This window comes from Cricetulus griseus, chromosome 3 (assembly GCF_003668045.3).
Source record: "Cricetulus griseus strain 17A/GY chromosome 3, alternate assembly CriGri-PICRH-1.0, whole genome shotgun sequence".
In the NCBI taxonomy this organism is placed as follows: domain Eukaryota; kingdom Metazoa; phylum Chordata; class Mammalia; order Rodentia; family Cricetidae; genus Cricetulus; species Cricetulus griseus.
Genome location: NC_048596.1, coordinates 268,823,661 through 268,965,836, shown reverse-complemented (window position 1 = coordinate 268,965,836; position 142,176 = coordinate 268,823,661). Strand labels below are relative to the sequence as shown.

Sequence of the window (142,176 nt, the reverse complement as noted above, 5' to 3'; positions counted from 1 at the left end):
ATATAGAGGTCACGCTGCTTCTTTTCTTTCCCATCTGGGAGCAGAGAGGACACACTGTCAAGTCCTAACCTGAATGCCCTTGAGTTAGGCAGCCCTATAATAGGCTGGGGCAGGAAGCCAGGCCCCACCTCCAAGGATGGGACAGCACGGTCTGCGATACCCGTAGCTGCCGGCAGGGGTCGCGGCGCATCGAGCTCTGAGGACTCGCGGGCGTCTTAGCCTAAGGTTGAAAAGGAGGGAGGGCAAAGGGGTCGGAGAAATTAGGCCAAAGGCTTATTAAGCACAAGCAATCAAAGGGGTGGAGATACGGGAGAAATAAACTGGACTCCTTCAAAATTCAAAATGTCTGAAAAAGAAACCCGCGGAAGGGTAGCACTATTTGCAAATCTAATATCTGATAAGCTATTCATAGCAAGGTTTACAAGGAACTCAGGAAACTTGGACTTCTGAACTGCAGGTGTCTCCGAGCAGGGGTGGGGCAGCAGAGTTGAGGGGCGACACTGAGCGATTACAAAGTTTCTTTGCTAACTGACAGAGTATTGTTTGAAAAGAGTGGGGCAGAAATTGTGGCCAAGCTGGCTTTGTGATTTCAGAAAAATCCTCAGGAAAGTATCACTAGCAACATTGTAATGGTGGATCAGCCTCAAAGAAACGGTGGAGCAAGCTAACCTGATAGATACTGTGAGAGCTGGAGACAAAGTTCCTCCAGAACAGAGAGGCACTAATGACATTTCTTTTTTGGGGGGTAGGACACATTGCATGCTACTTGGTCCACATGTGACTGTCAGAAGACAATTCACTCCTTCCACTCTATGGGTCCTGGGGATCAAACTCAGGTCTTTAGGTTTGGCAGCAAGCACCATTCCCTGCTGAGCTGGCTCTACAAGGGTTGATTCTCATTTAGAGCTGGGAACATTGTTGGACAGTATGTAGACAGAGGTCACTGTTGAAATGGCATCATGGAAAGCTGCTCATTCTGCTGACATTCTGAAATCTCTCATCATGTAAATAACTTCCATGCCACCCTCTTATAATAAGTTGATGGTATCTAAACTAATGAGACATACGTTTGTGCATGGGCACACACACATAATACATTCACATGCACACACACACACACACACACACAGACTCATGCATACACACACACACACACACACACAGACTCATTCATACACACACACACACACACACACACACACACACACACCTCAAAAACCAAACCCCCTTGTGAACAGAGAGGATCTGAATAAAAATGGATCTGAATAAAAATGAAGATATGCGAATTGAATCAGCTTTGGGTGTGTTGAGGCAGAAGCTGGGTATCACCGAACAAAAAAACACAAAACCACAATGCTACCACTTCACAGATGGCAGAATGGCCAGAATAAAAACATAAGTAAATAAAGCCAGGCAGTGGTGGCACTTGCCTTTAATCCCATTTCCCGGAACACAGAGGCAAGCGGATCTCTGTGAGTTCGAGGCCAGCCTGGTCTACAAAGGCAGTTCCAGGACAGCTAGGACTGTTACACAGAGAAACCCTGTCTCAAAACAAGCAAACAAACAAAGGTGAATAAAAACTCAGTGCTGGGGGCTGGAGAGATGGCTCAGAGGTTAAGAGCACTGACTGCTCTTCCAGAGGTCCTGAGTTCAATTCCCAGCAACCACATGGTGGCTCACAAACATCCATTATGAGATCTGGTGCCCTCTTCTGGTGTGCAGATATACATGGAAGCAGAATGTTGTATACATAATAAATAAATAAAATCTTAAAAAAAATTATTCGGCCGTGAAATGTACCGATGTTCTGATGTTTTACTACGGAACATGGATGTCTTGAAACCATGTGAGCTGAAAGACACTGAATGAAAAACAGAAATAAAAAGGGAAGGAAATGACTGCTCCTAGGTGGAGGAGAAGGTTTATTGAAGATAAAAAAGGAGAGCATAGCCACAGGCAGAGACAGCTGGGAGAGTCCAGAGTGAATATGACCCTGAGCTTGGCCATGTGAGGAGAGTGGGGAGAGGAGCTAAGGAAGGATAGAAAAAAAAGGGCCAAGTAACCAAAATGGCTGGATTATATAGGGAAGGGCAGCCCAGCTCCTGGACTGGAGAAGTTTAGAGTAAGGGGTGGGCAGGGTGTGCCAGCGATATCCTGTAAGAGGCAGGGGCTGAGGGACGCTGGGAAAACCTGGCAACCAGTGTCTGCTTGATATGTTAATGGATACCTCAGTTAACCATTTGTGCCAGGTCTGGAACCTAACAGAAACTAGACACAAAAAACTATATTGTGTGGTCTATTTACACAAATGTCCTAAACTAGGTGTCCCATTAAGGAAGTAGGATAGTGGCTGTCAGAGTTGGGGTGGGGGGATACCTGTTGACTACAGGGTCTTTTGGGGTGATGACATGCTTTGGTCTTAAACAGTGGTGATGGTTGCTCAACCTTGTGAATGTCATATAACCCAGTGAATTACTTTTTCTGAAAAGACACAGCCTGCCAGGTGTGATGGTGCGTGTCTGTAATCCCAGGGATTGGAAGACTGGGACAAGAGGATTTTCATTTAGAGACCAGCCTGGCCTACATAGCAAGCCCTCACTGTCAGGTATATTTTATGATGTCTGAATTGTGTCACAATGCTAAAAAGACTTGTTTAACGTGAGAGCATGTTGGCTCACTTCCTGGCCACACTGGACTTCTGGCAAACCCCAGGACAATGGTCAGCATTTCTGACTGATTTCCAGACACGTCCCTCTGCCCAGCTAAAGCCTGTTCCCCGCAGTGTTCAAGGCTGCAGCCAGGGGCTGACAGGGCATCCGTGACAGGGCCCTTCCCTGGACTGTGATGTGGGTTAGTCACACAGGAAGATCATCTGGGCAGCTGTGTGTTAGGGTCTGGGAGGGGCTTAACCTTCCTAATGCTGTGACCTTTTAATACAAAAAATTCCTCTTATTATGGGGATCCCCCCCCAGCATAAATTATTTCATTGCTACCTCATAACTGTAATTTTGCTACTGTTATAAATCATGTTTTTCTGATGGTCTTAGGTAACTCCTGTGAAAGGGTCGTTCAATCCCCAAAAGGTCATGACCCACAGGTTGACAACTGCTATGCTAGAGGCTGGACTCCTGAACCATGCTCACATGACACAGGCACATTCTGTGTGCGTGCGTGTGCGTGCGTGCGTGCGTGCGCGCGCGCGCGCGTGTGTGTGTGTGTGTGTGTGTGTGTGTGTGTGTGTGTGTTGGGGGTAGGTATGTGTGCCATGGCATGCTTGTGGAGGTCAGAGGTCAGCCTTGGGTGGTGGTCCTCCCCTTCTGCTTTGTGTGAAGCAGGCAGTTTTGCTTGCTTGGCTGTTTTGCTGCTGTGCTGTTACTTCAGGCTAGCTAGCCCTGGCACTTCAGGGATTCTCCTGGTTTTGCCTGACATTTCCAGGCATGGGTGCTTGGATGCCATATACACTTCAATACCCAGCTTTTATATGCTCCCGGGGTTTCCAACTCAGGCCCTCCTACTCTCACAGAAGGTTTTTTTACCCACGGACCTGTCTCCTCAGCCCAACATGGGCAGGTTCTGAGAACTCCAAAGTTTGAGAGTGTGCCTTGGAGTATGAATGTATTGCACTGAGTAACAGCCTGGGGTGGGGGGCTCAGTGGCAGAGCACATAGGCATACGTGAGCACTGCGGGGGGGGGGGGACCAGAACCTAAAAAGGAATGAAGCCCCATGCTGCAGCCTGCCCTTCTGCAGGCCCACCCAAGATACCAGCTTTCAGCAGCTTTGCTGGGTTTTGCCTCATCGCTGGCATGACCCTCCCAGGGCAAAGGGAAGCCTGTGAAGACTAGTCCTGGGGACCGAGGCCATGAAGAGAGCGTGTTGTAATAGTGTAGCAGGCTCACAGGTGACAGTAGGAGATGAGAGAAGTTGCTGGCATCTGGGCTTGTCCCCCGGTGTATCTCAGTTTGTCACTTACGCTGCTCCGGTCCTTCCCCTCCCTGCTCTGTCTTCTGTCTCTCAGCTGGTCCCATCTGCCTTGCAGATGGGGTGGGGGGTTCTTCCCATTGTGGAGGGTGAAGCCTCCCTACTGGTAGGAGGCATGAGTACAAGTCTGGGTCACTCTGTTCCAGAGTGGTCAGTCTCGGGGACACAGCTATGAGATGGCCTGGGCTTCGTAACCAGACAGCTTCTTGTGGTAATTGAACAATGAGTAGCTCTGTACCTCTTTCAGGGCAGCACCCTCAGCCGTCTCCCCAGGCCCTGAGCTCACACTTCGGCATCGCCAAGGCTGTCTGTCTAGTTAGGGTTTCCGTTGCTGTGCAAAACACCATGACCAAAAAGCAAGTTGGGGAGGAAAGGGTCTATTTGGCTTACACTTCCACATTGCTCTTCATCACCAAAAGGAAGTCAGGACAGGAATTCAAACAGGGCAGGAACCTGGAAGCAGGAGCTGATGCAGAGGCCTGGAGGGAGCTAATCACTATCTTGCTTCACATGACTTGCTCAGCCTGTTTTCTTCCAGAATCCAGAACTATCATCCCAGGGATGGCACCACCCACCATGGGCTGGCTCCTCCCCCACGGATCATTATTTGAGAAAAAGCCTGACAGCTGGAAATCATGGAGTCATTTCCTCAGCTGAGACTCCTTCCACCCTGATGACTCTAGCTTGTGTCAAGTTGACACTCAAAACCAGTCAGTACATTGTCACCAGTGTGTTGTCTAAGATAACTAGCTTCGCATCTCCCATGGGGCAACAATGCCTGCCCCTCTGTTGCCCCGACCCCCATGCTTTAAAGGCCACCAAGAGAGGACAGTTGCAGATGGTATTATTGCCCCATGACTCCAGACTGGCCCCCAGCACCCGTGGGAGCCTTGAGATACCCTGAGACTACCTGGGCCCCATGTACTCTCCATTGGCATTGGTCCATGAGATAGGAAAATCTGTGGTCCTTGCCACTAGTGCTGGCCTTGAACAACACGGAGATGGAAGCAGGCAGGCTTGGGTCTCCTGCCTCCTGCTTCTTGGTGTTGGACCCCTTAGAAAGTGCTGGTGGCCAGTAGAGTAGGGCGGTGACCAGTGGGGACTAAGAGGCCATCAAGTCCTCTTCCATCACAATGGCCCAGGGGACAAGGAAGGAAAGAGTGGTCAACACAGCTGTCTGGGTACACAAGGGGAAGACTCGGGGAACTGGGGTCCTGACTCCATGGGGATGCAATGGCTTGAGGCTGCAAGCCTGGCCTGAGTTACTGGCTCCAAGTTCTGCAGACATTGCTTTGTTCTTTGTGTATGAGCAGAGCCCAGGCCTATATACAGAGGGTAAACTGAGACTCCATGACATCTCTTCCTTATTTAGATGCAACTAGCCTGGTCTGGCCTCAAGTTAGGACTTAGATAAGGGCCACGGGGCCTAGGGGGAGGGCACATGATGGATGGCCACCAGTTGACCCTGACTTAGGCTCAGAGGCCATCTGAAAAGCCAGCCAGCTCTCCAATATCTGAGACCTAGGAAAGGGAAGTGAAATTGATTTGCCTCTAGTTGGCTCAGGTACCTGGGTTTGGGTACTGTCTGACCTGGTGTGGCCTGGGGTGTCGTAATGTTTCTGTGGTAGGTGGTAAGAGGATGGGATTAAGGCTTGGTCCAAGGAGGTCACAGGGGATCACTGAGGGAACTTCTGTGTGGGAGGTAGCTCTCAAGGCAACAAGCAGGGAGGGCATTGAGAGAAACAAGAGGGATAGATTCAAGGTTTTAACAATATCCTCAGTGTCCAGTTTCCCTATAAATCTACAATAACTACACAACAGGGCTGGGAAAGAGGACCATCCAGTGTGGAGAGATGAGGGGCCAGGACTAGCATGTGTACCCCAAAGCCTCCCTTTTCCTTCCTCCCCCAATCAGGAGGGACCACAGATTGCACCCTTAGCACGTGAGGAGGGGTGTCATCTGTTCTGAGGGAAGGTGCTACATCAGCGTGAGCTTCTGTGTTCTAGTCTTTGCTCTCCCCTGACATGGCCAGGACTTGTCCTTGAGTCCAGAGCTCAGGGCAGGGTGGAGACAGGTCAGTTTGCCTGAGCAGTTGGCTCGGAAGAGGAACAGCCCCTGACCCGGAAATTGCCTGCCATGGACCCTGCCATGGAAATTGCCACTCTTCTAATCCCAAATTCAATTATCGCATTCTGTGGGCAGTACTGTGGGGACGGATACTCCCTGCCTCGCTGGCACAGATGCCAATTGGTATAACCTCTCCCAAAGGGCAATTTGGGAAAATCTATCAAAATTACAGATGCATCAAGCCTTCAGCTCAATAACCTTGCTTCTGAGAATTCTTCAGACAGACTCAGTCCATGTAAGCCACAGACTCACTGCAGACAGGCTGGTGACTTAAATCACTGTCTTTCTGGATAGCGGACTATTCTCAGCCATCCAAAGAATTGGGATCTATAGTGGAGAAGCAGAGAACTCTGCCTGTTCTCTCACGTAAACAAAAAGAGGCAATTAAGAACCAGAGGTGAGGATGGGAAAGAGAACTTGCTACTCTTGCAGAGGACTGGAGTTCACTTCCCAGCATCCGTGGGAGACAGCTCTCAACCATCTATAACTCCTGTTCCAGGGAATCTGAAGTCCTCTCCTAGAAAAAAAAATATATAATAAGTCCTGGTAGGCACTCAGGAGGCAGAGCTCACTTAGCAGAGCTCTGTGAGTTCAAGGCTAGCCTGCTCTATTTAGAGTTTTAGGACTGGCAGCCTACAAAGTGAGACCCAATAACAACAAAAAGTCTTAACAAACAAACAAACAAAGCAACAACAAAAGAATTGGTGCTGCTGTCAATGGATATAAAGTGGCAAACTGAGTGGAAGGTGCCGGAAAGAAACCTCTATTACACTTTTTTATACTTTGTCTATGAGTCATATGAACGATCAATGTCTATTAGAGATTTAACAGCAGGAACAATAATAATTGAGAAATTTCTCCCAGCTTCTCTTGGACTCTGGGACAATTTTACAGCAGATGTTCAGTTCTGTTTATTAGTACCCAGCACAAGGTGCAGCAGTCTGTCTGTAAATACCAGAATAGCATGCAGGAAGAAAATAGAATCCACACAAACAGGGATATAAGTCTTGCTGACGCCCAGTGCACTGTCCTTTAGCTCTTTTCTCTGAGAGCATTCTTTTTAAAAAAAATATTAATTTTATTTTATCTCCTTCGTGTGTGTATGCCATGCATGTGCGCAGGTACCCATGGAAGCCAGAAGAGAGTGATCCCAGAAGTCAGCCTTCAGGCATCTGTAAACCCGATGTGAGTGCTGGTCTAAGCTCCTGTCCACCGAAAGAGCAGGACACACCCTTGACAGCTGAGCCACCTTTCCAGCCCTGAGAACATTTCGTTTCATTTCTGTTTTTTCAAGACAGGGTCTCACTTTGTAGCCCTGGCTGTCCTGGAACTCAACCTGAAGACCAGTCTGACTTTGAACTCAGAGATCCACCTGCCTCTGCCTCCTGAGTTCTGGGATGAAAGGTGTGTGCCACTACACCTGGTCTGATACTATTTTTTCATCTGCCCCTTAGATTTTTTCCCCCCATGGAGCTTTTCTTGTAGTGCCATGAGCCCAACTCAAGAGAGTATCAGTGCTTGCTATGTCATAGATCTCTCTCTCTCTCTCTCTCTCTCTCTCTCTCTCTCTCTTCCTCTCTCTCTCTCTCTCTCTCTCTCTCTCTCACACACACACACACACACACACACACACACTGTGACTTAGGACAGTTTACTGCTGGTACACTTTACAGAAGGGACACGTGGCAACCATCCTCTGTGCCCATCCCTTTCCATCTCAGAACCCAGTCCGAGTGCAGGGCTGATATAAATGTCAGTGACGTCATAAACTGCTGTAGGCTGGGTGCACAGATACTCAGATCACAGGGAACAGAGAGGGAGGACCTTGTTTCTTTGGGTGAGTTGAGGAGCATCTGCCTCAGAGAGGTGCAGCTAAGGGATAGATGACAAGCTAAGGGATGGATAAATAATCCCCTGGAGCGGGGCAGCCAGCCACTCTATTGACCCACCTCAGTGAGCAGAAAGTACAACATATACCTCTCTTCAGATCACAAACTCACTGTGCTCTGACCATTTCTCCAGCGCTAAAATTTCTCAGGGAGGTTCCATGTTCCATCTGATATGGGATGTGACAGCCCGCCTTTTCCTGGAGCCTGGAACGACTTCCACCCTTCCAGTCTTTTGAATAACTCACATTTTCACCACCTATGATTACATCTTTGCCTTCTCTGAGGTAAATTTCTGGAGGTGGAGAAAAGAGCAGGTGTGGCTTTTGCCAAACAGCTCTCCTAATGAACTTGCATGCCTGAGGTAGCAGCTCCTGGCCATGTCAGAACAAGGTGCTGAGTTCATATGTGAAGACACAGAGGAGCTGCCTGGCCTCAAAGAGGGGCCTGGTAAGACCACAGGGCTGAGAGACCTCGGTGCTGTCTCCAGGGCACTGTGACTGTGGACTTGTCTGTGCATGTCCTGCATCAGGCGTTCCGTTTCCCGCTGTGGATTCACATGAACTACAAGCCGGCAGATTGTGATGTCAGCTACACTTTCCCACACCTTCCTTTCCTGCAGAGGCCAGAAAGGAGCTGCACTTACATGTTGTGAGACAAGCAGTGTGGGTTCTGGGAACTGTACTTGGATCTTCTGCAAGAGCACTGTCCACTCAAGCGCAGAGCCACCTCAGGGCACATGAGCCACTCTTTCTTTTCTTTCTTTTTTTTTTTTCTTTTGAGACAGGGTTTCTCTGTGTAGCTTTGGAGCCTATCCTGGCACTCTCTCTGGAGACCAGGCTGCCCTCGAACTCACAGAGATCCGAGTGCCTCTGCCTCCCGAGTGCTGGGATTAAAGGCATGTGCCACCAACGCCCGCCGGGCGAGCCACTCTCTCAATCAAAGCAGTTGAGACTTGCTTGTTGTGATTGGCTCGGGATGGTGACTTAATCGAAGTCAGTGGATGAAATTCTCTGTCAGGGCCTCTCTGCTGCATGACCAGCTGAGGGGCATTTGTGAGGCTGGTCTCTAGGGTCAATGGGACAGAGCCCTTTGCAAAAGAAATTGGAGCAGAGAGAAGGAAAGGGCAGAGTCCAAGAGCCGTGCTTAGGTGCCTGGATCCAGCTATTCCTGAAAGTACAGCTTCCTGGAGTCTTTAGGAGTCATAAGATTCTCTTTTAGCTTCAGGATTTGAGTCAGTATTTTGTCATATGCAAGTGAGTATCCCAAGACTCAAGCCCTTTGACGGAGGGCACAATATTGATTCAGTCGCGTCTCCATTAGAGGAACAGCCAGGCCAGCTGGAGATGTAACTGGACAGAGGCACGGACGTGGAAGACAGTCATGATATTGTTGTGGGGTTCCTGAAGAGAAAACCCCAAGAGGCATGAATACGTTGAATGGAGTTGATGTTGGCTGCCAGTGGAGGGACTGTCCCCGCAGATCAGCGGAAAGTAGCCTGGACCTTCAGTTTGTTCTAGTTTTTAAGGGCAAAAAAAAGAAAATGTAATTGTGACATATACAGAAAGACAGCTCTGGACATCTGCAACAGGGAAGTATTATTTACCGAAGCTGAGAAATAACACTTACATGGCCAGACAGCTAACCTTTAGCTCAGGGTCACATTCTATAGGAATTAGACCAGCTTACCTTAGGAACTTAGGGCTGGTCTAAGTGACCGGAGAACAGTTTTACTCAAGATAGTTTTAGCACTTAAAGTATTCTTAGAAATACTTTCATGAGATGGCATACCTATAGTTCAGTAGCCAACTACAATATTACAGGATACAGAGTAACTTGGAAAAAGAAATCAAAAGGGCTAAATAACTTGTAATATCTCTTTAAAAGAAATTTATTATTATTTATAGCAGGCTTTCTCTTAGGCCACCAATCAGCTTCCAAATCATGACACGGAGACTTGTTATTAGTTATGAATGTTTGGTTTTATCTTATGCTCGTCCTACTATCTCTTATAACTTAATTTAACCTGTTTCTTTTCATCTATGTTTTGCCTCAAGGGCTTTTTACCTTTCATTCTGTATGTTCTGCTTCCTCTCTGTCTGTCTGTCTGTCTGTCTGTCTGACTGGCTCCTGACATCTCCCTGACATCTCTCCTCCTCAGCCTAGATTCCTCCTGCTACTTACTCTCCCTGTCCACCAGCCCAGGCTATTCCACTACTGCCTAGCTGTTGGTTGGTCAGCTTTTTATTAGACCAATCAGGTTTCTTAGGCAGGTGAAGCAACACATCTTTACATAGTTAAACAAAAGCAACATAAACAAATCTAACACATCTTTGCCTAGTTAAATATTCCACAAAATTATTATTTATTATCTCTCTCTCTCTCTCTCTCTCTCTGTGTGTGTGTGTGTGTGTGTGTGTGTGTGTGCGCGTGCGTGCGTGCGTGCGTGCGTGCGTGCGTGCGTGCGTGTGTGTGTGTGTGTGTGTGTGTGTGTGTGTGGTGTGTGTGGTGTGTGTGTGTGTGTAAGTGTCTGCAGAGGCCAGAGGCATTGGATTCCCTGGAGCTGGAGTTGCAGTTGTGAGTAACCTGAGTGGCTTCTGGGAAACAAGAGCAGTGCACACTGGACATCTCTCCCCAACCTGCAACCTTTTTTGAGGGCTTGAAACTCTTCAAAATGAAGGTTGAGGAAAACAGAAACAAAACTGTGGCTCTGTGTCAGTACAGAATCTTGTTGGGGGGCTGTGTTATGATACGGCTCGAGGGAGCCTTTGGCAGGTAGGAGCCAAGAGGTCCCACGGTGGTGGGTGAGAGACAGACACACCAGGCATACAGAACTCATGTGGGGAGTTTTATTGGGGGAAGAGAAGGGAGAGAGACAGACAGCGACAGAGAGAGACAGAGACAAGAGGAAGAGGAAGGAAGAGAGCAGATGGGGTTCCCTTTTTAAAGAGAGGGGTGTAGCGCATGTGCGCAGAGACCACACAGCAGGCCCAGGTACTGAGCACGCACATAGGTGATGCCAGGTCTCCAGGGGTGGGCCAGGAGTGTCTGGATGCTAACAGGCTGCAGGACTGTTGTTTCAGGAGCCCTGCCCTTCACTGACAGCCATCCTGAAGCAGCCCTGGCTTGTCAGAGCTCAGTTCCCCAACCTGTGAGGCCCAAGGAGCTAGGTGACCTGTAGAGCCTGGCCCAGAGCCATGCCCTCAGCTTGTCTGCTCCCTGGGTGCCGACATGTGACCTGAGGGGTGACAACAGATTGTCACATAATCTGGCTTTGTTGTCACATCTAGAATGCAGAGAAGAGCTTCTACTTCATGTGGGTTTTGTGGCACTTTAGGTCAGCCCAGGGACCAGATCTGGACTGCCTTGGGCCAGACAGTACTGGTCAGGAACTGTTGGACATTGTAAGAGCACCCACTGAGACCTGGCAGCACCCACTGAGACGTGCGTTTGACTGAGACCTCCAGATTGAGAAAGCAGAGTCCCTGTGCGAACTCTCCCAGATTTACATGCAGAGCTAGGAGGGAGGAGTTGGATCCTATCACTCTGCATTTGGTTGGAAGAGGGCACACCCAACTGTGGCCTCAGGGCAATGAGCTCATACCGAAAAAAGCCCCTTTCTAGAACCAGTCCCTCCCCCACACCTGTGGTTGGTTCCCTCTGGGTCATTGGACCCCATGCTCCACTAGAAACTCCCAGATGGGTGGGGTAAGGCTGCCTGAGGGTCATGCGTTGGCTCTACCCCACAAGTCAAATGCTGGGGACCTTGATGCTCAGACACCAAAGTTAGCATTTGTTCCCCAAGTCTGTGAGCTGGAAGTTTAGTCCCCAGTGCAGCAGGAAAATGGGCCTTCCGGATGGAATGGGTCCTGAGGGTTCTGGTTTACATGAGGTTTAATCACTCAGGGATTAATGGAGACTTGGTTGCCACAGGTGTGGCTTTGTTAGAAAAGCTCTCTTGCCTTTTGCTAGCTTGCTCAGTCTTGCCACATGGTATGACACAGCAAGGCTAGCACCTGTGGATGTCATGCCCTCTGATATCCCTGTCTCCAAAACTGTGGGGCAAGTATACTTTTTAAATTACCCAACTTGGGTATTGTCTTACAGCCACTGAATTTTGAGCATAGCATGGGAAGTGAGATATTGAGACTGAGTAAGCTCCAATTGTAGAACTCAAAGAACAAGATGAGGCCCAGGGCAAAATGAGGCAGGGAAAAATTAGGAGTGGAATACTCCACTGGGACCAGATACACAGATCCAGACACACTTTTAAATGATGGGAACCTTGAAGGCCAGGTGCATTTGTGACTTTCAACATTCATGGGTGACTTCTGCCCCACTCCCAGCAAAGGATGGGTGTCTCCCAGAGAAGTCTCCCAGTGTGCTCTCATTCTGCAGTTATAGCACAGCACCATGGAGACACCCGCTATAGTTTTAGTGTGAAACTTTCCATTCATGGTTAAAGTTGTACTTTTTAAAACATCCACATTCAGGAGCCTTTCGTATCCTGTCAATCCTTTCTTCAGACTCTCTGTTATCTATCTGAGACAGGGTTAATCCCACAGCGTGAGAATGCGACCACTACCACAAGTTTTGAGTCAAATTTGAAGCAAGCTTTATTAAATACTGGCCAGAATGATGGACACTGGACAGGTCTATACCCAGAATTCCCAGAGAATGGTCACTAGGTACATTAGTCTGGTGCTTATAAAGGTAAAACCCACAAGGCTATGTATTTTCTGCCTTCATCCAATCAGGGGCAAGCAAGCATCCTGACATACTTCCTGCCTATGTACCTGCCTCCGTGTGATCAAGCACACCCAGTGCAGCTGGGGCAACCAACCTTGTTTGCAGAAGTGAAAACACCTGGCTTGTTATCTCACATGAACTGAGTTAACAGGTAACTGCTGGAAGTTACCTGTCATTGGGCAAGTGGGGCTTACAAGTTAGAGGCGGTTTTGTTTTATGGATCTCTTAGGCACAGTAACTAAAACTTAACACATAACTTTGGTCCTCACAGGTCCTCTAAGCATAGCCCGTGCTTCCTCTCCAGGGCAGTTTTGCCCAGGCCTACAGACAAGATGTCACCCCAGCTGTGAGACTGACTCAGACCTGTGCCAGCAGGGGTCTCTCAGCCCAAGTTTCCAATTTGCATCCAGCAGGGCCCTGGGCTGTCTAAAGTCCTATGCCACCTCCAAGGGCTGCAGAGGGGTTTTTTTCCACTTAGCATGTGTGCAGTTTGCCTGTCTTCTGGTGTTTTTCCAGCAGGCTCAGTCTGAAGGCTTATGCTATCTCTGAAAGCACCCAGCTCACTTGATGAAGGTGTATGAACATGAGGCTCTTTTCAGACACGGACAGGTCTCCTATGCAGGTGACCCAGAGCTCACAAAAGTAAATAAATGGGCCATATGACTGATCACTTGCTGGGAATGCTTTACCTGGGGCAGGAGGGGTGCTGCCCAGAGATCTTGGAGCCCCAGATTAGGAGACAACAAAGATATAAAAAGTCATCCTTTTCTAAAGGATCCAGTGGGAGGGTAGAGGAAACGGCTCAGCAGTTAAGAACTTTGGCTGCTCTTCCAGAGGACCTGGCACCCATGGAGCAGCTCACAACCATTTGTGACCCCAGTGCTAGGGTACCCATCACTCTTCTCTGGACTCCCAGGGCACTGCACACATGTGATGCACAGGCGTACATGCAGGCAAACACTAATAAAATAAATGATAATTTTAAAAATAGACAAACAGGGTGGAGGATGTGACTAAGTCTGTAGAGTGTTTTACTAGCACCTCTGACCTTCTGGTTTGATCCCTGGGTAAATGAACAGGGTAAATGGGGGTGGCACACATTCCTATCATGCAGCATTTGGGAGATGGAAGCAGAAGGACCAAGAATTCAAGGTCATCCTTGGTTACACAGGTAGTTTCAGTCCAGTCTGGACTATGGCTAAAGTTACGTGTTAAGTTTTAGTTACTGTGCTTAAGAGATCCATAAAAGAAAACTGCCTCTAACTTGTAAGCCCCACTTGCCCAATGACAGGTAACTTCCAGCAGTGCTGGGGGGTGTTGTTCATGTGAGATAACAAGCCATGTGTTTTCACTTCTGTAAACAAGGTTGGTTGCCCCAGCTGCACTGGGTGTGCTTGATCACATGGAGGCAGGTACATAGGCAGGAAGTATGTCAGGATGCTTGCTTGCCCCTGATTGGATGAAGGCAGAAAATACATAGCCTTGTGGGTTTTACCTTTATAAGCACCAGACTAATGTACCTAGTGACCATTCGCTGGGAATTCTGGGTATGGACCTGTCCAGTGCCCATCATTCTAGCCAGTATTTAGTAAAGCTTGCTTCATATTTGGCTCAAAACTTGCAGTAGGGGTCTTATTCTTGCCCAGTGGGATTTACAGACCTTGTCAGAGGCATCTAGTATTAGTAGCCTGAGAGACCAGCTCTCAAGGCTACTCCCAGGGTTCAAAGAAAAGATCCACAGCATAGCAAAACTCAACTTAAGGGCTTTCTACCTGAGGGGTATGGAATAAATTTACAAATGTGCTGTTTGGGTCATGTTCTTCATTTTTCTGTCCTCTAATTTTCTTCTAAGTTCTCATTCTTTCTAGTTCTCCTTTGTTTCAATTCTCTGTTTCAATTCTCCCCTGCTTCTTTGTTCACCTAACTTAAACACGCTTTTTACAGGAGGCTTGAGGCAATAAGAAAAAAAGTTACAAGAGTTACATCTCATTGGCCATAGCACATCCCTTGGATAAATGATAAGGACAGAGCTGTTTACTATGGCAAGGCAAGGTTTCAAGGTTTCTGGTGTAAGACTGTGACCAGAGGCTGGAGGCACAGTGCCAGGTGAGACAAGCTGTGAGACACAGGTCTTTATCAGCCAGACCTGTCAAGCAAAGAATTGGCATGGTTTTTTTGGGTTGCTTTGTGTTAATATCCTTGGTTAGACATCTGTAACTCTGACCTTGTGCATATCTGTAAAGTTTTTAACTTCTGACCCATTTACAGAAGCATCCAGTCTAGTTTGAACTTGGTATGATATGAAAATGAGCTAATTCTGTGTAGTTTGTCTTAGGTTGTTTTCTTCTATTAGCTTGAGTAAAAGGAACAAAGCAAGCTTCTAAGTGTGTTACAATCCTCATGGGACAATAGATATTGTTATGAAGCATATCCTAGTATATTTTCTGTATATCAAAATTATACAATTAATGAGAAGTCATCTTCCTGACCATCCATGGATATATGTGCCCATAAGATTGAGATGCCATCATGAGATTACAATACATATCATATGAAATTACACACTATAGTGCAGGTATCAGGGAGACACCAAAGCTGCTTTTTTTTTGGGGGGGGGAGCAGAGGCGGCTGCCTTTATTGAGGCCTATGGGCTGGTTGACTTCACTCAAAGGCCACACACTTGATGTTGAAGTTGCCTCTGCCGCCATGTAGTTGATGGCCTCCATGTTGAGGCGGTTAGGGAACTTGAACTCATGCCCATCTGGCAGCTTGATGGTCAGCTCAGCCTGGCCAAAGGTGATGCACACCTCCACAATGCTTCCAGGTTGGAAGGGGAAGGCAGGCTCCTGGTGCTCAGTCCCCCGGGCTCCGTTATCCTTGTGGTTGCACACGGTAGTGTTGGCGTCCCCATGGGCGTTGGAACGGAGTTTGAAGTGTAGGCACAGGTTGTTGCTGTCTTTCCCCAGGTTCGGCACAAAGCTCTTGGCATCAGGGGTCACCTCGCTCCGAACTTTGAGACACTCCCCAGGTTTGAGATTCAGGTTGCTTGCGACCAGACCACAGGCCGTGACTGAAGCAAAGAGAAGGCAGCTGCGCCAGCTGTCTGAAGACTCCACCCGAGTGACCCCCCCCCAGCTGCTTTTGCACATGTGAAATTACAGTAAGTTTCCAGAGTTGGTGTTCCCACAGGTCTTACCAGGATGGTATTCTCCTCCATCAGAGAGAGAATCATTCCTCTGGTGGATTGACATCTGAACACTAGTTGTCACCGGCTTTAACTCTCACGGCTTCCAACAATCTAGAAGGTGCCAACACTAGCTGCTGCCTGGCTTTTTCTGCTTTGGCATATACTGTGCTAGTTTTGTGATGACCTTGTCTACCATTGAGTCCCCGTGGACCTCCACATCTTCTAGAAACAGGGAGATAAAGGCTTGTCCTTGATATACTGGATATCTCTTCTGAATCGGTGACTAATCCTCTGCTTGTGAGTAGACCTGGCCAAGAAGAAGAGAACCAGTATGCCTTGGCCAAGGTAGGAGTTTGATCAGAGTCAAATGAGATCAACTCAGTAAGCAAAGCCTGTTGTGGAATATTACTTTAACTATGTAAAGTTGTGTTACATTTGTTTAATTATGTAAAGGTGTGTTGCTGTTTTACCTTGCCTGCTTAAGGTACTTGATTGGTCTAATGAAAAGCCGAATGACCAATAACTAGGCAGGAGAGGGATAAGCAGGCTGGCTGGCAGAAAGAGTAAATAGGAGGAGGAAGTTAGGCTTGGAAGAGAACTAGGTAGGGCAGAGAGAATGAGGAAGAAAGAGAGGAGGACACTCCGGGCCAGAAGTCAAGCGTCCACCAGCAAGTTAGACACGGAGGAAACAGGAAAGTAAGATATACAGAATGAAAGAAAGGTAAAAAGCCCTGAGGCAAAATGTAGATAAAGAGAAACAAATTAAAACAAGAGCAAAGATAAGGCTGAGCATTCATAACTAACCAGTCTCTGTGTCATGATTTGGGAGCTGGGGCTGGTGCCCTAAAGAAAGCTTGCTACAGTGGCCCTCCATGCTGTCCCCATCACACAGGGTGCCATCTCAGCAGTAGTTAAAAAAAAATTTCCTTATTTATTTTGTGTGTAGGGGGCTGGAGATGAGTGTGTTTGCACATGTGGAGATCAGAGATACAGCACTGAGGAAACACTGCCTACCTCTTTGAGGAAAGGTCTCTCACTGGCCAGAAGCTGACCAATTAGGGTAGACAATCTGGCCAGTGATTTTCTGGGATCCTCCTCTCTCCAACTCCCCATCACTGGTGTAATAAACCGTGTCAGACTTTTTATGGGGGTGCTGGGGAGCTGAACTCAGGTCCTTGTGCTTGCAAGGTAAGCACTTAGCTACAGAGCCACACACACCAGCCAGTCCCTCCACCATGTTTTGACCACTTTGGGAGCTGCTCAGAATCCCAGGGGGTTGGGGTAGGATCACTCACAACTCCATAAGGCAGGTACCTCAGTTGTTCTGTTGATTAACGAGAAAACAGAAGTTCGGAGAAATTAATGACTATATCCAGAGTCACGGCCAATGGGCGGTGCCAGGATCTGACCCATGAGCCTCCGCTCCAGGCGTCTGCGCATGTGCTACTCACTGTAGACCGTCCTACTTCATCTTACATCCGATGAGAGGCCAAATCCTCCTTAAGACACAGACGAGCGCTGCTTTGGCTCAAAGTGTGGAAAGCTGCAGTGACTGGAAGCATTGGTGGGCTGTGCACTGTTGCAATCCCTCCTAGCTCCCCATCCCATGCTGGTCACTTCCTGGTTTCTCTTGCATCGCAAAACTCCACAGATAGCATTTATGTGGCTTGGACATACTTGATTGTGCAGAAATAACGTGGCTCACTTAACCATTTTCCAGTTGTTGGCATCCTGGCGATTTCTAGTGCTTATTATAAATAATCCTCTAGTGAATACCTTCATACATCACTGTGTATCACTGGCCACTCCATCGGAGCAAATTCTGCAAAAGGAATTACGGAGTTAAACGGTAAGAGCTGTATTTGGATGGACCGCTGCCCCAGCTATAAACTGTTTCCCAGAAAGCCTGTGCCAGTCTGCACGGCTGCCTCCATTTAAGGGCAGTGGGACAAGACAGAGGCCACATGACAAGCTAGGTCTGCTTAAGGCATCAGGGACAAGGGAAACTTACACAAAATCAATGCTTTGCTCTCAAGGGCAGTGAGCAGGGTCAGGGTGGTACTGAAGGAGGGCCATGGTTCATCTGCCTGTCTGCAGGACACAGCACCAAAACTAAAGCCCCCAGGGAGCTAAGGGCTTCTCTCAGAGGCCTGGGGATGGCCACGTGGCATCTTCAGAGTGGCGTGGCAAGACCCCAGTCCTCACATCCAGGTGCATAGCTGCTGGGTGGTGTGCTTTGTACATGGGTGCATACTCAGTGACTTTTCCCTTCCTTATACTGTGTCAGCTCTCAGTGACCCCCAGGGTGACATGAGGAATTTCCTGAAAAAAAAAAAAAAAGAAAGAAAGAAAGAAAAGGAAAGGAAAGGAAAAGAAACTAGCTCATCCCCTGGTATGTCTGAGTGCCCGGGGAGTTTGGTTGTATTTATGGTAACTGTTCATTTCCTTCAAGAAGACTCACTGGGTTCTCAGCACTCCCCTGTGCTCCAGATCTGTGGATTCAGTTCCTGGGAAAAGAAGCTGCCTGGTGCATCCTGGGAACAGGAAGTGGAGGATGGGGCCATGGGTACCTTCCATACCTCAGGTGCCTCTTCAGCAGAGGCTGTGGGCAGGAACCTCAAACATTTGCTCATTCCATGTCATTTAGGGACTAAGGCCTTTTATTCTGGACTGTGGGGGTGGGGGAGCCTGGACATACGGATGATTCTAAATCTAATGTGTGCCTCATCCGCTCAAATGAAATGAATCTGTGCTTGGAAAAAAAAAAAAAGATATCAATTCCATTTTCTTGTCTGATAGGCACTTGCTGAGCATCTCCCATGGGGACAAGCTGTCTGTAGATAGAGTGTGGCCGCCAGAGCCCATGCAGTGGGGGTCACTTTGGGTAGTGTCAGTGTGCGCAAACTGAATGCCTGGGAATGGAGATCAGAGCCTCACACAGGCTAATAGTCCAGCATTGTGCATCACCCCCAGCCTCCCCCCCCCCCCCCCGCCAAGCAACATTTTTACTTTGTTTATTTTCTATAAAAGAGCATGTGCTCTTAAAAAGTCTAGACAAGGGCTGGAGGGATGTCTCAGTGGTTACCAGTGCTCACTGACCTTCCCAGCATCCTCATGGGGTTGCTTGCCAGGGAACAACCTGGGAACTCGAGTTCCATCTCTGGAACTCATATAGTGGAAGAAGAGAAGTGTCTTCCATAAATTGTTCCCTGACCCTTACATGTGTGCCATAGGTGGGTGCACACGTGTTCATGAACACACAAATAAACATAACAAAATTTTAAGGAAATCAACAGAGGGCCATCCGATGGCTCAGTGGGTTGAGATGCTACCACAAAGTCTGACAACTGAACTCCATCTTTGGAACGAACATCAAGGTGGAAGGAGAGAACAGACTCCGTAGAGTGGTCCCCCGACCTCTACACAGGTGCTTTGGCTCGTGGGCCTCCTCCACACACACTGTGTGTGTGCACACACATACACAGTAATAATAAGTAAAACTTTGAAAATCAATATGTTCCTAGGTAATTCATCCGGAATGTTGTTCTAGGGAAGGAAGGAGGTGCCCGTGAGGAGCACTAATGAATATGATGACTTTGTGCTCAGTGAAGGAAAGACAAGAGGCCGAATAACTGTGATTCCATTTAAAGGACCCAGAGTAGAGAAATCCCTTGAGACAGCCTTTGCTGAGGTCGCCGAGGAATGGGGGTGCGTAGGACAGGCTAATACAAACAGCCTGTGGCTTCTTTGTGCAGTGAGTGACATTTTCTGGAATCAATGGTGATGGCTACACCACGGTGTAAATGTACTAAAAGGCTCTGAAATATAAGCAAGAAGAATGGACTTTATAGTATCTGAATGATATCTCAGTAATGGTATTTTAAAATTATTTGTGTATTTTTCTTATTTTATGTGTGTTTGCCTGCATGTATACATATACACCACATGTGTGTCAATGATGCTATTTTCTTAATAGAATCTTTTATGTTTTTACAATTTCATACATGTATAATGCGTCTTGATCATATGTACCCTGAAACCCCTTCCAACTCCCCTAGAGCCCCCAACACCTCCCTCCCACTCTTCTCAGGCACCCCAAACACATCTGCATTCCCCTTTACATTCTCTCTTTTTCCCCTGAATAATGCTATTACTTTAAAAAAATTAATGTGTTTCCATCTATAATGAGATCTGATGTCCTCTTCTGGAGTATAGGTATACATGCAGGCAGAACACTGTATACACAATAAATAAATAAATAAATCTTTAAAAATGAATGTGTTAAGAGGAAATTATCTTTTTAGATTTATTTATTTTATGTGTGTGAGTCTTCTCCCTGAATGTATGTATGTGCAGCCTCTGCATACCTGGTGCCCACAGAGGCCCAGAAGAGGGCATCAGATTCCCTAGAACTGGAGTTACAGATGGTTGTGAGCCACCATGTAAGCGCTGGGAACTGAACCTGGGTCCTCTGCAAGTAGAACAAATGCTTTTAAACACCGAGACATTTCCCCAGCTCCCAAGACATTTATTTTTTGGGGAGGGGATAGCAGGGTCTTTAGCAGCCAAGATGACCTCCAACTCATTCCGTAGTAGAGGATAACCTTGAACTACTACTGATCCTCCTGGATGCTGGGATTCCAGGCGGGTACTGATACGCCCAGTCCCTGCGTTGTTGGGGCTCAGACCTTTGTATACTAGACAAGTACTCTACCAACCCTTCGGTTTTCTTTCCAAATTACATTTAAAAGGAGAAAAATAAGCCCCTGTTGTAGAATTCTCTCTTTCCCTCTAGCCCTAGCCAGGTTCACATCCTTTCCACCACAGTGCATCTAGAGCTTCCTGTCTTCTGGGGCTCGCTCTTTCCTCCAGGCTCAGGCGCAGCTCTTCTGCCTCGGCCTCTGGAATGCTGGGATTGTAGGCGTGGGCACCATGCTTGGCGTGTGCTCGTATCTTGAAGAGCCTTCGTATATTTTCCAATAGTAGTTTCACATCTCAGAGAGAGGTCTTCAGTCCATTCTGAGTTTTATTTTTGTTTTAAATGCAGGATGAACGATCTAGCTTTATTCTTTTGCACGTGGCTATCCAGTTTCCCCAGCACCATTTGTTGAAGAGACTTTTCTCTCCAGTGCATGCCTTTGACAGCTTTATAAATGATGGGGTGGCTGTGTCTGTGTGGGTTTGTTTCTTGGTCCTCTATTCTAGTCCATTGGTCTGTATGTCTGATTTTGTTAGCACTGTGCTGTTTTTTTCCTTTTCTTTTCCTTTCATTCATTTATTCATTCTTTCTTTTTGTTACTCTGGCTCTATAGTACAGTTTGAAATCAAGTCTGATGATATCCCCACTATTATTATTTTTGCTTAGGATTGCTTTGGCCTGTGTGTGTGCTTCTCTGTGAACTTTAAGATAGTCTCTTCTACTGCTATGAAGAATGTCATTAGAACCTTGGTGAGGATCACCTTGAATCTGTAGCTGTCTCTTGATAATACAGCCATTTTCAATGTTTTAAAGCTTTCATTATACACGTCTTTCACCTCCTTGGTTGGGTTTATTTCTAGGTATTTTATTTCTTTGGGGCTACTGTGAATGGGATTCTTTTTCTGTTTCTTTCTCAGCATGTTCAATGCATTTCATTGTTTATTTTTACAGTGCTAGAGAGCAAGCCCAGGTCCCTGTGCTTATTAACAAAGCATGCTACCACTGAGCTCCACCCCATGCCTGACAGTTACATTTTTAAACTGTATCACCTGCCTTCCAGAACTGTCACCTGAAACTCACTTGCCCCCAGGATCACAAAGAGAACTCTGCTAGGTAATCAGTATTTACTCAGAAGACTTGAGGCCCATTTGGTTTATGTATCTTATTCTAGAACTATATTTTTCTTTGTTGATTTTTGAGGAGTGTCATATAGCTCAGGCTGCTCTCCATTTGCTATGCTGGTTAAGGATAGCCTTGGACTTCTGATGGTCTGTGCCTTCATCTCCTGAGTGCTAGGATTACAGCTATGCATCACCACACCTGGCTAATGAAATCCTAGTTCAACTTCTACAGCTGTCATCAAACACCAACCAAAAGCAACTTGGGGAAGAAACAGTTTATTTGGCTTACAGGTTACAGCCCAACATTGAGGGAAGTCAAGGCAAGAGCTCAAGGTAGAAACCTGGAGGTAGGAACCTGAGCAGAGGAACACTTCCTGTTTGCTCAGCCTGCTTTCTTACACAACCCAGGACTGCTTTTGCCCAGGAGTGGCACTGCCCACAGCAGGCTACCAAATGAGCCATCACTGCTTTGTTTCTTGTTAAGTGAGCATCCTGCCAACTGAGCTACATCCTCAGCCTATGGTTCAGAGAATTGTAAGGGTGGAAACATGATTCCTCAGCCCTTCCTGTAGCATGGTAAGGTCATTCCGCAAGTGTTAGGTCACCCTGTGCCACCCAGTGTACATCCCAAGGCTCTTCCTGGGAAGAGTGCCTATCATAGAAAGTGAGATGCAGGACTGAACGACACCATGGCTGGTCATGCCTCTGATATCATCTCCCAAGACTGAAGCCCAGGCTCCTATTTGCCCCCATCTTGGGCCACTCAATGTTGGCTGTTCTTGTCCTGCCTCATCCCTCCTCAGATCTCAGGGAGGACTTCCTGTGACCCCTGGCCACTTGCTCTGCCTCTCTGGGATCTGTTTTCCAGAACTGTCTCCTCCCATCTGCTGCAACTACCAGGGTGTCCTCTGCCGTGGGCCCAGGGAAGACTTAGTGATGAGAAGTGGCTGTGCTAGACCTGAATTCTAGACAGACATCTGCAAAGTGAGACCTGCCCAGACAGCAGTACCTGGGGACCAGCTTCCTACTGGGGGGTCCAGCTTCCTACCGGCAATACCAACTCCTCTTTCTAACTAAGGCTACATGGGTTCTGCCATGAAAAGGGCAGCAGGATTGGCTTGTCCTCCTACACTCCTTCCCTCTTCAAAGTTTGTTGAGCGCTTACGGTGTGTTGACACTGTAGGACATGGCCACTGTACTCATCCATGGGTAAGCAAATTGCATAGCCTCTGCATGGAACAGATGTATCTTCAGGTGTCTGGCTGTGGGGGCTCTTGTCACATGGAGGGCTCTTAGGCCCTGAGGTGGTGAGAGCTGAGGAGGCTTAGGTGATAACTACAGAGAGGAGTCACTATTGTTCTTCTTGGGTCTTGAGCGGTGACTGGGATCAGCCTCTGCATCCTCATCTCCAAGTGGACAGACCTTGGATACGTTTCTATTGAGAATTGAAAGCAGACGCTGTATTTTGGGCCCCAGTGCTTAGGATCAGGGAGACAGAGACTTGGAGATCTCCAGTGATCCGAATAAGGGCACAAAGAGAGCCCCTGGCTTCTAAATTCTATACAAGGGTCCCCTTGATTCCATATGTTGGAATTCTGGGGCCTGTTAGTGACACCAGTCTGAGATTCCTTGCAAAGAGATCAATGGCTTTATCCACTAGTTTCATAGCTATGGACCCTGAAGACCAAGGGCTGGCATAGCAAGTGAGTTCTTCATCACAGGAGGTATATAAGCAGGGCTCTGTCAACACCCCAGGAGTTAGAAAGCACGTGATGCCCAGTCAGACACAGGCTCTCCCTGATCAATCTCAGCCAGGATTGTGCCTCAGGTTTGTGGGTAGGGTCATAATTCTTCACACACACACACACACACACACACACACACACACACACACACACACACACACCTACCTACCTATGAGTGTGTGGGGGCAGCAGCTGTAGTTATGGTCAAGGTCTCTCTGTGTAGCCCAGGCTGGCCTCAAACTTGCAGTGATCTTCCTGCCTCTGCCTTCTGAGTGCTTGAGTTATAGGCATGCACCACCATGTTCTCTTGCATGCTGTAAATGGCTGGCTGCTTTCATCACCTGCTACTCAGCAGATATCTGCCATAGGCTTTCACTGTGTTCTATTGGAAGCAAGAGAGAGTCAGAGTAGTGAGAGTTGACCCTGGTGTGTGCTGAGCTCCTTCTCTCATAATTTCCCTTATATAGTCCTTGCATCTACCTTCTATACACAGGCCGGGACCCAGAGGGCCTTTGCTGGATAAACCCAGTCCAGGAGGAATTGGCCAGTCCATTTTGTAGGCGCAGGTTAGGAGAGGCAATGCTGGGGTCTTTAGACTCCTTAGGGAAGATGCAAAGGTCCTCCCTTATCCTCTGTCCCGGCCTGGGAGGTGAAGCTTGGATCTCCGTCTCCAGGGACACTCAGACCTACAGAGCTTTCACCTGCTGCTCTGCTTTCACTTGGCTTGAGGGGGCTTTGTGTTCAAGCATGACTCCCCAGGTAGATGAGAATTGAGATAATACAAATTGACAGGCATCTGCCAAATGTCTAGTCTAGTGCCAAGCACATGATTTAACCAGTGGGTCTCTGGGGTGTATGTGTGGAGTCCTGACTTTAGATGGCTCTCAGTTTTCAGAGTGTAAGTAGTTCCAGCATTTCCCACTTTGGGAGACAGCGTGCCATCACCCAACTCAGCTGAGATTTGAACACCAGCCTTTCTAAGTAACTTCCAACTGGCTTCAGCACCCACTGCCAGCCCCCAGCAGGGTCCAGGAAATCCTGCCCCTGGATAGCAGTACTGTCAGCATTTGTTATCTTCTAATCATGAAGGCTGGTGTTGCCTCTGTTGACTTTTATGTCACACAAGTTGTTGGTGCCAAAGGTTCCAGGGCTAGCAGCTTTGGAGCTTTCATATTTGTAATTTGCATCTCTGACCGGGCACCACACCATCAGGGTGAGGACAGAGGTGAGAACATCCTGGTGTCTTCCTTTGTACTGGCTTCCTCAGGTGAAGTGGGCCCAATGCCTGTGCATCACAGGGAGTGGACAAGGTGAGCTAGCTGTGGGTTCAGGAGGGTGGCTAGTGTGGGCTCAGAAATTGGTCATTCTTCTGTGCCCCTACAGTCATGCTTAGAAGTGCCCGGGAAAGGGGCTTGTTTGTGGGAATTGAGTAGCTCAGGGGGTTGAGAAAGAAGTAGCACACTCCTCAGGAGAGGTAGCAACCAGCAAGGTAAGTCAAGGGGTTTCTGGAAACCCCTTCATGTTTGCATCTGAGGCATCTTAGGATGGTCTCTAGATCTCTGAGATTTAGGACAGAGAAGTCCTTTCTATTTCTCTGTCTATCACCTATCTATCTATCATCTATCTATCTATCATCTATCTATCTATCATCTATCACCCATCCACCCACCCACCCACCCACCCACCCATCCATCCATCCATCCATCCATCCATCCATCCATCCATCCATCCATTTTTAAGACAGGTCCTTGGTTGCACAAGGTGGTACAACTCTCGGATCAAGTATCCTTCTGCCTCCTCTTCCCAGTGTTGGGATTATAGGCTTGGGTAACCGCTCTGGTTAGGGCAGAGGACTTTTGTCTTTGGGATCTGGGTTTGCTTAATCGACAAAAATGGACACAGTGCCACTGGTACCAATCTCCGTCGGTGGTACTTGAGGTGCTCCCATATCCTGGCGGTACAGAAAGGCCGGAAGACACTCCAATTTTGTGACCATATTAGCAGATGTTTGGGCACCTGAGGGTAGGGTACCCTGGAGCCTGACTGGTCTGTCCTGGCATAGGTTCCAGGGATTGAAGCTCTAAGTCACGGTGCCTGTGGCCTGTCACCTCCGGAGAAAATAGGGCCCCTGAAAGCCCACAGTCCTGCGGACAATTTCCAAAGATCACCAGGGCCAGGCGCCTGCCTCGGGCAAGAGCCTCAGGTGGAGGCCTTGGGGAGCATCCCGCAGGTGGCGGCGCTCAGCCGCAGCCAGGTGGGCGTGTCAGACCCCGCCCCGTGCGCTGGTCTTGGGGAGGGTGGGGCGAACGGAAGCCCCGCCCTCCCCGCGCTCTTGGTCGGAGCCGGTGCGGGAGCGGAGGCGCGCGGAGCCGGCAGGAGCACGCGGGAGCGCGGCCCCGCAGCGGCCCGGCCCGAGGGAGCAGCACGCAAGAGCGGAGCGGCCTGGCGACCCCCACCCCAGTGAGGACCCCGCCCCAGCGCAACGCGGCCTTGAGAGCGGACTCCGGCCCCGGAGCGCGGCCTCGCCCGCCTAGCTCGCTCGGATCCCCGGGCTGCGGGCATGGACAGCGCCCGCTCGCCCTGTGAGTATCGAGCCCTCCCGCCCGCCGCCTTTGTGTGCGCGCTGCGCCGCCGCAGCCCCCTCCCCGCGCGCCCCGGGCCCGCGTCCTTTGTGGAGCCGGCTCTTAGCCGATGCTTCCCCCTGCCCCGGGCCTCCCTGTCCCCTCCGCAGCCGCCCGCGGGACAGCCCTGCTGCAGGGTCGCTCCCGGGCTGGCCTTGACCCCTTTCTCCAGCCTCCGTAGCCCTTCTGTAGCTGCCGTGGGCCCTCAGGGACACCTAGCAGGTCGTCCCTCCTGGAGTCCCCGGGATAGCTCGAAACAGGCCGTGTTCGCGGCTCGGGGCTGAGAAGAGCAGGGCATCCCCTTGCCACCCACGTCTTGGGGTCCGGTCTGCAGCCCCGCTCCCCGGAGCCCGCGGGGGGACCTCCCGGCAGGCCACTTCTGCGGCGGGCTGGGCTGGGCAGGGCGCGGGCCCAGGGGCGGCGCTGTCTCATCCCGCGGCCCAGGCAGGTGCGGCGGGGCTGGCGCTCACGCGGGGCCCGTGTGTCCTTGGCCCGCAGAGATGGACCACGATGGCGGCCGCCGAGACGCCCCCGGCGCGCTGATGGAGGCCGGGCGCGGCGCGGGGTCGGCGGGCATGGCGGAGCCGCGGGCGAGGGCGGCGCGGCTCGGGCCCCAGCGCTTCCTGCGGCGCAGCGTGGTGGAGTCGGACCAGGAGGAGCCGCCGGGCCTGGAGGCAGCCGAGACGCCGAGCTCGCAGCCCCCGCAGCCCCTGCAGCGCCGGGTGCTTCTACTCTGCAAGACGCGCCGCCTCATCGCGGAGCGCGCCCGGGGCCGCCCCGCCGCGCCCGCGCCTGCCGCGCCCGCAGCACCATCCGACTCTCCCGGTGCCCCCTCGGACCCCGGTCCGGAGCGAGCTGGCACGCAGGAGCCCAGCCCGGATCCCACCACCGCCTCAGCCGCAGCAGAGCCGGTCCCCGACGGCGGCCCGCGGCAGGAGGAGGAGGCGCCAGCCCCAACACGGGAGATCGCTGGAGCCACCGAGGCGAAGCCCGAGCCCGGGCGCGCACGCAAGGATGAGCCTGAGGTGGAGGAGGACGATGAGGACGACCTCAAGGCCGTGGCCACCTCCCTGGACGGCCGCTTCCTCAAGTTCGACATCGAGCTGGGCCGAGGCTCCTTCAAGACGGTCTACAAGGGGCTGGACACGGAGACCTGGGTGGAGGTGGCATGGTGTGAACTGCAGGTGAGGGTCGGTGCCCACAGGTGGGCTGTCAGCAGATGCGTCCTTGGGTGTGTCCTTGCTCTGGCGCAGGGCTTTAGGCAGCTCTGGGGATGGTGGTGGCTGGTATGTGTCACCTTTCGTGTGGGTGTCCGGCAGGGCATAGCCATGTGTATGGATACCCTGTTGGTGCTGTTTCTGGACCTGTGCACAGGTTGAGGCTTGTCATTTTGGAGGTCAAGGCTGTCTTTGTGCAGTGCCCAATTGTGCTCTCAGTGAGAGGCACTGGAGTGGGCAATGGAGGTTCGTTCTGTCAGCTCCTGCTCCTTATAGGGCCTCAGAACCCACTTTTATTGACTCAGTAGAGACTGGAGGTAGGTGAGAGAGAAGGCTGTGCCTGGGCTCTTTTCTAGGTGGCCTGGAAGCTCCCAGCTGTCCTCAAATTAGCATCTTCCTGAACCCTATAAGATGTAGGTGTGATGGCTGCAGATGCCTGCAAGGGCTTCCTCTGACTCAGGAGTGATGCTTGGTGGGCCCTTGGGGCCCTGCTGACCAAGGCCTGGAAGCCCTGTCAGCAGCCTCCTTGTGTTCCAAGAGCCTGGTTTGTTCACAATTTAGATGTATGAGTGAAAACCGTGAAAAATGCCTGCTCTCTCTCTCTCTCTCTCTCTCTCTCTTTCTCTCTCTCTCCCCCCCTTTCCCTCTCCCTCTCCCTACCTCCCTCCCCTCCCCCCTCTTCCCCACCCCCTTTTTTCCCTTCCATTTCTATCTCTGGTTCTGTCTCTTTTTCTCTTTCATTTTGGAAGCAGAGGCTCAGCATGCATTTTTCATAACCTTGCCCTCACGTTAGCTGTGTCAGCCCTGGCCCTGAAGATTATATAAATGCAACCCTAGCCGTCCTGGGGCCAGCCTTGGAAGAGGAGGCAGCTCCTGTCACAAGGGGTGTTTACAGGCCCTCCCTTTCTGGGAGGGAGGGGCAGCTGTCAGGCAGGGGCCAACTGGGAAAGTGCTGGCTGGAGGTGTAAGCCTACCCGGCTGGCCTGTAAAGTTAGCTGGCCTTCCAGGGCTGATGCCTCCTGGGCGAGCCTGGGTGAACTGGGTGCCAGGCTGCCATCCACTGCAGGATGCCTGCACTTTGGGCCCAGAAATGGGATCCAGATGCTGTGTTCTCAGCACCTGCAGGGTGCTCTGCATGTATGCACAAGCTGGCTCATTTTGGAGTTGTTGACCTGTTATCAGCCCTTCAGAGACAGAGAGCTTCAAAGGTCTGGTCTCCTCACTCCCCTTTGGCTCTCGTAGGAAAATACGGCTTTGCGTGAGAGGGTCAGTGGTGTCCTTTGGCAACTTTCATCAGGAGTTGAGTTTCTCCCTCTTGGCTCCTATGAGAATCACATCCATCTTTTGCCTGGCATATCCTAGACCTTGCAGAGAGGCAGCCTTGATGGTGCAGAATGGGTGTGGCTGGTGGGGAACAAGGTCTATGGCCCAGGATCTAGAGTTTGCCCAGTGCTCCTGCTACCTGAAGAGGCACAGAGGAGAGGATCCGGGAAGGGGAGAAGATTCTCCATTCTGGAGAATGGCACGATTCTTGGCTCCCCACTTTCCTGCTCCTGCCAGATGACCAGTGTAGCTCTCTGAGCACCTGCTGGTGCTGCTACTATGGAATGTCACTGAGGGTAGAGGACAGAGCAGTGGTGCTATGGCACACTGATGTGAGACAGACTTCCATAGTCCACACCTGCCTATCTGGCTGAGACATTGCAGAGGCCTGGGACTCTTGTTAATTCCCCTTCCCATTAGGGCAAGACAAGTCAGTCTGACCTTGTGGGCGGGGCAGCAGAGGGTGGGACCTGGCCTCTGGCCAGGCGTCTAGGTAAAAGTGGGGTAGCTTCTGGACTTTAGTTTTGCTCCTTGGGGAGACTGGAGTCCCCCAGTAGACAGGGAAACTGTCCTCACACCTCCTTCAGTGAGAGGTACTGTTCATGTTTGGCTCAGGCTGCAATGCATTATATGGGCTTTACCTTCCTCTATCTGGTCCACCCTGGGAAAGTTCATATGACAGGGGTCTGGACCAGCGTAGAGCCCTCTGGGTGAGAGCCTCCACATCACAAGTCATATTGATGATAGGACCATTGAGTGACTGCATGATACCAACCAAGAGGTGCCTGAATGTCACAGAACCTGGAAGGATGGCAGAAGCCTGACTGGGCCATGGGATAGGTCCACCCAGAGGCCCCTGTGTGGTGTCCTGGGTCGAGGAGATAGTGGAGCAGCAGTGATTCTATAGATACTCAGATCAGGGCACAGGCTAGGAGGAGGGGGGACCCCGAGTTCTTGTTCTGGGTGGAGTTGGGATCCCCACCCATCATATGCAGAGGACCCCAGCAGGTTATGTAGGTTTCCTGGCTTTGGACCCAAGAGGGAGTCTTGTTTATCCACCATGTACTGGGTTCTTCCTGAACCTCTGAAGTCTCCAGTGTTTCCAACTGTTGGGGAGGGTTCCTGGATTCTGGGTGGCATGATGAAGGGAGGGTTTGTCAGGACTTTGTTTTCCTCCAGGGAGGTTAGCCTCCACTACCCTCTCTGGACACCCAGAGGGCTTTGGTCTGTTTACTCAGGTGCCTGCTGAGTGGCTGCTTCCTTTTCTCACCCTTGGTGGTGGGCCTAGTGTGGCCTCCACTGTGGTAAACTGCTTGAAGTCTCTTTCCAGGGTTCTGTGCCAAGGGGCGGAATCAACACAGTCACAGGCCTTGTGAGTAGCTTAGGACACTGGGTTCCCTTTAGTGACTCCGTGTTGAAAGGTTTGACAGGGAGAGCAGTGTGTACTTGTTCCACATCAAGGGCAGGAGGATGGCCCACCTTCTAAACTGTGCCCAGCTGAGCCTAAATTGTTTTTATTTTATTTTTTTAAACTGGGGGTGGGGGGCACTTAAATATTTCATCCTGTCGTCTATCCTTTGAACGCACCTTTACTCCTGCTAGCAGACCGCCTTACAGTGGCAACAGAGTAAGCAAAAACATGCCCAGAATCCTCCCTGCTCATCTTTCTCCCTGCGTTCAGGGAACTCGGTATCCCCTGCTCTGTACCTCTGTCTGCTACAGAAGTTCTGCTTGTGTTTTGTTATTGCAGGGAGGGAACAGTCTCCCAGGTGCGGCCCTGAGCCAGGTGTGGGCCCATCCACAAGGTGAAGGTGCTCAGTCCTTGGTCCTGGGCAAGCCCAGTTTTCCCATAGCAGAACGGTTTGAAGCCTAAGCAGGAAGTGTGGGGGCGGAGGCTGTGCATCTCAGTGCTGCCTGAGCCTTTCTTGCTGAGCGTGGAGGAGACAGCCTCAGGGTCCTCCAGTCTCTAAGTGGGTCCTGCTGCTGTGTAATGGGCAACAGTGCTCTTCTAGAAGAGCCGGATGTCCTCACCTCATGCTCTAGCCAGATGACCTATGTCCTCAGATGCCAGTGCTAGGAGCAGGTATCACTCAATGGGTCATCCTGTGTGACTTAGGCCTTGGAAGCCAACTCAAGTGCCCCTGAGACTTCTCAAAGGGTTCTCTCTGCCTTCATGGCACCTAGGTGAGATGGAAGTCTCAGGCCCAGGGTGGAGAGAGCCCCCAGGGTCATGCTGTGACCTTATATAGGAGGCCTGGCTGCTACCTTACCTGCTCTCATCCCTGGCCCCATGGTGTGGGGACAGGAGGCAGTGAGCCACAGTCCCAGCAGGCAATAGTGCTTGTAGGAGAGGACACTCTGAGACAGCATGGCCTGATTTGGCTGGCGGTCACCTGGCTGCCTTCCTCTCTTTTTTGTTTTTTAATCCCCTTGAGTACCTAATTTCGTTCAAAGAGCTATAATTGACAACTGGTCTGTGTTAGCGCTGAACTCACTTCCTTCATGCATGCTGACCGCAGTCTTGGTTTGGTTGGTGGAAAGGTTGGCTCTGGCTGCCTGAATGGCCTGTGGGTATGGCTTTCCCATCAGGTGTGGAGATGTGGGCACCCACACTTGGGCCCCTCCCCCTATCCTCACTCCTGAGTGGTGTCATGGGGTGTGTGTGGTGAGCCATGTGGTCAGCTATGATAACAGTCCAGGCTTCAGCTGTCATTCCTGAGGTGTGTGTGTGGGGGGGGGCACACCGTAGAGTCAGGTACTTCTACAGATGAGTGTAAGCCTGAGGGGGTTCTCAGAGGCTCAGCTGAGTCTGATTTAAGGCCAGATCTCCATGTGCCTCAGGCACAGTGGCTGTTTCTGTTCTCAGTTCCATTGAGGACCCATCTCACACATGAGGGTAAAATGGCATTTGCAGTTTGTTTGACCTGCTGTCCTTGAGCTGGTGTTTCTACAGCTCTGGTTACCCAGATGTCTGTGAGGCAGCTAGGTCTTCTTCCCATGGCATTGGCCTGGAACTTTCTGTGAAGATAGCCATATGTCTCTCCATGTTCTGTGTGCATGTTCCTTACAGGGCATTTGCTGAGTGCTGGATTTTTCTCATGTTAAACATGGGCAGGGTGTCCAGAGCTAAGACCGAGGCCTAGGCAACCTAAAGGTAGTTACTGGGATAGCAGACAGGCCAGATGGGGACTTGGGGAGGGGGCACTGAGGGCTGGAGGAGTTCAAGGTGACGTGTGATTGGCTGGGCCATGAACTGGGAACAGCCTCAGAGCTTGGGTGGGGTGTGCTGTCGCTGACGATCAGACTGGTGACTGCAGGGTCAAGAGACATCTCAGTCAAGGATGGCTCCTGAGTACTTGACCATGTGAAGACAGGCAGGCTTTGAAACTCCATGCTTCCAGGGTGCCAGGTAGGGCAGGGCTCTGTGGATGAGTTGCTACCCAGAAGATAACCTCAAGAAAAGGGAAGGTGATGGTCTAGAACAGTGGTTCTCAACCTATGGATGAAGATCCCCATGACATCAGATATTTACATTACAATTCGTAACAGTAGCAAAGTTACAGTTGTGAAGTAGCAATGAAATAATTTTATGGCTGGGGTCATTACAACATGAGAAACTGTATTAAAGGGTCACAGCATTAGGAAGGTTGAGAGCCACTGTTCCTAAAGGATCTGGTTGACCTGGTGAGCAGTGCAGGCTTTCATGCTCATTGGTCAGATGGGCTTTTGTTCAGCCTGGCCCCTGGTTCCATGCCTGGGAGTACCCTAGCGAACAGATCAGATCATGCTTCCAGGAGACACAGATAAATGTCTGCAGATCAGAGAATGCTGTGGTGGGGACTTAAAAGACTTGTGGGAGAGAGAAGGGAGTCATTTGCACTGGGGCTGTGTAAAGGCCCTGAGGCTGGGGCCAGAACAGATGGAGGAACCCTTGTATAGATGGGGAGGCAGGCAGATGGGCCTCAAGGGCAGCCTGGATGTGTGGCCAGGACTTTCGTCTGGGGTGTTCTGAGCAGAGGAGAGGGCAAGAGTACGTGGCAGGGAGCCAGGGAGAGTAGGGTGGGATGGAGGGTCGACTCTGGTGTACTCGATTGTGTTAGAGAGTGCTCGATCGATCTGAAGGCGGAGAAGGTGGGAGAGCGTGGCGGGGGCTGGACCAGCAGGATACAACACAGTTTCGCTGGCAGAACCTGCCTTTGGGAGCTTTAGGTGTGGACGCAGCTATGGAGCATGAGGCGGGGGTCTGAGCTCTAGTGGAGGCCAGGCCAGAAGGGAGGTTCCTGGAGCCCCAGCCTTGCCTGGTGGGTCCCCCAGGTCAGGTGCAAGTTCTGTCCATTGAGTCATACAGGAGGGGGAGTGCTCCCTCACTTCATGTGCTAAGTCACAATAAGGACGTATACCGTGACCTCTGTTGTCATTCTCCAGTCTTCTGTTTTGCCAGCCAGGAATCTAAGACAAGTTCATAGTCTGAGCAGTACTGGGCTGTTTGGCGTGTTCAGAGTCGGCTGCTCACCTTCCAGAAAGTTCAGTCTTACTTGTGGTTCTTCTGTGCTCTGTGGGTGTCTCTTAGGGCTTGTGGCTTGGACCTGGCTTTGGGCCGAGGCTGCAATGTGTCCAGTGTGAGTGCACAGGGCCCCAGGTTACTGTAGTGATGGAGGAGAACTTGACCTGGTCCAGTGGAGGTTTAGGCTGTGTGGTCTCCTTTGTGGTCTACTCTGGGCCAGAGGCTGTGGTGCAACTCTTGTGTCTCTTTGCAGAGCTGAGGTGGATTCTAGGGCCTCAAGCAAGTGCTGCACTGAGCAGTGCTAGAAAGGGGGCTCTGGGAGCGCATAGCCAGGTAAGATATACCACCAAAGATTCTGGCCCCGTACACAGGGGTGCTGTGTGTGTATGTGGGGGACCTTGCCATCTGGTGGGGACCTGCCATTGAGAGAGCCTTAGTGTTTTTACCTTGGGGTAGGGGGATGATGCTGGCCAACTCTCAGAATCGCATCCTATAAATCATTTGGAATGACCTGCCGTGGCCCTTATCCCACCTGTGTAGTAAACATCAGTTTGTAGCTGTGGCGATGAGTTGATCCTGGCAGGGCTGAGCCCCAGTTCCCACCTGGGGGTGGGGGAGCCCCAGAGCCTGGGGCACTGGGTTGTACCAGCCTTATCATCCAAGTTGAAGATAAGGGCCAGGGCATGAAACCCAGCAGCTGGAGTTTCAAAAGGCAAGTCAGGACCTGGATATGGCCACTGATACCCCACGGCCGAGGCTTCTGCCTAAGAGGCAGGGTGGCTGCAAACTCCCTGCTTCCCAGCATTTCGAAGTTCAGTTTTGTTCCTGGTCCCCAGACTATTGGATTACTACTTTCAAGCTAGAGTTCATTAAATATATGGAGCAAGTCTTTCCCTGTCCTGCCAGCCAGCTCCCATATAATGACATGGAGACTTATTAATTATGAAAGCCTGGCTTTAGCTTAGGCTTGTCCCACTAGCTCTTATAACATAAATTAACCTGCATCTATTAATCTACATTTTACCATGTGGCTTTTTGCCTTTCTTTCATTCTGTATGTCCAGCTCCCTCCATGTCTCGTTGGCGTCTCACTGGCATAAATTCATGTGCTTAGATGATTCTTCCCTGTTTGTTTCTCTGCATGGAAGTCCTGCCTATTCCTCCTGCCTAGCTATTGGACACTCAGCTTGTTGTTACACCAATCACAGCAACACATCTTCACACAGTGTGCAAATATCCTACAACAAATATATATGAGAACTATGGAAAATAATGAAAGAGAAGCGATCAAGATAGTGTGGTCTTGGGAGAAGGGCAGACAGATCAAAAGAATAGTAGAGAGAGCCCAGAAGACCCACACGAAGAAAGGTGATGACTCTGATAAAGGAGCCCTTTTAATGGAGTAGTGAGAGGCTTTTCAACAAATGGTGCTGGGGCAGGTAGACCTTCAAACCCACGGCTGCAGCTCAGCATAGCACTTGTTTGAGTGAGGCACTAGGATCCATCTCAGCTCTGCAAAAGGACACAAGCAAAACAAAACAAAAGGTAAAGAAAGAACACACACATTTTAGTAAACCACACAGGTCCCAGAGCGCATGCCCTTCTGAAGACTAGCCTAAAAAGCATCACATCTAAGTCCAAAATGCTCAGAAGCTAGGCAGAAGCCTAGGTGACCTTGGTTTTGGCAGTGACCTTGATGCAGCACCTAAGACACAATCCATGACAAATAATTGATAAGCTGAGCTTTATTGAAATTAAAATCTTGTCTGTGAAAGACACAGTCAAGAGGATGATGACCAGCTACAGAATGGAAGAAAATATTGACCAATGCCTCTGATAAAGGAACCCAAAACACACAAAGAAGTTTTCAGAACTCAGCAGCAAGAAAATAACCAGATTAAAAAAGAATAGCCGGGTGTTGGTGGCACGCTCGGGAGGCAGAGACAGGCTGGTCTGTGTGTGTTCAAGGCCATCCTGGTGTACGGAGTGAGTTGCAGGACAGTTAAGGCTACACAGAAAAACTCTCAATAAACCAATAAATAAATTTAAAGGATTAATAAAAATGAAAAAAAGTAGGTGAAAGGCCTAAGAGGATGTTCCTATGGCCAATAAGCATGAGATTATGTTTAGCATTGTGTGTTGCCAGGGAGATGCCAACTTAAGCCCCAATTCGAACCCCTATTAGAATGGCCAAAGCCAGAACAGCTGACAACACCAGATGCCAATGAGTACATGGAGCATCTGGAGGGCTCCCTCATCACAGCTGGGAACAGAGTGGTGGCCCAGCAATCTTCCTCTTAGCATTTACTCGGTCTCAAAGCATCGAAAGTCACACCCCCACATTAGAAACCTGTACATCAATATTGGTAACAGCTTCATTTGGAAGTGTTAAAACGCAGAAGCACCCAAGATATCCTCCAGTAGATGAGTAGGTTTTGTGGTATATCCAGAAAATGGAGTACTACTCAGCACTAAAAAGAGCAGAGCTGTAAGACGGGGAAGGGGAATGAAGAAGCTGGCCTGTGCTGAGTACACCACACCAGTGGAGATGTGTCGGTGCTAAATGAAAGAACTGCATTCGTGCTCTAAAAGGCAAAACCAAGGCTGGCAAGATGGCTCAGCAGGTGAAGGCACCCAAATGTAGGGAGAAAACTGACTCCTGAAACTTCTGACCTCTGACCTCTTCATGTGTGCCTCCTCCTAGTAAATAATTAAAAAAAATAAACTTAACCAAGAAGGCAAAGTCATGGAGGTAAAATAACCATTCAAGCAGGAATGGGGAGGGACAGTCCGAACATTGTGAGGCTATTCTGTGTGACAGTGATGTCTGTGGCTCGTCTGAGGGTACAGGGTGTTCGGCACTGACTGAACCGGCAGCCTTGACCATTGTCTCCAGGGAATAATGACATGTCTATTTTGGCTTGTTGCTTGTAATAAGTGTGCCATACCTGTGGAAATTTTCCAGCACGGGGAACTCCATCCTTCCATAACCCAGAACTTTTCCACGAAACAGTGCTTATGAAGAGAGAGGAGCCTCACTCCACCAAAAAATGCCCCAGAAATAAAAAGCCACTTATTATCCAGCAGGCCCAGCCGCCTTGATTGTGTGTTTTACTTTCTGGTGCACTGCACGTACACAGGGTGTCTCTCTTGATTTGTTGCTGTTGAGGGCTTCTGCTGTTCCCTGGTTCCTTCTGACTCAGGGATGCTGTCCTGGTCCTGAGAAGATGTTTCTAGAGAGTGTAGTTCACCTCTTCTCTGGGGAGGCAGGGAAGGGCAGGATTGGGCTCCTTGGACCAGCAGGCAGCCTTGGGTCAGGGGCTGTCTCAAGCAGGCTGTGGCCCTCACCCAGGTTTCTGAGGGCCAGCTGTGTCCTAAGAGACTCTGGCCATCAATGTTGTTATGGCCAGGAGCATGGTCCCCACCCGAGGGAGAGGGAAGGTGGTGAGAGTCTCTGCCTGCAGTCCTGGAGGCTTTGCTCAGGGTGGCTCCAGGGGTTTCTTCAGCAGGGAGCCCTTGGCCCAGGCCTCTGTCCTACAGGACCTGGACGTATCAGCTAAGCTGAGCATGGTCGTAGGCAGGAAGGAAAGGGAAGAGGCTTGGGTTTGATGGGAACTTTCTTGGGTGCTGAGACCCACCTAGGAGCCCCTCTATCATGAAGACTATTTTCGGATGTGAGAAAGGCTCAGCTGGCAGGGTCCTGTGAAAGGTCATTTGGCAGAGCAGTGCGTTGGACTGCGTGGCCCGTAGAATCTCTGTTGCTCGAATGTCTTGCGTGTGTTCAAAGTGTGGCTGCAGAGAGAGACTTGGGAGGTGCTGGGTCAGCCAGACATTCCTACTGCAGAAGTTCTCAGGGCCTTTAAAATGCCTACTGTGCTGTGAAGTGCTGTGCCGAATGGGGGAGGGTGGCTAACCTCCACCTTTCCTCTGTCTGCAGGGGCTCCGGTGGCCAGGGTGGGGAGGTATTCTCATACTTCCTGCACCGCTGCAAGTGTGGGCTGTCCTGCATGCTCCAGCGGTGCTGTTGACAGCATGTGGAGCTAGATGTACCAAGCCTGTCTTGGCCCTGTGACCCCTGTGTGTCTCAGGCCGGATGTCCTGGAAGGACCACCTCCCTCCACTGTCCCTTCGAGCCTGGCTCTCAGTGTGTATGCTTGTGAATGGGTTGTGAAGACTTTCAACTGCGAGCCACCTGCACGCCATCCTAGCATGCCCAGCATCTGAAATCTAGAGAGAGCCACATGAACAGCCCCAGGGGCAGCTCAGCAGTGTTGGTAGGGGGCATAAGACATTTCTTTTCTCTTTAGCTCTCTTCATCCACGCTGATATTTGACCCTATTTATTTTTTTGGGGGTGGGGGAGGTTTCTTTGCATAACAGCCCTGGCTGTCCTGGAACTCGACTTTATAGATGAGGCTGTCCTCAAGCTCACAGAGATCCACCTGCCTCTTCCAAGTGCTGGGATTAAAGGTGCGTGCCACTATACAAGACACTACACCTGGCTTGTGTTTGAATATTTTTTGTTTGAGACACAGTTTCTCTGTGTAGCTTTGGTGTTTTAATTCGTAAAGAAAAGTATTTATAGGTATCTTCTTTGATCTTTCTGGCTGCAAGAGGGTCTGTGGCCTTCACTGCTACAGGGGTGTCTGGGAAAGGCTTGATTTGCAGTCGTTTTTCATCTGTAACTTGAGGCTGAGTACCCTGGATGCCCAGGCTGTGGAGTAATTTCTCTCTCTAGGGGAGGGTTGGTGCTGTGTGCAAAGGAGCCCTCATCTGCCTGGGTAGGTCCCACACAGAGCAGCCCACCTGCTAGCTTGCCTGGCTGGCCTTATCCATGCCTGTCCCCTGTGGGCATCTGCAGGCACCGAGGCTGCTTGCTCTCTCCCACATGTCCAGCTCCTTGTTCTTCACCCCGTCTGGGCCCCATTACCGCCTTTCCCTCCTCCTAGCGGTCCAGTTTGCATTTCCCTCAAACTTTTAGGTTTTGAAAATCCCTAGCTACTGGCAGAGTGGAGTTAGAAGCTGGGTGCTTATAGTCTCCGTCGCTGCATTTGTGTGCGTTTTGTCTGACCCACTTTGGGTTCCTCCCTGATTACTTCAGCAAACATTTCCTGACAGGAACAGGGACAGGTCCCCACAGAGCCTCTGCAGGTCACGCCCAGGGCCCAGGTGGGTGGATCTGTTAGATGTGTCTGGTGTGTAGCTTTGTGATTCTCATGATCTCTCTGGGTTCCCTGTTTGCACCTGGAACCTCGTCAGTGAAGAAACTTGTGTAGTATTTGTGTGTACATCTATTTTAATCTACAACAGTGGTTCTCAACCGTCTTAATTCTGTGACCCTTTAATACAGTTCCTCATGTTGTAGGACCCCCCCCAACCATAAAATTATTTTGTTGCTACTTGATAACTGTAATTTCGCCCCTGTTATGAGTTGTAATGTAAATAGTTGATATGCATAATATCTGATATGCAACCCCCCATGAAAGGGTCAGTTGACCCCCAAAGGGTCAAGACCCACAGGTTGTGAACGGCTGGTCTAGAACAACCCTTTGCCCCTTTGTTACCACCAGTTAGCCTTTCGGTGTTGTCTTCCAAGATTCTGGACAGTGGTCTGTACAGAGACTCTGCTGGTTCTGTGTGGTGTTTCTGCCCGTGGGATTGGATTGTATGTCTCTGGAGCAGCTGCCACGGGGTGCTGCACGTGCAGGTCACAGGGCTGGCCAAGCTGCTGTCCCTGCAGAGACATGAGTGCTTCTAGCCCAGAAATAGCTGCCCTGACACCCATGGACGCCCTGTACTCTGGAGACTGAACAGCTCCCATCAGGGAGGCCTTCCATTTTCCCTTCTGAGGGGGAAGCAGAGGGTTGTCAGGATGGTTGTTCAGTCTTAATTCAGGCACCTGCCTTGAGCCCAGGACTGTGATGAAGCCTGAAGATACTGGGCAGTAGCCTGCTGCTGTTCGGGAGCCACTCTGTTCTAAGTTAAAACTTGGTGCTGCTAGGACTCCCTAGCCTCCTGGCACTCTGAGCTCCCGGTTAGGAGGCCTGGATAAGAGATCAACCTATTACTGTCCACTGACTACTGGCAGAACTCCTGTGACTTCACAGGATTCCTGGCCCACCTGCATCAGGGCAGAGTATGTCTTGAGCTGTTCCTCTTCTGTCTTCCCAGGACCTGCTTCTTTGGGATGACACCCTAACAGAGAGTGATGACCAAGAGGGGCTCTCTGTAGGGAGGGGACATGATATGGAGCCTACGACCTCCTTCCTTGCCCTGATGTGTGATGGTTGTCTGATACCATCCTTGTGGGAAGTCTTTCAGGGTCATGCTTACTGCATCTTTGCTGACCTACACAGAGTTCTCACCAACTACGCAGGGCCATCTCCACCCACCCGAGCCCCACCTCCCTCCTCAGGCGGGTTGAGAAATATGGGCATAGGTCCAGTACATTGTCAGTTGTGCCTGGGTCAGCCCTACCTGTTGTCCCCCTGCTGGGGGGCCAGGGGTGGGCAGAGACTCTGATTAGCCCCTACCTCTGTCCTTCTAATTCACCCAAACTTCTGTACTCTTCCAGGCTGGGCCTGGGACTACTGTCTTTGTGTGGACCTGAGACACCAGGAGAGTTTCCTCATGTTTTGGGGTATAGTCTCTGCCTGGCTGTGCCCCCGAGAAGATGGCTAATGTCTAGAGTTTGGGGTGGGGTACCTCCCAACTGTTCTCATGCCTTCAGGGTTTCAATGTATCTCCTGTTCCCTTGCCCGAGCCCAACCCGTGGACTCCATTACCTTCTTTTGGCAGCAGGGTTTGTGCTTCTGGCAGTCAGGGTGTATTGTGAGGTACCATGCCATCTTTACATCAGGAGACCATCTTGCTGGGCCAGTTAGCAGTGAGCTGCCAGCATTGCTTTGGACAGGCATGGGTGTTTCTTTAACGGTTTCAGCAGAGGAGAGAATTTGGCCCTTTTGGAAGAAGGGTGGGAAACACAAAGCTGTGGAGGGGAGTGAGGAGGGACAGGTGTATGTCACTGTCCCCCTCACCCTTGGGGTAGGGTTTTAGAAGCCCTGCGATCCCCAAGTCTTTGACACAATGTCAGGGGCTGGCCAAGTACCAGAGCTAATAGATCATTGCTGAGTGAGGTTGCTTTAGCTACTGAGGGACTTTGGGGCCAAGAGAAGATGCTGAGAACTGTTGCCTGCTGCGCCCATGTGGGCACCTTTGTCTCCAGGAAGCCAAGCCCCACTAATGCTGTGCTTGGAGGCGGGAAGAGGGTCCCCTCCTGCTTGCTGGCCTGCTGTACTGGCTCACAGGTGTGGTAGGTGCTGTATGTGGACCTCTGTCTCAGGAGTGGAGGTGATACTTCATTTGTAGGTAGTTTCATATGGACAAGTTAAGGTAACATAGGGGTGGGTACAGGAAGTTATTATTCACTGTGACACTAGCAGGGGTTTGAAGTTTGTCCTACCATTTGCCCTTCTTTGTGGAGTTGGGGTTAGGTGTGGCGGTGGCCCATATAGCCTATCCCATCTGGAAATGAAAGTTCATCTTTTAAAGTTCATGGTGAAAGTGGATGGTAGGTGCTAGGTCTGTAATTCAGTTGACAGAGTGTGTGCTAGCATGAGTGAAGTCCTGGGCTCATTTCTCTAGCGTGGACTAAACCAGGTGTAGTGTGTATACTTGTAATCCTGGCACCCAAGAAGTAGAAGCAGGTGGATCAGAAGGTCAATGTCATTCTTGGCTACATGATGAGTATGAGGCCAACCTGGGATACACAAGGCCCTGTGCCTGCCTCCCCTCCCTCAAAAGAAAAAGTGTTCCTAGGGTGGTCTCCCTAGAAGAAAAAGGACATCTGTAACAGATTGGGGAGCAAGTGCTGCAGGAACTTTTTGTGGAGGTGCTCCCTCTGAGTGCTCTCTTCAGGTGGCTCATGCCCTTGTTACTTCCTTTCTGTAGCAGAACTCATAAGAGCAGGGCCAGAGTACCTGCCCAACTGGCTGATAGCCCTGGCTACCTTCACCTGATAACTAGGACCTAAGCCCCAGGTGAGATGTTGGCTGAGGCCCAGAGACAGCACCTGCTGGAGTGCCCCCTTCTCCTCCCAGTGGCTCCCTGCATTTCTGTGTTTACTGCACCCCTTCCCCAGCTCTGTCTCCCCTTGCGTTAGGAAGAGCCTGGGAGGTTCATTTCTGGCCTGTCTGAAATGGCCTGTCAGCCTCTGTAAATATTTGATGACCGCAGTGATAGAAAGACAAAGACCTGCTCTGTTCCCTGCAGGGGAGTGAGATGGTGACATTGGAACGTTCCAGTCTCACTGGCTGCTTCCCTGATGGCTTGTGGATGGTTTTCAGGCAGGTTCTTTGTGTCTGTTCACCCCAGGCCAGAGAAGAGCCCCTCTGCCTGCCAGGGTGAACAGTGGTGGCTGCCAGCTTTCCACCTGGAGTGCTGACCGGGTGGTAAGGAGCTGAATCTGGCTCAGGCTCTCATCCTTCTGACTGTACTTGGCCTTGGCCACAGGGTCAGGCTTAGGAAAAGTGGTGACTTGAGTACAGCATAGGCCCTTAGCGATATACAGGGCTGGTGCCTTTCTCTGTGGCTCCTCCTGACCTCCTATGCAGCTGTATGTGTGGACAACCCTGCTTGGTCATATGTGCACACATGTATGTATGTATGCTTCCTTGGGGCTAAGTCCTGCCTTGGGGTGCTTCCGTGGTAATGAGGAGACCTTTGAAGAAGCTTTATGGAGGGGCCACCTGCCCCGTGGGCTTAGGGGACACTATGCATTTGGGAGGAGCAGGAACTACTTGGGGGCCCTGGGGCTCTGTGGTGGGAGGGTGAATATTTGCACGGCTGACAGCCTTTAGACAAAAGCCTCTGCGTGTTTTCTCTCATCTGCGGGTGGGTCTTTGGCAGGCTTCCTGGTGGAGGCTGAATCACAAGGGTCAAAGCTGTGATTGTGAATGGTCAGTGCAGCCGGCGTGGCCTCCCCGCTCAGCGGACATCAAGGTGCGCTCAAGCTATTCTTGGCAGACACTCACAGTTGGAGGAGGTGCTGCAGTTCTGCAGGCTGAGTAGTGTTGGGGCTCATGGTAGAGGCAGTTCTTGGCTGGTCCTATGGGGACTGTGCCCTTGTCCCCAAGCACCATGTCTGATGGCATTTGCCAGGTGTCCAAGCTGGTGTTCAAATGGCAGCTGTCAGGGCCATGTCCTGGTACACAGTGCTAGAGTGGGGGCTGAGGCTCCAGTCTCCCAGCCTGGTCATGGCAGTAGTGTCCTTGGTCAGTAGGTTGGGTACAGGGCTTCCATCTGACTCAGATTGGGAGTCTAGAGTGTCCTTTGCTAACTTAGCTGCTTGAGGATTCAGGACTCTATGTAAATGCACAGTAAGTCCTGTTTGTCCAGCAAGTATGTAGGAAGTGCCAGAGGCCTGGCACAGGGAAGGTACAAGAGCCAAGACAACCTCCCAGAAGTCAGGTAGGTACCTTCCCTGAGCCTGAGGTCTGAGTGTAGCGGAGAGGATGATGGGTAAATGCAGGTGCTCTGTGACATGGGCTAGGAGTGGCAGCATGTCTGGGCCCATAGAGTGCCACTAGGAGGGCACAGCATGTGTCAGGTGTGCTTGGCCAGTGTAGCAGAGCTGCAGGGCTAAGGAGCTGGCTAACTTAGTCCACTTTCCCTCCAGTTCTCCCAGGGCTGCAGAGCTGTGATCCTGCCTTAGGCAGAGATCAAATCAGGACAGGTTAGGCCAGGTTAGGCCAGGCTTGGTGGGTAAGGAAGCGGGGTGTCTAAGAGAAGCCTGATCTGCTAGGCTATAGTCTGAAGTATGCTAACAGGTAAGTATTGTGCTGGTCCTTCCATCCTGCAACTTGGCTATCAGATCAGTGCTGAGCCAATTCCCCACAGCTTCATTAGCAGATCATTTATACCAGTGTTTAGGGAATAGCTACAAGCCATGGTTGAGAGAGGTCTGTGGGGACCACCCTTTTCAGGGTCGGGGCTCTCAGCATGTTGTGCAGGCTGGCCACTGCACCCTTTGGCCTCGCTGGGAATGGGGGGTGATTGGTGGTGCAGCTGTGATGAAGATGGATGAAACCCTGTGTTTGCAGAATGGATGACTGTGATGGACCAAGACTGACATTCAGGCTCTACCTTTGTCACTTGGGGAGACTGCCTGAGGGCCAACCTCCTCTGTACTCTCCAGCTAGCTCCCTTTCCATATAGTGAGTGCCCCACTGACTTCCTCTCTGACCCCTTCAGCTGTGGAGTCCAGGCCTCTCCCACTCCTGTCAAACATGCTGACTCCCCTCCCCTGCTATCCCCCAACTGCCCTGGCCAGCCCTTCTCTGTCCCTCCCTAGCCTCCTCTCTGTCCCTCTGGCCCTCCCTGCGGCCTGTCTGGAGCCTGGTCTCCATAGCAACAGTTGCTGCTGTGGAAGCTGGCGCCCGCTGAGTCTCATCCCGTGGGGAGGTATTTTTGGCACCGCTGAGGGATTTTATTTTATCTTTGGTGTTGACTTTTACTCTGAGTGGCACAGAGCTGGGGCAGTGCTGGAGGCATCTTGATTTTGGGGCACCTGGTCTTGGAGCCGTGTGTGTGTCTGTGTGTGTGTGTGTGTGTGTGTGTGTGTGTGTGTGTGTGTGTGTGTGTGTGTCCTGTGAAGGCCTGGCCTCCAAGGTTGATACGGGTATATTTTGGAAAGCAGGTCTTGGGCCCCAGATACGTCAGAGAACCTGGGTGCATATTGGTGAAAAGAGGCACCAGGGTGGGGTCTGATCCCTGGAGCAACCACAGCCTTGGGTCATGGCCCGTTTCACAGATTAGGACACTTGTGATGTGAAGAATGGCATCTTACAAGGAAGGCAGGTCTCAGAGTTGCTCTTTTGCAGGGCTCCTAGAGGCATGCTCTGTGTGGTGCTGCTGCTTGTCCCCTGCCAGGAAGTCATTTCTGCAGGCCACTCCTTTGAGATCCTGTATTGGTGGAAGTTTTGACAGGTGGACCAAGAAAAGAAGGGATGTCATGTGGTGCCTTTGAGCCACCAACAAGTGATTGAGCCTGTATGCGGGCCAATGGGCCTGGGGACCCTCCAGTCTCCCTGTTCCCTGGCCTGGGGGACTCTGGGCAAAGTGAGACCACCTTGGTTCCTCTCTTCTTCCGAGGTGCTAGTGACCGCTCAGCTAATGACCGCTCAGTTCATTGTGAGGATGGTGGCCTTGTGGCTGATGGGAAATAGGTGACATGTCCTATAAGGTCCTAGATGGATGCATGGGTGCCCACCCCCCAAGTAGGTGGCCCCAATCATAGTCCACTATGCTGCTGTGCCCTGTGGATGGAAGGTGTACAAAAGGGCTGTGCCGCCTGGAGAAACATGGAGAGTCTGTACTGGGTCTCACTTTGGGTCTCCCATCCTCATCTCCCTGGTAGATGTTGTGTGGTAGCAGCTGACTGTTGTAGAAGCCTGGGAGGAAAGAACGGTGCATCCTGGGGTGGGGGTGGGGGTTGGGGGGCAGCAGTGAGCTGTGATATGGCTGTGTTTGACTTAGTGTGTCTGTCTCTTATTCTTCTGGAATAGAATGGATGTTCACAGCACCAACTCAACCTTTTCCTAGACCCTCCCTAAACCCAAGACGCTGTCCATACATGGATTGTCCAAATCAGGAAGACTAGCCAAATGAGGAGCTAATTGAGGGCCTGGGCAACAAGTTACTGAAGGCAGCCTCAAACAGATCAGGAAATAGAAGTATCTGGCAGAGCTCACATTCACCCCTTGTTGGCAGCCAGGGCCTGTAGACCTTCATTCTTGTGCTAAGACCCTTAGCTCAGGTGATGCCCTCTGATTGCAGAGGGATGGGTTCGTCTTGTCTTTGCCTGCAATTCCTCCATAGGGAGGTGATCTGCAGCTCAGTATCCTCACGGGGCATGTCCCCTGCCTTTCACAATCCATTCAGCATGAAGCAGGTGCTCAGTCTGTGCTCATGGCAGATGAGGCCAGCCCCTCCCTTTCAGCTCCTCCAGGAGTAGCCTGACAGGTGGCGGAAACTTTGGGAGAGGCGGTCACGCTTCACAGAAATTGCAATTCTCTCTCCAGTGAGTATATTGGTACAAACCCGAAGCCATTTATAGAGCAGATGCCAAAGGGAGCACTTGAGGAATTAAACTCCATGGTAACCTTGCCGTGGAAATGAAAATAGTCTTGCTGTAAACAGTCCTCTGCTGCCTGGGTCATGGCCTGGGTCCTCACACTCCCAAGGCACCGGAGGACACTTGCTCCCCCGCTCACCAGGTGCTGTCTTAGATTTCACCAAAGTTTGCAGATGGTAGAGAATTGGTGAAACGTGGGAGAGAAGCCCCATGTGTTCAGGGAAGCTTGGCTGTGACTTTGCTTTTCTGTGTGAAGCTTGCATTGCACCTTCATGCTCACCGTCTGCCTCCCCATCCAGGGGCATCATGAGGGTCCCATGGTCCTCTTTCAGTTCTCTGCTGGGCCCTCTTGGATGTCTGTTCATGCTGCTATTGTAAGTATCACTATGGGGACAATTCCCAGGCAAGACATAGAACAGCATGATGCCTGAAGGTTTTCCCCGATGAGCCCGGAGTGACAGTCCCAGGTGAGTGTATGCTTGCTTTGGAGATGTCATGTCTTTGCCCAGGCTTCCCCCCTCACCCCCACACCATGTAAGGATGGGAAGTTATCTTCTGCAGGTGGCATTTTTGTGTTAACATTACCTGATACTTTATAATTTTCTGAGAAATACTTTTGAAAACAGTAGAGGAAATACATTGGCCTCATTGTCAAAAGTGAGGACTCCTGCCCACGTGTCTGGACATTGAGCTGGATCCTCTCCCTGTGGTGTGTGCTCTGTGTTGTTGTTCACACATGTTTGGTGAGCTGCTCCCACTCACTCACGGAGTCTGCAGTGGTTGTGGTTCTGGAGGAGCCTGGTGCAGGGTTTCTCAGCTTCACCTACTCAAGGCTGCAGCAGCCTGGCTGCAAAATGTGGCCCCTTGGAAATAGCTTTTTTTCTTTCCAATGGTCTCCAGGAGAAAGCTCTAGAGAGCAGACAGGTGTGTGAAGGTCTCTGATCTGGGGAAACTGGCCAAGAGGCCAGGTCTGTTTCAGGTGGGATGGGCTGAACAGCTGTAGAACATGCGTTTGTTACCTCAGTTGTGCACCCCCCCACCCCCCACAGTGGAGGATGAACCTGAGCCCGGGTCAGGACTCGCTGGTTCTCGTGTCCATTGCCGCTTGGAATGTGGACAGACAGATAGATGATGACCTGACTGAACCCTACTGTACTTTGCTGCCAGTGGCCTGGAGAATGTGGTAGGTCATGGTGGCTTCAGGGCCACCCTTGGTCTCCTCTCCCTGGAAGCAGACTCTGTAGTCAGCTTCAAGCCTTGGGGACCTCAGCTGAGAACAACCTGTGGGACCTCTTGGTGTTGGTTTGTTCCTACCAATGGGTTGTGCTTAGATCAAGGGATAACTTGCATTGCCACAGAAGGAGGGCCCTTGTGTCCAACCACAGGGTCTGCAGCTAGCCTGGGCAGTGCGGTCTTCCTCTGGACCCCTCAGGTGAAGGTGGAGTAGAGTGAGTGCCTACAGACCAAGTCTTTGAATTCTTTAAAATTACATTTACACATTTATTTACTTATTTTGTGAGTGTGTGTGCATGTAGAGGTCAGAGAACAGTTTACAGGAGTTGATTATAGAGCTAGGGGATTGAACTCAGGTCACCAGGCTTGGCAACAAGTGACTTTACCTCTCCTCTGATTTTTGCCAAATCATACCAAAGATTTGATTTTACCATAAAAGTGAAGCTAACTGTGCTTGAGGAGGTGATGACGTAACCTGATGTGTGGTATGCAATCCAGGGCTGCAGCCAGATATGTGCTGTTGTGTGCTGTGACATAAAAGTGTTGTGCTGTGACACAGAATGTGACATGTGACATTTGATCAAGCTTCTTGAACTGGGCAGTGGACTCATGCAGATGTGACCGACTGCATTGGGAAAATTTTGGCAACAATTACAGTTTTCTGAACATGAAGTGGCGAAAATTAATTCGAAACCAAGCACATGAGTCCCAGGTACTCCTGGCAGCCCTTGCCCGTGTGTCAAGCAGCTTTGCCCTGTTCACATGCTGGGGACTCCAGCAAACCCTGACTGAAATCCCTCAGTTCACAACTGTGGTCGTGAGCTGCAGGGCTTTTCCTGTGGTATAAAATCTTTTGCTCTCATAGGGACACAGTGTAGCACAGGCTACTGAAGACCTTGTCACACTGAAAACACAAAACAAAAAGGAAAAAATGCTGTTTGTGTTACTGATAAGAGTTTTGGAGGACAAAAAAACAAAACAAAACAAAACAAAACCAAATCACAACCATTTGGTAAATTTTGACTTCACCCTGGGGTAGGATTTCCAACAGTTTTCTGAAAGGGTTTTAAACACACTTCTGCCATGTTGGACTGTGGAGTTAAGTGAACTGGCATTCTCAGCATTGACAATTATAAAATCAAATATCTGCTATGAAAAACGCTAAAGATGAGGCTGGGCGGTGGTAGCACACACCTTTAATCCTAATACTTGGGAGGTAGAGGCAGGTGGATCTCTGTGAGTTTGAGGTCAGCCTGGTCTACAGAGCAAGTTCCAGGACAGCCTCCAAAGCTACAGAGAAATCTTGTCTTGGGAAAAAACAAAACAAAACAAAACGAAACAAAACAAAACAAAAACAAAAAAATGCTGAAGATGTTCTATCCCTTGTTGCATCAAATTTTCAGCCAAGATTTAATTCTGTGTGTGAAAATAAATAAGCACCCATCTCATTAGTATGAAGAGTTGTTCTTTTAAATAAAAAATAATATATATGTATATATATGTGTGTGTGTGTATACACATACATACATATACACACACTATGTACAGAGATATACCAACCAAAGAATTTTGGGACTGTGTGTTATAGATGCATGTTCATGTGTGTGTGAGGTGTCCTGGTATTCGTGTGTCTGTATGTGTATTCATGTGGGGGTACATGCAATCTTGTTTGTGTATCTGCATGTGTGTGGGCCAGAGGTCTACGTCAGGAGTCTTTCTAAGTCATTCTGTACCTTATTTTTGACACAAGATCATCCACTGAACCTGGAGCTCACTGATTTGGGTAGGCTGACCAGTGAGCCCCAGGGAGTTGGCCGTCTCTGCTTCCCCAGCACCGGGATGACACATATTCATGGCCATGCCTGGCTTTTACTTGGGTTCTGGGCACCCAAGTCCTCTAACTCAAGTCCTCTAGCCTGTGCAACTGGACCATCTCTCTGGCCTACAAAGAATTGTTTTAAAAAAAATTTTTTATGACTTGTTTTTCAGCCAATGTAAAAGATTTGTAGATCCATTTTACATACCACACTTCTGGAGTCACATAACAATTTCTCAGTTGGAAATGGGCTAAGAAGCCCTGGTATGTGACATATGCCATGAGGCGTGAGTTGTGTGGTGTGTGTGTGTGTGTGTGTGTGTAGGATAGTACTTGGGATGCAGAACAGGTGGGACGCTGTGGAGGCTCCAGCCTGTACGGCTGCCTAGTGTTCTATAGAACCTTCATTTGCAGGTTTTGGGAAATTCCAAGGAGAGGAATCTGGGGTCTAGGTGCTGATTCTAAACTCAGTCTGTGGTTGCCTGAGGGTATGTTGGGAGGGGGCTGGGCGCTACAGCTTCTCTCAGTCACCACCCACTCGCCTTCTTATTCTGTCAGTTACTTATTCATTTGCTATTCATTCACTCAACTGCATTCACACACTCATCCACCCATTCATTCATTCATTCATTCATTCATTCATTCACCTGCTGGTTCATTTACACAGTCCCTTGTCCATCCTTACTCAGTTTATCTGCTCTTCCGTCATTCATTCCCTCGTTCTGCATTCACTCGCCCAGCCACCTCTTTGGCATTCAGTTACCCGTCTCATCTCTGTCCACTCTCTCTTGCCTCTTGCCTCTCTCTACAGTGGCTCCTTCACTCGCTGTCTCTTCATTCACTGACTCATGTTTATTCTCATGCTTCAGTTGTGAGAGGCACCCGAGACCCTGTAGGGAATGAGGAAATGGAAAGATCTTGGGCTCTCTTCCTGGGTCCCTGTGTGCGTCAGACAGAGTAAAGCCAACAACGGGTAAAGAAAGGTTCTCTGCATTCATTCATTGGGCTTGATGTGACATTCCTCCTGTTTAACAGGTCTTAATGATTGAGGACGGCCCCTGCAGTCCCGGGTCCCAGGAGACTTCCCTGTGCTGACCTTGTGGACACTGCGCCCTGTATGTACTTGGTGGTGATGGCCCCCGACTGTGACATTTCAACCAGGAATAGCGCTCCAAGCCTCTGAGAATGTGGTGCACACAGACCTCTGGACTGTCTTGTCACAGTGTGGTGCAGGCAGCTGGAGTGAGTTTGTAGGGAGGGGCTCAGGTTCTGACTTGACACCTGCTGTTGAGTCTGTCTGAATCTTGTTTCTCCAAGTGGGACCAGCATCAGCTTGCACACAGGGCCAAGCCCTGAGGGCAGAGTTCTATCTCCAGGTCACTTTGTGGGCCCCCCACATGCATGGCCGTCCCATCACGCATGACCTTAAGTAACTGTTTATACTGAGAGAGAAATAAGGCACAGGGGAAGGGACATTGAGTTTTCCAGCATGCAGTCACAGCATAGTTAGACTGAGAGTTTTGCTCCTGGATATCAGAATGTGAAATGACCTAGCCGAAGGAGGAGCAGCACTTTGCAGAGTCTCAGGTCCAGTTGGAGGTCTGTTGTCACTCAGGTACCAACCTCCTTCCAGGAAGGGGACATAGGTTAAGTCCAGCTCTATAGCACGTGTGCAGTTACTCTGCATCTGAAGGAGGGAACCATGCCCTAGCTTTCCAGAGATGGCTGGAGCAATACGGATGTCCGTGTTTCTGCTCTGGGCCTGCCCTGGGGAAGGCGAGTGCTAAAGCTGGGCAATTTAGTACAGCAGGGTAATTGGCTGGTGGCTCTGAGAGGCAATGCTGATTTCATCTGCCATCTCATCTCATTCATTGTGTCTGTGCAATTTGGGGGTCATTATATCATCACATGCTTGCACATGCTCGCAGCGGCAATCTTCACAACCACTTTGTCTTCACAGGCCTGGATGCCCTTTAATTAGACAAGCAGTTTTTGGGGCGTTGGGCTCCAGGAAGTTTTGAGTTTGCACTTAGTTTGTTGTGCATCTGTCATTATGGTTTTTTTTTCTTCTTTCTTTTTTTTCCCCAGTTACACTGGGGATAATTACACTGTATTTCCAGAACCTTGTAAGGCTTGGTATAAACTCACACTTTCTGGGAACCTCCCAGGCTTTTGGGGATATTGTTAGGTAATTTAATCTGCCACATGCTTTTTTTTTTTTTTAGTTTTTGAGACAGGGTTTCTCTGTGTAGAAACCCTGGCACTCGTTCTGGAGACCAGGCTGGCCTCAAACTTACAGAGATCCACCTGTCTCTGCCTCTCTAGTACTGGGATTAAAGGCGTTTGCACCACCATCACCAGGGCCAGCAATATTCATCTCGATTGTCATGTGGGTTCTGGTGACAGAACTCAGGGCCTCGAGCTTTTCTAAGTAAGCCACTGCTCACCGCTCCTCCTGCAGCTGTCCACACCTGTCCGGTATCTCATGTGACATCTTTGCTCTCTTATGTATTCAGTATTAATTTCCAATGGCTACTGTGCTTGTCCTTTCCATTGCGTTCTAATCTTTTCCTGCAGGTCCAGCAGAGACTGTTTGTTCTTTACCTGAAGACCTCTCCTTGTATCCCGTTTAGGATCCCTTTGTCAGCAATGTCCGTGTCTAAAACATCTTTATTCATTTTTGTTTGTTTTTTCAAGACAGGGTTTCTCTGTGTCTGGAACTGGAACTCCAGTTCCTGGCCATCCTGGAACTCCCTCTGTAGATCAGGCTGGCCTGAAACTTACAGAGATCCACCTGCTTCTGCCTCCCTAGTGCTGGGATTAAAAGCTTGTGCTACCATTGCCTGACCCAAGGTTATCTTTTTGGGTCTGATTTTTTTATTTTTTGAAATTTTAAATGCATTGTGCTCCAGTGTGATGTTCTTTTTATTTAGTCTACTTGGTTTATATATGTTTTTTTAATTTATGGATTCTTTTCTTTTGGAAATCAGAGAGCATTGATTTTTAGATATTTCTTTGGTTATATTTTTTCTGCTTCCTACTTCCAGAAACCCATTAACTGGACATTTCCCACTGTCTTCTAAGTCATTTTTTTTTTGTATATTTCTGTCCAGATTTCAATCTATGTCTTTTCTTTCTCTTTTGTGCACGCGTGTGTGTATGTATATGTGCGTGCATGTGTGTGTGTGTGTGTGTGTGTGTGTTGTGTGTGTGTTTGTGTATGTATGTATGTGTGTGTGAAGGCCTGAGCTGATGTTGGATGTCTTCCTTGATTACTCTCCAACTTATATAGTAAGTCTCAGTTTCTCATAGACCCAGAATTCTCTGTTTTGGCTTAGTCTGGTGTCCTAGGGTTTCTATTGCTGTGAAGAGACACCATGACCCCTGTAACTCTTATAAAGGAAAACATTTAGTTGGGGCTGGTTTACAGTTCAGAGGTTTAGTCCATTATTGTCATGGTGGGAAGCATGGCACCAGACATGGTGCTGGAGAAGGAGCTGAGAGGTCTACATCTGGATCCATAGGCAGCAGGCAGAGAGAGACACTGGGTCTGGTTTGAGGATTCGAAACCTCAAAGCCCACACACACACTTCATTTAACAAGACCACACCCACTCCAAGGCCACACCTCCTAATAGTGCCCCTTCCCATGAACCCATGGGGTCATTTTCATTTAAACCACCACATTTGGAAAGCCAGCTTGCTCTGGGGGTGCCCAGTCTCTGCTTCCCACACTCTGGGATTGCAGGTGGGTCACCATGCCCACCAACTTTTACATGGGTTCTGGGGAATCCAAACTCTGGTCTCCATGCTTGTAGAGACAACACTTTACCTCATCATCACCTCAGTCCCAATCTGAGTGTTTTCTATGGCTTACCTTCCAGGCTGCTATTTCTGTCCTCACCTAAATCTGTGTGAAAACTATGTATTGAGTTCTGAATTTCAGTTTCTAGTTCTAGATTTTTAGATTCCTTTTCTACAGGTCTTAGTTCTGATGATATGATTACATTTCTATATTTTCTTGAGTATAGCAATCCCATATACACTAAGATATCTTCTCCAGCCCCTAATCTTGGTTCTTTTTGAAGTCTGTGTCCATTATTTGGGATTATTATTACTATTTTTTCTTTTGTTTTTGTCAGTTGGTCTTGTTCCTCTGTATGGTCGTTTATTATTGATCTGTTTAAAAATGTGGACAAACTAAAGCTCTGGGTGGTCTATCTCACAAGCCCTCTCTTTGAGTGAGACAGGGTCTCATGTGCTCAGGTTAACTGTGTACTTTTTTTGGTAGCCAAGGATACCCCTGAGCTCCTGATGCCTCTGATGCCCCTGCTTCGACCTCCAGTGTTCTGGGATTGCAGGCCTGTCCTGCCAGGACTGGCTGACTTTATCTTTTTTAGAGATTTCCTTTTGCTTCTAGAGGGTTAGAATAAGCAACTGTCATTTTAATCCAGCCTGGAATTGAACTGTTGAAGGCAGCAGCTCAACCTCTGTTGTACACACTTTCCTAACTGCAGGACTTTGGAAGGGCAGATCTGAAAGACTGCGTGTTTACCAAGGACCCATTCTTTGAGAGGTCCTGAGTTCTGGCTTTGTCTTCTCCGCCCCGGTAGGCTGTTGTAAGCCCAGCACCTCAGCCTCCTCATGTTAAAACTCTGATGAAGGAAGCATCATCCTGTGGACCTGGGGTTGGAGCTGTAAGTGTAATTCTCAGGGTAATGACCACATTAAAGGCATAAAAGGAACATGTAGAATGCTTTTAGCTATATACACCCAAAATATTCACTTCTAAACATATAATCAACATGAAATTATTGAGCGGAGTTAAGAAAGTATCCCCGCCGGGCGTTGGTGGCACACACCTTTAATCCCAGCACTCAGGAGGCAGAGGCAGGCGGATCTCTGTGAGTTCGAGGCCAGCCTGGTCTCCAGAGCGAGTGCCAGGATAGGCTCTAAAGCTATACAGAGAAACCCTGTCTTGAAAAACCAAAAAAAAAAAAAAAAAAAAAAAAAAAAAAAAAAGAAAAAGAAAAAGAAAAAAAGAAAGAAAGTCTCCCCTCCCTGCTTTTGTGATGCTGGACATTGGACCCAGGATCGTGCACACCTGTGGCAAGTGCTCTCCCAGGGAACCGTATCTCCAGCCCAAGAAATTCTTTTGAAACCACACTGTTTCTAGCCTCCTCTTGGTTTGACTAGCCTCATTTCAAGTGTTCATTATCCACGTGTGTGTTTTATTTGTGGCCATACAGTTCTCAGAGGATGAGCAGTGATAAGTGTGGACCATCCTTCTGTCCAGGAGTCAGAACGATGGCATCAGATGAATGGAGCTGATGGCTTCTCTTCTGTCCCCGTATACTGTAATCTGCTGTGTGGACTCTGGACCCCAAAGGCCATTTTAGGTATTGGCCGGATCACTCAGACCACTCAGGAACTTTGGAGAGAAGGTGGAACATGGTCAACCTCATTCTGGGCTTTTAAAAAAAAACTGTGTGTATTTGTTACCCTGGATGCATAGATAGATAAAACAGGTCTATGAATCAAATATAATAATTTATAAAGAAAGTTATTCTAACCGGGTAGTAATGACACCACCTTTAATCCCAGTACTCAGGAGGCAGAGGCAGGTGGATCTCTGAGCTCAAGGCCAGCCTGGTTTACAGAGTGAGTTCTGGACAGCTAGAGCTATTACACAGAGAAGCCCTATTTCAAAAAACCAAAAAGAAATTTATTCTAATACAAATCTTTTGTATGCCTATAATTTTGCCATTCATCAAAGATAAAATCAGACTTGCACACTGATGAGATTGATGTACTTCTTTATTTTGACATAAATAATTAAATCTCGGTGAATATTTGATACTGCAGAACACAGAGCACCTTCAACACTTCTCAGACTTGACCAATACTGTGATCTTATAATTGTTGATACTGAGAACATCATTTTACAAAAATATGTAGTAAAAAATATGGAAATATGTTATGGCCTTTTCAGAAACTGTTAGAAATTTCGTCTTAATCCTAAGACAGAATTCACTGAATGATAGTTTTAATTCTAAGTTTTATTATTTCTTTTACTTTGAGATTTTGACATAAATTACATCATTTCCCCCTTCTCTTTCCTCCCTCCAAATTCTCCCCTGTACTTATTCTTGCTGTCTTTCAAATTCATAGCCTCTTGTTTTCATTGTTACATCATGAATATATATTCATGTATATATATTTTTTTTCCATAGCTAAAACCTGCTCAGTCTGTATCATGTGATCAGATATATGTTTTCAGGGCTGACCATTTGGTACCAGATAACTAATTGGTGGCTCTTCCCTGTGTAAGAACATCTCCACCCATTTCAGCATTCTTTTTTGCCTGTTCTTCTTCATGGAGTCATGACACCTTGTGGTCTTTCCTCCATCCACTTTGACATGTCTTTTGTCCTTGTTCAGCTCATGCTTGGGAGGCCACATTGGTGAGACTTTGTGGGTATAGCTTCAGACATTGCTAGGAGACACAGTCTCGCAGTAAACCTCTTTACCCGCTGGCTCTTACAGTCTTGCTAAAAAAAAAAAAAAAAAAAGAAAAAGAAAAATACAAGTCAGCAACTGAAACAAAAAATTTAAAATCAGACATTCAAGTACAACGTGATCCAAAGAGATGCTATTTTGATACCACTCATATGCTGAGGAATGACAGGAAATACTTAGTCTCTATTTTCCATAATTAAACCATTGTGTTTCTGTAAGAGCAGAAAATTTTTGTACGTACAGTAAAAACATTGCAGTTCAAAACATACTGTAGTCTGTAATCTGTGCATAGAATTTGTTGGTGTGACAGCAGGCACAGTGCACAGTGCTTATGCAGTGTGTTCAGGACTGAGGCAATTGGCTTGAAATCAATATATGGCCAGTGCATTTTCGTAGGCCTTTTAAAATTACTTTCCTATTTTAAATTGTATTTACTTTGGTGTGTGTGTGTGTGTGTGTGTGTGTGTGTGTGTGTGTGTGTGTGTGTGTGTGTGTGTATGTGAAATGCAGGCACACAGGTGCCAGAGTATGGCTGTGCCTGTCAGAAGACAACTTTGAGCAGTTGGTTCTCTTCTTCCACTGGGGGTTCCAGGGATCAAACTTGCTGAGCTGTCTTTCTTACCGGCCTCAAAGACCTTTTATTGTTGCCAGATTTCTGCCTCCTAAATTCATCTTCAGCTACCCCATTTGGAGTTGTAACACACAGTATAAGAAGTAGGGTCTAATGAGCCAGAACCGGGCTTGACACAGCAACAGATACCACATTTCCCAGCCTTTTTAAATGCCCAGGGTCTCGAGTCTAGCCATAGACTAGTACAGAATGGTGGTGGTGGCAGCGGTGGCAGTGGCGGCAGTGGCGGCATTCTGAATTCTGTGGGCTTCCAGCAGAATGTGAAGAACCTATTCCACTCGCCCTGAGATGCCCTGAAGTTTGTGACCTGGTATAAGGATGGGGCGGCTGCCAGAGTCCAACCCCCAAGGGAATGGGCAGTGCTGCCAGCCTGGCACCTGAAACTGGCTGAGCAGAATTCCACAGCCTCACCCTGAGGGAGCTGTCCCTGCTGACAGAGCTGTGCTAATCCTGCTGACCCGTGGCCGAGATGCTGTCCAAATCTATCTTTAGGTGACCCTGCAGGGAAGAGGCCGGGAGATGGGACCTACCCTTTCTAGAAATCAGATATGTGGATGGTCAGCTGGAAGGGGACTGAGCCCCTCAGGTACTCATCAGTGAGGTGCAGGATGGGCCTCAGGAGGGGTTTCCAGGGCAGGGGGCTTCTGTGAGATTTTCTCCATTGCACTCTGCATGCACTCTGAAGTCCCCATCTTTATGACCTGGTGTAGGCAGGGTCCAAGGGTTCCAAGCTGCTTCCTTATATGAAAGTAATGCTGATATCCCTTAAGAAAAGCAAAGTCCTCTTCTGTGGTGGCCCTCTTCTGTGGTGGCCCTCTTCTGTGATGTTCCCCTTCACAGTTGTCCTCCTTTGAAGTGGCCCTCCTTCACTGTGACCTCCCTTTATAGTGGCCCACATGTATAGTGTCTGTCTCTGTTGTCAGCTGCCTGTCTTCAGTGCCAAGGAGTCCAATCAGGGCCAGGGCAACTTATGGCTGACATTCAGGATGGGCAACTAGGCTGGCTTCCAGCCTAGCTTTGGAGAGCACTGAGCCTCATACTGGGATCAGGGTGGTGCTAGAGGTGAGTGTCCTTAATCCCTTTCTCACAAGAGCCTGGGTAGGAAGGGTCCCTAGATGTCGCTTCAGGGGCTAGAGTATATGTGTGTGTTCCTTTCATCTGCAGGCAGGTACTCTGGGATAGGTGGTTTCCAGAGAGGTGGCTTCCAGCCTCTTAGCTGACCCTGCCAAACATGTTTATCTTATCTGTTACCACCAAACATGAATTGCTTATGTCCATTAACACCCTGGTCCCCATTGGTGAGCACACAGGGCTACCATCCTGGAGGGCCTGAGGTAGCTCTCGGTGGTAGTTTCCCCTAATCCTCTGTCTCCACAATGGCACATGGCACAACGGACACTGGCAATTTTTCCTAAGTTCAGCAGTGATGTTTTCTTCTAGAAAGAGTGGCTGTGGATGGTATAGTCACCCTTCACTTCTGAAGTGTTTGTAACTCCTAGGCTTCCTCTAGGCTTTCTGCTTGTATTCATCACTAATGTGCTGGTCCCTGGGAAGGTGGCGGGGTGGCATTGCTCAGAGATAAAGTGTGGGCTGTAGCTTAGATCCTGTAGGGCCTCCACAGGGTGGAGAGGATGCCCTCGGGTGCTGTGCTAAGGGGTGGGAGAGGCTGGGTGTGAATGTGTTTTCCCCTGAAATGTAGGTTGGTTCTGTAAACTGTGACACCTTTACCTAGAAATGAAACGCCCACATGCCCTGTCCCCGGCTCCACCTGTTCCTGGTATGTCCACCTGTTTCTCTGCTCAGCTTCTCTGCTCTATCTGAAGTGTGCAGGTGCACAGGCTACTCACTGGCATCTGCCCTCCCTCCCTCAAGAGTGGCTCCAATCCCAGCTAGCATTATGCTCTTCCTGGATATGGTGTCACTCTAGGTATAGAGGGGACTGGGCTGAAGGGTCATTGTTGCCCCATCTCTCTCCTGTCTGCAGGACTGAGGGTTTCCATTGTTATTGGAGTTGTCAGCAGGGTCAGGTCTATTGGGTTTCTTTGGTGAGGGAGAAACCTGGTCCAGAGCCCATGGGTTATACTGAGGTGTGTTCTATTGGATGGGGACTTTGATCTGACCAAGAGTACTCCATGTTGATATATACGTACTTATTTCAAAAGAAGGCAGTGAGTCTCTGGAGCTCTGGTCCACTCTGACTGCTGGGTGCATCTCAGGCTAGCCACCTTACCCTCCTTTCACCAGGTCTGTTGTAGCATTTAGCTGTGGGCTTGTAGGTGAGCATCAGCTGTCCAGTACACAGAGGACAGAGGATGGCTAGCTTCACTACCTGCTCTGTTTAGTGTGGCCTCAACCACTCACATGTACCATTTGAAAAGGTCACAGTGATATGAAAGACAGGCTATCTCCAGGTGTTGTGGCTATCTCTCATAGTCACCGGGAAGCCCAATGGGAAGCATGTATTGGATATTGCTAGGTGGTGTCACCTAAAGACCCTCTGGCCTCTCTGCTTTCCCTCTCACAGTCAGGTGACACCTGAATGTTGCTTCTCTCTTTGGGGGCTGCTTGTAGATCTATGAAAGTGTCCCTTCCTCTTCTGTCCTCCTGAGCACTCGGCACTGCAGCCAGCTCTGCCTTGACTCCATAGTGACTTGCCCTGCTTATGGGATGGGAGACTGTATGGAGCAGTATGCAGGGGACCCCTATGTAGGTAGAGGTACCCCACAGGTGTCAGCTGTGAGAAGAGAGGCCTGGTGTCCACTGTGGTCTCTGTGAGGTCCAAGCTGCTAGAGAAGTTTGTGGGGTCAGCCATGCCTGTGTGTTTCCTGAAGAAGGCTCATGTCTCCCACCCACTCACTTTGTGGCCTAGCAATTGGTCCAGACAGCCCACAGTTTCATCACCTGTGCCACACCATGGCCCAGGCCTCAGAAGATCACTTCAGTAGAAGTGATCTACTGTGTCTAGATCACTGTCTGTGCCACACAGCATCCCCTGCTAACTTCCATTCTCATGGTCTTTATGTGTCCTTCCCTGGACCTTTCCTCCCATGCTAGATGGTGACAGGCTTGCTGGTCCCCACAGTTGTCCTCTCTGCCCTGTGACATCTTTATTCTGGGAGATGGTGGCCTGCTGAAACCCAAGCCCCAGAGTAGGGGACAGTGGGGTGCACAGAACCTGCCCTCAAACTGCCTTGCTGTGCCATGGCAAGGATGGGGGCTTCCTGATTGGTGAGGTGGCTGCTGGTCCTGATGAAGGATGTGGGAATACAGGCTCCAGGTGTCATTAAGTGCTGGGAAGGAGTGTGAAGCACCTCCATGACTTGGAGAATGCCTTTGTCTTCTGATTGAGTGGAGACATTCTCAGGGTCTACGAACATACGTCAGAAGACAGAGAGACTTATACCAGGCCCTGATTCGCTCCCGAGATAGTAAAATTCCTCAGTAGGTGCCTGGTACAGCTGGAAAAAGTTCTCCATGGTACAGAAAAGACACTTTCTCAATAAAGTTTGTTTTCTGTTTGGTCACCTGTGCATTGTTAATTTATAATGGCCATCCAGTTCTGAAGAAGTTCCTTGGGCCCCAGAATCTTAGGTACACAAGAATTTAAAGAAATGTATTTCAGAATCTACAGCTTTATGCCAGGGAGGGCTAGGAGAGTGTTAGAAGAGATTGAGAAAACGTTGCATTATCTGGTGTTGCCCAAGCGAAGCTGTGGGTTCACCTGGAGTGGGGGGTGATCTTGCAAATGGACTTACTTGGGAAGTGGCTGATGGGGAGCTGTCTGACACTTGGATCCTATGGGAGATATCTCGGATTGAGAGAGAGTTGATTTTTCCAGGATGCTGGAAATGGGAGAGGGAGCTTGATGAAGCCATTCTGGATATCCAAACTTCTGGATTTATTGTTTGCATGAACCAATAAGTCATTTAAAATAGTAAGCCCTGAGTTGGGCATTGGTAGTGCTTGCCTTTAATCCCAGCACTCTGGAGGCAGAGGCAGGTGGATCTCTGTGAGTTCGAGGCCAGCCTGGTCTATAGAGCGAGTTCCAGGACAACCTCCAAAGCAATACAGAGAAACCCTGTCTCGTAAACAAAACCCAAAACAGCAACAACAACAAAAAAGTAAGTCCTCGTAAATTGGCAGTTTGATGTTTATATTAAAAATTGATCTAAATTACTCTACAGTATGGCTTGCTTCATTTTGGTGAGGGTACATATCTTTCTGTCAGTGGCTGACTGCAATCCTAGGATCAGGCCTTACAGAGAACAAGGCCTTGAGTCACCTGACACCATCATCCTCTCTCTGCCCCCATCCCTTCCCTTCTAAAGAAAATATCATCATTTTCAAAGGCAGCAAGGTGCCAGACATTCAAGTACAGTTTCTGTCTCAGATAACTGAACTTCTTGGTGCTCTTGACAAAGAAGGCTAAGTGTGGGAAGTGCCTACTGGCTGGTGCCTTTCCTGAATCTTGAGCTCTCAATCTGAGCACATGCTGGACTCATGGGGTGGACAGTGGAATATGGCACTGATGACTGGAGTCTCTTTCAAAGATTGACTCTAGGTGCATATCAACCACTATCTGGATTTCTGGGTTATAGCCTATACCCGCTGTTTTTATCTGGTAGCTGTGAGGAGCACTTTGACCTTGATGGCAGTGTCGTTTCTTAAACACCGATTGAGACACTCTAGCTCCTCGCGATAAACATGTCTGTTGCCAGGATGAGGCTAAGAGGGGCTGGGGTTCACCCTTGCAGCTGGTATAGGAGGGAAGAGAACCAGGAGCTTTCTCCTCTGGATGTAGAGGTACCAGATGTAGACTGCCAACCTTTGGGAGCATGAGACCAGCTTGCCGAGCCATTCACAAGCTGGCACCCACTGATGACCAGGGCCTTCCCCCAGACTGCTTGCAATATAACTTATGTGGTCTCATTTCATTATGTCCTCCCAGAGGTCTCTATGCAGAAATACTGTCCCTGTCTGTGCCTTACATAGAGTAGGAATCAGTTCTCCCAGGCAGCCTACAGAGAGGATTCTATTTGGGGGCTGGGTGCCCTGGCTGGCACTGTCCACTTGTCCCATTGGTCTTGTTTTTGTTTCAGTGGGTAACTGTATGTTTATTTCTTGTCTGTTGCTGACTTTCCCCTAAGGTTTCTTGCCTGCCTAGATCCTGACCTGGAGCAGAGCTTGGAGGAGAGAGTGGCTCACCCTCCCAGACATTGCTCTCTCTACACTCATCCGGTCCACAGACCTCTAGATTACACGCTTCACCTGCTTCAGACTGTGAGAGGGAAGCGAGCATGCTCTGGCCCCAGCAGGGATGGAAGACGTGGTTCAAACCCTGGGAACCTGAGAGTGGGGAAAGGCCCTGTATTCTAGAACCATGTGGAATGTGTAGGGACACCGAGCCTCCTGGGATATTGGGGTGTCTCGGGGACGAGGAGACAGAAGAGACCCAGGTGTGCGGTTGGAGCTACCTGACCAGATGCCTGCTGGCCCCAGGATGGTGGCACCACTGGGTGTCACACTTAGTGGCATGAGGGAGATGAGTCTTTGAGTAGGCCATAGCTCTTCAGGGACCTCCAACCCCATTCTGTCAAAAATAGTTGGAACCCAAACTGGGCCTTGTCTCCCTGCATAGGATAGCTCTGGGCCCAGACTCCAGAGCCTGTGTTTGCTTAAAAAAAATGATTGGAGGGCTGGAGAGATGGCTGAGCAGTTAACAACACTTTTTCTTCCAAAGGACCTGGGTCCTGGGTCAATTCCCAGCACCCACATGATGGCTTACAGCCATCTGTAACTCCAGTTGTAGGGGATCCAACACCCTCTTTTGATCTCAGCAGGTGCCAGGCATGCACATGGTACACAGACATACATGCAAAGCAAAATAACCATACATGTTAAAAAATCTTCATGGAAGTATATAATAGTTACACTGTGGGCATATTCCCCACATCCTCCTCTCTTTCGAGGTCCCTTCTCTTCCCAGTGGTTCCCTTTGTTCTCCTAGGCAGCTTCACTTCTCCTCTTGTGTCTCCTGTATGTACATGGTTTTATGCGTCTGCATGAATCTGAGCACCCACAGATGAAAGCAAACCTGTAATACTGTCTTTCTGTGAAGATGTAATTTTCTTCTATGACTTCCAATTACATCAGTTTTCTACAAATAACACATCTTCATCCTTCCTTATGGCTTAAAGAAAAATCCTCTCATGTTTCTTTGGTTTGACTCAGACCACAAGCACATCCTCTGCAAAGGCTTGCCACCAGTTGCACTGTGCTGGGGCTAGCCAGTGCTAGCCAGTGCTAGCCAGTGCTAGTCAGCACCCTGTCACCGCAGCCTGAGTGTGGCTCTCGCCCTCTGTCTGTCCTCAGAAGGCATGGTTCTCTTCCCTCGATACAGAAAGACACTGCACTCTTCAGGAACAGCAGATGTGTCCCTCTTGGGCCCGACTCCCTCAGCCATTACCCACTGGGGCTGTTGTGATGTCACTGTGGCCCTGGGTTGCTACAGGAGTGGCCCTGCAGACACACTGCACTTTCTAGGCAGCAACCTCTGAGACAAGGTTTCTTTGTATAGCCCAGGCTTTGCTGGAACATGCTGTGTAGAGGACGCTGGCCTTGAACATGGAGATCCAGCCGCCTCTGCCTCCCAAGTGCTGGGATATTAAAGGTGTGTGCCACCACTGCCCAGCAACCTCTGACCTTCTTAATATCAAAAGCTCCCTCTGGTGTGTGTCTCCAGGTTGCCTGAAGCATGGATTAGCCCATGAGACCTGATCTGAGTACCCCTGAATGGCCTTTCCCCCACCTTGGAGGCTGCCATTTTGTCTTCCCTTTGCATGATCAGCCAATAGTGGAGCAATGGATGCAGATGACTCGCATGACCCGGTGAGAGTGAGCCATGCTCAGAAGAGCATGTGAGATCCGGTCTTAAATGACCGAGGGATATGGCACCTTGGTAAAAACATCCTAGTGACATGGAACGTATAATAAGGTCTCTGCCCAGGCTTCTGTCCCAGTCCTAGAGGCACCATAGCTAACAGCCTTTGACTTACTTGAGTGTCTTTAACTTATTGCTTCTAGCTATTTGGCATCAGTAATAGTGTGGCAGGCCCTGGGTTCTATAGCTAGCGAAACACGTGTGCATGCACACACACACACACACACACACACACACACACACACACACACACACACACACACACGGGGAAAACAACTATAGCCTATGCACAGTGTCGTCTCCCCCTCCATGTGTGTGTTAGTTTTGTTATTTACAACTTGGGCATTGCACTTTGAGGTATATGCTGCTGTTGGTTGATGATGAATACTATAAAATAACTTAGATTTTAATGGTGCTCTGAGACTGCTCTCAAGCCACTAACTAGACCCATGGGAAGGGAATTGGAGACAGAATATTGTGGGGACTCTGAGCCAGCCCAGGATCCATCATCCTCTCACCTGCCTCATCAGTGACCAGAAAGGTCAAGTCAGCTGCCTTCCTTTTGTGTGTGTTTGCAATATGTGTGGCTTCTGTGCGCGTGTCTGCATGCAGGCGCATATGCCCTTGTAGAGGCTGGAGGATGTTGCGTGTCCTGCTTTATCATTCTCCTACTTACTCACTTGGGGTAGGATCTCTCACTGACCCTGGAGTTAGGCTGGCGGACAAACAAGCTTTTCCGTCCTCCTATAGCACTGTGTCTAGGGGTCCTGGATGCATACAACCATACCTGCCCTTTTACATAGGTTCTGGGGATTGGAACTCATGCTTGTACAACAAGCTCCTTTGCCTGTTGAGCTGGTTCCCCAACCCTGACGTATCCATTTCTGTTTGCAGTAGCTCAGTTCATCTAGAGGTCATGGGAAGTCGCCTTTGAGTTCCTGCATGTGGGAAAATGAGTCTTGTGAGCCTGGATAGGTGTGCATTTGGCTGGGTATAGAATTCCTAGTCGGCACTTTGAGGATGCTGCTGCCCTCCCCACAACCAGTAATGCTGATTCCATCCACCACCGCCGCCGCCACCTGGGCCATTTCTTTGCAGATAGGAAATTTTTCAGGCCTCAAGATTCTGAGGTTTCACTGGGACAGGTCTGGAGGATGGGCCAGTTTTCATTTACTGACCTGACCTCAGTAGGCCCTTTTATCCTAAATCATTCTCCTTTTAATTCAGGGAAATGCTATTCCTCTGAATACATTTCATGCTGTCTCCTCTTAGTGCCACAGTTACATAGTTGTCTTCCAGATAGTTCTTTCCTATCTTTTAATATTTCTCATTTTTTTTCCTTTTAGACTTACCTTTCTCATTTGGTCTTTGAATAGTTTTAGCTTTTTATATTTTAGTTACATTTTAAGAATTGAAGTATAATTTATAAACAGTGAAATATGCACTTTAAAATTTCAAGTTGGTAGCTGCAGAGACGGCTCAGTTGTTTAATCACTGTCTGTGAAAGCATTATAACAAGAGTTTACAACTGTTGTATAGTGAGTAGGTAAACAGGGTGAATGGAACAGCCTGCTTTTAATCCCGTTACTTGTGAAGGAGAGACAGAGAATCCCTGGAACAAACTGCTTAGCTAGACTAGGCAAATCAGTGGGCTCTGGGTTTCAGAGTGAGACCCTGTCTCAGAGGAACCAAGACCAGATAGGTATGGCAGCTCACCCCTTCAATCCCAGTGCTCACAGAGACCCAGGCATGCAGATCTCTGTGAGTTTGAAGCCAGTCAGGGCTACAAAGAGAGACCTTGTCTCACCCCCCCCCCCACACACACACAAAAAGCTCTGGCTTTCATATACTTGTGCACCTAAGCACTCGTATGCGCACACACAACACAAACATGAGTTGGGCTGTAGCTGAGTGGTAGGGCATTTGAGTAGCAAGAACAGGCTTACTACTTGGGGATGATTCCATCCCCAGTTCTTCCCAAACTAACAAAAAACCGTCCTTCACCTCCCCGCAAAACCACCCACCAAGTTCTCAGCTCCAGACCCTGGCCACTGCAGAGGTAGCTTTTGCTCTGAAGGCGACCCCATTGTTATTAGTTTATCTAATACCAGTTCCCTATCAAATGGGTTCCCACTAGAAGCTTATGTCTGGCTTCTTTAGTTTGGAGTGATGCTTTTGAGACTCACACAGAATTTTTTTTTTGAAGGTCTCCATTTTTTTTTTTTTAATTCTTTATGTACAAAGACTAGCATGATCTGTTTCACTGGATAGACAGTCTTGAATAATCCATTCAAGGTTGCTTAGTCCAACTTGATGAAGCCTATGTCCTTCGTGTATTGACGGAAGCACTGACAGCACATGTTCAGCCCGTATTTTCGAATCAGACCGTGGCGGTTAGAGCAAGAGCGAGAGCCCTGGCCGAACTTCTGAGGGTGACTCCAGTAGAGCTGCTGGTGACCCATCTTGCCTTCAGCTGGCCAGAGAGCCAGAATGGTTTTTCCATCCAGGTTTTTTTCTTTCTAGATGTTGAGGTGTATACTGGTTTTGTGGGAGTGCCACCAAAGTGTTTCTATTCACCTGCTGGGATCCTTCTGCTAAGCTTGGTGGGGCTATTGCAGAGCAGCCCCTGTGCCCATCTTTTGAGGACTTGTGTTTCTTTTCTCTCTGTGGACCTTCTGTAGGAGGAGAGTGAGGGGACCCAGAGCTAGTATGAAGCTGCTGAGGGATTGGCCATTTCTGTAGGTTATTTGGTGAAGCATCTGTCTGTCTGCATCAGTTATAGAAGTTCTGTCTACATTCAAGGGCCAAGTCCTTTGTCAGATGTGTGAATCAGGGAAACTTTGCTTTCATTATCATAGATAAACAGTGATTTTAATAAGTAGAACATGTTACCATTTTATTATCTAGATTAGAGATTAACGTTTTTTTGTACTTCCTGTTTCATTGGATTAGGGGATATTTTCTATGTTAAATAAGGTCAACCCGGCTTTCAAAATTTGTAAGAGCTCTTTTCTGGAGAGTTTCTTTTAAAATAGAAGTTTGCTTTTGTATGTGCCGATGCACTATTTGGGTCTTCATGGGGAGAACATTAATTAGATGTTTTTGAAGTCTCTGAATGATTGTATTTCTGGTACTGGCTGCACTGGTGATTTCTCTTGGCTGTTTGGCTTTGTTGATGATGGCAACTGTCTAATCTCACGATGAGCAGAGGGTTAGGTGAAGGTCTGTGCCATGGGGCAGGGATCTGGCCTAATGGGTACAGCTGTCATGGGGGGAATAATTTCTTAACACAGTGACTCTTGTCATGACCCTATGGACTGCTGCTTCTATTGGCCTCTGGCTTGACATTGTGTGGGACCTTCCAAAAGGATCTTGGGAATCTTTGCTTATATTTCCTTTCAGCTCTGATTTCTCCCCGGTCTATCTCAAACCACCTGCTTCCTGTCTCCTGGAATTCCTCCAAGTTTCTGTGTTCTGTGTTTAGTTGTGTTAACAGTTTCCTTTGGAAATATAAACACCCCTCTTCTCATACTCATGTGTTTCTGGGGTGTGTGGCTGGGGAGGCGGGGTTAGAAGGTGACTTTGGGCATCACTTGGGTGGAGCTCAGGTCTTACTGTGCTTACAGATTGAAGAGAGACCACCCTGAGGCCATGGCTGGTGGCATCTAATGAGATGAGCTTGGAAGCACAGATTAGCACTTGGGGACATGTGAGCTCTTCAGGGTGAGAATCCATTGATGGATTTGTGAAAGGGAAGGACCAGAGTCTAGGTAGGCAGCAGGGGTTAATGAGGCTAAGGCAGAGGGCAGAGCTCATACACCTGTTGAAAAGTTTCAAGATAGCAATGAGGTGGTTTTTCTTCTGTTTGTTTACCTTTAATTTGAGACAGGCTCTCATGTAGCTCAGGCTAAGCTCTAACTTGATACACAGCTGAAGATAAAAACCTTGAACTTCTGATCCTCCTGCCTCTACCTACCAAGTACTGTGTAGGCCACTTACTGTGTAGGCCACCAGGCCTTGTTGGTTGAGTGCTGGGAGTTGAACTAGAGGGCTTTGGGCATGGTGGGCAAGCACTCTGTGTGTACATGGAGCTACATCCCTAGGCCTACAGTGATGTGTTTACTGCTCTGTTGTAAACTTTGGGACAGCAGATTAGCTCTGATGTCTTGGCCGGGCACTGTGGCCCAAGGCCAGGTGAAGCATGTTTCTTCCTGCTCCAACAGCCGGGCTGCCTGCTCTCAGGATTGGCTTTGCCAAGTCGGTCTTCCATCATCTCAGTGCTGGTCTCTGGCATGTGTCATCTCCCCTCCACTGAGGTCTCCAGAGTCTTGAGCACCTCCCGCTACTGACATTTCATCCCTTTAACACGTTCTCTGAGAGAGAGTGATCACTGGAGAGAGCAGAGGCCTAGAGGTGTTTGCAAGGAAAAAGTGCAAAATCTTGGCAGCCTGGGGCGTGAGCTGCTTCTGGCTTCCTGGAGCAATTTCTAACAAAGGGGCCCCAGGCAGGGGCTGCATCTGGGTTGTGGGGCCGAGGGGCCTAGCTGTGGTGTGCCACTGGTCACTATGGGTAGAAAGGAAGGGTGGATTCTGCTACATGACACTGCTGAGGCTCCTGCTGCCCCCTGCACCTGCTGTACTCTCCTGGAAGAAGGGAGAGCAGCAGATAAAGCCAGAGCACCACCCACCCAGTGCATCTGTCTTTGGCTCTAGGACCGGAAGCTCACCAAGCTTGAAAGGCAGCGGTTCAAAGAGGAGGCGGAGATGCTGAAAGGCCTGCAGCACCCCAACATTGTGCGCTTCTATGACTTCTGGGAGTCTAGCGCCAAGGGAAAGCGATGTATCGTGCTAGTAACAGAGCTGATGACCTCGGGGACACTGAAGACGTAAGTGCTGCACACATGTGGGCTGGGGTAGCCTTGGGTGTGGGGCTGTGACAGCTAGAGTAACAGATACTGGGATGCTTGGGCTAATCTGGCTGGTGTGTATGATCCAGTGCCCATTCAGATGTTGCTTTTGAGTGATATTCTTTCTCTAGGCCATGGGAACCCATTCTCCAAGTGAGAAGAATCAAACCTAGTCGTCTTCCTGGCATTTGGCTCCCTCTGGCTTCTTGTGACAAATGAGACTGGGTCTCATGACCACACGAGTGTTCCCACTCTCCCTTCCTGTGTGGGACACTGAAGGCTGTTTACTTCCCAATGACATGGCTCCTTTGTCTGCTCTGTCTGGGACCTTATTTCTGGCCAATGTCTGTTTGCCTAGAGGCCAGCCTGGCACATTCTAGTATTCTGGAAGCATAATGCAGACATTAAGGGCCAAACAGAACACAGCAAGGGGTTGGGAGCTGGGAAGCCAGGGCAGTTTGCCACTCTTCCCTGAGGTCTGTACTATGGGGGTGAGGTGATGTCCCTTCTGGGTGGCCATAGCTTGGGTTCCTCTGAATCATTTTAACCCTGAGGCCATAAGTAGGACCTTGATGCCCGTCCTCTGCTTCTGGGTAGCTTCACTCTCATGTGAAGATTCAGTGAGAGAAATCCTAGTTCCCATCCTCACCTGTCACTTCCTCCTGGGTGAAGCCAGGTTCATCACACAGGTAGCTTGTTGCACGGATACCCTGGCCTTCTTGACCTTTTACTGTAGGTATTCCTCTGTCACTCACACTCTAGTCTGGGACCCTGCTCCATTTTGGTGGGTTTTTTGTTTGTTTGTTTTGTTTTTTTATCACATCCAGGAAATTAAAGCTGTGCTAGGCATGAGTTTGGTAGCAAGGTCTCCAATGCAAAGAGCCAGTGGAGAGCTGGGGTCTTGGCTCACCTGCCTGCTCCAGGCCTGATACCCTGGGTAGGGGAAGAGCTGTGAGCATCTTCTCTTCCACTTTGCTGCCTGTCCCATGTAGCTGCCAGAGGCATGTGGCTGGACTTTGCCAGACGGGGGCTTCCCACAGGCAGTGGCAGGTGAGCTGCTTGGTGAGCTCTGCCCTTCCCCCAGGTACCTGAAGCGTTTCAAGGTGATGAAGCCCAAGGTACTGCGAAGCTGGTGCCGGCAGATCCTGAAGGGCCTGCTGTTCCTGCATACGAGGACACCCCCCATCATTCACCGAGACCTCAAGTGTGACAACATCTTCATCACTGGACCCACCGGCTCTGTGAAGATTGGTGACTTAGGCCTGGCCACCCTTAAAAGAGCATCATTTGCCAAAAGTGTGATAGGTGAGCCTGTTTCTTCTCCCTAGGCCCATAGGGGAACCACATGGCATTCAAGGAGCCACTGATACCTGGTTTTGCTCAGACCTGGTGCAGACAGGGTATCCAAGCAGTCCCTGGACTCTGGTGACTCAGCCAGAGGACCTGCCTAGTGGGCAACACACTTACAGCTTGCCTGGAGATACTGGCTTTGTTTCCCACTGAGACCTCTTCTGTCAGACTTAGGGGTGGGGTGGTCTCTGCATCAGATCCCTGGCTGTATTAGGTACCACCTATGATTATCTACCAACAGTGGTGGGCTAGATGCCAACTTCAGAGCTGTGGTGGACACCACAGCTGCTCAGGAGGAGGAAGTAGTATTGCCACAGAGGAATAACACTGCTTGTGGCAGGTGGTATTGGACCTGTTCCCAGCAGTTAGGGGGAGGAGTACCCCAAGGCTGTGGGACACGAAGAAATGACAACTTGGAGTGTCTGGTCAGAAAGGTAGATCAGAGGCCCAGCATGGTGTCTACATGGTGTTGGAAGGTGGTGCTGGGGGTTTGGGTCCTTTCTTGTCCTCAGGCCTTGGCTCCAGGCCTCTCCTCCTCTGAGAGACATTCCTGGTCAACTTTTAGGGCATGTTGCTCTGGGTCCTAGGGATAATAGCCTGCAGCTGTGTGTAAGGATAAGGGGCTCTGGATCCCGTGTGCCCAACTTTGAAGTGACTAGCATAGCACTAAGTGTCTACCAGATACTGGGAAGGGTTGTGTGGGCTTTGGAAAGAAATGTAGAGGGGTTGTAGTAACGATTGCTTTGGGGCTCATGCCTATCTTGAAATCAGGTATGCCCCTCCATCGAGGCTGATTACACACATGGACAGGACAAGGAGTAGTTGGCCTCAAGTCCCCAGGAATTGTTTGGGCAACAAAGGTAGCTTGTTTGATGATCTTGGAGAGCTGCTTTATTTGCAGTAGTGTCTTTGGAACTGATCTCTGGTCTCCTTATGGTAGAATTAGAGTGGTGGAAAGCTGGACTAAGTCTCTGTTTCCTATCTGTGAAAATAGGTGGGACTAGGCTTGGAAGATAGCCCAACTAGCAAGAGCACTTGCAGCATAACCATAAGGTCCCAAGTTCAAATCCCCAGGACCTAGACTAAAAAAGCCAAGCACTGGGGCTAGAGAGATGGCTCAGCAGTTTAAAAGCATGGATTGATCTTCTAGAGGACCCAAGTTTAGTTTCCAGCACCCACATCAGGTGGCTCACAATCGTCTGTAACTACAGCTCCAGAGGATTTGGTTTGTTAATGTGTACACACACTCGAGCGCGCACGCACGCACGCACGCGCGCACACACACACACACACACACACACACACACACACACACACACACACACTCACCTCCACATAAAAAAGAAGAGAAATGGATGAGGGCTTAGGGCTGTGGGGTGTTGTACCCTGGCTCTGACCTCTGGGATGTTTATGGCCAGGTTTTGTTTTGCATGCCTTAGACCCTGACAGGTGACAGGAGGGCCCCTCAGAGTCACCCATCTCAAAAATAAATGTTCAGAGCAAGATTCATTCCACTTAAGGAACCTGAGTCTCCGTGTCCCACAGCTGTGAGCTCTTTGTCTGTTTGGAAACAAGGCCTCCCGTTTCTGGCCTGGGTGATAAGAGTGAGTTGAAAGGAAGGCCAGGTGTTTCTGGCAGGCCCAAGAAGTCACCGAACCCTCATGAGTACCCAGCTCTGTGGGATGTCCCTTGAGACCTTGGCTTTTGCTTAGTGAAGCCCAAGAAGTTAAATCAGAAAGATCAGGAGTTTGTTCGTGGGGTGGGGGAAGTGAGGCTCATTTAGGGGGATTCCCATGGGCACTGGCTGGAGACTGTTCCCCACAAGTGCCAGCATCTGGGGAGGCTGAGGCCAGGTGGGGGCTCCCCCAGGCTTGTTACTCTGGTATCCCCAGGTCCTGCAAATAGAGCTTCTCCTTGGGCCTGTTAGTAGAAGGAGATGAATGCTGGCACTCAGATCCCTTTCTCCTCTTATGTGGTCTAGCATGCCACCCATAGGATGGCCACATTTAGGGAAAGCCTTCTTAACTCAATTCAGAAACCCCCTCACAGACATGCCGAGTTTGTCTCTTAGGTATGTGTATGTGTGTGTCACCCTGGAGCCATTGGTATTGTGGGTCTGTTTCTGCTGTAACCTTCAGTGTTTCTCCTTGCAGGCCCTTGGTTTTTCCCTTGAACGTTCATGTTAGGGTCAGGGGCTTCCTACTGTTCCAAGAGTGCTGTATATGCCTGTAGGGCAGCCCTATCCCTAAGTCCAGGTGTCATCCTCAGCTTAGGACTGTGCTATTACCTCAAGCCAGGATTGTCTTTATTTTTTTAAATACATGTTTTAAAAAGCAAGACATGGTTACACGTGCATCTGTAGACCCAGCACTGCAGGCTGCATGGGCCTCACACCCTCAGTGCATTTCTTGCTGCTTTGGTGGGGCTGGAATCCCCATGCCCTCTTTGGACGGTCTGAGAATGAAGCAAATACCGTACTGCATGAGTTGCAGCCAAGGTGGAGCCCTGGGGCTGTAGAGGTGTCTGACCCAAGCGGCCTCCTTGGAAGTTGTAGGGAGCAGGGACTGACCGAGACCTTGCTTTACCTGTCTATGAAAGAGTGGAGTCAGGTGAAGGCCTATGTGTTCCATCCTGGTGACCAGGGCTCTGACCTCTGTAGGGACCACACCCTGGTCCTGGTGATGGGCAGTTTCCAAGCAGGTTTTGTAAACTTGCCCTTGAAGAGTGAAATGGGAAAGAGGCCAGATTGAACTGAGGGTAGCTCAAAGAGCTACTGGTTGGTCCTGGATGGCCTTGGCATCCAGGTAGAGAGTAGGAGGGAGAGCCTGGCTGTTGGGTACCATGTGGATGGAACACTAAGTACTTAGGAGTTCCAGGTAGTGTAGGGTCCACCTAGGACATGGAAGATGGATTCTGCCTGCCCAGTGAGGAGATGGGCCAATTGTTAATTTGTTCTTGTTATAACAAAAATCAAGAAGATAAGGGAAATCTAGGAGATAGAGCTTTTGAGTCCCATGAAGGAAATAATTTGTCTCTCATTACAGACTCTAGGTGCAATTCTCATGGGCAATAGGGTTATTATAGTGTTAAGCTGGAGCAGGAACCTACCTACTCCACTACTGCCAGACTTCAGCACACATTCTCCTGTTCATTATGGGGCAGAAATGCCTTGTAACCACAGCTGAAGTTACTTCTCCATTAGAAAGGAGAAGGTGGCCAGGGGCTGTACCCGCAGAGGTGTTGCCTGACTCTGGTATGAGGAGCTTGGCGAGCAATGGTGTAAGGAAAGTTCCCTAGCACCTGGCAAAACAGCTGGGCCTGGGCTGGGGGTGGGGGACTGCCACTTTTACTCTCACACAGACTCATCTGCAGGGACCTGGGGATGCCTGGCAGATGTGCAAGGCTGCCTTGGGCCCAGGGTAAGGTCCTCTGCAGCTGACGGCTGAACGTGGGACAGCCACCCAGACAATTGCATGTGCATATGTGCATGATCATGTGTACATGTTATTTCTAGAATTCAGATTTAATTAGTAAGATGGAAAGGAAAAATGAGGCAAGTGCACTTATGTTTAGGAATCATTAGGCCTCCTATCCTGGATCAGAGCTAGTTCCAACTCAACCCATTTCCCAGAGCCAGGTTGTCTGGGATACTTCTTGCAGAGCAGGGTCCTTGGTTTTTGCCAGTCCCTACAGAGTCCAAGTTTAAGTATACTGCTGTCTGTTCACTCTAATGCCATGTGGCCAGCTGGTGGGTAGAGTCTCTGCTAGAAGAGTGGGGGTTCCTGCAAGGGCTAAGCTCAAAGTCCTGGGAGCCTGGCTTTTGTCACAGTCCTGTCTAGGGCCCTGGACACACCCCTGGAGTCTCTTTGTTGGCCCCTCTAGCAGGAAAAGGCTTTGTGGTTTCCCTTGTTATCACAGGACAACTTGTCCCACACAGTCCCTGGCAGAGGCATCATGAGGTGGCATTATAGGCAATAGAAGTGGCCCTGGGGAGGGAACCCTTCCTTCCTGAAACTTGGGGTTTCCGGCCAAGTCAGCTGCCCCATTCACTGTGCTCCAGCTGCCACCATGGTGGACCCTCCTGAGTGGCCACTGTGCTCTAGGCCCATGTAACCCTTCAGGATGTACTGGGGTTTCAGGGACATATGAAGGGGTGGGGTGGGAAGGGCCTGGACTCCCTTCTGCTTGTAGGCTGTCCTGCCTGGGACCTCTCTGTCATGCATTCTGTGGTCTAAGAAGCACACTCACTACTCTATGACAAGGGATGGGATGAAACCTAAAAATATTAAAAATCAGAAGTGGCAGAGAATTTCAAGAGCACAAAAGGATGGAAGTTCTCAGCACCAGGTCTCTTCCTGTTGCTGTCATTTTTGATGGACTTTTTCTACAGTTCTGTGTTCTTTTATATAAATCCAAACATGTATTTTTATATTTCTTCAGTTTTTTTTGGTTAGACTTACAATGTATATCAAACTGAAATAATAGGCAAGAGACCCCAATGGGGCTGCTTAGAGGTTAAAGCGTTTGCCACATAAGCTTGAGGACTGGAGTTCAGGCCCCCAGCACTTACCTGAAACTAAGCTAGAATGACAGCCAGGTAGTGTGGCAGCCTGCCTGTAGTCGTATTAGTTATGAGGCAGAGATGGAGTCCTCAGAGCAAGCAGGCTAGCTAGACTAGCTGAATTTTAATAAAAAGTCGGTCTATTTATTTATTCATTTATTTGATTTATTTATTGGTTTTGAAGCAAAACTTTGGTTACTTTCTGTCTCTGGCTAGCTAGCCTAGCTTACTCAGCTCCAGAGGAGTGAGAGACCCTGACTCACAGGAAAAGGAGAAAAACAGATGCAGGAGATGGCACTGAGGAATGACTCCATGAGGTCATCCTCTGGGTTCCACATGCATGTTCATGCACATAGGGGCCACGGCAAGCGTTGTTTTACTTCTGTTGTGTTTGGAGTGTTACAAGCAGTCCTTATCTTTTTTTTTTTTTTTTTTTTTTTTTTTTTTTTTTTTTGGTTTTTTGAGACAGGGTTTTTCTATAGCTTTGGAGCGTATCCTGGCACTCACTCTGGAGACCAGGCTGGCCTCAAACTCCCAGAGATCTGCCTGTCTCTGCCTCCCAAGCGCTGGGATTAAAGGCATGTGCCACCAACACCCGGCTGCACTCCTTATCTTTTAGCATGTTTTGACCATCACAAGCAGTCCTTTACTTACTATCTCTGTGGGATGTGTCAAGTGGATGCCATTTGTTCACCATCCCCCAAAAGTGATAGTTGCATGTCACAATCATTGTTAGTTAAACCCAAAAGACCTAGTCATTCTGGGGACACTCTGGGCCTTCTTGGGATTTTGCAGTTAGAGACAGCTCTGGGGTAACCAAAGGTCTATGCCATCTCTGGGGAGACTTGAGAACTGGCTGTCGCTGACCTGTTTTCAGAGGTACAGTATCCACACAGGAGCCAGGGTGTGTTCAGGTAATAGGTATGCCCACCAGAACACTGTGTTTCCAACCCTGTGGGTTAAAATGGCACTGAAAACTGGTGTCTAGCCCTGGAGCCATACAGTGAAGTTTTGGACACTTGAGTTTGTAGGGCACAGCTGCTTGAATCCTGGGGTCTGCTGCCCTTACTGGCATCCTGAATGGGGCATGGAACAGCTGTGGAGGAGGCTGGGAGCATCTCTGGGGCCAAAGGGCCACGATCAGTAATTGCTGTGCCTGCTGCTCCTGGTGCAGGTACCCCTGAGTTCATGGCGCCTGAAATGTACGAGGAGCACTACGATGAGTCCGTTGACGTCTACGCCTTCGGAATGTGCATGCTGGAGATGGCCACCTCAGAGTACCCCTATTCGGAGTGCCAGAATGCTGCCCAGATCTATCGCAAGGTCACCTGTGTGAGTCCACTCAGCCACCTTGTTAGTAAGGACACAGCCTTGCTTAGTCCTTTGGACAGTTGTGTAAGAAAAGGAGTGAGCATGGACACCTTACAGTGGGGACCCTGAGGCTTGCCTGGGTGAGAAGTCCAGCCCTGGGGGCTGTTACCTGCATGGAACCAGGAGACCCAGGAAGAAGGAAACCGAGGCTTGGGAGACTGTACCTCTGCTGAGGTCCCCTTTTCAGGAAGTGCGCCCAGGCTGGCTCTGAGGGAGCCCCATCTTCTTTATCTTAGAGTCCCAGTTTGTTTTCCTTTTTGCCAGGCCATCATCTTAGCCAAGCACGTCTCTGGGCAGCTGTCAGTACTGGGCAGCCTGGGAACCTCAATCCCTATTTTGCTGTCACTGTGATTTTTGAGTTGATTTGAAAGCTTCAGCTGTGCAAACAGATTGGGCTGTCCTTTCTCGCTCTGTGGTGGCCCCTGTGTTGGTGGAACAAACACAGCTTCTGAGGTGGAGCAGCTGGGCCAGGCTCTTCTGTGCTGGTTCTCATGATGTGTCATCTTTGCTGTCAAGGAGAGGCCAACAGGTCCTCGGGGTGTTCTCTGACCTTGGTTGTTGTGATCCCCAGAGTCCTTCGTGCATCCTCCTTGGGCAGCCCAGTGGGACCTTGGGCTTTGTCTGTTCGTCTCTATCCAGGTGCCTGTGTGGCAGAGGTTACCTCTGCAGGTGTGTGTGGAGCCACACATGGCCCAGGCACTCACCCAGCTCCACCCTGGGCCCATCCACCCCGACGAGCCCTCTTGCAGGTGGAGTGCTGCTCTTGTCTTTTGCTATTAGGTCCTTGGTCCTCTCCTGTGTGCACTGTAGATAGGTGGTGACAGGCAAGAGTTCCTGGCTGGTGCCCTGGCCCAGAAGCCCACACAGGTGTAAAGTTACTTCAGGGAGTCAGGGGCTATCTGCCAAGCAGGTTGTTGAAGGCCTGAGAGATCTTAATGGTATCGGTGTGGCATATGGGAAAGGAACCTTGGGCCTTAGGCTTGTCCTGTACATGATAAGGAGTGTTTGTAATCTGGGCTGGGGACAGAATGGGCATCTTAGGTAGAAGACTGGACATGCCCCTCATTCTGGTGCAGACAGCACAAGGCTGGACCTTCTGGGGTTCTTTACTCTTGTCTGCCTCAAGTGGGGCTTTAAGAGCCAGGCTCAGCAGGTGGATTTCTCTTCTTTCTTCCCTCATCCCATTCTTCCTTCCCTTCTTCTTTTCCTTCTTTACGCTTTCGGGCCTCCAAATAAAACAAAAAACGGCAGGATTTTAAAGACTGAATCTTGCTGAAGGATGAAGCCTGGGAGGTTTGAAGCCTTCAGGGTATTTTATTTTTTTGTAATTAGTTGCTTCCTTCCCCCTGCAACTGAGCAGATTATAAATGAACCCTGCCAGCTCCTGCTTCTGATATGGGAGATATCTGTGCTCTCTGAGTGGCCAGTGATTCCGTCTCCCTGGCAAGTCTCTTCCTGGCTTATGGCCAGAAGCAGTGACCACAAATAGTGCTCTTGACTATCTGGGGAGGGGGTGGTATAGAGAAGCCCAGATGTGGGTGGAGAGGCCTGACTCTGGGAAGTGTGGAATCTACTGTGGCTGAGGCTTCTTCACCAGGCCGAGGGGCAGCTTGTATGGGAGGCCCTGGGGGCTCTGCTCCAGAGGCTCTGCAGCCAAGCAGAAGAACGGATTTGTGGACACTCACTGCTGCAGCCCAGGCAGAGGCTATGCTGCATGTTTTTGCCAGATGGTGATCCTTATGACAACATGGATGGGGGCCTTGGCCTGACTTTGAGCTGGGGATGCTTTACACACCCAAGATGTCCTCTACTCAGACCTGAGTGGGAGGAGCATTGGCCACTGGCCTTGTGCTGAAGACAAGAGCTTAGATGGTCACAAGGCTTCCTGTCAGTGGTCGGCTTCTTCCCCTTTCTGCTTTCAAGCCTGGGGCTTGAGTGTGATGCATCCACAGGCCTAGAGTTTTCACTCAAGTTGGAAATATCTTGACCATCATTTCTCTAGTATGTTCTCTCTGTCTGTCTGTCTGTCTGCCTGCCTGCCTCTCCCCCCCCCCGTGTGTGTGTGTGTGTGTGTTGTGTGTGTGTGTGTGTGTGTGTGTGTGTGTGTGTGTGTGTGTGTGTGTGTGTGTGCGCCCAGAAGTTATCAAGGTATCTTCCTTACTTGACTCTCCACATTACTTTTGAGACAGGGTCTCTTACTGAATCTAGAGCTGTAGACTGGTTGGCCCATGAGCCCCCAGGATCTGACTGTCTCAATCTCTCCCAGTGCTGGGGTTATAGGCATGTGCCAACAAGCCTGGATTTTACTTGAGTGCCAGACATCTGAACTCAGGTCCATGTGCTTACATAGCAACCATTTACTGCCTAAGCCATCATGTATTTCCAAGTATGTCTTATTTTCCTTCACTGCTCCCCATCCTGTCCTCCTGGAGTCTTGCTTTTATATATATTATGTGCCAACCTGCACCTTGTTAGTGTCACAGATTCTAAAGTGAAGGGAACAGAGCTGTGTGTCCATTTGTCTCTCTGCTCCAAGCCCAACAGTTCTCTTGCCCTGTCTTCTCTTCTGTAAGGTTTCCATCTCTAGTCAGTTCTTTGTATCTATAATTGCTGCTGCTTACCAGAAGTTTTTCCCCACTACTGAACAGCTGCTATGAGTTTTACCCCTGCCCCTTGCCTCCAACCCACAGCACACTCTCATTGCTGTTGACTGGATTTTCTTCCGGGTGAGTTGTGTCTTCTTGCCTTCTAGAATTTCTAGTAGTTTTTGTTGAGTCAACACAGACTGTACCATTACAGCATCCCTTCAGGCTCAGCCTGAAGGCCTTTGGTGTTTCTTCGCCAAGATCTGAGGTGCTGAGGAAGTACTCATCTTGGTTTTAAGGAAAGGCTTGAGGGGATTGTAGATCTGGGCTCTTTATCACTCTTTCCTTTCCAGAACTCTGCCTCATAGCCCCGTCAGCTTCCCTGAACACAGCTCCACCCTCACCCTCATTGAGACCCCAGGCTCTGCTGGGTCCCAGGACTCAGGCTGGGAAGTGCTCTGAGTGGCAAGCTGAGCCATGGGAGACACCGGGGTGTCGATGGTGCCTCTGGCTCTGGGTGGTGCCAGATAACTCTGCTGTGTTCTCAGGGCATCAAGCCGGCCAGCTTCGAGAAGGTGCACGATCCTGAGATCAAGGAGATCATCGGGGAGTGCATCTGCAAGAACAAAGAGGAACGGTGAGTTCCGGCTCCCCGGGCTCGGTGCCCTCCAGCTGATGCTGGTCCAGCTGGCATTTTGGGCGGCATTCTCCATGCAAACTCCCCAGGTCAGGCAGACTGGCTCAAGCTATGTGATACCAGGCTTGTGAATTGCTGCAAGCAGTGCAGTGCTCACATCCTTTCCTGTGTCCTGAGATAGGCTCCTAACCCAGCCTGAAGTGCTGAGGCGCCCAGACCTTTGCTCTGTCCTTTGCTTCTTCTCTAGTTGTCCCCATTTCCAGGCCCTTAAGGAACATCTCCATACCCAGGTTGCTCACGTGCCTCAGCCCTGTCGGCTCTTGTGAACAGCAGGCTGTACATAGGAGCATACTTACCCATCCATCTCTCAGGCCACAGATTTCACCTCGGGACCCTCGAGTTGCTTTACAAAGCCAGTTCCCCTTCAAAACAGGACTGCCTTTCCCAGCTGGACAACCAGGAAGCTCGGGGTGCCTTTTAGCCTTCTTAGTCCTCAAAACAAGCTGGGGTATGCTCACCCATCCAGATGACATTCTCAGGAGTAGACGGGGATGGGCAGCTGGTGTTTGTTGCCATCGACACAATGCCCAGAAGAAGCCAGACTTAGGACAGAGGATGTTTCGTGGTCAGTTACATTTGTGCTAGAGAACACACCAGACCCAGTAGTTAGGACGCGTTTGGGAGGCATGACTTCCTGCAGCTGGAAGTGACCGTAGAGTAACACCCAGCTGCCAGATGACCTGGCCCACAGGTGGAGCCTCCTGTGGCTGGGTTCTGACTCCAAACCCCTAAGTCTAGCCAGTCCTTACTTATCTCTGTCTGTCTGCCTTTATTCTTCCACACTCCTTCCTCCTGAGAGAGGCTCCCCACTAACCTCACTGCTGCAGTGAAGCCCAGGGACCCTAGGTTCTTTGTATGATTGGGATTCTAGTTCCTCTCATTCCCCCTGAGCCAGGAGTCTCTGATGCGGATTGAACATTCACCTGTACCTCAGCAGGGTCTGTTTCTATCTGCCTAGCAGATGGCCTGGTACAGGGTATGATTTCTTTGGGGGAGGTGGGTGTCTTAAAATATTGCAATAAGAAACAGGAGCATATCAGATCATAATTTCTCAGCATCTGCTGGGAATTAAGGAACGCTAGTGTGCACACCTGTGTACTACCCGCTGAGGGTAGAGCCTGCTCAGTGTGCTGGGTGGTGCCCTGATGCTTGTAGATGGATGTGGAAACTCCTTGTCCCTGAGCCCTGCCTGGGAACCACTCTCCCTCCAGGTATGAGATCAAGGACCTGCTGAGCCATGCCTTCTTCGCGGAAGACACAGGCGTCCGAGTGGAACTTGCAGAAGAGGACCATGGCAGAAAATCTACCATAGCCCTGCGGCTTTGGGTGGAAGACCCCAAGAAGCTGAAGGGCAAGCCCAAAGACAATGGAGCCATAGAGTTTACCTTTGACTTGGAGAAAGAGACCCCTGATGAGGTGGCCCAGGAAATGGTAATGTGCACTCAAAGGGGCTCAGACTACCCTTGGGTGGGTTTGGGTTTAAAGAAAAAAAAGTCACAAATCAATTGCTTTTCCAGAAGGGCATGTGCCCCCAGGGAAATGGCCAGCATGCATGGGAGGGCTGGGGCAGTCCTGAGAAAGGGTTCGGGGTCCCTGCTGTGTGGTCAGGTGTGTACAGTGACAGGAGGGCCAAGGACCTCCACTGCACAGGACTAGGAAATGAGACGGGCATCTGAGACATTGCTCAGGGAAGGGATCAAATGAAAGGGGAGAGAGTGAAGGGCCTTGCTTGCCTTAACCAAACTCTTGCCAGTTTGCTCCGGGGCTGTGGCTTTGAACATGTGATTTGTCCCTCCTGCTTTGGAGATGCTCTGTATTGTTTTGGGGGTTCTGGTACATTAACACCTTGAGGGGTGATGGAAGAGCACAGGTGTGTCCCACTGCCTGACTGTGGGTGAGGAGGGGAGACCCCTTTCTGCTTGGGATGTCTTACTGGGCCTCAGGAGGGGACTCTATAGCATGTAGAGCCCACAGTACGTTTAACTTTTGCACAGAGGTCAGTGCAGGATGGAGAAGTAGCCTGGCAGCAGGACCCAGCATCCTTGGTTCCTAGGGAGCTGGGGTGGAAAGGGCGCAGCACTGCTGGGGTAAAGTTGCCCCCTGGTCCTGGTGCCACAGCTGCAGGATGGAGTGCTCCTGGTGAGCCTTCTGAAGTACAGCTGAGGGCAGGGTCTCAGGTCCCGCTTCTAGAGGGAAAAGAGACCTCCAAGGGCTGCTGTTGTGCTAGACAGGGCTGGGTCTTCCCGTGCAGCAGCTGTGTGGTGTAGTACAGGTGAGGATGGATGTGACAAACTATTGCTGAGCTGAAGTCCAGCTGCTTCTCTGGGGAAGGCTGTACCATCATCCCAAGAGGCACAAAGTGGTCACCCATGTGACCAGGCCGACTCACTCTCTTTACAAAGCTTGCCTCCCATCCCATCCCCGCCAGAAGAGCTTCTGCTGTGAACACAACTCATGGGACTCTTTAGCTCCATGCTCTTGGAGGGCCTTACATGGCTCACGGTGGTGGCCAGTAGTAACTATATATGGTACACTGTGTGTTTACAATTCAGTCCTCAAGAGGGACTGCATACATTCAGCTGGTTACCAGCACACGTTACTATTCGTGGATGTTAGCAGCTGTCCCTCCATGCTTTTTATTGAGAACAGTGAGCACCATGTGAGGTGGCGTGCCAGCTGCAGTGTGACAGCTGGAGTTTAGTGTCATCCACTTCCTCAGAGCATACTGTGGACACTGTGCTGGTCAGTTGGTACTGGCCTGGGGAATGACAGATGTGGGAAGGAGGATTGGAGGGAGAGTTTCCTGTGTGTATCAGATCAAGGGATCCTGGGGAAAAACCACACTGTTCTGACCTTGCAAGGAGTGTCTTTTGGGGCCACCAGAGGTAAGGATGGGGATCGTGATTTGTCATTGTGGTTTCAACATGATTGAGTTTTTTCAAGTAAAATAACATTTCTTGCCTTCATAAAAGAGGCCGGGGCTGTGTTACAAATGTGATTCTGACTGCTCTGTCCTGAGCCAGCCAGGGCATGAGGGATTTGGGAGTCTTGATAGGGGCCACAGGATGGCTACGATGTGATAAGGGAATGTTGGGACTCAGTGTGAGTGATTGCAGCATGGGCGGTGCTTCCAGGATAATGATGTCAAGGTCCCCAACAGGTAGATTCTGAGTGTCCAGGCTCCACCCAGACCTTAGCTTCCCGGTCTGTCTTTAGTTCCCTGAAAGACACAGTGTCCTAAACCTAACCCGTACCCTGTGTACCCTTCTTGGGTGCTGCTTAACTGCTTCTGAAGCAGTTGACACCCGCGGCTCTACCCTATCTCTGCTTTTCATAACGCAGAGGGAAGGGCTTCCCACAGGATAGGGCCATTGCGGGTCAGTCACCTCAGCTGGTCCCTGGCATTTGGCTGAACTCCCAGGCTATGTCCCTGCATCAGTTCCAGGGAAGTCCCTGGGCACAGCACTCTCTCCTGAATCTCCCCACCTACACACACACCTTATCTTCTCTCCATTCTGCCTCGAACTGCATTTTCTTTCCATTATAAGGCATGCTATCTATAAGAAGGGCACCCTTGTAGAAAGGACATGACTTGTATCAACTTGAAGAATAATAATAAATGCCAAATGGTGGTGGCACACACCTTTAACTCCAGCACTCAGGAAGCAGAGGCAGGTAGATCTTTGAGTTTGAGGCCAGCCTGGTCTACAGAGTAGGTTCCAGAACAGCTGGGGGCTACACAGAGAAACCCTGTCTGAAAAAAAAAAAAAAACCAAAATGGTATAATAATAATAATAAACCGTGTGTATCTCCACTCTGCCAAGCCTGGTTGCCACATGTGACAAACTGAAAGCTGTACCTTCTCCCTATGAGGGCTGTTTTGTGAACAGCCACACATGGGCCCATCTCATAGCTCTGCCATGCTCTTAGTGGGCCTCAGGGTGGGTCTTTGGCCCCAGGAAGCTTGTAAAGGTATCAGACAGGACTGGTGGCCCGTGTAGCAAAGGACCCGAGTTCCCTGCTGGTGGGTCTCCACAGAGAGCAGCTTATGGTGTGGCTTCACCCAGAGCAGTAATGCCTGAGAGAAAAGGGGTGTGGGAGGGATAGGGACATTACACAGAGACAGTCATGGAAAGGGTGGTGAGACACCCTTCCCATCTCCCTACCTGTCCCTCTCTCCCTGATTCCAGCAGGATGCCCTGTCCCTCTCTCCCCACAGGTGGTCTGCACACTGCTTATGGAAAATGTGTGCTAGGATTTGTGAGAATGCCCTTTGCAGCATCACCGTGTTGCTCATTCTGATGTTCAGATGTCCTGGATTTGCCCCAGTACCAGCTCCCATGTCACTTTGCACGTCCCCGTCCTTCCCTGAGCATGTCCAGGCAGTTGGCTCAACCTCCTTCTTCTCCTGCCCAGCCCTGAGCTACTGAGCCCAGTGGCAGCTCTGGTTTCCTGTGGCCTCTCGGGATTGTGGATGTTGTTTCTGGGCCCTCACGGTAGACACAGCTTACAGGGACATGTTATCTGTACATTTGTACACAAGTGCCATCCATGTGCCTCTGGGGTCATGTCTACTTCACTGATAGTGCAGGGACCCAGCTATGGTCAGGAATACACTATGGGTTTATTCCACATTCCTGCCTTTCTGTGTGGGAGGAGCGTGGCTGGCCCACACAGCCTGTCACATGTGTTCTTTTGTATTGCCAGTTCCCACACTGGGACACCCCTGTATCCCTACTCTGCAGTGTTCCAGTCAAAACCCCACCTGGTCTCTTCTAAAATTAATTTATTTTTCTTGTTGGGTATAGAGGTACACACCTTTAATCCCAGCTCTCAGGAAGCAGAAGCAGGTAGATCTCTGAGTTCAAGGCCAGCATGGTCTTCAAAGTGAGTTCCAGGCCAGCTAGGGATACACAGTGAAACCCTGTCTTACAAAAAAAAAAAAAAATCTATTTTTTTCTTTCTTTTCAAAAAGATTTATTTTTAGTTTATGTGTATGGGGGTGGGGTGGTGATAGTGTAATACACACATGTGTGCTTTGCCCACAGAGTCCAGAAGAGGGCGTTAGGTCCCCTGGAGCTGGAATTATTGGTGGCTGTGAGCCACCTAGCATGGGTGCTGGGAACAGAACTCTGGTCTTCTTAACTGAGCTATCTCTCCAGCAACCACACTCAGTCTCTAGAACTGAGGTCTTCACAAAGGGAAGGAACCCAATCCTGGCTTTTCACTAGTCCTGGTCAGCCCCTGTAGTCCAGCCAGAACAGAGCCTTAGTAGAGACCTCTGTCTCAGGAAGTGACTTTACCACAGATATTCCCAGGGAGCTCACTGTGTTTCCTGGAGATCGTGAATCACTCTGCTGGTTAAGGGAGTTTAGGATTTTACTAGACGCCAATGCTCTCCATACTGCTTTCCGATGACCAAATGGGTCTCCTCCTTCCAGGCTGGTCAGGGTTTCCCAGGTCCTTGAATATTTGCTGGGCAGGAGTCTGTGAACTTCCCAGGCAGGTGTTGGGACTGAGGAGTCCTGGGAACTGCAGTAAGTGGTAGCGGTAGTCCTAAGTAGGACACCGTGTGTGTGTGTGGGGGGGGGGAGTGCATGCAGGATGGCTGATCCCCAAGACGACTGACCATGTGTCTGCCTTTGCAGATTGATTCTGGATTTTTCCATGAGAGTGATGTGAAGATTGTGGCCAAGTCCATCCGTGACCGGGTGGCACTAATCCAGTGGCGCCGAGAGAGGATCTGGCCTGCGCTGCAGTCTCAGGAGCCAAAGGACTCGGGCAGCCCTGACAAGGCCAAGGGTCTGCCAGCACCTCTACAGGTCCAGGTGACCTACCATGCACAGAGCGGGCAGCCTGGACTGCCAGAAGCTGAGGAACCTGAGGCTGACCAGCATCTCCTGCCTCCTACCTTACCAGCTAGCGTTACCTCCTTAGCCTGTGAGTACGTGGAATGGGGTCACCATGGCCAACTGTGTCTTTCCTTCTACCACCACCAGCATAACCAGCTTCAGGGCAAAGCAAAGCAGAGTGCTTATGTTTTACCACAACACTCTGTGAGAAAGGCAGGTACCTGGTAAGCTCCTGTCTCAGTCTGGTGCGCTACAGGCTGTCCTCAGGAAGCTGGGTCATTGGTTCTAACTATAGGTGGTCCCCTGAAGCTTTGGCTAGGCTTTGGTCTCCTGTTCCAAGGTCACTTCCTGCCAGCTATCTTGGTGCCAGGGCACACTGATGATTTTTTTAAGGGCGTGTCCAGGGGTGATAGGTCTGACAGATGGCCCCAAGTGCTAGGATACATGGGTCCTGGTTCCTTGGCCAGCCCAGGTTTGGTCCCATTGCCTGCCCTGTAGGGTCTGGATGATTGTTTTTGGAAAAGGATTGGATTTTCCCTACATTCCTCAGGGACTTGTGACCAGAGGGGTTGAGGCTTGCTGGAGTCTGGCTTCTCAGGTCAGATGTCCATGACCTAGTAGGGTCTGAGGGAGCCAGTTCCACCTCAGTTCCACACTGTGAATCTGTGGACTGGCAACTAGTTCTTTATTCTCTTTCAGAGGAGCAGTCCTGGCCTCATGGCAGCATACAAATGAGCTACCATTACCCAGTCTTTGGGGGGGATGGCTGTGTAGTGGACTGAGTGGTGGCTGTTTTGACTAGGAGTGTTTATCACTGGGATTGTCCATCTCTGCTACTGTCTTCAGTTAGAAGCCTCTGAGACCATTTGTCCCTTTTCAGGGTGTTGTTTCTCTTGAGATGGATTGGATGCAGGCTTCATCAGAGACTGTCCTGAGAGATCCAGTACCTTTTCAGGAAAGGAAGTCAGTGTCCCGTTTGCTTTTCATGTTTGAAAACTCAGCAGTGAGCTGAGACAGGAGACATGGCTTTGCCCACTCTGGGAACCGGCCTGGAGCAGATCAGCAGAGCCCAGTGACCTGCCCGGGCCAATGCTTGAGATTGCTCATGTGGAAAGACTGAGACCCTGTTTATTTAATATGCAACCCCCTCATTCATGACTCAAATAGCGTCCAAGACGACTGCTTTAGATGCAAATGAGTGGCCCTCACTTTGAAATACTTTGCCCACTGTTTACTTCACTCCAAGCTGAGCTCTGCATTTTGTACTCTAAAGAGACCCAGTTTGGGACTTTTTTTTTTTTTTTTTCCAGTTTGGGACTTCTAAACAATGTCCCTCTTGTGGTTAGGGTGACCCAATATGAGAGAATCTCATGGAGATGGAGAGTAAGCGATGCGTTCATGTTAAGTGTAGGGATTTTCTGCAACAGATCCCTTTCCTCTGTGACTCAGGACACCTATGGGCTGAGCACAGAAGCCACGCTGACCTTCTCAAAGGGCTTTTGCTTACTTAGTATATTTTCTTTAAAATTGACGGATGGTACAGGCATAGCTTTCAGAGTTTTAAACCACTAAGGGTTTACAGGCAAGACACTTATCCTCCCAGAGGCAACAGATGCTGCAACTCTTTTAACTGTCTTACAGAGCTCATCCACATGTGGACACACAGGCAGACACATAACACATATGTACAGATGCATATCTACTGCGCATACCCTTATATACAGAGAATCTGTGCATATAAAGATGCACACATACATCACACATACACTGACACCTGTACACATGTGGACTTCGGTGTACAGGTTATCCACGCACACAGATGAGAACATGTGTGCACCTCCACATGTGGAAATACATGTGTGAACATACATGAATATACTCAATAGGCAGTGGTGGCACACACCTTTAATCCCAACACTCAAGAGGCAGAAGCAGGCAGATCTCTGAGTTTGAGGCCAGCTTGCTCTACAGAGTGAGTTCCAGGACAGCCAGGGCTACACAGAGAAACCTTGTCTCAAACAAAACAAAACACAAAATGAATATACTCATATATGCTTGCATATGTGATGTGGAGATACATATGTGAACATATATAGGCACACCCTCATTCCCCTTTCTTCAGCAATGGACAGTATCCCTACATGCCTTCTGCACTCTGCTCTGGGCTTTTTGTCTTCAGTTTCTCACCTGGCTGCAAGAATTTGACAGTAGCTGACCATTCTGTGCTTTGTGGCTGATAAGGACGCCAGACAAGACATTGCCTGAGCAGGACCTGCACTTAACAGGATCACACACACACACACACACACACACACACACACACACAGACACACAGACACACAGACACACACACACACACACACACACACACACACACACCTACCTACCTACTTGTGTTGGGCAATACATGCCACATTAGCTTTCAATATTCTTCCACCAGCAGCCCCACTGAACTGAGCAGGTAGCTTCTACTGCCATAACACTTAAGTTGAGGACCATGACAGTACAATTAATGTGGGGGGCAGTAACCATATCCAAATGAAATTTTAATTATATAGGTAATCTATACAAATCACTTGCAATATTTAAAGTGTTGCACACATGGCTGGAGTTGGTGCCTCTTGAATCTCATTAGCCTGAGGACTACCTCCCTTTCTCCCCCACCTCCCTCTCCTACTCTGCTCTCCCTCTTCCTGTCTGTCTAGGTAGAAATGCTCACTGTAATGAGCAGCTGGCTCATTAAAAACTAGAGCTGCTTGTCTAATTGGTTTTGCCCAATTAAACCTCAGCATTCCTTATGTCTTCCTAGGTTAAAATCACTCTTTGGAAAAATTGTTAGTGCAGAGACACACTTGCCTTAAATTGTCAGTGGACAGAGAACTCACTCTGAAATGAAGCCCCTTTTGAAAATAGCTTGGTGTTTTGGTTGCAAATTGTAAAGCCTGTGGCTTTTGGAATCCGTAACCTCAAAGTGCCGTTTCAGATGGGTTTCCGGTTTTCATTCTTCACTGACTGACTATGTGGGCAGGCTGCCTTGCCAAGTACCATCAGAGAAGGGCAGCCTCTGCACCTGCATACTGGAGTGGGCAGGGAATAACAAGGTTTGCTAGCCAACTTTGCCTGCCCCAGCATCAGGCCAGGGGCGCAGGAGGCCTGAGACCTCATGCTGCTGAGTAGCAGCTGGCAGCTTAAACAACATTTATGAAAACAATCCAGACTTAGTCTTGCAGAAGGAATCCAGGAACAAGCCACTATGCTTGCCTGCAGTGCCAGGAGGTGGCATTTAGAGGTGTGTACCTTAAGTTCTACTTCTGTCCTCCCCAGCGGACAGCACCTTCGACAGTGGCCAGGGCTCCACTGTGTACTCCGACTCCCAGAGCAGCCAGCAGAGCATGGTGCTCAGCTCCCTCGTAGACACGACTCCAACCCCAGCCTCGTGTGTATGCAGCCCCCCTGTGAGTGAGGGGCCTGGCCTGACCCACACCCTGCCTGCACTAGGGGCCTTCCAGCAGCCGGCCGCGGTGGTAAGTTTGAGAGCCACCCTCCTCTGTCCTCTTTGCCTCTTGTCTAGGCTGTGCTATGTATGGTCAGGGTTAGAGTGACCGATAGTCCACTCCCAGCCACATTTCCCTTGGGAGAGGTGAAGATGCAGTCCATGGAGGGCCCTCTTTGCTGGGAGCTGAAGAGTCTTAGATGTGAAGAAAAAGAGTGTGGAGTATCTGGGAACAGACCTTAAGGTACCCATGGTGTGGGGAATTGTGGTAGAACCAGCCAGCCTTATCCTGAGGTTGTCACTGACAACACACAGGGGCATGATGCTGGCACACTGGGCTTTCCCAGTCTATCCCAGAGATGATAGAAATTTATCATTTGTGATAATCTCTGCCCAGCCTCATAGGGAATATCCAAGCTGTTGAAAGTCGGGGGGATAAAAATGAGGTTGAGGCAGGGAGGCATCTTCAGTATTGTAGAAGGCAAGAGAGGCTCAGGCTTTGAGGGTCCCTGACAGACGGTGTGAGATCTGGGAAGTCGATGATGGAGGGGTCAAGCAGGGCATCCATTTTATTTTATGTTTGTGTCTGTGGCGTGTGCAGGTACACTCACCCTTGCATACACACGTGGAGCCTGAGACCGAAGTCAGGAGTCCATGTCTTATTTTTTCAGACAGGGTCTCCCATTGAGCTTGGAGCTCACTGGCTGGCCAGCAAATCCCCAGGATCCTCCTGTCTCCCACCTCCCAGCACTGAGATCACAGGTGTGCTCTGCCGCCTGCCCTTTGCCCTAGGTGCTGAGGGTCCAAACTCAAGTCCTCGTGCTCCCAGGGCAAGCCCTGTGATTTTTGCCTTTTTTTCTAAACATTGAAAAATACTTGTTACACAGTCCTGAGAGAATTTACCTGTGACTTGGGTGGCAGAGTTGAGTCCTCAGAGGGTGATTTAGGACCCTATGGGTAGGCTCTGTTTTCCCTGGTCTCTTGGGAGCCCCCACCTGGTAAGTTGGTAGCTCCTATGAGCTACTACAGTCAGTCTTGGACTGTGGTGGCTTTTTGGAACTGGCTGAATGCTAGTGCTGTGATCTCTGTCCTCTGCATACATATGTCCATGTCCACATGGGACTGAGCAGTTAGGAAGGCCTAGCAGGCCTTCTGGAAAAGCAATTGTCACTGAGGATTGTGTCTGCCTGTGCTTTCCTAAGCCCTAGGATTTACTGTGATGTGCACATTTGCAATTTTATCCATTTCAGAAAATGAAATGACGTTTGACTTTAAATGGCTGGAAGACCTCATACTAGAGGACTTGCTGCTCCAGAGGCTGCTCAGCTGGGGCTGAGCCAGAATGTCCTGCCTGCCTCTCCCATACCTTCAATCATAGTTAGGGCTACCTTGGGCCATGGGACGTACTAGCTGCCTTGGTCCTCACCAGGCCCCTGCTGTCCTGTGGATCCTCATTGATCCAGCTGATCTCACCATTCACACGTAAATCAGGAACTGAACAGAGAAATCACAGTTGCAGTCTCAGGGTCCTCTTTCCCTGCCTCCTGACGTAAAGATGACTTAGACAGAAAGGATGGCTTGTGAAGGGTACATCCTGACCTCTTTGTATTTCCTGAAGAAGGCTGCTGTGGCGATGTACCTCCGGGGTTCAGTGGGGTAAATAGACAGGGGTGGTGGTGGTGATGAGGAGGAGGAGGGGGCGGGGGAATATGTCGTGGCCCGGCTTGCCTCAGCTTTAACCCACGACAGCCATGAGGTTCTACCTGAGTGGGGGTGTGTGGACTTGGAAGCTTCTAGTAACCCAACGGCGATAAAGACCAAACACAGGCATCTTGTCATCTTCAGAGAGCTCTCAGTTCCATGTTTTGGAATTAGAGCTGTTTGTTTATTAGCCATCTTTTCTGGTGTCCTTAACCACCATGCTAGTACCACGAGGCAACCATTTCTCTCTTTGTCCTCCTGTCTCCCTCTGGCCCTCTCCTTCTGTCCTCATCCATTACTCACATATCTCTAGCCCTCTGCCCAGGTGAGGGCCTATTCAGATGCTTAGGCCCATACAGATGCAAAATAAGAGGCATATTACCCTCAGGCCAGGTAAAGTTACTGCCTGGTGTTAATTAACAATACAATGGTGACTCTTGGAGTTTCCTGGAGCCATGACTGTTTATGTCAGCCAGGGCCTGAACCCAGAATATTCCATAACAGGGATATTTGGTCCCCCACAGGAATAGAAGACTTTCAGGAGTGATGAGGGGTCACTAGGCCCTGCCTAAGCTCCTGAGTCATGGACAGTGGCCAGAGTCTGCCCTGGCCTGGTCTAGTTGGGCCATCTCATCTGTCCACAACTTTAGGTAAACCCCCACTTTGAGACTTGATCCCAAATGTATCTGCTTCCCACATTCTTTTTTTTTTTTTTAATTATGTATATAGTGTTCTGTCTGCAGGCCAGAAAAGGGCACCAGATGTCATACAGATGGTTGTGAGCCACCATGTGGTTGCTGGGAACTGAACTCAGGACTTCTGGAAGAGCAGTCAATGCTCTTAACCTCTGAGCCACCTCTCCAGCCCTGCTTCCCACTTTCTTCCACAAAGTGACAGGAAAGGGAAAGTGGGAGTGTGTTTTGGAAACCCCTGCCCCTGTGCCACACAACACATCCTAGAGAAGTCTTCTAGAGAGCAGTGGACTTCCATCCCTCTTCCAAAGGTGTTTCCACTGCCAGCGTCCTCACTGTTGTAAAGTAAATCCTGGACAACCAGAGATTTTCCCATAAGTACTCCAGGCTCTGTCCCTGCACACTGAATATGCTGGGAGACCTGGACTTAGTAGCACGGGACTGCAAGAGGACATGGGTTTCATTCCCAGCACTCACATGGTGGCTCATGACCATCTGTAACTATAGTACCATGGGATCTGATGCTCGATTCTGACCTCCTCAGGTACCAGTCATGCGCCTGGAGCACAGACATATATGCAAGCAAAATATCATACACATAAAATTAAAAAACAAAACCCACAGAATATTGGTAAAGCAGCAGCAATTCCTTAACCTTGGCACCCTTGAGCTGATTTCCTGTCCTTTTGCTAGCCACATAGACCAGTACCCTCCCTATGCACAGTCCTGTTTCTTTCCCCTTGTGGCTGATTCTCCTTGTGAAGGGCCTCACTGTTCTAGTTTTGTTCCCATGTCTGTGTGTCTTGGTACCATCCCAGTAGCCACTTACTGTGTGTTCCCCTCTCTCCATCATCTGAATTATCCACATTAGTTCATCTTTTATAGTTTGAATCATCTCTGTAAATAAGCGGCCCACAGCCTATGTAGCCTAAGCGTCTTTCTCCATGGTGCTGAAAAATCTCTGTGATGATCTTTTTACATGGTTGCATACTACTCCATGGGATTTATGTTCTAGAACATTCCCTGGCTGGGAGCTGTGGCCATATGTAGCTTTTCAATATTGTTGATGGCATTGTAGGGCTACCACACTTGGCTTCTGCTGAGTCACTTTCCTGGGAACAAGGTTCGTGGTGGAGAGAGGGGGCTGGGCACAGGGACAAGAAGGGCCATGGGCAGCCCCCGAATACAGCCTTTACATTTTCTGCAGCCTGGCCTGTCAGTGGGCCCTGTGCCACCCCCTGCCCGCCCTGCACTCATCCAGCAGCATTTTCCAGAACCTTCCATGAGCTTCACACCTGTGCTACCACCACCCAGCACCCCTGTGCCCACAGGCCCAAGTCAGCCAGCACCCCCAGTCCAGCAGGTGAGTGTGACACTTCATTTTAGCCCCTTAAATTGTCCCTCCATAAAGGGGCAATTTAAGCCAAAGCCCGAAGGATGTAGCCTGCGCGAGTGTGTGTGTGTGTGTGTGTGTGTGTGTGTGTGTGTGTGTGTGTGTGTGTGTGTTTCAGATCTGCAGCTTGTAATGCAAGGCCTCCACATGGAAAACTCTGCTTACTCAGAATGTTTTCTGTAAGCTGACTCCAGATTAGCAGGAGCTTGGTGGTCTGTGCATGTTTGTGTGAGCGGTGTGTGGAAGCATGTTGTGAATATAGTTCACTGTGGGTGTTGTGTGTGAAAACATGAAGCGGTGAGGTTCTTGTATATGCAGGCGTGCTTGTATATGCCAAGTGATGTGGCTGTGTGTGTGAATCCCGGTGCATGTGCAGGTGAGTGAGTGTGAACATACGAGTGTGCATGTGTGGGGGTCACTGTGGATTTTTTTTGAGTCCGAACGCAAGGCTCCCTTTTCTTCCTCCAGCCTCTTCCAATGGCCCAGCCCCCCACCCTGTCACAGGTCCTGGCCCCACAGCCCGTGGGTACTGTCCAGCCCGTGGGTACTGTCCAGCCAGTGCCCTCCCATTTGCCTCCATACCTGCCTCCAACCTCCCAGGTAGTGGCCCCTGCTCAGCTGAAGCCTCTCCAGATGCCGCAGACACCTCTGCAGCCTCTTGCTCAAGTCCCTCCACAGGTACCTCTGGCCCATAGCCTGCTCACCTGGGGTGGGTACCAGGACGTGGGCTGCGCCTGTTCATGCATGCCACCAGGGGCTAGTGGCTAGGGAAGCAGGCTTGGAGCATGGTGTCATACCCTGTGTATTATATGTCTAGTGCTTCATGACTGCTCCTGTGACTACCACAGCAGGTCAGGAACCCTGGGGACAGCCTCCTTTGTCTTGTTTCCCTCTCCCTCTGGCTTCACCTTTTCCCTGCCCAGGCAAGCTGTTTTCCCAGGCTGGGATGCCTCTGGGATGAGGGTGGTGTGTATAGGGTCCCTCGGAGTGGGTTAGGCAGCTGTCTTCCCATTATCTAATGGATTGCCATCCAGTATAGGAAAAGGGTTAGTCCAAGCCAAGGACAGAACTCTCCTTGTGACCACTGAGTGGGCATAGAAAGCCATCTGCTTTCTTCAGATGACTGTTCTGCAGATCTCTGAGAAGCGAGCTGAGCACAGCTCCTTACAGGTGCATTTGTCACCACAGGTGGCCTTTAGCTGTTTGTTCAGTGCATCACAGTGGATTTGTGCCCTCGCAATTGTACAGAGGTGTAATTAAGGTGATACTTGTGAGCAAGGATTTAAAAAGGCACTGCTTAGGGAATACCTGTCGAGTCCACAGTGTTTAACCCACCGCGTCAGGTACCGCATGATACTGAGAGAACAAACAAAAGGCTCTGGACTGTCGGCTGTTGAGAGGCCGAATGCCACAGGGAATGGCCTTGCCTCATCTATCAAAGAAGGTTATACTGAGAACCCTCCAAGGGGTTGGCTTCCATGGAGTTCACAGGATGAGGCTTCAGGCTGATGAGACACTAGGTGACTGGGCCAGCCTGGTAGCTTTATCTCGGTGTTCCCAAATGAAAGTGCTCCGAAGCTCCAGAGGCCTGTGCTCATTCTCTGATTCGTCTTATCCTGGCTCCCTTGGAACCACCAGCAGCCCCTTGGAGATTTGGACACACAGTCCCCTCCATGCTGGTGCCAAGGGAGAGTCCAGCAGGCAGGTCTCCATTCTGCTTGAACACTTAATAATGCTTTACAATGACTTGCATGGAATCGTCTCATCACCAGCAGCTCTTTGGAGGCTGAGCCGCTTCCGGCTGATGCTACGGGCCTCTGGATGGCAGCCTGACTAACATGCCACTGTACCTTTTTCAGATGCCTCAAATGCCTGTGGTTCCCCCCATCACTCCCTTGGCAGGACTTGATGGCCTCCCTCAGACCCTCACCGATCTGCCAGCCGCAAACGTGGCCCCTGTGCCGCCACCTCAGTATTTCTCACCTGCTGTGATCTTGCCAAGCCTCACGACGCCCCTGCCCACGTCACCGGCCCTGCCTCTGCAGGCTGTCAAGCTGCCTCATCCCCCTGGAGCACCCCTGACTGTGCCCTGCCAGACCATCGTGCCAAATGCACCAGCTGCTATCCCCCTGCTGGCTGTGGCCCCACAGGGTGTGGCTGCACTGTCCATCCATCCAGCAGTGGCCCAGATCCCAGCCCAGCTCCCAGCCCAGCTCCCAGCTCAGCCTGTGTACCCAGCAGCCTTCCCACAGCTGGCACCTGGAGACATCCCGCCCTCACCTCACCACACGGTGCAGAGCTTACGGGCTACCCCTCCACAGCTGGCCTCACCTGTGCCTCCTCAGCCTGTCCAGCCCAGTGTCGTCCATCTACCTGAGCAGGCTGCTCCAGTTGCTGCCTCAGGGACCCAGGTAATCCACCTGTGGGAGTGGACTTACTACTCACTGCCCGGAGACCCACAGGGCCAGTTTCAAGAGACTCTCGAGCTGTTCCCTTCAGAGGGCCATGGCTCCTGTTAGTACCTGGACTCAAGGGGGGCATAGGACTAGACAGGGGGGACAGTTCTGTCCTGTGATTAGCCTTTCTCCTTGTTTTAAATTGTTTTTTAGATTTATTTATTTATTTTTATGTGTATGAATGTTTTGCCTACATGTGTGTATTTGTACTGTTTGCGTGCCTGCCTGGTGTTGGCAGAGGTGAGAAGAGGGTGTCAGGTTCCCTGGAATTGGAGTTATTGACGGTCATAGGTGCCGGGGAATCAAATCAAGCTCAGGTGGTCTTCAAGAACAGCACGTGCTCTTAACCTCTAAGCCATGTCTCCAGCCCCTGGTTGACATTTCTTATGCCAGTGTAGGGCATCTGCTGCCTTCTCCGGCCGGAGCTGTGAGCATCAGGATGGCTGTGTCCCATGCTCCTTCCCTGCCTGTGCTTTGTGGTTGAGCACTCCCTCACCCTCGTGCCAGTGCTGACAGTCCTATTGGCTTGTAGTGGCTCATCTGTAGGTGCCAGGATTGCATGCACCCCAGGCTAACTCTTACCAGAGGACAAAGCAAGGCAGAATGGGCATTCCTATTTGAGCAGAGAGGAAACAGAGAGGAAAGCAGAGAGCGTAGAGGCTACATGTGCTGCTGGGCTGCCTGCCGAGTGGAAGATGCTTTTTGCAGGACCCGTAACTGCCCTGGTGTTAGGTGAGGGCTCATACAGTGTGCCAAGCTGGCAATGAAGGGTTGCTGTGGTGTATAGGGATATGTGCCTTGTGGCAGGAGGCCTGCCCTTGTAGCTTCACACACCTACATAGGACATTCATGTTTGGGGTTCCTGCTCTATTCTATTTGAACCTAAGTGAGGGGAAGGAAGAACAGACCTGAGCTTCCCACTTGAGTCCCCTCGTCAGAGGCCCTCTTTACTTGGGTGTCTCCCATTGGGTACTGGATGAAGATTCCCTCTCCACCTGGTAGCCCCAGCACACACACTTGAGTATCTCCCCACCTGACCCTTTCACCTTGGGGGTTCTCTGAACCTGACCTCACCCAGCTCTAAGCCCTGACGGCTCTGAAGCTGAGGCATGTCCCCTGCCATTTGAACCTCAGGTTACTATGATATGGACCAGCTCCTCCTGGCTTTGCTGTGAAGAGCAAAGAGTCCAGGGGGAGCACCCTGGTGCCAGGTGCTACATGGCTCAGTTTTGAGCTGCTCAGCTTGGAGCTGCTCACTCAGTGTGTATACAACCCCTTCCATATGATTTTCCACCCTCATTTCTGGAGGCATTTGTGCTTGGAGATGGGGTGGGAGTAGTGTTTATTGGCCAGCGGGAAGTATTTGTCTAAAAAGCCAGTGGGAGGAAACATGTCGCCCTTGTGTTCTCATTGAGTGAGTTGCTAGAATGAGAAGGTGTCAATGGCTGCTGAGCTCACTGATTGACAGGAGTGAGGCTAAGCAGCAAGAGAGCAGGCTCTAGCATCATCTGTGTGTTCTGGGCCTTGTTTTCTGCTTCTGGCCTTTCTGGGTTCTGGGGTTGCTACAGACTGGTAGATTCTTCAACTGGCTGTCTGGTAGAGCTTCTAGAAGTTTATCTTATTTTTTATTTTAAAAGGAGATTAATTTTTTAATTATGTATATGTCTGTGTTTAGGTATGTTCATATATATATGTGTATATACATACATATATATATATGTATGTATATATATATATATGAGTGGAGGTGCCCACAGAGACCAGAGGCATTGGATCCCTATAGAACTGGAGTTACAGGCCTTTGTGAGCTGCCCAGCATGGGTGCTTGGAACCAAACTTGAGTCCTTTGCAAGAGCAGTATGTGCTCAACTACTGAGCCATCTCTTCAAGCCTGGCTTTTTGTTTTTAAGTTGCATTTATTTGTTTATGTGATAGGGGGAGCTGCTCCTGTGTGCCACAGTACACATGTAGAGGTCACAGGATACCTTGCAGAAGTTGTTTTTTTTTTTTGTTGTTGTTGTTTTGTTTTTTCTCCTTCTACCATGTGGGCCCTAAAAATTAAACCCAGGTCATCAGATTTGGTGGCCAGGCCTTTACCCACTAAGCCATCTTGTTGACTGTCTTAGTTAGGGTTTCTATTGCTGTGATAAGACACCATGACCAAAAGCAACTTGGGGAGGAAAGGGTTTACTTGATTTGCATTTCCACATCAGTGTCCCTCATTGAAGGAAGTCAGGACAGGAACCCAAACAGGAAAGGAACTAGGAGGCAGGAGCTGATGCAGAGGCTGTGGAATATACTGCTCATTGGCTTGCTCAGCCTGCTTTCTTATAGAACCCAGGACTAACAGCCCAGGGATGGCCCCACCCACAATGGGCTGGGCCCTCCCCCATCAATCACTAATTAAGAAAATACCCTACAGCCTGATTTTTATGAAGGCATTTTCTCAACTGAGGCTCCCTTTATTGACTAGCTTGTGTCAGGTTGACATAAAACTAACCAGGACACTGACTGCCCCCTCCAAAAGTTTTTAGAATTCCATTAAGCTTCTAGAAGTTTATTAATGAGCTGGGCTGACTGCCCCACAAGTATCCCTTCCAGCAGAGGGGCTGTGCCCAGGAGCAAAGTGAGCTCTCTGATCCTGCATGACCAAGTATAGTCTAAGTGAGTGTTGGCTGTTCCCTTTCCTAAGAGACACTGACTGACTTTCCAGCCTCTCGGCCCAACCGGGGTCGTGAATGGTATGTCCCCCACTGATGTCTATCTTACTTTTCACACTCAAAGAGTTACTAAGGAGAAACATCCACAGGGGAGAGTCAGCCAGAATTCCACATCGCCTTATGAGACATGGCAAGTGTTGAGCCTGTGACTGGGAACGGCTACCCCATGCTCTGAACTAGGTAGAAGGCCAGATAAGCAGGACATGAGACAGACAGAGCCCAGCCTAGATACTGAGTGTGCATTGCTTATTCTATGTGTCTGGGCTTATTCTGAAGTTCCTGGGAGTCTCGGTCTGTATATTCCCACACGGAGGTATGTGAGGAGCCTCATGTCTGTTTATCTCTGCAAAATCCACATTCCAGATGTGCTCTAAAACAAGGATTGCCTGTGGGGAGCATGTGGATCAGAGAGAGAGAGACATTCCTTGTTTTCCCAAACCCGTGTGCTCACTGATGTGTCTGGGCACAGCCTCTGCCATTGCCCCCTGGTACCCAGCCTGCATTCTTATCCCTTGTGCCCCCAGGTCCTGCTGGGCCACCCTCCTTCGTACACTGCGGATGTTGCTGCTCCAGTCTCTGCTGTGTCCCTGCCGCCTGCTGTCCTTTCCCCTCCTCTTCCAGATACTCTGCTGCCTACCGCCCCTGAGCTCCTGCCCAAGCTCCCTAGCTCCCTGGCCCCCACAGTGGCTGCAGCCTCTCAGAGTGTGCCCACCCAGACCTCTGCACTACTCCTGCCAACAAACCCACCTCTGCCCACTGGGCCTGCAGTCGCTGGTCCCTGCCCTGCTGTCCAGCTGATGGTGGAAGTGGCTCAAGAGGTGTGTGCCCTTGTTCCCTGCTCAAGCCACCTGGGGGCTCAGCTCTAGAGGCGAGGGAGGCACAGTGCGCTCTGGGACAGCTGCTCCAGGCTGCTCTGCCTCTCTGTCTACATTGGCCCACATCAGGAGGGAGAGCATGGGTTTCAGAAATGGGTTTTCCGCAGAGAGGATATACAGCTTGCCGAGGGCTTTCACAAACCCTGTGTGTCTTTTTAGGGGAATGATCAAAGTAGGTTAGCAGTTTGTGGAAGGAAGCAACCCTGGGTTTTGGGAATCTGCTTGCTTCTAAGCCTTTCAAGATCACCCTGCCACACACTGGGCCCTGTGCGGAGAGAGCCTCGGAGGAGGGGGGGAGGCAGCAGCATGCTGCTCTCACCAGAGGGGTGGTAGGTCAGCACAGTGTAACCCTGTTCTCTTTACTCTGGATCTATTTTAGGAGCAGGTCTCGCAAGACAAGCCCCCTGGCCCCCCACAGAGCTGCGAGAGGTACTGCTCTGCCTTGCCCCTCAGACTGGGTGGGTGGGGGTGCCCAGGCTCAGGAGCCAGCTTGGCCTAGCCCAGCACTGCCTGGCTCTTTTGTTCAGATCCTGCCCCAGTTTGCCAGGACACCATCAGGATTTTTTTTTTTTTTTAATGAAAGCAGAAGGGGCACTTTCTTTCTTTCTTTCTTTCTTTCTTTCTTTCTTTCTTTCTTTTTTTTTTTTAAAGATTTTATATATTATGTATACAACATTCTGCTTGCATGTATATCTGCACAACATAAGAGGGCACCAGATCTCATAACGGATGGTTGTGAGCCACCATGTGGTTGCTGGGAATTGAACTCAGGACCTCTGGAAGAGCAGTCAGTGCTCTTAACCTCTGAGCCATCTCTCCAGCCCTACCATCAGGATTTTTAACAGGTGCTGCCCCTCTTTTCCAAATCTGACCCAGTAGTGGCTCAGGGACCATCTTTCTGGTCTTTGTTAATCCAGGATGGATCCTGGTTGTTGTCAGCCCCTGCTGGGCTATGGGTCCTGGCACTAATCCTTATGCTGAGGACATTCCAGAAGCGGGGGTTGGGGGGGTGGGGATGGCATAGGCAGAGTCTAAGTGCCCAGGTCCCGGTGTCCAGGCTTCTCTTTCTGAGCTCTGGGGTGGCAATGTCACTCTTACAGAGGTGGGTGTGAGAGGTGGCGTGGATCCCATCATCCCAGAAGACTGGATGTTGTGTATGTTGGAAGCTCAGCAGACTCCACAGTCATCACAACAGCTTTGAGTCTCTGATGTCTTGTTTGCTCCCCTGGGGAAAATGAGGCATGCAGACCCATTGCACAGGCAAAAGGCCTAGAGAACAAAGGTCATACAGCCCACCCCTGGGAAGCTGGCACTTCCCTCCGGCCCATGGGTGGTACAGGTTGGGTACTGGGGGCATTCGCTTTAGACACTTCAAGTTTTAAAGCCCCAAGGCTAGACTGACTAGAGTGGATTTTCTGGTTATCCAGGTATGCTGTTAACATTCTTGGTTTTTCCTTCAGCTTTGGAGGTTCTGAAGTCACCTCTGGAAGGGACCTGAGTGACAACTGTGAAGGCACCTTTGGAGGGGGCAGGCTGGAGGGCAGGACTGCCAGGAAACACCACCGTAGGTCCACTCGAGCACGCTCCCGGCAGGAGAGGGCCAGCCGGCCTCGGCTCACCATCCTGAATGTGAGTGGCTGTGGGTTAGGGCACATGGGTGTGATGCCCTCTGCAATCTGATCACTACTTCCTGCAGGTGTGTAACACTGGGGACAAGATGGTGGAGTGTCAGCTGGAAACGCATAACCATAAGATGGTGACCTTCAAGTTTGACCTTGATGGAGACGCTCCTGATGAGATTGCCACATACATGGTAAGGCTGGGTCAGGGGACGAGGCCACCTCCCTGAGGTGCTTAGACTCTTATAGGAGTTAACATGTTGAGTCCAGTCCTGCATGGAGGAGTTTGGGTAGCCTGTGGTTTAGGCCCAGAGCCTAGCAGCTGTCTCCAGAGCTGTGGGTATCCAGGTAGAACATCAGCTTCCTGAAGGTGGTTTCTGTGGGCTCCTTCCCCAGGCTCCTGTGTGAGGACAATTCAGGGATGTTAGCCACACCTCTTCCTGTCCTTTAGAGAAAAAGGAGGAACTTGCCGGGGACCTGGATGAGCAAATAGAAACTGTGTCCCAGTATCTGAGGTCCTGTGGTCCCCTGCTTAGAGTTGTCTTTCAGCCTCCTCAGCTTCTGAAAGTACAGACCCAAGCCCTGGACTCCTTCCCCATCCATCCCCGTAGCTTTTTCAGCCCCTCCACCTGGAGCCAGCCCTCCCTGCCCGAGAGAGCCCCTGGGGGCCCCTTCTTACCTGCAGACGTCTTTAGATTCCTTGTCTATGTTCCCACGAAGTACTGCTCTGTCCCCGCACCCAGCCCTACCAGAAGTGAGGGACTTGGATCTCAAACTGTCTATGAAAGTGCAGAAGACCCTGGCAGGAAGGACTCCCTGACCTATCTGTGACCTCAGTAGGGCAGACGTTGTCCTACAGAGGGACATTCTCTTAGACCCTCAGTCACATACGTTCATGTTTAAGAAGTCATGTTCTAGCTGGGCGTTGGTGGCACACGCCTTTAATCCCAGCACTCAGGAGGCAGAGGCAGGCAGATCTCTGTGAGTTGGACACCAGCCTGGTCTACAAGAGCTAGTTCCAGGACAGCCTCCAAAGCCACAGAGAAACCCTGTCTCGAAAAAAAAAAAAAAAAAAAAAAAAAATCCTGCTGTTTGCTCCACAGAGATTCCTCAGACAAGCTCTTCCTTAAGCCAGGGCAGGCCACAGTCCCCTCAGGGTGACAGAAAAGATGATTCCAATGTCTGCTACCATGGTCAGGAAGGCTGGCCAGATCGACAGCAGAAAACAGACTTGACTCTGAACAAAGCAGGGATGAGGGAGCAGGATGGGACCACCCAGGAGCAGGGTGAGGGTTGGGAATGTAAGGAAAACACAAGAGTGCCAAAGCCACAGTTGGGTGGTCAGGTTGTGAGGACACTGAGCATGTGTGCCCCATGTCCTGACCACTGATGTCCAGGATGCTCAGAGAGGGTCACTTGTGGTGAACCCTGCCTTCATCTCAGTGTTCTGGAAGTGACATCAGACTCTGCAGCCAAAGGGAAACCCCTGCTACACCCATTAACCTGGTCCTTGTGGAGGATGTGTCAGGCTTCAACATCAAAGCTGGTGACAAGGAGCTTCATCAGACATGGTGGCCAGGGAGTTCTCTCTTGGCTGAGTTAGTAGGACTCTTGCTGTAACTGAATTAGGCCCAAAGCAGAAGGGACCGAGGTCAAGGCTTAGGGAAGAGTATAGTAGATGCCTGAATATGGTTTGGTCAGGGAAGGACCCTTGAACAAAGTATCTGGGTGATTTTTCAGAAGGCCCTTACTCTAATATCCAAGCTTTGAGACCACACACCTCTCCTCACTTTCATGTGTGTGTGCTTGTTTCACTTAGACTCATTACAAAATAACATGCAATGAGGACTCATTTGTTGAATTTCATATTAGAGTTACCTTCACCTCAGAAAACCGTAAGGTAAAGACAGACTATCATAAGATTTTAACAGACAGCCCACCTATACATGTGACAAATTGGTGTGTGAGAAGATTCCTCAGTTCTTGATGAAGATAACATAAATTAGAATGGGTTTACTTTGGCTCACATTTCTAGGGTACAGTATACCTGACGGGAAAGTCATCACAACCAAAGCATGAGGCAGCTGGTCACAACACCATGCCTCCTGTCAGAAACTGGAAATGAAAGCCGGTTCTCTGCTTCCTTTTAACTCAGTCCAGTACCCAGGCCATTGCTAGGTGGCAATGCCCACAGTTAGGGTGGTTTTCTCAACATGAGTGTCACGTAACTTTATATGCTGTCATGGGAACTTTTCCTAGGGAGACATAAACATCTACTTACCCCAGATAGGGCAACAACAACAGACCAAAGGAAAGATTCCACCCAAGGCTAGTTTGGCAGACTGAGGGGTATATTGGGCATGCTTACAGAATGGGTGACCCCCAAATAGCCACATCACTAAAAGCTTCCCCATGGCTGCAGAGATGGGCTCACCCTCTTAGCCTTGTACCAGCACCTCCCAAGGGCATATACTTGGGAGGGGGGTTTCGGGGGTTGCAGCAGGCCGAGTGGTCAGAATCTCAGCTGAGGTTCTAATGACCTCCTGATACTGGTCAGATTGAGAGGCTTATGTGGGTAGTCACAGCTGCTCCTGTTCAGATGGGGTGATTGGTATGCTTGAAGGACAGCATTCCACAACATATGTACATATGTGTTACATGTACATTGGGTGTGCAGACCAAAAGACAACCTTAGGTGACATTCCTTAGGCACCTCCTCAACAGTGGAATTACAAGGATGCCACCACATCTGGTTCTTTCTGTGTGGGTCCTGGGTATCAAATTCAGGTCCTTGTACTTGTAGGGCAAGAACATTTCTAGATCAAGCTATAGAAACATAATGATAATGTCAGTGCCCACAAAGTGGTCCCCCAGCCTCTGTCTTCCATGCTGCCTGCTTACCCTGTTTCTCCAGGCTTCCCTTCTTGCTGTCACAACACAGTGATTAGGTATTATGTGTCCACGTGTTCATGTCCACTTGTTTTCAGTAGCTCTCTCTCTCTCTCTCTCTCTCTCTCTCTCTCTCTCTGTGTGTGTGTGTGTGTGTGTCGCGTGCGCGCGCGCACGTGCGCATACACGTACTGCACATTCTCCAGCACACACACATGCAAAGCCCCTGCACAGTTTCTCAGTCAGTTATTTTGCTGAGCTTTGTAAACTTGCATCTTTGTGATCTCGGGTCCCCTGGATGCCCTGACCCCGATCCTCCTCTCAGGGTCCCCGGGATGCCCAATACTCCTCTCATTCTATTGGTTTCTCTTATAAATTGTGTAATGGATTGAATCACACATTTTAAAGCCAAGTTACCCGAAAGCTTTCCTGCAGCTAAGCAGGAAGTAAGTGCACAGACGGTCCGTGTGCAGTCCCTGCTTCCTGATGGCCCTCTGCCTTGCTCCCTGTCGCTGCTTCAGGGTTGGAGGCATCAGGAGACTCCAGTGGAAGAGCAGGAGTCAATGGTGAAATAGTGCGTTGTGTTAGTTACTTGTCTCACTGCCGTGACAGAATACCTGACAAAAGCAAGGAAGTGTTTAATTTAGCTCACAGCATGGTGGGGAAGGTCATGGCAACAGGAGCTTGTCACATGGCACCCACAGTCAGGAAGCAGTGAGAGATGAATGCTGGGGCCAGCCAGCTTTTTCTTTTGCATTCAGTCTGGGGCTCCAGTCCATGGAACACACCTCCCTCATTTAGGATGAGTCTTCCCACCTTGGTGACCCTAGGGCAGGAACTCCATCATAAACATGCCCAGAGGTTTGTCTTATAGGCGATTCCAGGTCCTTTGATTTGATAATATTTACCACCACAGATGTTATTCGGACAAGCTTTGTCCCATCTGGGACAGCCAAGGCTACTCAGTGAGACCCTGTCTTAAAAATAAGTAATAATAATTATCGTTATTCTAGAGAAAATAGGTATGGTTCATTGTCTAGTGCTTGTGTCCCAATTAGGCCCTCTCCTCTAGACCCAGTACTAGTGTACCTGTTTCTTGGAGATTATTAGGCTAGCCTGGGGTTCCATGAGCAGCTCTTGTTCCAGGAAAGCAGTGCCACATGGGGCTAGCTTGTTGTGTGGGATAGCATTTTCAGTTTCAATTGCATTCTTGTGTCTCTGAGGCCATGAGCTTTCTCCCTTGGCTGTTCAGCTCTGACCAGGGGACACAACCTTTGTCATCTCTTCCCTTTGGACATAGGGCAGGATAGGTCTGTGTATCCCTGATAGAGCTACCATACAGCCATGTTCTACGGAAGGTTGTCACCAGCAGTCCCATGTCACTTTGCAGGTAGAGCATGACTTCATCCTGCCTGCGGAGCGAGAGACATTCATTGAACAGATGAAGGATGTCATGGACAAGGCCGAAGACATGCTCAGTGAGGACACAGATGCTGATCATGGCTCTGATACAGGGACCAGCCCTCCACACCTGGGTACCTGTGGTCTGGCCACAGGGGAGGTGAGATCCCAGGTCCCCAGGGCATACTGGTATTTGCAACAGGCAGGGGGGCTCAGAAAAAAGCTCTCATTGAGCATGGCTGCTGACCCGAAATCTCTTTCCCTCATGTAGGAGAACGGACAGTCCCAAGCCAACGCCCCTGTCTATCAGCAGAATGGTAAGTCTGTCCCAACAGCTGTACCTGGCAGAATAGCCAGCCTTAGGGAAGAACTGTTTCCCTACACCCTCTGTGTTCTAAAGCAGGCGTTTGACTGAAAGTCCCTGTTGAGCATAGCAGCAAGGACTTTGGCCACTGCACCAAGATTGTGGGGGTGATGATGAGGCTCTCAGCTGGTAATGGCTACCCTGTCCCAGCAGCCACTTACCACTAGCTGCCATCCCTTCCTTCAAGGCTTCCTTCAAGAACTGAATCAGTTCTTCCGAGAGTCTGCAGCTGCCAGCGAGGCTCGGTGCCCACCCTATGCCTTCTGGTTGAAAGGAGCAAATGGAAGCCCTTTCTAAAGGCCTCCTTATCAAGGGGCCTGGAGGGCCACCCGAGTTGTGGAAGGAAGCTGTTGAGGATTATAAGTGAGAGCTTGAGTCCCCTGTCCACTCCTCCTGGAGAAAACTCCAGGTGGAATGTGCTTCCTAGAGCTCTTCATGGCGTCTGGTACAGTAGTCGGTCCCCCTGGCCTAGAGGTATTGGCTCCCTCTCAGCACCCCTTTATGCTCTGTTTCTCAGTCTTGCACACGGGGAAGAGGTGGTTTATCATCTGTCCAGTGGCTGAACACCCAGCAACAGATACTTCTGAATCATCACCCCCACTTCCTCCAAGCTCTTTGCAGCCAGAAGCCAGCCAAGGTAGGAATACACAGAGCCCAGACCCCCTTCTGTAGCTTCCTAGAAGCTTCTGTCTGTGCACCCCTGTGCTGGGATATGTTGGGTCCCTGGCATCATGCAGGGGGCTGGTGCCACCCCATACTGTCACTGCAAAGCTCAGCGTAGCTGACAGGGTCATGTTACCATTTCTCCCGGGTTTTTGTTTTGTTTTGTTTTTTTCTGAATCACCACCAGATAGCATGGGCTTGAGCTAGCCTTACTATCTTAACCACTTAGGTGATGGTGTGCTGATGTGCTCTGGGCCCTTCCTCCCTGTCTTTCTCATCTGGCTGCATACCCATGGTGAACAGGCTCTCTGAATCCTACTTTGCATGGGGAGCTGGGATTCTGAAACCACCTAATTCTCATTTGTCACATGGATGATGGCGCTACTCATTTGCTCCTGAGACTGCCTGCACCTATCCCCACAGATGTCTGTAAACCTAACCTTCTGCACTGTTGATTGAATCTTGATTTTTATGATACTTAGAAGGATGAACTAGACATTGGAACAAACTTAAGGTTTAATTCTGCCAGGCATTGGTGGCGCACACCTTTAATTCCAGCACTTGGGAGGCAGAGTCAGGTGGATCACTGTGAGTTTGAAGCCAGCCTGGTGTACAGAGGGAGTTCCAGGACAGGCTCCAAAGCTACACAGAGAAACTCTGAAAACCAAAAAAAAAAAAGTTTTAATTATCACTTGGCAAGGAAGAGTTGATCATTAAAAAGAGTTTGATGGGTTTCCATCATGCTACACTCATAAAAAGGATATGTAAATTGGAATTCCTTCATACTTTTGGAAATTTGTTACCCCAGGGAGAAGGTCATCTTATTAGTAAAACCCAGTGAGCTATACACTGGGAGGAGGTGTGTTCTGGCCAGGGGGATGGGCTCAAACTAGCCTGAGAAGCCAGGGGCCATTGACCGTACCTGGAAGGCTTACTTTCAAAACATATTCCATCTTCCCGGTCCAAGGAAAGCCTTGTCACAAGGCCATAAATTAGAAGGACCTCGGAGTGCAGTGTGATATGTCCTTAATGGGCAGTGATGTGGGACTAAGAGCACAGCGTTAAGCCCCCACCCTTCATCTCCATGCTGAACGACCCTGGAAACTATTCACAGCAAGTTTGTATATGGTAGGGGTCTTGAATGGAGAATCTGGTGACAGATGTGTTCATTTGAATTAACTATCCACAGAGGAAAACCAAAAACCTTGATGAGAATTACATGAAAATTACACTTTGAAGGCATTGGAAATCTGAAGATGGTGAAAACGTATCAGATCCTAGTTAGTAATTATCAGACCCTAGTTATAAACTGGATACAAGACCACTCTTGGTCCCTTTACCACTGAGAGCATCTCCCAGTCTACAGGAGTGTCTGAGTGAGGCTGCAACTGCCACACTGGAGAGAAAAGAGGTATAAAGTCCAGGCACTCGCTCACTGGGACACTGCTGACAGAGGCAGGCCTGCAGAGAGGAACTCTGGTGTCTAGGGAAATCTGTGGGGCAGCAGCAAGTTATGGGGACCAGCAGCTGGCTGGACCTCGAGAGCCCTAGAGCTGCAGGAGCACACACCTGAAGCCTGCTGATTCTCTTAAGCTCTCTACTGCCTGGCCCAGCTTGGCACAGTCATAAAGTTGGCTGGTTTCTGACCATTGGTTCAGAGTAAGAATTCCAAGGGAACCGAGAATACCATAAAGGCACAAAATGGGAGAATAAGCTGACCTCAGCTGGTGTGTAATTGTACACAGGTGACTCCCCAGTTGGCACATAAAACTGGAAACTAAGCTAAGGGATGAACCCCACCCAGGTTCCTGACTGGCCTCTAAGTGACTGTACCAGTTTCAAGTAGATTAGTCCTGTAAAAGTATTGAAAATTGAACCAACTTGTAACCATGACCCATAGAAGGTAGACTGCAATTTTCAGGATACTCCTCCTGGTCATGTTGACCATCTGCTAAAGCAAAAATACCAGCATTCACTGTAACAGCCAAAAAAAAAAAAAAAATAAGATTTCACATGTTATTCAAGATATTGAAAATAGAACCAGAATTACTTGGCAAGTAGAAACCTATGAAATGTCAACTTCGTGGAAAATGCCAACCTGCCCAGTAACAAGGTGACACAGATGTTGTCTGACCCTGTCGCCCAAAGCAGCCATTATAAATGTGTCTGAACAATCAGAAACATTCTTGAAAGAAATCTTAAGTAGAAGGTGTCAGGGAAAAACAGATACAGAGAAGAACAAATGCATGCAAGTTTTAACACTAAAAATTTGAAATATCCAAATTATCTGACTGGAACACAGGGAGGAGAAGTAAGGTAAAGTAGCCGAGTTTCCAGGACCTGCCAAAGCATCTGACATCGTGCCAGAGTTCAGAAGAAAAAAAAATGTAGAAAAATTAATGCTGAAAGCTCCAGGCTCCAGAGGTGGAGCCTGGATATTCAGGAAGCCAAGCAAACCCCAAGCAGGTATGACTGTAGAAAACCATGCCTGAACGTAGCACCGGTCTACTGGAAACTAAAATGAAAAAGTGAAGGCAGCAAGCAAACCGATGTCGCCTAAAGGAAGGGCATGGGCGCATGGCTGCAGATTTCTCTGCAGAAGTGATGACATCCAGAAGCAAACGGACAGCACTGGAAAGGTGGAGAAATGAAAGTGATGATGACCAACCTCTGCCTTCAGAGAAAATGCCCCTTCGAAACAGAGATACAATGTTGCAATTTCAAAACCTATTCTGTAAGATTCAGGATCTTCAAACTGAAGGGAGATGATCCCAGTCAGTACCGTCAGAACAAAGAAAGTACAACCTGGGCTGGGGGTGGGCTATCACAGATTATTCTCCTCTTGACTCCTTTGAAACTGGTGGCACAATTTCAGAACCACAACAGCAGATGAACTTTCCATGTATGTAGATATGGGACACGGCTGTAAGAAAGCAAAGTGAGCTGTGTGTTTGCAAGGCTTCTGCCTTCCGACTGAAGGGGCTCTGAATGGAGCGTGTGAACCAACCAAATCTAAGAAGACTGGAAAGTGGGAGTGTGTGCTTTGGAATCCCTAGCATGACCATTAAAAGAATTGTTCAAAAAGATGTACTCAAAATCCTAATAGATAGAAATCAAATAAAAAAGAATCAAGTGACCCAAAAGAAAGAAAGGAAAAGAGAAAATGAAGATAAACAATCTTTAAAAAACAGAACAATAAAATGATAGACTTTAAGCAGGTGAAATACCATGTCTCAATGAAATGACAATGTTGATTTAAAAAGTGGGGTAAGAAACCCAACAACATGAATTAAATAGAAGCATCTACTAGAAACTTTCAATATGTTATGTAAACAGATGGATGAGAGCTTGAGAGATGGTTCAGGGGTTAAGAGCATTTGCTACCCAGGTTTGGCCCTCGGCACCTACATAGTGGCCCACAACTGCCTTTAATTTCAGTTCCAGGAGATCCAGCACCATTGTTTGGCCTCCACAGGCCCCAGGCACGCGTATTGAGGTTCATATATATGTTACATGTGGGCAAACACTCACAAAAATATACTTAAAAATAATTTTTTTAAACCCGAGAGTGTGTAGTAGAAGATAAGCTCTATAAAGACATCTCAAAAGATTGCTGGAGTTGCTGTTTGAAGTTAACTTCAAACAAAATAGACTTCTGAGCAAAGAAAATCATCAGTGTTAAAAAGTCATGTTCCACATTCATTGAAGCTTCGCTTTCCAAAACACATTTAGAGCCCTAGAAATAAGTGTATCTAGTAACAACTTTAAAACTAGCAGAACTAGGCCTGGCATGGTAACACAAGCCTGCAATCCCAGCTCTGGGAGGCTGAGGCAGATCACCAGTTTGAAGCCAGCCTGGGCTACATATAGTAGTTCAACCCTGCTTCAAAAAATAATCAAAATAATAAAATCTTGCAGGAAGAAAACCCCACCAGAACTAAAAGTGGAAACAGACAATTTGCAACTGTAGTGGAGGCTTCCACACTCCTCTCTCAGGAAGAGGAAAAACCAGCCACAGTAGCCAACTGGACCTACTTGATGTTTGTAGAGCATTCTGCATGGGTGGAATGCATTCTTACTTGGACATGTAGAGCAATTACCCTGAGTTATAAAAAAGAAACCCAACATGAAAAAAAGTCAACATTGTACTGACTACAGTCTCTGGTATAATGTAACCAAGAGTTGAGTGACAGGTCATGTTATCTATGGTAGAAAAAAAAAAAAAAAGCCCTAATAAAGTCAGGACATTTTGAATAAACTCAAGAAGATAACATTAAATTTTATGAGATGTGGCTAAAGTTACAAGGAAACATTACAGTACTAAAAAGTTAATACAACTTTCTACCTTGAGAAATGAGGACAGAATAAATCCAAAGACAGTGAAACCAGGAAAATAAAGAGCAGAAGCAAGCAACATTTTAAAATGTACAGATAAGTAAAACAGATAAAACCAATGAAGATGGAAACTGATTCTTTGAAAAAAAAAATCACTAAAGTTATAAACCTCTAGTAAAACTGACCCAAAAAAAGACATAAAATAGAACATATTATAGATAAAGGATACAGGGTACTGTTGGAGTTAATGAATAAACCTATAGATGTAGACTAAACAACTTAAATGAAAAGGACTAGTTAATTCTGCAAAATTCACTAACTGATAAAACTCACCTACTATGGAAAAGATGTACCACCCCAGATCTATTAGAAAGAAAGAATCTGCGGGGCAGTGGTGGCGCATGCCTTTAATCCCAGCTCTTGGAACGCAGAGACAGGCGGATCTCTGTGAGTTCGAGGCCAGCCTGGTCTACAGAGCAAGTGCCAGGACAGCCAGGACTGTTACAGAGAGAAACTTTGTCTCGAAAAACAGAGAGAGAGAGAGGGGGAGAATCTACAGGTCAAATCTCCCCCAAAGACTTCTCAAACTCAGGCAGACCTCCCCCACCTCCCCCCAATTCTGTAAAATCTCTTCAAGAAAGACAAAAGGGACTAACCCTTCCCAGATCACTGAACAGGCCAGCCTCACCCTTGTTTCTTTTACAAACTTGAGAAATGATTCCTGCTTTCAGCCTGGTCGTCTTTTCAATGAGGATGTTGAATAATGGTTCATTCATAGACCAAAAAGTAAACTTTGACCTTAAGCCTCACATCACACACAAAAAATTAATTATAAATCAAACATAAAATACTTAATTTGGGCTGGAGAGATGGCTCAGCGGTTGAGAGCACTGACTGTTCTTCCAGAGGACCCGGGTTCAATTCCCAGCAACCACATGGTGGCTCACAACCACCTTGAATGAGATCTGGTGCCCTCTGTTGGCATGCAGGCAGAAAACTGTATACATAATAAATAAATAAAATCTTAAAAAAAAAATACTAGCCAGGTGTTGGTGGCGCACGCCTTTAATCCCAGCACTCGGGTGGCAGAGGCAGGCGGATCTCTTTGAGTTTGAGGCCAGCCTGGTCTCTAGAGCAAGTGCCAGGATAGCTCCCAAGCTACACAGAGAAATCCTGTCTTGAAAAACCAAAACAATAAAAAATAAAAAAACTTAATTTTATGCTTGATCTCTTTACTGGCAAGTTTATTTTTAATTTAAAATTTTAAAAATCTATAAAGTGCAAAATTGTGTGACTTGCAGAAGAAAGCAGAGGAAGTCTCTGTCCGGGATTTCTTAGCTCAGTGCTTGCCTAGCATGCCAAGAGCCCTTGTTCCAACTTCCAGGGTGGCCTGCACCAGGCAGGTGTAGTGATGCCCCCTGAAATCCTCAGCGTGCAGAAATAAGGAATGAGAGAAGTTCAAGGTCATCCTCAGCTACATAATGAGTTCAAGACCAGCCCGTGACCCCATCTCAAAAGAAGAAAAGAGAGAGAGAGAGATCAGACATTGTCGAAAGTAAAACCTTTTACTCTAAATAAGGAAACACACAAACCAGAGAGAAGATCCCAGCAGCGCATACAACCAGCAGTGATTCCCACCCAGCAGACATGAAGAGTTCTTACAGAGGAAAAGACAAACTAGAGCAGCTCAGTTGATGGGCAAGTATGTCATAGGAGATGCTGGGTGGCTCACAGAGAGGACAGTCACATTAGTCACAGGAAAATACAGTTAAAAAATGCACAAAGGATGTTGACTCAGTGGGTATACATGCTTGCCACCAAGCCCAGTGACCCAAGTTAGATCCTGGACCCGCATGGCTGGTGGAGAAAACCGACTTCTACAAGGTTTCTTCTGACTCCCACTCTCAGGTCATGGCATGTGTGCGTGCTCACAAACAGATATAAAACAAAACAAAAAGACTGAGAGTTTTGGCAAGAGTGTGGAGAAATGGGAAGCCATCTGTGCAATTGGTGAGAGTGTAAATTGGTACAGATGTTATAGGAAGCAGCATGCAGGTTCCTCAAGAAGTCACAAGTAGAACTGTTACATGATTCAGCAGTCCCATCTCTGGGTGTGTTTGTGGGAATTGAAAGCAAATTCTGGAAGAAGTATCTGCTCTTCCGTGTTCATGCAACATCATTTGCAGTAGTCAAAGACGTGGAAACAAATGGACTGTCAACGGATGATTGGATAAACAATGTGTATACCCACTAGCCTGCTATTGAGACATAGAAAGGGAAATCCTGCCATCAGCAACAACATGAATGTGCCTGGGTGGTATGTGGAATGAGATAAGCCATTCAGAGAAGGTGAGTACCGTACAACTCCTTTGGAGGAGGTGTCTATATGGTCAGAATCAGAGAGTAGAGGGGAGATTGACAGGACAAACAGTGGCTATGCAGGTCTAAGGTTTCATTTGGTTATATAAGCCAGTACCATGCTGTGTGTTAGGCATTTAAAGGGTTGGTTTCATGTTAAAGTTACCACAATCAGAAGTAAGGCCTTTCCCACTCCCCCAGGAAGGAGGGAAGGAAGGCTCATGGGCATTCACAGATTGCTGTAGGAGGGACACTGTCCCCACTTTGGAGTGTCGCCTCTATTGAAGCCTAGAGGTTCTCTGTGGCCAGCAGCCTCTCTGGGTGTGCACCTAGCTGGACAAGGGCACCTCTGTACCACCATCCATGAATAGAAGAACATTCCAGACTGTGGAAGCAAGTGTGCTCTTTAGAAGACATGCCAGTGCCATCGTGACAACAGGAGGGAGGACTTGTCGGTTCTTGACCTTTGGTGGAATGGGGGTGGCAGATCTGTATGGGTCTGGGCATGGGAGATGGGCATTGGATCCTGGTAGCCAGCCAATTCCTACTGCCTTTTTATGGTTTTCAGTGTGTGTGTGTGTGTGTGTGTGTGTGTGTGTGAGAGAGAGAGAGAGAGAGAGAGAGAGAGAGAGAGCGCCTGTGTAGGTGTTGCGCATGTCCGTGTGGGAGCCTCCATGTCCGTGTGTGGTGGCTGGAGGTTGATGATGGGCGTCTCTTTGGTTGCTCCCTGTTTTTCTTTTCTTTCTTAAGACATCCATCTAATTTTTTGAGAAAGGGTCTCTCATTGAACCTAGAACTTCCCAATTTGGCTAGGCTAGTTGCCCAGTGAGCTCCAGAGATCTGCCTGTCTCCCCACGCCCCCAGTACTGGGATTATAGGTACATGCCGCCATGCTTGCTTCTGGGTGGATGCTGGGGATCTAAAGTCAGGTCCTTATGCTTGCGTGGCCGGCTCCTCAGCCCCAGTCTTGTGTATTATGTTCCTGTCAATAAAAGGGCACAGGGCTTCTTTTTTGAAAGTGAAAAGAGATGAGCTCCAAACCCACATGGATTTGAGACATACCACACCTTAGGTGCCCTCCCTATGACTGCCTTTAGGGCCCTGGGTGCTCTAGCAGGACACAGTTGGACTGTGTTTTCATGTGATCCCCAGGTCCTTCTCTCCCAGCATTCCTTGCTGATTCTATGTTCTGAATGCACCAAACACTGGGCATCTGATGGATTGCAAGGTTCTGGATTCCTCCTTGCTCTGGGGCATGGATGTAAATATAACTCACTGCTTCCCTCAACACTGTCACTTTTTAAATTCATGTTCAAGTTTTGTCCAGCAAAGACAGTGTGGACAAATAGATGTAGAGAAAAGGCCATGCCAGGTGGTGGAAAGGGGTGGTGTGGAACCATAGGCTACTCTCTAGGAGCAGAGGTCCATAAGTGAGAACTATCCCTTGAGAGCTGATGGCAATGGTCAAGACCAGACTGAGTGGCAGACTGGAATTTGGCATCTTGAAGGAACAAAAATGAGTTTGCAGGCACCCTAGTCAGGTACTCAGTGTAGACAGGGAAGGACTGGTTGAAGAAGATCAGGGTAAGTGATGCCAATCGTTCCCTCTTTTCTTCTAGACCCAGCGCCCTATCCAGACCAGCTGTCCTTGAAGGACAAACCTAGTTTCCCAGCTGCTCAGCAGCTCCTGAGCCAGGCAGGCTCCAGCAACCCTCCTGGTGGAGCATCAGCCCCCTTGGCCCCATCTTCCCCTCCTGTGACTACTGTAATCCCGGCAGCACCAGCCACCAGCACCGTGCCAGAGTCAGCATCAGGGACTGCCATGCAGGCAGGGGGTCCAGGGACCCAACAAGGACCAGCCAGTATCCATGAGCCCCTCCAGCCACTGGTTGAGACTCACCATACCCAGTGTGCTGCCCAGCCCCTCAGTACTGGCCAAGGACCTTGCACTCCAGCTCCAGAAGCCTCTCGCTGCTCCACAGGTCTGGGGGAGCCCATCTCAGCCAGGGAGGTCAGCACGCTAGGGGAGCCCCTGCCTGCTTCAGTGCCAGAGCCCAGCCCCCCCACTGGGGCCACACAGCCTGTACCGGGTCAGCCACCACTCCCACCACCCGTTACCGTGGGAACTATCAGCCTGGCAGCTCCCCAGCTCCCCAGCCCCCCACTGGGGCCTACTGCTCCCCCACCACCACCCTCAGCCTTGGAATCAGATGGGGAAGGGCCACCCCCTAGGGTGGGCTTTGTGGACAACACCATCAAGAGCCTGGATGAGAAACTTCGGACTCTGCTCTATCAGGAGCATGTGCCCACCTCCTCAGCCTCAGCTGGGACTCCCATGGAGGCAAGCGATAGAGACTTCACCTTGGAGCCCCTGCGAGGAGACCTGCCCTCAGCTTTGAGTGACAGGACCCCAAGCCTCAGCCAGCAGGCCCAGCCCTCAGTGAGTAGCTTAACTCACCCCATTCCCACTCCCTGGCCATAGCTGGAGGTGGGTAGGCATCCGAGCTATGCAGGGCCTGGCTGGCTCTCAGTGGTGCACCCGTGGTGTGTGGTGACAAGCGACTAAGCTCTGTTTGTTCATGTGGAGGAGGCAGGGCAGGCTAGGAACAGTTCCAGCTGTAGAGGGGTCACAGATCAGCGGCTTAGGGTTTAGTTGCTAAGATGTTGATAAGCCAAGCTCACAGTTCTTCCCCTGTTGCTTCTTCTTTATCTTCTTCCAGTTGGAGAAGTCAGAAACGGCCCCTGCAGGATGGGCCCTGGCTCAGCGGGAACAGGGTACATCTTCTCCAATGACAGGTAACACCTCAAGGTCAAGGTGGTTCAGGCTACACTGCAGGCACCACAGTCCTCCTGGAGCCCAGAGCCTTTGCATCCTCACGCTTCCGGGGATGAAATAGCCCACCAAGTTTCAGAGGGTACTGCTCTCAGAATCCAAAGAAAAAGTCCTGTCTGGGAACATGAAAGCGAGAATAAGGGAGCGGGGGTGCCAGGGCCCTCTAAGAAGCATCTAGGCCTCCAGCTCCCTGCTGACAAGGCAGCTAAAGAGGTAGAGAGTGGTCCCAGACCCCGCTGCTTTCCTCTTTTGCCCCAGAGCTGTGACCTTTGGGAAAGCTCTTGCTTCGATTCATGGGTTTCTGTGGTATATGTAGAGGTCAGAGGATAACCTAAAGTAGTTAGTTCCCTCCTCCCATCATGAGGATCTTAGGAGTTAAACTTAAGCCATCAGACTTGGTGGTAAGTGTCTTAACCCACTGAACTATCTCACCAGGTTTTTTTGTTTTTGTTTTTTGTTTTGAGATAGCTGTGTAGCCCAGGCTAGCCTTGAACTTGCATTGATCCCTGCCTCAGCCATCCAATCAAGTTGCTGAGATCATACGGTTCTTGGTTTGTTACCAATCATTTGAGTCTTCACCCTAGGGGTCTGATCTACCTTCTGAGGTGCCAGGTTCCCTCAGCTGGGTGTCTTAGGGATTGGCAAGGTAAGAGTTATTGTCAGTAGCAGGTGGCTCCTCAGGTCTAAGCTGCCTTCACAGTGAGAGGTGCAGTCCAGCTCCACCTGGTGGGCCCAAGGGGCAGCTGTGTTGGTTCCTGGGCCAGTGCTCCAAGAGGTCAGAGGCAGTGCTTCTGTTGCCTCTAACCCAGTGCCAGCCTCGAGCTGAGACCAGCATCCCAGGTCTTTTCTAGAAGAGGTAATAGAGCCTCTGTGTCCTATAAGGGGTGTTACCTGCAATCACAAATCCACGTGCTTCAGAGTTCAGAAGTCGTGGTAGGCAGTAGAAGGATTGTTCCAGAAGGCTGACTCATGATCCAAGTCCAAACAGGTGAACTTTGTAACAGGCACAGAAATAGGAGGAATGCTGTTGGTAGTGAGCCCCTGTCACTGGAGGTATGCAGAGATGAGAAGGGGGATTAAGTGTTCCCTGCAAGTTGGGGACATGTAGTAGAGACTGGATTCAGGTCTCCCAAGGAATGTGAGGTTCCTATATTAGAGTATACAGAGTACACTTGTGTGAGTCCATGTGTCCATGTATGGTTCTGTCTTGGTGTGTGGTGGCTCCCCAGTTCCCCTAGAGGCTTCACTGACATCTGTGGAACCCCCCCCACCACACACAGCATGTGACCCAACTCTGGCCCCAGCCTGCCTGTGACTTTAATGTGAAAGGGTCTCTGCTCACACATACTTCTCGATGGGCTTTTCTCCTTGGCTCTTCATAGCAGCCCAAGGAAGCTTGCCAGAAACATTGTGCTGTCCCACTCTGAAAACACAGCACCAGGGGAGTGGTGTGTGTGTGTGTGTGTGTGTGTGTGTGTGTGTGTGTGTGTGTGTGTACACATAGGTACACGTGTGTAGCAGGCATTCCCTAGGCCTCACAGATGTAGGAGTGGGATCTGCTCTCCTGTGTCCTCTGAGATCTGTAAACAGTTTCAGTCCCCAAAGTGCAGAGTGCCCAAAGCAAGAGTGCTCCATCCAACATCTCTTCCCTTCCCCAGGCTTGTGGGTGTCTTCCAGGATGTGATGTCCCCAAGATAGGGCACCATAGTGAGTTCTCAGTCTTCAGAGCCTCTGCAATGTCACTTCTCCCGGCCCAGCAGCACGCTCCCACCACGTGTGCCCTGGGCTGTGAGCCTTCCTTTACTGTTCTCTCTCTCCTCAATAATGCTGTCATGTTCCTACAGAAGAGTCATCTTCCAGCAACACACTGGGCTGTGACAGTGACACAGGGCAGGTGGCCACAGCACCCAGTATCCCCCAGGTAAAGGTGATCTTGACACACACTAGCCAGAAGGGGGCAGAGCTTTCTAACCTCAGCTGGTTCTCATAGACTCTCTCCATTTCCATCGTTTCCTCAGGGCGCCTCTGTTCCTTCCATCCCTACACATGTGGATCCCAAAGATCAGAACAGTAGTGTTCCCAGAGAAGCCTTGGCTGCACCCCTGCAGAGTTGCCCGGGGACCTTCACAGAAGGCAGCCCAGCCCAGATGCGTGGCGCTCGGGTCTCCGGGTCCCCTCATAAACGACTGGGGCAGCAGGACTGCAGTTCTCCAGCCAAAACTGTGGGCCGCTTCTCCGTGGTCAGCACACAGGATGAGTGGACCCTGGCCTCGCCTCACAGCCTGCGGTACTCCGCCCCACCTGACGTCTACCTGGACGAGATCCCCTCCAGCCCTGATGTGAAGCTGGCAGTGCGGCGGGTACAGACGGCTTCCTCCATCGAGGTTGGCGTTGAGGAGCCTGCCTCCAGTGACTCTGGGGATGAGTGCCCGAGAAGGAGGCCCCAGGTGCAGAAGCAGTCCTCCTTGCCGGGTAGTGGTGGTGTGGCAAGTGACTTTGTGAAGAAGGCCACCGCCTTCCTGCACAGGTCTTCAAGAGCTGGCTCGCTGGGCCCTGAGACGCCCAGCAGGGCAGGTGTAAAGGTCCCTACCATCAGCATCACCTCCTTCCACTCTCAGTCATCCTATATCAGCAGTGACAACGACTCAGAGTTTGAGGACGCAGACATAAAGAAGGAACTGCGCAGTCTACGGGAAAAGTACGTTTTGGGGGCCATGGCCCACCTGGTCAAGTGTGTGTGTAGGGAGCTCACCTGGGTAGCTTGAGGGGCACAGCTCACTTGACCAGTATGTAATGGTGAGGCTCATCTGGCCAGAGTGGGGCTCACCCAGTCAGCATCGGGAGGGGATGGAGGCCACAGGCCAACATGGCTGGGAGGACCAGGCTGGGCCAAGTCAGTAATGTTGGATGGAGTTTAGGTCCTGGCCTGGTGCTAATAAGAGCAGCGGGACAGGGAAGGGGCCTCTTGACTTCCGCCCTCCAAGCTGAGGAAAGAGGCCCCATCTAGGATATCTTTGCTCTGGACCAGCCACACTCGGCCACCTGCATGATTTCTAGCCCTTCTGAGTGGCACATCACCCCTCCTTCCTCTGCCACCTGAGGAAGGATATGCTAGGGGTTAAGAGACCTGTACCTTCTTCAGACTTTCCTTCCTCCCCCTCCTCCCCTCTCTGTTAATCTCTGCTTGTCTCTCACCTCTCATTAGTGATCAGGTATCACTCATGCTCTAAGCTAGTCTTTTGGGGTGGAAGGGTGGAGCTTAACAGGGGAACTCCTGGGATGTGGCCCATGAGACCCCACCAGTGGCTGAAGAGCAGAGGTTTCCTGCAGCTGTCTAAATGAGCTCAGGAACTACAGATACCCTTGCGAGGAGGAGACAGACAGTGAGACTGCAAAGTTTCTGCAAGATTGTGTGGAGGGCAGGGCATGAAGACTGCCAGTCTTGGGGCTCTCGGCAAGGTTGTCCCAAGTGACCATAGTGGAACTTTTGGTGAGGTGAGAGAGTGAAAAAGTGGACACCACCTGAGGCCTCAGAACAGATCTGTGCTCAGAATCCTGAAGAAGGGGTCTTGTCCACTGACCCCAGCAGCCCCACAGGCAGCCAGCCTTCCTGTGGAAATACTGGTGTCTCTCTCTGCATTTGCAGGAAGAACCACTTCCATTCGGTGTTTATTGATTGGTTTGTGTGTGTGTGTGCACTAGTGTGTCAGTGTGCATGTATGCACAGTGTTATGCATAAGAAGATCTCAGAGAGGTCAAAATAGGGTGTCTCTGTCACTTCCCATCTTAGCATCTCACTGAACCTGGGGTTCAAAAATTTGTCTAGACTGCCTGGCCAGAAGGCCATAGGAATCCTCCTGTCTCTGCCTCCCCAGTGCTGGGATTACAAGTGTGCCGGCAACCCAAACACATGTTTTCATGCTTGCATGGCAGACATTTTCCTGACTAGATCTTTGATATTTTATTAATTTGTGTGTAGGGGAAGGTGTTCTTTTTGTTCTTGTTTTTTTGTTGTTGTTGTTGATAGTTTTGTTTTTGAGCTAAAGAAAGTCTTTTTAAAAAATTAGAGAGCTAGGGCTGCCCCAACCTTTGCTGGGAGCCCTCATCCAGTGGCTGATGGAAGTAGAGGCAGACACCCACAGCTAAACACTGAACTGAACTCTGGAACCCAGTTCCAGAGAGGGAGGAATGAAGATCAAGGGGGTCGGGACCAGGCTGGTGAAACCCACAGAAACAGCTGCCCTGAACAAGGGGGAGCACATCGACACCAGACTATTGTCTGGGAGGCCAGCACGGGACTGATCCAGACCCCTGAACATGGATGTCAATGAGGAGGCCTCTGCACTCTATGGGGCCCCTGGTAGTGGATCAGTATTTTTCCCTGGTGTAAGAAGGGACTTTGAGAGCCCATTCCACATGAAGGGATGCTCTCTTGGCCTGAACACATAGGGAAGGGCCTAGCCCCGGCCCGATGATGTGGTGGACTTTGGGGAACCCCTTACCCTCCCTGGGGAGCAGAGGAGAGATGGGCTGGGAGACTGGGTGGGGAGGGGAGGGAGGGGGAAAGGGATTGACATGTGAAGCATGCTTGTTCCTAATTTGAACTAATAAAAAAAAATTAGCAAGCTAGGCTTAACACCTCTCCTACAATTGCAGTACTCTGGAGGCTGAGCTAGAAGAATTGCTGAAAGTTCAAGGCTAGCCTGGGTTGCATATTGAGCCCCACACCAGCCAGGAATACATAGAGAAACCCTGTCTTTTTGGTTTTTCGAGACAGGGTTTCTCTGTATTGCTTTGAAGGTTGTCCTGGAACTTGCTCTGTAGACCAGGCTGGCCTGGAATTCACAGAGATCCGCCTGCCTCTGCCTCCCAAGCGCTGGGATTAAAGGTGTGCACCACCAACGCCTGGCGAGAAACCCTGTCTTAAAACAAAAGATTGGCCACCATTGAAGATATAGGAGAAAGGTTAGAGCTTATCTTCTCATTTCCAACTGTGAAAAAACACCTGTTTCTCCAACACAAGAGATGGAAGAAATAGTCTGGGCCTCGTGTTGGGGGTGGTACCAGGCCTCCTAAGTGCAGTGAAGTTCAGATACCACTGCCGGGGAGTAGCAAGGGAGGTGGCAAGTGAGACCCATAGGGCCCAGCAGGGGGCCACACATCCTGTTCTCCAGCTGTCCTAGAGACTGCCCTGCCCACACCCTGTCCCACCATCAATCTACCTGCCTTCCACCTGCATTGTAACCTTGACAGTAGGCCCTCCACAGTAGCGCCAGTGGAACAAACACCAACCACAGGTCTCATGCAGTGCTGGCCCTTCTTTAAGTCAGCTTCCAGCTTCCACAGCTGCCTTGCGTGGAGAAAATAATAACCTTGACCTAATAAACAGAGGAAGGCCAGCTGTGCATGGTGCCACACTCCTATAATCCCAGCACTTGAGAGGTAGAAGCAGGAGAAGCAGGAGTCTAATCTCACCTTTGGCTATGTAGCAAGTTTGAGGCCAGCCTTGGGTGGGTACAGGAGACCTGGTGTAAGGTAGGTAGTCTTGACTCCGGGCATCTACTAATTTTCTCTATCTGATCTGATACCTAGGGTTTTAATTGCAAGCAGAAGTGTAAGTGAGGAATAATCCCTGCTTCCTTGGCTATTGAGACAATTTTAGTGGTCATGATTCTAGATATCTGAAAACTTGAACTGTCATTGAACATCATCCTTTGCCTTGTTTCCACCTGGCTTAGATAGTGCCGTTGAAAGCCTGCAGACAAAGCCGCCTAGCCTTTCCCCACAAGGGAAGCCCACCTGCCTTGCCTCCTCTCTCCTGCTCCAGGCACCTGAAGGAAATCTCTGAGCTACAGAGCCAGCAGAAGCTAGAGATTGAAGCCTTGTACCGCCGCTTGGGCAAGCCACTCCCTCCCAATGTGGGGTTCTTCCACACAGCACCTCCCATGGGCCGCAGGAGGAAAACCAGCAAGAGCAAATTGAAGGCTGGCAAGCTGCTGAACCCCCTGGTGCAACAGCTCAAGGTCGTGGCCTCCAGCACAGGTCTGCTGCTTCTAGGGGAGGGCTGTACCTGGGCTGAGCAGGGAGGGTACTGGTGGACCCCAAGTTAGCCTGAGAGGCTAACTCTGGGTTGGTGCAGTATCTCCAGACCTGGGAGAGTGTGTGGGATTTTCCTTTTCCTGGACCTCCTTTTCCTGGAGCTGAGAGTCTCTGCAAGCCTAGGAAAGCCCCAGGCCTCCACACTAGGGCCATATTGAAAGGCCTGTATGAGAATAGGGGCTTCTTGGAGCCAGGCCTTGACCCCTTGTGGAAGGAAGGATACACTTTGGGGCCACATTGCACCTAGGAAGCCCCAGCCACCCCATCCCTGCTCCTCCATGGCAGGATACAGCCTGGGATGGATGGAAATGACTGCTTCCTCTGGCCTTATCACTCAGGCACACATTATCTCCTGCTCACGGGTATCAGGTGGCTGCCTTTGTGGGCAAGGAGAAGATGGATTGTTCTCCAGGCCTGGCAATAGTGGTACCCAGTCCCTTGTGCTACAGAGGCCAGGCACCATGTCAGGGTTCCTTTGAGCCTTCCAGAGCTGTGCTGCAGATTATACTCTGAGGGGGGAGTTTCCAAATATGACAGATGGGAAGGCATTAGTGCACTACCTGCAAGCACTCCCTAATTGTGAGCCACCTACACAGGTGATACACAGTGCCAATCCCAAAACTAGGAGGAGGCTCTGCAGTGACTCGTGCAAGGCTACTTTGAGCCCTTGTCCATTATCCACCACTTACTGGCACAGCATAGGTCTGGCATGGCACTGGGATTTATTAAAGGGGAGCACTTTCTTTTCTTTTCTTGTCAGTATACTGGTTTTCCTCAGGAGACTCAAATTCCCCACGGTCACCCAGTAGAGAGCAGGAAGCCAACCCAGCCACACCCCTCCCTGCCCAGTGGCGCCTCATGGTGCCTGTCACCTCTTCTCCCCCCCTCGCCCAGGTCATTTGTCTGACTCCAGCAGAGGCCCTCCCACTAAGGACCCTGCCCACGCCAGCACGCCCCCGGGCACCAAGGCAGTTCAGACCCAGCAGCCCTGCTCCGTCCGGGCCTCCCTGTCCACAGACATCTGCTCCGGTTTAGCCAGTGATGGAGGCGGAGCGCGTGGCCAAGGTGATTTCCAGCTTGCCTGTCTCCAAGCATGTGCCAGCCACGTAGGGCCTCAGTGGTGTCCCAGGAGCACGCCTGTGTGTGTAGAGGGGGCCAGAGCTACAGCAAAGGCTGCTAAGCAGCTTCGTAAAAACAAACAAAAGAGGGAAAAAAGATGTGAAGATGTATGTAGTCTTTGGATACAAAGAATGGAATTGTCCCGCCAAGTAAGCGGCTCAGAGGCAGGTGATGGGTTTGCTAATGTGGACCTCAGGAAGTGGCCGGGACCAGGAGGGATCAGCCCGATGACTGGGGAGGGAACTGGGCCTGGCATCTTGCTGTGTTCTGCGATGCCTGTTCCTAGGCCTTGGCTACCCTGCCCTGCCCGCTTCCCACAGCAGAGCCAGTCGGTGGTAAACACCGGGTCCTTCCAAAGTCCACAGGACGGCTAGGGGACAAGGGCTCAGCTCTCAGGCTGGGATGTCGGCTCATCACTGCCATGGATGGCAGCAGCTGCTCGATAAGGCGTTTTCCTGTTCTCACCATCTCTGTCCAGAGAAATCATGGTGACTGTTAAAGGTGCCCCACCTGCCCCACCCCTCCTCCTCCGGGCCGCTTCTCTTCTGCTCCTACTGTTGCCTCCTCCCATTCTGTGGTCAGTGGCTTTGGTGCTTGGGCTGGGCTAGATGGAGCCATGGATGTTAAGTTACAAGGCTGGTGTGGCTGTTGGTGTGGAGGAGGAGTCGCAGCAACCTTACTTGATAAGTGTCTCTCTGTTTTCTTCCCTTTATATTCATTTGCAGGCTGGACGGTTTACCACCCAACGTCTGAGAGAGGGGCCTATAAGTCTAGTAGCAAGCCTCGTGCTCGATTCCTCAGTGGACCCGTATCTGTGTCCATCTGTCTGTATTTGTTCTTTTGTATTTTCCCACCTCCTGGCCCTTGGTTTCTCCCCCTCCCCAACTGGTCTTCATTACCTCTCATGCATTTCATAGGATGCCACTCCAACCCTTTGAAGTCACCTCCTCCATGTAAAAGGTGGACCCCACAAGCCTTTCCCACTGCACACAGTGTCCGTAGTCACCCAGCCGCAGACAGCTGTGTGCGTGCTCTTGGCTGCGCCCAGGCACCAAAATCATGCGCAACAGCATACCTGCCTCTTCCACCCCACATATACCAGGGCGCTCTGCACCCTCCCATCACCTCATTTCTGTTCTGTTCTTTGGATGTTGGACGTAGTTTTCTTTTCTGTTGCAATTGTGGCCAACATACATGTCTGCTGTCTCCCAGTTTCAGTGACAACAAAAAGACAACCCCAACCTTCTCCAGATACCCAGTGTGTTACATACCTGGACTCCCACTGATAAAGCCCTAAGGTCCCTGGACTCAGGGACGTCTGTGTAGGGCCAAAGCCCAGCTCCCAACCCCATCTCCACCCTCTTTCCCACTCCCTGCATGAGGAGATGCTAAAAATGTGCTTCAGGGGTATTGGGGGGAATAAATCAGTGGCACAGCGCTTGCCTAGCATGCCAAAGAAAGGCCCCGGGTCCCATGCCCTGCACTGCAAAACAAAGAACTTACTCCAGCTAGGGCTTCCTGGTCCTCTACCCCACCATGCAGGGAGGGCTAGTCCCCTCTACCATCTCTCCCCACCCTGGCTCACTCCAACTCAAAAAGATGAATAGATACCTGCCCCATTCCACATAGCTCTTGCGTTGGAGCCTACATCCTGCCTGGGTCCCTGTTCTTTCCCACCCAGCTGGAACACTCTGTTCTATAAGTCTTCAGCTGACCCATGTGACATGAGGGATGAAGCCAGTGAGGCAGCTCCTCCAACTTCCACCAGACTCAAACCCAGTGCCAGCCTTCCTCACACAGCCTGGGATGTGTTTCTAGTACCCAGGAATGATCACCTGCTGGGGCCAACTCCCCTTGGTGTGATTTGTTTTTAACCCTCACAATGATTGGCAAATCAATCCAAAGTTGTGGAGCTTTTAGATTTTTGTCTTTTTAACAGAAAAAAAATAGTTTTTTTTTTTTTTGACAATTGGTTTGGAGATGCTGGTTTGGGGCACATGACTTTTTGCTTGTACAATAAAGATACATTGTGCTTGTGGGGACCCAGAGACCATGTCTGTGGTAGGAGACCATTGCCATTCCCTACTCCCTGCATCAGAGGTCCTTCTTCAGGTGGACGGGTCAAGGGCACAGGGCTATGTGGAAGTGCCAGGGGCTTCCCGACATCTTCTTGTCTTCTGTAGTCTGCCCACTGGTGGCACAGTGACATCTGGCTTGCAGTGCATCTCTAGCTTCTGGTCAGTTACTGAGCTGAGGACGAGACGGGCTGGGAGGGCTCCCTTTGTGCATCCCTCATATCTTTGCAGCAGGTAGAGTCTGTTCTCACCCACCAGCTTTGTTCTGGCTCCTGCTTGCCTAATGCCTCTCCCGGCTGTGCCTGGTGGGGACACAACTTATATGAGGATGGTCACTAGGTGTCACAGTGATCACAGTCATGTCTCTGAGAACAACTTCTCTATTTCAGGTCATGTTTTCAAATGGTGTTCATTGGTTTTACTGTGAGTTATTGGCCTGAGATTAAAAAAAAAAAAAAGTGGGGAGAGGGGACCAGAAGGAAGGAACATCTGAGCAGACTTGGCCAGGTTGTTTCACGTGTGGTGTTGTCTGCACATGGGTGGCTGGTCCACAGCCTGGCCTGTCAAGGCAGGCTGGGCTGGCTCAGCATTCTATGGCCCTATATGTTCTCAAGCGGCTGCCAGGCGAGCTTAGGTGAGTCCCTGCTCTGGCACCATTCGTAGTGGTACATAGTAGGGAGAGTCTTGGGCCCACATGTGCTGTGGAAATGAAGCCCTAGAGGCCCTTTTATCCTTCATGCTGCTGGCCTCGGAGCTTTAGGGATCTAGGCCTCTCATTGAGACTTCCATTTGTTTCTGTCTATGTGCTGCTGGTTTCTGGGTAAACTGCAGAGTGTCCTTGAGATGTGAGGCCTGTGAGAACTGAGCATGGGGTGTGGGGGTGGGGCGATCAGAGCTTCAGGGATGGCAGGACAACTGGTAGAAGGGTGGAGCCTGGCCAGGAGGCTGGGAGGAGAGAAGGGCTTTGGGGGCAGGCAGAGTCTGCAGGTAGCTGGTAAGATATTAGAGTATGCCTACCTCTGTGAAGCTGGGTGACCAGGGGTGACCTTGTTCAAGCCTAGACAGTTCCAGTTCATGTCTTTGGTATGTGACACCCCTACTTCCTAGAGACAGAAGGCTCTAAGAAAACAAAATATTCTTTAAACTTTGAGTACAGAAAGATCTGGGCTTCCAGAGAAGGAAAGAGCCCCAGAAGGGCAGGCTGAGCTCAAGTCACTGGGTGGGCTGGAGGGCCTGTCTCTGATTCCAGGCAGAGCATCAGAGAGCTCCAAAGGCTGAGCTGAACACAAGACAGGGGGCAGGTGGAGATGGGCCTCGGGTGGAAAGGCCTTGTCTGGGGCTTGCTTATAGTTTCAGAGGCTTAGTCCATTATCATGATGGTGGGACATGGTGGCACCAAGTAGACTTGGTGCTAGAGAAGGAGCTGAGAGTTCTGTGTCTGGCTCCACAGGCAGCAGGAAGAGAGAGATACTGCGCCTGGCTTGGGCTTTTGAAATTTCAAAGCCTGTCTGCAGTAACACATTTCTTCCAACAAGGCCAGGGCGCCTAATCCTTCTCAAGTAGTGCCATTCCCTGATGACTAAGCATTCAAATATATGATCCTGTCGGGCCATTCTTATTCAAACCGCCATAGGCCATAGGCCTGCAGGGAGTGCAGACCCTGTGTCAGTTCCCTTCTCCCAGCCTGGGCAGGGTCCTGGCACAGACCCAATGACTCGCTTGCATGTCCCTCTCTGTGGTAGACAGTGGCACCGAGTCCATCATATTTACCCTGAAAAACAATGGCCATATATAGAATTGAGGAGGAGAGGTCCAAGGCTGCACGTGGGCATCTGTTGTTGAGCAACCATGGGTGCAGCCTACTGAGACGCTTCTTTTTATCCTACCCACTCTCAGGCAGGCATGGGCACCTCTTGTCTCTTGCTGTGCCATAAGACACATGAGGTCTCACAGTGTGTTATCCCCTCATCCTGTTCTCATTTGCCTCAAACCCAGTGCAGGAACCCTCTAAAACCTTCCCAGCCCTCTTCCTCTCTGTGTTGCTCTTATCTCTTGCTGGTGGTGAGAGAGAGTCCTGTGAGGTCCCCCAACAGAGCATACAGGAGACCCCATACATACTCCGTAGCCTGGACTTACCCCTGACAGCTGTGAAAGCAGGCCTGTTAGCTCCATGCTCTGTAAGCCCCAGGGTTATGCAGCTCAAGGCCAAGTAAAAATGTCCCTAAACCATGCTGGATTGAACCGAGACAACTTGTTTCTGAACTGATGCGTCATGGGTAGTTTTTAGTTATTGTCTCCTCTTGAGAATAGGATTGTTCAATATAGAAACAGCTCTGGGGGTATTTTAGCCTTTGATATCAGGATTCAGTGGAGGTGGGTGTGGGGCTAGTGGTCCATGGTTAGAGCTGGCCTGTGGGAAGCTGGGATGGGGATGAACCTTAGCCATCTTGGCTAGCTATAGGAAACACTGGGTGTGGGAGCTTCCTGGTCCCAGGAGGGCTAACTCCCTGAGGAGGCCTGTTCCCGTGAGCCTCGTCAATATTTGAATACTGTGGTGCAGAGAACAGATGTGAGGATCTGTCTGCTCCAGGCTGGAGCCCCTTTTAAGTATCTGTCCTAGACTCTCCTCCTGAGCTTTTGCATCTGCCATGCTTGAGAAGTCCTTGTTGAGAAGTCAACCCACAAGTAGTTCATGGTTTGAACCAAAGTGTTGTGCAGAAAACTCACCTCGCTGCAGGGGCAAGCGGGATATCCAGGGAGACCAGGCTGGGACTGGTTGAAACCATCGTGCCTCTGGCTGGCCTGGTCTACTCACCCAGTGCTCTGGGGAGCAGCAAGAGCCTGGGAGTATCTATCCTGGCACAGTAGAGATGGGGCCAAGTTTGTTCATCAGATGCCCCAGGTAGAGACACTGCCCATGATATATTGGGAGCCATCTAGGGATATGCAGAACTGTCAACATAGAGTCTTGGATGCTCCCCTGAGGCTCTGCACCAAGTCCTGCCAAACAGCAGTGTGGCCTTAGTGTTGACATAGAATGACAAACACTGGCTGATTTGTCCAGAGACTGGAACTGCCTACTCTGGTCATCTGGAGCCAATCCAGGAGAAATATGGAGGATGGGAGCTGATGGCCATGGTCACTTGAGTCTGGAATCCAGGAAGGCCAGCCACAGCAGTCCATCTGTCACTCTGCCCAGTCTGACAATAGCCAGGACTGAGTCCCCAATCCACAGCCCCTTTTCCTCCAAAAGTAGACTGAGATTCCCTCCCCCAACACACAGTATCTTGCAGATCCCTCCTGTTTATCTCCCCACCTCTCCATTTGAAAACTGAATTACTTAACAAAACACTGCATTTTCCCACCCCAGCCTTAGAAACCATACAGGATAAACTAAATCCGTCAATTCCATTGTAGCTTGCTTCAGGTCCAGTAACACACGGCTTGGACTGAACTCTGGCCAGGGTGTGGCCAGCATTTATGCACTATCCTACCCCTCGGGGCAAGAGTACCAGCCCTTCTAGAAAAGTTATAAGGGTTCAGATTTCCCAAACCTCTAGACTAGCTAACTCATGAGCCAGTGCTGTATGTGGGAGCACCCCCTTCCTGGGACTGTGTTTAGGAGAGGGGGAGCTAGGGGCTGGAGTACAGACCTGCTGTGCTAGTGTGGCTTTGCCAAGTGACCTTGGGGAAGTCTGAGTTCTTCCTTGCCAGTTGTAGCTCACAGAAAGGCCCTAGGTTAAGACAGAATAGCAGCACACACTGTAGCCCAGGCTGGCCCTGGGTCACTGGGTTACTCCACCCCTCTAAACTCTGCCAGATGTCGCATTCTGTCTGTTGCCCACGTGACCCCAGACAGATTCAGGACAGTAGGGCTAGAGCTGCTTTAGTGGTGGTCCAGTAAGGGTGTTTCCCATGTCCCTAGGGAAAGTGAACTGGTAGAAAAGAGGCATGGCGTCTCCCCAAATCCGTATCAACCCCAAGACAGACTAATATCCCCTCTGACCTGGTCCAAAGCAGCCATCTGGGATCCAGAATTGGCCTCAGACCTACAAAACAATGTATCTTTTTGCACTTGGAAAACCTCTCGTGGCCTTGGTGGCCAGCCCAGGCTGAGCCTGGCTCCATTCCAGGACCCCATGGCTGACTTTCAGTGGGTTTCCCTGCCTCAACCAGTGGGGATCCCAAAGGCCTGGTGTTTGAAACCCAAGCAGTGTGCTTTGTGATTTTTTTTTTTTTTTTTTGGTTTGGTTTTCTGTTTTTCTTTTTTCTCTTTTTCCGAAGTATGCTATTAGAGACAAAACCCTTCTCCCTGAAGTTTGGGGCTTGCCCTGGCGCCTCTGCCTCCTCAGCGAATGCCATGAAAGCCTACACACGAACTCTGGGGGTGCCACCCCATTCTCGTTCTCCCAGGCCAGGCTGGCCTCCCTCGCCAACTGCTGGCTGTGTCTGTCCCTCCCTGCACACTGATGACTTTTGCTTACATGTGGTGGTGTGATCGGTGTGCTGTTTTGCCTAACCCTGTGGTCTTGTGTCCTCTGTTCTTCCCTTACAGGGTCAGCCCTGAAGCGTCTCTGCCTAGGCAAAGAACACAGCAGTAGTAATTATCTGGGTTTTGTTTTTTTTTTACCCCCTTTGTCCCCTCTCATCGCATGGGCTTTGTCGTGGCTAGTGCACATCAGGGCCTCCCGAGAAAGTGTGACCTGTCTGCCCCTGACCCACAGGGCTCTGCTTCGCTTCTGCCTGTCTGGATAGCTGCTCCCTCCCAGCTCCTCTTTGTGTCTCCATGGTTCCTAGAGTTTGTGCCATCTTGCCAGTCACCTCTTAATAGGCCTGTCCTCCGCATCATTGTTTCTTTGAAGTTTTAACTATGAGTGCTTCCTGAGGAGAGATACCAAGACTGGATGGGTATTAGTCAATCTGGGCCACTCCCACACACCCCTTTGCTCCTTTGCTCTTTTGCTCTTTTTTGCCTTTTTTTTTAAATATATATAATCCTCCCCCCCCCCAGCTGAAAACCTCATGTAGCAATAGCTGTGTGTTGAGTCTCATCACTAACGTGTAATCCTTTGTTTATGCTTTCCCATTGCTGGCCACTAAAGTTCACTACCTTTTGGAACAGCTTGTTTGAAGAGATGGTCATTAGCTGCTTGGGTTTTTTGGTGAGGTGTATAAACATTTTAAATTGGCTTATTCAAAATTGCTAGGTGAAATTACGTGCATGGGTAGGGGGAGGAGGGGAGGAGGCAATTCAATAAGTCCTGTGTTGTCCACAAAAACGGCCTTTCATAGAAGCAGCCAAGCTCTCTAGCCTGCAGAGCGAATCCTGGCTTCCTGCCTCTCAGTTTCACCAAGCTGTGGCCTGGAGGGTGTGGAGCCCACCCGAGGGACTCTAGGTGTGGTATCTTTCATTACCACCTTTCCACATGATCAGATGAGAAAAGGCACCATTTCCTTGTCTTAAGTTCCAACTATTAAGCAACCAAAATACACAGGAACACAATGAATAGTCTGCTCAGGGGGTGCTGGAAGGCTGGTGGTGGCACTTGGGTACTGAGCATTTCTGCAAAGTAGGCCAGAGACTGCCCCGGGGATCTGACCATGTCCCTGGGATGCCAGTGCCCATGTGTATCTGGCTGTGCCATGAATTCCCCATGCTCTCATATATATGAGTCTAGTGGGATATGCAGTGGTGGACTCTTAATGGAGACTGCCAACTGCTTGGGGTCTTCTTCCCTGGCCAGGCTTAAGAAACAAGTGAGGCTGCCTGGCACAGCCCAGTCACCCATAGCCTACACAGTATCTCATGGTGTCTAACACCAGGCAGCAAGGCCCACTGATGCAGACCACCTCTTGAAGCAAGGTGTTGCTTGGCCAGAGTGAAGCCATTGATTATCCCAGCCATCATGTGAGTGACTGCGGCCAGCCTGTCAGTGGTGCTGAGTGAGTGCGTGACGTCACCAATCCTGGCCTATGTGACTCCCCAGGGTCTTCCACCAGCAGCCTGGCCCCAGGCCCTGAGCCAGGTCCCCAGCCCACCCTGCACGTCCAGGCACAGGTGAACAACAGCAACAACAAGAAAGGCACCTTCACGGATGATCTGCACAAGCTGGTGGACGAGTGGACAACAAAGACGATGGGGGCAGCGCAGCTGAAGCCCACGCTCAACCAGCTGAAGCAGACACAGAAGCTGCATGACATGGAGGCCTCTGGCGAGGCACGGGCTGTGAGTGAGCATGGGCACAGGCTCTACTGGGAGGGACACGGTAGCTGTGGCCCTGAGCTAGTGATGGAATCTTATGTGCCCGATGGCCATCATGCTAAGTACTTCATGATCAGGGTCCATCTTCTCCAAAAGAATTGAGCCTTCCTGGGTGGTGGTGGTGCGCACCCTTGATCCCAGCACAGAATGCAGAGGCAGGCGGATCTTTGAGTTTGAGACCAGCCTGATCTACAGAGTGAGTTCCAAGACAGCCATGGCTATGCAGAAAAACCCTGACTCAAAAAAACAAACAAACAAAAAATTAGGCCTCTGTCCCTGTAATGATTGGGAGGTAAAAGTGACTTCCTGTGGTACTTGCGGCCATCAGGGGCCAGGCTGAGCCTGGACTTAGAACTCAGGTACAGCAGAATCCCTGAATTAGCAGCCCCAAGTGGTCAAGACACCCTCATTGTGGACACACATACCGCCATCTGTCTCCAGGCTGTATAAAGGTTAAGTGTTCTACTCCTCACTCCTGAGTGGCAACTACATCCAACTGGAGCCAACATGGGACAGGGCAAGTAGTCACCCTCGCAGGTCTTGGCACACATTGAGATTTTGGGAGAGCTAGCTGTAGGAATGTCCCCACTTTGCCAGCTTTTGGGAGGAATTTCTGGAAGGTTGGTGTTATTTCTACTTTAAATGATTCATGAAGTTCACAGATGAGTCCATCTGGGCTGAAGTATCTTGTGGGTGTTGTTCTTAGTGTGGAAAACACCCCTCTGTGAACTTAGGCTTTGAATCTTCCCAAACACGCAAGGGAATTGGAAGCCTGCAGTGAACATCGCATGCACTGCCTACAGTAGGTGACGCTGGCAGAGCTCATCACATATCTGTCTGTCTCTTGGGGAAGGCTTGCCTTAGGAACCCGGTTTCTTTTCCACTTCTAACACCATTTGGGTGTTCTGTCTTGATAGTCTTGGTAAATTCTGCTTTCCTGGTAACTGCCACCTCATCCCTAAATTTGCTTAAACTTTCAAATCAGTTGCCATTTAATCACTGCAATGCCCTGTGTTGCTGTTTGCATGATCCCAAGCTATGTCATTCCTGGTATTGGCAATTTATGCCTCCCCACTTCTCTCTGCGTCTCTCTCTGTCTCAGTTCCCCTCTGTGTGCCTGTCCTTCCTTCCCCTCCTGCCTTTTGTTCTTATATCTAAAGGCTTTTTTCATTTCACGAGCCATTTTAAAGAACTATATTATCTTTGATGATGTTCTTTGTTACCTATTTCATTCATTTCTAATCCTTATATTTCTTTCTCTCTCTGGCTTAATGATCTCTAGAAAGATTCTTACGTTTGACTGTGAGTCAATGGCAGAGTGTTTTCCTAATGTTAGTAAGGACCCTGGTTTGGGCCCCCAGTATTAGAGTGAAAAAGAAAAACTTCTTAAATTGGATAGGCCACTGAATTCTAGCCTTTCTAGCTCTTACAAAGGACCTAAGTTCAGTTCCCAGCACCTATGTCTCAAGGCTCACAACTGCTTTTAACTCCAGCTGCAGAGCATCCAGGGCCCTCATGTCCTCATGGACACCTCCAGAGACACACATACACATAAATGAAGATAAATAAAAATGTAAAGAGTTTACAGTTCTTGGGGCTGGAGAGATGGCCCAGTGCTTAAGAGCCCTGGCTGTTCTTCCAAAGGACCCAGGTTCAATTCCTAGCTGCCCCATGGCAGCTCATAACTGTCTGTAATTTCAGTTCTGGGGATCTTACACCCTCACACAGGCATACATGCAGGCACAACACTAATGTACATACAATAAAAATAAATAAATCACTTTTTAAAGTTTATAGTTCTCAGGCAAATGCTTCGGTGGTGCATCTTACTTATACAGTGTCTTCTAGTTTCCTGTTTTCTTCTCCCCACAGCTCTGCTCCTTAGTTCCTTGTCTTGCCTTTCGAGATTTTAATATTATATGAGAGACATTGTTTTGGAAAAATTGTTTGTAAAAATAATTTGAAATCTTGAATTTTTTTGTTGTCTTGATTTGCCTTTGAGCACATTTTTTTATTGTTAACAGGCATCTTCTATAGAGTGCCTGGTCAAGATGATTAACCATTTAAAAGTTATCTTTTTATTACTGATTTGTGGGACTCTGTTATAGCTGTTTTGTCTTATGTTACATATATATTCTACCAAAGTGTGCTCTGTCTCTCTCTCTCTCTCTCTCTCTCTCTCTCTCTCTCTCTCTCTCACTCTCTTATTGTATGTATGCACATGTTTATGTGTGGACAAGTTTATGAAGCCAAGTGTCAGCATTTAGTGTTTTCTCTATCCCTTCTTACCTTCCCTGTTTTGAGACAGGGTCTCTCTATTACTGAGCCTGCTGCTCACCAGTTAGCTAGATTGCCTGACCAGTAAGCTCCAGGCATCCTCCTGTCTTTGCCCCTCCCCAGTGCTGGGGTTACAGACACATGGCACCACACCAGGCTACAGGCACTAGGAGTCTGAGCTCAGCTCCTCACACTTACACACAGATCCCCAGCACCCTCTTTTACTTTCCTAGTGGTGAGCATGAAACAGAAGACGTTTAGTTTGATTTTTTTTTTTCTGAAAGTTTTGCTGTTTTAGCTGTTATGTGAGCCATAAGGTACTCCTTGTGGTACCTTCCTTTCTGGTCTGAACTGCATGCAAACAGCCCTCTCATTGCCTTACTGCAGCTTCATAAAAAGCTTATTATTTGGTGGGATAGGACATCTACTGTTGAACTTCAAGAGTCTCTTGATCTTTCTGGGTCCTAAATATTTGCAGGTCTCAGATAACCCACTGGAATTTCTCTTGGCAGTAGATTGAGTCTGTCAATGAACTGAGTAGGTTTACCATATCACCAGTCTTCAGTGTTCCATGGACTTGGCATCTGTTTCTTTACATCTCTGTAGAATGTTAATCTCTCTCATTAAGTCCATCCCAAGGTGGTTGACAATTGGGAGTGCTTTTATTAACTGTGCAGTCCTGGAAACTGTGTGTCCCAGTTGTGTGTTTCTAGTACGTGGAAATGTGACCAATTCTGGTGCCTAGAGACCTATGGTCCTGCAAAATTTGCTTGTTCAGCCTTTCCTGTGGGTTTCTCTACACATAATCTTGTCATCTGCAATTATACAGTTTTTCTTTTCTTGTCTCACTTTGGCTGGGTCCCCTTGCAGTGTTGACCAGAAGCATGAAGGAGCCTTGTGGGGGGGGGGGCTCCTAACGTTGCCCCCTTTGCAGGTATGGCTCCTGGCAGCAAGGCAGCCTTTGCTGCTGAGCATGCCTTCTGTAAAGGGCGTGGGAGTTGGCAAGTCTCCATCCTGCCTTGTGTGGAGAACACTGGACAGGGTTATATTGTCATAAGTGTTTGTGGTTCAGAGGATAGAAGCCAGGGCCTTATACATGCTAGTCAAGTGCTCGCCAGGGAACTCTGGCATATCCCTTCCAGTGTGGCTTCTCCTGGAATAAGGTGGAATGTCTCTGAGAGGCATCAGAGTCCACTGGACTATGGTGCTAAACCTTTTATAGTTACTGTCTTGGATTTCCCAACTATTTTGTTTAGGTGCTGCAGGCTGCTAGTTCTTAATCTCTCTCGCTGTTGTCACATCCAGTCCCGCCATCAGAGCTGCTGTTTCTGGAAGCCATCGACTGCTCCTTCCTCTGCCTCTAAGGCTGAGAGCATGGTGTGCTGCCCCAGAGTCCCACTCCCACACGCCTTCTGGGCTCCTATAGGTGCATAGTGTTACTAGGCCATCGAACCAGACAGACACCATGGTGTCAGCTGGGTGAAGTGTGACTTGCTCATGCACCCTTCCACACCCTGCAGTCTCTTCTCCAAACCCACTATGGCTTGTGGACAGCTGGAGCCTGTGGCCCACAGGTGCCTAGACCTCAATGTAGCAGGCAGGGGAGGGAGGTCAGCTGTTTCCCACACCAACACTTGGACTACACAAGGAGACCAACTGACTGCAGCTGCTGTGCCTTCCTCTTTGTTTCTGTCTCATAGACAACTGTGCCTCGAGCAGGAGTGGGGATACCGTGTTTGGCCCCAGCACCTGGCCCTCTGTCCACCACAGCCATTCCTGGAGCCACCCCAGCCCTGCCTGTGCCCATACCAGGTACTGTCCACGCCAGCCTCTCAGGCCTTCCCTGTGCACCGCCTCTGAGTCGGTATGGAGGCCTGCTCCCTGTTCCTGTGTCCTGGGGGCCCTGGGTGGCCTCAGGGAACCCACAGGGGGCTTGGAGCAGTCAGAGCCCCACTAAGGTCCCTCTGCTACCAGGGTTCCTTCGGCCGCCTGTTATCAGCATGCCAGGCCCCCGGCTGCATGCCACGTAGCCCTCCGCCCTGCCCTGGCCCAGCTGGATCACTCTGAAGTGTGTGGAAGAGCCCAATTGTGGTTTGGCCTCCTCATGGCTCCTCCACATGGGTACAGGGCACAGAGCCCCATCCCAGGGGACATGAGAGGGCAGCAAGACCCTTCCCCTGCTGCCTCAGACCCCATCACTCTTAGGTCCCTGCAGTCTACACAGGCAGTGTCTTCACACCCATTGCCTGCCCTTCACTGAGGATTAGAACCTCACCATCCCCTGCAGCAGCCCAGTGCCTTGAATTCCAGCCTTTCTGTTTCCTGATGGAAAGACATGTTTAAAAAGGCCATTGGTCAGCAAAGGTGACTTTCATTTCAGTTGTCATGTGCATGGCTGTGTCCACTGTGTCATGTTGTAGAGATGGGAATGAGGTACAGATAAGAGGCTGATGGTTAGTTCTCATGTAAACGCCTTCTTTAAAAAAACAAAAAACAAAAAAACAAAAAAAACAGAAACTAAAGTGAACCTTGACAATGTGACCCGAAAATGCTGGATGAGCTCGGCATTTGATAGGGCAAGGTCACCCTGGGCTCCTTCAGTAACAGAGCCACAGGGCCCACCTGAAGTTGTTCTCCCTGTGAGGAGTGTCAGCAGCTTTGTTGAGCCATGAGGATCCTGCCAAGAAACAAACTGGTGAATGCCCTGATAGCCAGCAGGCTGTTAGGAGCGCCATGCAGACAAACACCACCATTCAGCTCAGGGGCCCCCACTCATTCCCTTGTCCATGGTTTTCACAAAGACCTGTGCTCTGCCCATGCTACCCTGCAAATTCCTCTCCAGGCCATCCTCAGGCCTGCCTACTGAGGGGTGGAACATTTCTGGAGGTTTCCATGACACTTGTCCTGGGGGGAGATGAAAGTCCCCTGACTCCCTCTGGGCAAATGTTTTATGCCTCCGATTGGAGGGTGAACTGCCTGGGGTGACTCCGATGTGAACTGTACAGTTAAGCTGTACTCCTGAGAACCAGCTAAATTATTTTGGTTTAAATACACTATTCCATCAATTCAGTTAGAATTGAATTTTCAGGGGGCTGAGCAGAGTCTTCTGCCAGACCACAATACTGCAATAAGAGATTTCTGTTCTCTGTGTCTGGTCTGAAAACCACACAGGCCCACTTCCTAGTGAGGTGGAACCTGCCTTCTCTCACTCCTGTCTCGCCCAAGTCCTTTCCCACCATGACACTAGCGGCATGGGATCCCTAAGAGACTGTATGTGTGAAGGAGAAAAATAAACGTTTGCTTGAAAATACTGTGAGATGACAGCTTTTTTTCTTGCCCTCTACCAAAGCCTAACTGACTGGCCTTATAAAAGACAGGTGTGGGTTGCCTAGGTGGGCCTGTCCTGGCCTCTGCTTGGAGCCAGCAGCCATGAGTCCTGTACCCCGGAGGGTGGAGCTCATAGGGCTAGGAGACAAGAGCCAAGCCTCTGGAGTTGCCAGTCTGCACCTGCTGGGTGTGGCCCAGGCCTGTTATCACCAGGTTGTTATCTGGAGCCTGGCATTGCAGCCTACTCTGCAGGCTGTTGGCTGGGCCGCAAGCCACTCTGCATCTGCATTGCTTTCAGAAGTGTAGGTAGAAAGGGTACATCTCACAGAAAACGGACTGCATTTCCAGTCCCGTCATAGCTGGTACTAGGTCCTAGAAAACCCAGTTTGTGTGAGTCATAGGAACTCCTTGTTGCCCCTTCCTCATGGTTGGTGGGGCTTCAGGCTCTTGGGCTTCTTGGGTAGAGTTGGGCAAGGGTCAAATGAGAGGCACCAGCTTTTCAGGGAGCTGAGGCCATTATGAAAGGGGATGGTTTAGGGAGAAGGCTTGTGCTATGGTGGTCCAACAAGCCCTTCATAGACAGCCTTGTGTGTGTGCTCACATGGCCCTGACAACATGGGGTCCATTCTGCTAGACGTGGCTGTCTCAAGATACAGCACTCGGCTTTATGCCTCTTCGAAGACCCCCGAAGCTGTGTTACTGTGCCTCATCTTGGCACTGATCCTATTCAGAAGCAGAAATTGAAGATCACTGTTTTCTCCCAGGACCCCAAAACCAGCTCAGTCCAGGATGGCCCAGTGGAACAGGGGTGAGGCCTTGTCTTTCTGGTAGTAAGTGGTCATTGCTGAGTGTCTGGCTGTTCTTAGAGGAAGAGATCCAGGTGATAGTCAGCCATGCTCTGTGCAGAGAACAGGACTCTGTACAATGCAGTCTCATCCTGGCATGGCTGTGGCCCACCATTCCACCTTGTTTTAGTAACTTCTGGGAAGGGGCCAGGTGCCTAGGCAGGGCTGTGTGCACGGGCATCAGGGCCCAGCCTTGGGTGACAGGCCAGTGCCTCGGAGGTCTGTAGTGAGCTGTGGCCATTTTGTTTTCTAGATCCTGAGAGTGAAAAACCCGACTGAGCCGGCCTCTACGCCAGGCCCACACTGCATCATCCAGGCGAAGAAGTGACAGACTCCAGGGCAGCCACTCCTCTAGTCCACTCACGCTGTTTTGTAACCACTTTCTAACCATTTTTTTATTCACAATTGGAAACACAAATGTAATGCAAGAATAAAACATATTTTGGGGGAGACAGGACTTGGGTATTTCAAACTTCCTCCTTTCCAGTGGCCCCTCTGGGCAGGCAGGAGATAGATGAAAAGGGTCGGGGAGGGTTCAGCCCATTCCCTGCAAGGCCCTGAAGGCTCATTGCCCAGTGTCCCTTCTCAGGCACAGACTCAAGGTCCCTTTTGCTTTCTCAGCTCCATGTCACATGGTCTTTTCTCTGGCCCAGGGAGACCAGTCATATGTCCCCATGAAAGGAAGAGCATCACTGAGGTCTGAAAGTGAGCCTCCTTTCCAGGACTTGTGGGTACCATCAGGAAAGGAACCAGCCACCGTGGGGCCTGGAGCCTCCTGGGGGTGGAGGGCAGGACCACCAGCTCCAGGAAGAGCTATACTCCCCCATGGTGGGGAATGTCAAAAGTGTGCAGGGAAACAGTCTGAGGAGGTAGCCCATCCGTAAACTGCTTGACCTGAGTTCAAGCTTCAGAACATATACAAAAGGTCAGGAATTTGGCCCACACTTGCAATCCCAGTACTATGGAGGCAGAAACAAGGTCTGTGGAACTGGCTGGACAGCCACTCTAGCCTACTTGGAAAGTTCCAAGCCAGGGAGAGATCCTGCCTCTGACAGATAAGCAGGCTCGGTGGGTAACATACTTGCTTACACAAGCTTATGTACCGGAGTACAGATTCCAAGTTTACCATCACACACATGTGTGTGTGCGCGCATGCACATGCACCATATATACAAGAAGAATGGAGGAGAGCACTTAAGGAACTGCATCTGACGTCGTGCTCTGGCCTCCACACACATGAACTCGTGTGCCCTCAAAGAAATGCTGACAACCTCTGAGATGCCTTGACAGGAAACCATGTTGTGGGAATAATTACAGTAGCCTAGCCCTGCCCACAGTAATGAGGCTAGGACAGAGCTCCTAGGATTTTGAACATCAAAACATGACAAAGCTGGGTCTGGGTGTTGTTCATCTCCAGCTGCAGTTCACCGTGTGCTCCAGCTGTGCATGGGAGCCAGTGTTAGTAGCTGCAGTGTATCTGCAGCCAAGCGTGGAAGCGTATGTTCAAGATACCTGGCCTTTGTTACCACTAAAGGCCACAGATACTGCTGTGATATTAAGGGGGTTTCTGACATCTCTAGATGTCAGTCATACCCATCATGACCAAGCACTCAACCCCTGAAATGTAAAGTGTGTCTTGTTGGAGATCTGGTTGATTCTCTGGGACCAAGAAAAACTAGACATATAGAGCTTCATATTCCCCCAAGATCCCCAGCAGTCAAGATCATGAGACTACATCTGTTTCAAGCACGCAAATAATTTGGTGGCCTAGAATGGGAGTCCAGCCTTGACTTGTAGGAAGCAAGCAAGTGGTACCTTAGTCATTCAGGGTCGCCATATAAAATACCATAGACTGGTTAGCTAACTTGTGTATCGCTCACAGTTCCAGAGGCTAGGATACCCAAGATCAAGTGCCTACCCAGCAGCTAAATTATAGAGCTGCTCTCTTGGTTTGTACATAGTACCCATCATGCTCTGTGCCCCTATGACCTCTCTGCACAGAAAGATTGCATCTGTGCTCCTTGTAGGATATTAGTTTTAGAAGATGAGGGCCCAAATCTTTTTTTTTTTTAATTAAAAATGTAGCAACAGCTGAGCGTTGGTGGCACATGCCTTTAATCCCAGCACACTCGGGAGGCAGAGGCAGGCAGATCTCTGTGAGTTCCAGGCTAGCCTGGTCTACAAGAGCGAGTGCCAGGATAGGCTCCAAAGCTACACAGAAAAACACTGTCTTGAAAGAAAAAAAAAATTGTAGCAACATAATAGCATCAGTTGATCACTCTTTCCCAGGACCATGTAAAAGTAGTTCAAGGATCCCAGTCTCATGATTGCATTTGATCTTCATAAAGTTCCCATCTCCCTGGCTCAGAGGTTAAGAGCACTGACTGCTCTTCCAGAGGTCCTGAGTTCAATTCCCAGCAACCACATGGTGGCTCACAACCATCTGTAATGAGATCTGGTGCCCTCTTCTGGCGTGCAGACAGACATGGAGGCAGACTGTTATATACATAATAAATAAATAAATAAATCTTTTTTTTTTAAAAAAAAAAAAAACAAGTTCCCATCTCCCCATGCATTCACATAGTGACTGGGTCTTCAGTGTCGGAACTTAGAGGGATACAGCTCTCAGTATATAGAATATGCCTCACTGATTCACATGGTGACTGGGTCAGAATTTAGAGGGATACAGCTCTCAGTATATAGAATATGCCTTACTGATATTGGCACTCAGTACTCTCTAAGGTGGAAACTACCTGTATTTGCTTGTCTCTACTTGAACCATAAAGCTAACAAGTGAACACCCATTCTATAAAGACAATGAGAGGAAGGACAGAAATCCAAAGGCAGAAACTGCGAGCATGAAGGCCTAAGTTTGAGTCTCTATCAGCAGTGCGACAAAAGCTGGACACGCATGTGCCTCTTGTCCCCAACCTCAGCACCGAGGAGGCGGGGACAGCGGATGGCTGGAGCTCAGTGGTCAAGCGGCCTAGGAAAATTGATGAGCTCCAGGTTCAGTGAGACACCTTGTCTCAAAAATAAGATGGAGAACAAGCAGGAAAGACACCCAGCGCCAACCTCTGTCATCCACACGCACACGAATACATGCATGCTTGCATGAATGTGCACAAACAGATACATGTAGCATCATCCACCCATAAACTGAAAGACAAAAAAATTAGATCCGGTATAAGTAATAAAAGTAAATATAAGACAGGAACAATCGGTGATGGCTTTGAAACTGGGACTTAAGAAAGCTCACCAGGTAAACTGAGCAGAAGGGAGGAGGCAACATGAGGTATAAATAACAAGAAGGTGACATCAGGTTGTCCGTGTAAGTTAAAAGCACTACCAAGGAATATCAGGAACAATTTTGCCAACCAATTTGAAAAGTTAGGAGAGGCTAATGTGCTGCTTTCTCAAGAAAAAACAGTCTGAATGGCCCTACATGTATGAAAACAAATTTGTAATTTAAAGCTTCTCAGGGGCCAACAAGAGTTCAGACCTTGAAACCCACATGGTAGAAGGACCAACTCCTGCAGTGTGCCATGACGTATATATCCACAAACACTTTAAAAACGAAAGACAAAACTCACATAAAGAAACCCCTGGCTGTGCGTAGCCTCTCTCATGAATTCCCTATGTGTTTAAGGAAGAAATGACAACTCTACACAAATGTCCAGGTATTTCTGTTACCCTTGCTCTACTTCCTACTTGAGGCAAAGTTTGAAAGGGGCAAGTATCTCTCCTGAACGGAAATACAAAACTCTATAAACAGAATAGCAAATGGAAGACAGCAAACATGGGGAACATAAGGCTTTGTCTTGGATTCATGTCAGGGATTCGTGAAAGGTTCAATTTTCAAAAATCAGTATTAACTAGTTATAATACCAAATAATATGAAACATTCACGGATACATGCCTGGCCACATATACATCTTCAAAAGTCTGGGGAATTGTAATTCACTAAATTAAAAAACTTCATACACTTCCTGCACATTCATGATAACAAGGCTCAAAAAAGCAAGTACGCCAGGCAGTGGTGGTGTATGCCTTTAATGCCAGCTAGGTCTGTTACAGAGAAACCCTGCCTCAGAAAAAAGGAAGAAAGAAAAAGAAAGAAAGAAAGAAAGAAAGAAGGAAAAAAGGAAGGAAGGAAGTGCTGACAGGATAGCTTAGTGTGTGAAGGCACTTGCTGATGAGTCTGACAACTTGAGTTCAAACCTATGGTGGAAGGTGAGGACTAACTCTTAAAATTGTCTTCAGACCTCTAATATATGATGTGGCACATGCCTGCCTATGCCTGTTTATTAGTGTGAATGTGTGCATGCATGTGTGTGTGTGTGTGTGTGTGTGTGTGTGTACATGCTAATAATACAAAATGAAAGTTTAAAATGAAAAATTCTACTCAAAAATCAGTGCTAACTTGGAGTGGGAGTGGTTAACACAGAGACTTAGAACTGGTCAAAACACTGAGAGGCTGAAAATAAGTGACTGTTAAGAGCTCGGCCCTAAATAAGACATCCAAATCATTCCTGCCAAAGAGGGCAGAAAGAATGTAAGAGCTGGAGAGTGGGGAGGGGTGCTGAGAAACTGCCTTGTGGACGTGACATGATCTCACAGCAGCTCTGGTTAACTCACACAAGGTCTAATCAATCAGCAAGGATGTGGGACAGGCTTGTGACGCACCCCCCACCCCCAGCTAAGAAGCCATGAGAAATTAATGGCTGATTAGAGAGGAACAATCATTTTTCTTCAGAGTTCTAAGCACCGCTAAATTGTTCATGATCCAGTAAATGTCTCTCTCTCTCTCTCTCTCTCTCTCTCTCTCTCTCTCTCTCACACACACACACACACACACACACACACACACACACACACACACACAAGACAGTGGAGTAGCCTAATGGTAAAATATTTGTTTAGCATGTGGAAGCCTCATAGATTCATTTCTCAACACTGCAAAAATAAAATAATAAAGAAGAACCCATATGCATTCACACACAAGCAAGCCTCATTATGCACAGTGGGCTCTTGAGGGAAGAATGTTGGGGGAAAGAGGGTTTCAGAGGGCATGGGGGAGGGATAAAAGAGGGCGATGGGGTGAATGTGATCTAAACACTACGTGCATATATGAAACTGTAATTATCAAAAAATAAGCAAAAACTTTGTTAAAAATCAGAGCTTCGAGAATGAAAGAGAAGCCACAGACTGATGACAATTGCCTTGTGTTTAGAACATAATGAACTCTAACAATGGTATTGTGATTGTGCCAGATTTTCTAATGGGCGAAGGATTTAAAGGAACACCCCACCAAAGGAAAGGTGCTGTGTAACAAATGAGCACTCCAGAAGCCTCTCAAGTTGTTAGACACCGGGAAATGCAGCTTAAATCCACAGGGAGATACTGCTGCACACTTCTTGAAACTGAAAACCATACAGACCGGCCATGCCACCTGCTTCGGAGGGCCTGGCTCTCCTCCACTACCGGTCAAAGTGGGGAGAGGCGCAAGGTGGCAGATGTGATTTGTCTCAAAAGAGAAGTAGAATATAATACATATTCCATGTGGCCTGGCCTTTCCACTTACAGGTGCTTACCTCAGAGAGCTGAATATTTGCATATTGTAAAAAATAAAATGGTCCGTTTTCAAAACAGAAGAGCTTTAAGTCAACTTAGGACCAGTTACAGGGCAACAGGAAACACTGGGCCACTGTGGCACCTGCTAGTCTATGTACCTCTGCTCAAACTAGAAGTTTAGAGTTTAAAAATATTATTAATTATTAGACAGAATCTCTAAGTAGAATAGGCTGGCCTTGAACTCAGAGATCCCCATTTCCCTGCCTCCTGAGTGCTAGTATTAAAGGCATGCGCCACCATGCCCAGCTTTAGAGTAGAATATCGTTAACAGCCAAGCTTGTCTAATGACTTGAAGCTGTGACAAAGTTCATGGACCTAAATAGCATTAAAATGGACAGGGTGTAAAACACAGAGATAAGCCCACAAATGATCGTTGTTGAGAAGTAGGCAGATATAAGTGGCAGTTGGCACATAAGACTGTACCCAGAGTACTCAGCCAATGAGGAAAAAGGGAGGGGCCTGCATTCAGAGTTATAAATGCTTGCTGTACTCAACCCTCCTGCCAGCCTTTTGTCTGCATTGGCAAGACCATAAAATAAGCTGCCTTGCTTTCACTGCTCCGAGTCTCCAGTGCTCATCTTTTCAAAACAGGGGGTCCTCATTCCCCAGAAAATGAATGTTCCCATGAGCTGTGATGACCAAGAACTGAAAACAACCCAACTGTGCCAATGGTTGGCAGACAAAGTCATAAGCACATGGCGGGCCAGCCTTACGTTCCTATACTGTACAGCAATGGGAAAGAATGAGCTACTGACCTGTGTGACAGCCAACACTGTCAATCTCAAGAGAATTACATCCAAGTGAAGGAGGCACTACTCAAAAGGGTTCCATGCCCCAAACCCATGTATGTCTGGTGAGAGAAAATACAAACTGATCCATGCTGATAGGAACTGATCAGAAATTGTCTGGGAGGGGCTGGGGGATGACAGGGCATGAGGACACATTTGGAAGTGAAGGGGTAAAGTTCACCATCTTGGTCATGGTGAATTTTCTCC

The 142,176-nt window shown here is 49.6% G+C and overlaps 2 protein-coding genes and 1 pseudogene across 4 annotated transcripts; 1 reads left to right on the top strand and 2 right to left on the bottom strand.

The window, feature by feature from the left end:
• Positions 1-15,404: 15,404 nt before the first annotated feature.
• LOC100759436 lies at positions 15,405-15,892 on the bottom strand (annotated as a pseudogene).
• Positions 15,893-26,616: 10,724 nt separating this feature from the next.
• Wnk2 (WNK lysine deficient protein kinase 2) lies at positions 26,617-135,826 on the top strand. 3 transcript variants are annotated; one of them, XM_035441536.1, is made up of 29 exons: positions 26,617-27,300; positions 67,142-67,314; positions 68,420-68,640; positions 74,421-74,578; positions 77,751-77,839; positions 79,111-79,330; positions 83,548-83,839; positions 87,076-87,275; positions 90,845-91,000; positions 91,499-91,708; positions 92,890-93,441; positions 96,731-97,024; positions 97,461-97,510; positions 98,542-98,710; positions 98,778-98,894; positions 102,980-103,150; positions 103,262-103,307; positions 103,872-103,991; positions 112,330-113,150; positions 113,431-113,506; positions 115,388-115,464; positions 115,562-116,241; positions 119,371-119,585; positions 120,537-120,707; positions 121,487-121,585; positions 127,392-127,436; positions 128,824-129,062; positions 133,076-133,187; positions 135,801-135,826. In XM_035441536.1, the coding sequence occupies exons 1-29, from the start codon at positions 26,617-26,619 to the stop codon at positions 135,824-135,826; spliced, it is 6,483 nt and encodes a 2,160-aa protein (XP_035297427.1). The 3 variants fall into 3 exon arrangements, with proteins under 3 accessions (XP_035297427.1, XP_035297426.1, XP_035297428.1); XM_035441535.1 differs by lacking the exon at positions 135,801-135,826 and having other exon boundaries at positions 133,076-133,406; XM_035441537.1 differs by lacking the exons at positions 120,537-120,707; positions 121,487-121,585.
• On the bottom strand, positions 64,661-64,896 carry LOC100756842 (40S ribosomal protein S29-like). Its single transcript, XM_035441538.1, has one exon. The coding sequence runs from the start codon at positions 64,889-64,891 to the stop codon at positions 64,730-64,732; it is 162 nt and encodes a 53-aa protein (XP_035297429.1). The 5' UTR covers positions 64,892-64,896; the 3' UTR covers positions 64,661-64,729.
• Positions 135,827-142,176: the final 6,350 nt, after the last annotated feature.

Bases quoted from the DNA above. Each gene is read 5' to 3' on its own strand.
- LOC100756842 (XM_035441538.1), bottom strand. From the start codon at position 64,891: ATGGGTCACCAGCAGCTCTACTGGAGTCACCCTCAGAAGTTCGGCCAG.
- Wnk2 (XM_035441535.1), top strand. From the start codon at position 26,617: ATGGACCACGATGGCGGCCGCCGAGACGCCCCCGGCGCGCTGATGGAG. The intron at 74,579-77,750 runs GTGAGTCCACTC...CTGTGTTCTCAG, and splicing joins TCTATCGCAAGGTCACCTGT to GGCATCAAGCCGGCCAGCTT. The intron at 116,242-119,370 runs GTACGTTTTGGG...CTCCTGCTCCAG, and splicing joins CTGCGCAGTCTACGGGAAAA to GCACCTGAAGGAAATCTCTG.